This window comes from Parasteatoda tepidariorum, chromosome 3, assembly GCF_982258835.1.
Source record: "Parasteatoda tepidariorum strain Cologne lab strain chromosome 3, Ptep-v5.0, whole genome shotgun sequence".
Classification (NCBI taxonomy): Eukaryota; Metazoa; Arthropoda; class Arachnida; order Araneae; family Theridiidae; genus Parasteatoda; species Parasteatoda tepidariorum.
The window spans coordinates 76,356,531-76,482,780 of record NC_141757.1 but is presented as its reverse complement, the minus strand read 5'-3'; the positions used below and the strand labels follow the sequence as shown (position 1 = coordinate 76,482,780).

Sequence of the window (126,250 nt, the reverse complement as noted above, 5' to 3'; positions counted from 1 at the left end):
TATGCCAGGTAAATATAAGGGACTCCAATCTGCAATAAAAGAACATATTTTTTCTGCCTATTTTATACCATGCACAAATCATTCATTAAATTTAATTGGAAAGGCTGCTGCCGAAAGTTGGAAGCATGGAAAATTGCATTGCTTTTTTCAATATCGTGCAGGAATTGTACGTATTTTTTTCAAGTTCTACACATAGGGGGAATGCATTCCAAAAATTTTGTAAGGGCAAACACTTGAGTATTAAACCTATTTGTGACACCAGGTGGTCTGCTCGTTCCAATATTGTGAAATCCTTAAATGAAAATTATGAAGAAATTAAACATTGTTTAAGTCATTTTTCCTCAAACAAAGATGAAAAACCATTAACAAGATTCGAAGCTGCCGATTTACATGAAAAACTTGATACATTTGAGTATGTACTGTTACTTTCTATATGGGAAAAGATTTTAGAGAGAATAGATGCTTCAAACAAGACTCTTCAACAAAAAGACGAATCCTTAAATGGGTCATTCTCACTAAAAAGGTATAAATAGACTAAAAATTTTTTTTTAAATTAAAGTAATTAAAAAGGTGATAAAAATTACATAAATGCCTTTATTTAATTTTGTTATATGTCCTTATAATAATGGTCAAGTTTTCTATTTTATTTTTTACAACATTTAGAATATTTTAAATTCTGCCTTGTCCACGGAGGAGACATTTTATGTTATAAAATATAAAATGTCAATGAAGACTAATTCATTAATTATTGGGTACAACTGATATGAGTTTAACATTAATAAGTAAATAATAAAATATTTCATTATTAGAGATAGAGCTACTTCCGATTAATCATGCTGCTATGAAAGGAAACATCCATTTTTGACCTAGGTGTACAATTTTTTAAGTAACTCTTACTGAATATTAATAAATTAAAATGTAAAGACTATTGAAATAAAAATTCAGACTCCACGTGAAAGTTGAGTGTTGAGGGTACTCTTTTATGAACATTTTATGCAAGTTAAACATACTGTCATCCAAATAAAGTTTTTGTTCTTTCTCTTTTCTTCTTGTTATTGTTTCTTTTTTCCCTGGGCACAAACGGCTTGCTCTATCAATTTCTAGAAATTTAAATACATTTAATCACGATTTTTCTGTTAAATTTTTTTCTGATACAGATTTTGAAGTTTCTTGCTCTTTTTTTTTTTTTTTTTTACTTTCTTCAAACAATATAGGTTTTTCTTTTAATTTCTGTCTAGCTTGTCTCATACTAAGTTTTTTCTGTTCCCTTCTCTTTTGCATTTGAACATTTGATTGCTTTCTTTTCTTACATTTTGGTTTTGCCATTTTTTTCCAAAAATTTGAAGAAAAAAAAAATGTTAAGCATCACAGAAATAATTTAGAAAAATTGCCAATATTTACTTCTCCTATAAGAAAAAGCTAAACTTAATTGATTTTCTTTAAAAATACAAACAAATTAACACATTTGTTCCATTTTAAAAAATATCAATTAAAAAAAAGTTTTTTAATTGTTAAAATTGTATTATGGTTATCTAACACATTGTCTCTTCCATTGACTGTTTCTTCTCCTCCGTGGACTTGTTATGTCCACGGAGGAGACGAAAACTAGTTCTTGAATTTTTCTGATTTTTAATTTTGAAGTTACGAAAATGGAGCAGTTCTATTTATTAAATATACTATTTTTGCAATCTAAAATTCATGTATCAAGAATAAGATAATTTTCTCTTACCTTCTTTATGATGTCCACGGAGTATACGGTGAGAACTTTGCCAAACTACAGCTGAACACAACAATCCAAAACTGACACCAAAGAGAACGAAAACAACTGATAGTTAACATTAGAAAATGGAATGGTTACCCCTCCCAGCAGCTGTCTTATAGGGATTTCGCATATGCTGCCCTTTATTGCATATTTACCGAACTATATTAATTGTTCATGGAGGGTGATTTCATTTTTGATGGACAAAGTTTACTAGTCATTTATGTTACAAAAATAAATATATATATAAAAAAAAAATATTAAATAAAAAGTTACTATAAACATTTAACTAGGTAAAACTACAAAAATCATTAAAATAACATTTAAATTGTTTAACAGCCATTAAAAATTATTTTGTGTCACAGACGAAGGGACGTCCACGCAGGGAATTTTGAAGTTATGTTTATTAAAAAATAAGAATGAAATATTAAATACATTTAGCAGAAATGCATATGATTTGTAAGTTAGAACTTCACGAAAAATGATGAGGAAAAATATTAAGAAATCTGCTGTATTTCCTAATATTTATTACTCAGGGACTTAAAAAATCACCTTTTTGTGAGAATGACCTAAATACAGTAGTTTTAATACATGATTCATTGATAGATTTCATACAAACTGTTAGAGATTATTTTGACAATTTAGAAAAAGAAGCAAAAAAAGTTAAAGATATTGCAAATACTAATGATAAAAAACGGCAGAAAATACGATTTCATGATGAAATTCCAGAACATGAAATATGATTCAGTGGCAAAGAACATTTTAAAGTTAATATTTTTCTGTTCTATGCTATTCTTTAATTAGCAACATTAAAAAAAGATCTGAGGGATATAGAACTATTAACAATAAATTCAAAACAATTTTTCATGATAGTGATGTTTGTGACTCTTCAATAGAGGAATTAAAATTTTATGAACAAGATTTAAACCTAGCAAAACTGGAAAATGAAGTACAGTACAGAACCCGTTATCCGGAAATCAGAAAACCGGAACGAAATTCGTAAATTTTCCCGCCATTTTTTAAAAAAAAAAATTTTTTTTTCCTCATAAGATTTTAGGATTTTTCTTTCTTTTTGGAAAGATGTTTACCTCACTATCATTTTGGAAATAATCATTAGTGTATTACTTCGTTTTTTCTTCTTTTTAAGATTATTTCCAAATATTATTTTTTTTAGTTGGGTTTAACAATAAAAAAACGGCTTTTTGTAGTGATTCAGAAAACCGGAAAAATCAGATATCCGGAATAGCGATGGTCCCGATCGTTTCGGATAATCGGTTCCCTACTGTATTACAATTTAAGACTTTTATAAGTAAATAAAATATTATTTCGCCTGTATCCATGTGGTCATTTATTCAGGAAAATAATATTATAGCAACATTCCCTAATTTAAACATAATTCTGAGAATTTATTTAACCCTTCCAATAAGCAATGCAAGCGATGAAAGATCAATCTCAGTAATGGTCAGAATAAAAAAATTCTAAGATCCACATTAGGCCAACGAAAATTAAATAGTTTATCATTACTTTATATAAAAAAAGAGTTATTAAATAACTGTATTAATTATGACAAACTAATTGACGAGTTTGCAGAATTAAAAGTGAGACAAAAGGCAATACAACTAATCAATCTAGATATATTTGTTTAAGTATTATTGTTTGTTTTAATAAATTATGTTTATGCTTGTTTGTTTCAATAAATCATGTTTATTAAATTTTTGTACATGTATATTATTTTTACCCTTGTTTTTCTTGGAACCCGATAATTAAATAGAACTACACACTATATGCTTTAAAGCCAAACTACCAAACGCAAAGTATGCGTCATGACTGAAAAATAGGCCCGAAACTATAATGTTGCCTAGGGCCCGCTTTAGCCTTAGTCCGCCACTGCATAAGTGTCTGATAATTAAAAAAGCAATTATAGACTTTACTTGCAAAGAAGTCATATTTATTGGCAAATCCAAATTGGGTAATCGATAAAATCCACATTTTTCTGTCAATTTTACATTTTATTTTAATTTTCGTAAATACGTATGTCGTACGTACGTATCGTCATACGTAATCGTAATATGTATGTATTTCGTAGATACGTATTTCGTAAATACAAAATAAATACATATACGAAAATGGTTTGCGCATGATATCATTTGTTTAGCATCAAATCATGCAATGAATTTAAATTGTTATAATTTAGATAATTTTAAGCCGTGAGAAACAAAAGTTTTCATAACACTTCTATTTATTAAAAAAATAAATAAATGTGATAAAATTTAAATATTTTCCTACTAAAAAATTTGTTACAACCTGGGCCCAGTAAAGAGAAGACGAGGCATGGGGCAGAATACAATCTAATTATTTATTTCATTAACTAAGACTTTTGACTAGAATTAAAAACATTGACTTTTATGAAAAAAAAATGCTGAATAGGACACAATCACAAGGAGTTGGTAAAAAAAGGTCAGAGACTCCTCGTTAAATTTTTTTTTAAAAAGATAAATACTTACGCTTCAGCTTATTCCCATAAAATAAATAAAGATAAAAACTTTATGGATTGTAAACTTACAACTTTATTTTCAATAGCAAGAGACAAATCAAGGAAATATTTAAACATACAATTGAAACTGAATTTAGTTTCAGCACAATGATCAATTGCACTTGAAAATAACTACATTGTACAGTTATAAGATAAAATGAAACATCTTGTAAGTTAGAAAGAATAAATTAATGAATATATTTTTATGTAAACTAGAGACAAATGTAGAAATGCATGTTTATAATCGCCCTAATACATGAAGAAAATGTAATAGTCTAGATTATCAGAAACACATAGAGTGGAATGAATTTACATAGTGAGTAAACAAAAATTTAAGAGTACTTTTTACCGATTTGAATTACATACATGAAAAAAAAAGAAAACAATGAAAGAAATAGATAACTAGAAGGCACATTGACAACGTAAAAAATTATCATGGCAATATAAGGCTAAAAGTCGAAATTTGACACTGAGAAATTGAGATTCTTTAAAATGGTAAGGTAATAACTAATATATAATATACACTCAAACATTTTTGAAATATTTTAAAATCTTTAAGTACTTTTGGTGAAGTTATAGTTTGATATACTTAGTATCATGAAGAGAATTACATATCTTTTAAATTATCAACTGAATTATACATCTCCTCTCTAAATTTTTGATCAGACCAAATCCTTTAATTTTTGAACTGGTCGGTTGCCTTAATTTTTAAAAAAAAAATTGAATTAAAAATATTTTGAGACTTCTGTTCAAAAAGAAATTATAGAATTTCTATACAAGAAACTGCTAATAGTGTTGTTGCAATTAATTGGTAGATTCCAGTGATGTAGCTAGACTTTCAGAGAGCGTAAAGAAAGATGAATAAAGAGACATTGCTTTGCATTTGAAGAATCTAGCACTTTTAGTTGTTATGTACAATTTAAAATGATGTACTTAAACAAGTTTTAATCCAAAATTATACTAATGTTTTACACATCATCCTACATCTTAAAATAAAGAAAAAAAGCACAACATTAAACTAATCAAAAGTTGTATAATTTTCATGGTTTTAAGAATGTAAAAAAATAAGCGTATTTCATTTAATGTCACACTACAGCAGCACAATGGGCTGTTCACGATGGTCTGGGAAACATCCCTGAGGATGATCCAAAGACATTCCAATTCAATTTTATCTTCAGCAGAGGGAATGGCTTTCCAGCTTTGACTACAAAATGAAATTAAGCGTTTAATTAAAAAGAAGATTCAGGACTGGCATAACTATCATTTAAATGAAAAAAAAATCCATATCTTATCAGTATCTTAATATTTTCTATCTTCAGTATCTTATTATTTTTAATAAAAAGGACTAAATTACATGTTTTAAGATGCTTCTTTCCTCATGATTGAACTTGACTGCTGAGAGGTGTGGACGGAAGGAAGAAATGTTTAATATAATAATCTTCCTTAAATTATCACAAATATACTAAAGATTGCAATTTTATTTACTTTATTCAACAATATTCTTTAATATATAAATTATTAGATTATCGACCAATCAGATTGGGAATTATAAATGGAATTTTTTTTAATTTTTTTTTAATGCGGGTGTTTTTTTTCACATTAAAAAAAATTGTGCAACAAGAAATTTTTAAAAAACTGATTTGATAATATTCTTTTGAACATTTTTGCATTTTACAAAACTCATTAATTTTTTGCATACTTATTGTTTAAGGTTTTTTCCGTGTGGCCTATAATGGTTTACAAGGTAAAATAAAAAAGAAAACAATTTTAAAAATAGTTATTTTAGAGACTGTAATTGCCAATCTAAAACTAATAATTGAAGACTCTCGTTGCATAAAATTTTTTTTTTATAAAATTTTATGTTTTGAAAGTTTCTCAATAAAATTGCTCTGGGAAAAGTAAAGTTATGAGTGCAAATTATAATTCTTTAAGAAAATAAAAAAGGGTGAAAAGGAATATATGCAGATGCAATATTAAATGTCTTTCATATTAAATGAGAAAAATTATAGGGCTGAAGAAAATGTAAGTATTTTTAGAATAAAAAATAAGTAGGGCAAGTTCATAACTCAATTAAGTTTCATAAATTTTTAAAGGATATATTATTTTTATTTTCAAATTTTGCTTCTCAAACAATCTACCAATTTCAGCGCACATGATTTTAAGTTTAACTTTGAAATTTTAAATATTCCTTAAAAATTTCAAATGGTTGCTAATAAAAATCTTTTTAAAATAAATTCCTAGAAAAAAAATAATTTTAACGACTGGCTCAGCATTTTATAGTAAAATATTTTCAATTTACTAGTTTATGAATTAAAAATGCAAATCAAATGTTACTTCAAACACCTTAAAACGTTTGAAATAAATCCAAATAATAAAATATATTTCTAATTAAAGGAATGAAGTAATAAACCTTCAAACTTACACAATCTATTAATATATATATATATATATATATATATATATATATATATATATATATATATATATATCTACTCTATTAGTTACAAAATAACAAATTCCAACAAATTATTAAAAAAAAAAATTATAATATATTGCAGAAAATACTGAGCAGTGTATGCCACTGACGGTTTAATTATTGTGCAATACTGAACATTAGAACTTGATCTGAGCCATGCAAATTTGTAACCAGGGGAAAAGAGGTTGAAGTTGATTATCAACCCCCTGAGCTTAAGTTTGAGCTTTTTCAAAACTTAATCTGACTGCATTGCAAAAAAAAAAAACACATTTTTTTTGTTGATATTTATTAAGAAAGTAGTGGATAGAAAAGTCTGCACTATTTTGTCCCAGAACTAGTGTTTGATTTAATTGGAGGAAAGGTATTAACATATCTAAAGGCAGCAAAAAACACAGCACAAACATAAAGAGTATTGCTTCTGTAGTCAGCTTTATAATTTTGTTATTTTCTTACAATATAACTTTTTGTTATTTATCCAATCTAATTATCAGGATCAGGATCGCAATTAAAATAGTCAGAAAATAATACCCACATCAATTTTCCAAATTTTTATAACACCAATTATAGCCCTATCCCACAAACATACTTAAATTTACTAATTGGTGATAGCTCAACTTTATACTGCCAGCATAGCATTTTTGTTAAATTTGCTAAACACGTAAAGTGGCAGAAGCAGTATTAAATTTGATTGTTCTTAATGTTTCAAATAACTCCATGTAGAAAGTACCAAACAAGTTAAAGAAAATTGCAGCTCTAATACTTTGCATAATTATGCAAACACATATAATATTAGTTAAATCAGCATGATTTGGGTTTTTTATGTCACAAAATTTAAAGAAAAATTCAAAATTATTATCATGTTTTTTTAGGCAAATATGGAGTTTATGAAAGAAAATACAAAATTCTAACACAGACATGTCACTATTGAATAGATTATTTGACTTAAAAAACAACCTATTATCTTCTATAAGCTTTGTTTTTCAAACATTTTTATTTACCTTTGAAATTATATTTAGTGGTCACATACTTTTTTTTTTCTTTTCGGCTTTAATTTCATAAAAACAGAAGGGTCAATATAAGATATTGAATCACTTCTATAAAGATAAAAAACAAAACTGAACTGTTTCAATCAGTGTTACAAAGCTTCATTTGCTCTATTTGTTAATAACATTTATGCTATCAATGATTAATATAATTTGTATATTAAATAAAATTCTTTTAAATTTAATAGGCTTATATTTTTGGATAAACAATCAAAATTAGTAAAATGCCCATAAGAAAATGTAGTTCAGAGCTTTGGAGATATACTTTTCTTCTTTCAAACATTTTCATATTTCAGTGATTATTTATTCAAAGGCACTTAATCCTCTAGCATGATACCATTATACTTTATTCCAGTTCAAAAACATAATTTAGACAGTTACAAAGCTCCGTGGAGACAATTAATATATACTTTGAGTTTGGTTTGAACTTTTGGAATGAGAAACTAGTGAAATATTATTTTTAATAGTAAAAATTTCAAGTCTTTCAACTGCAGTATCTTTTAATTAAACTTAACAGGGCTAATTTTTCAGGACATACATAATGCGTGTAGAATTAAAGTACAGTTGCTCAAGGCTCAAAAAATAGAGATAAGTGTATAAACAAACTAGTTTTACAACTTTCAACACTATTTGTGTCAGAATTTAATATTTCCTTTCATAAATGAAGTGAATAGAGGAGAGGGATGAATGGTATTAATTATTTTTAAATATAAATTTTTCACTATATAAATTTTAGAGAGCTCTTTTAAAAACTAATAAAAAGAAAAATATCACAAAAAAAAATTTTTTTTCCAAAAAAAATTCTATAAGTAAAAATTTTACTATTTTAATAATTTCAAATGTTTAATTTAGCTTTAAGAATAATTTTAAAACAAAGATAAAAAGTTCCCAAGACTCAGTATAAGTTGGCAAAGTGACAACAAAAATATGGCATGTTTATTTTATAAAAATAATAAAAAAGTAATAAAAATAATTAATGCCTAAATTATAGTTTGACTATAAATGCCAAAAATAGTTTCCTAATTTGTAAATTAGAAGGAACACTTAAACGTTTCAATATATATATATATATATATATATATATAAAAGAAAAAAAAAGACATCAATCCAATGAAAACTAATATAACGATGGTTTAAACATATAAAGTATATAACTTTCAAAATCAGAAACATATAACAATTGCAATCAAAAAATGACAAACTGAAATATAAATTGATCCTAAAAACACTCACCCTCATTGAGCACAAAAACAATTCATATAATAACTATATAATGATTATGCATAATAAAATCAACAGTATCAAAGGACCAGAATAGTACAATTGGATCACAGAACTTTGCACCTGTTATTGAACAAAAACATAACAAAGACTTTTTCTAAGAAATAATAATAAAAAAAATTTGTGACATAAATGTTCAATGGGTAAAAAATTCAGACAAAATGGCACATTATATACATACATATATAAAATCATCCCATGCTTAATATGAAAAACTTGTTAAAGTAAACTATGGTTCAAAAAAAATTTTTTTTCTTCAGAAATGCTAACTTTTTACACAATAAATGTTAATAATTTACTGTTTAGTAATTTTCAAGAGTAATTTTGATAAAACTTTCCATTTTACTTTGTAATTGCAAAACATATTTGTTAAAAAAATACAAGTGTTTAATTAGATTTTTGTGATGCTTAAAATGAAAAGATTCACAAAACAGAAAAAATTTAAATAATAAATTTTTTCCACAACTTTTAACAAATTCTGATTGCTCTCACTCCTTTCCTGTGCATTTAAATTAAAACAATAAAAATCCTGCTTTTAAAATTTATATTTTTTCTCCAGAATTTTACATTTGAACGGTATCCTGACAAATGCATTTGTGTATGTTCATAAAAAATATTTGAATCATCTATATTAATAGAATATGTGATACTAATGCTTAATAAATGTTTCTTTCAACCAATAATGTGCATTACAATAATTAGGTGTATTGCGACAGTTATTTTATACAATATTGCAACCATACCAAAATTTATGATGTATAAAATGAAAACAAGATTTAAAAAATTCTTATAAGTTTAGCAATGCTTTAGAAAAGTATTCTTTATAAGCAATTCACTTGTATTCTTTTAAAATAGTAATTTTCAGATCTTGTGGTGAAAAATGTTTAACTATTGAACATGTGGGGGAAAAAAATACTGAAACAGCCAGTTAGGTAAGATAAATTTCTTACAGTAAAATATTTATGTTTTATTCCAGCCTAAATGCATTTTTTTAAAATGAATATTTAATCTTGCTGACTATCCAATTATTTTTCTAAAGTTGAATTGTCATGAGGCTTTTGTTTAACTCTATTAAAACAGATCGAAAATGCGCTGATTTTCAACTACATGTACAGTAGTTTTACCTTCTAAATGAATAATTGCAATGGGATGTTAATAAAGACAATATTTTGTAATAATTTATATTTTTTTTGAAACATGCTATTTATCAAACAGTAACTAAGAAAATAAATGAAGTATATTTATTAGAAAAGTCAAGATTATTAGTATAGTATTAGTCATGCAAAAAAAAAGTTATCAAGTATTATCAATAAGCTTAGTACTTAATAATCACATTAATTAAAAAGTGAAAAGTAAAAAATAATTTAAAAAAAACTTAGCAACAAATTTAGCTTTATATTCATTGTATAAAACTTAGCTTTATTATGAATGTAAAGCTTTTAGATAATTTAGAAGATTTAGTTAAAAACCCTAAAAATGTCATCTTTTACTCTGTTTTGAGTATGGTTCGGTGGCTTTTTAACATAAAATTAGTTTTCTGTGCATGTTTTTCAATTTTGAACTAATGCTTGACAGGTAAAATATGAAACAACTTAGCCCAAGATGATACATAGTTAAAGAATTAATGCAAAATTAATAAAAAAATAATAATTTACAAAGTTTATTAAAATTTTAAAAAATTAAAACATGCAAAGAAAGTAATTCAGTAAAACCCTACTTATGCAAATGCAATGACTAAAAATCTGACCATTCAATAAGTTTAAAAATAAAAGAATCCTTTATTGAGATCTAAAATTCTAAATGTCATACTGATATTTCATAGCTAACATCAGGATCACTTTTCCTTGTTTTGTAATCAGGTACAACATTTGCATTAGGAGCAACAACTTTATAACTAGGAGATAAGTTCTGAGTTAATCTGGAATGTTGACTAACATGAAATCGAGGATGCTGTAAATCACAATCACTTAAGTCCATAGTCTCAGACATTTCCATTGCTTTAACAAAAGATAACGGTCTGTTGCCTGGAGTGCGTGCAAACTCTCCAGAAACACTGCTCTGGCATGAATGATTTGAAGAAGATTGTTGACAATCTACGCAGTTATTTACATACAGTTGCTGGGGCGTATGAGCAATTAACAATTGATGACCATCATAATGTTCTTTGTTAGGACTATTATGAAAACTACTGCAACCTTTCGGAAATGCTTCCAGAACTGAAACATCAGTACACTGCCCTCCAATCATCGTTCTGTTAGCAATTTCTTGCAATTTATCCACTGTCTGGTTTCCTAGACAGCAAGTGTCAGATGCCAGCATCTTCCCACTGCTTGCAGATTCAGGAGACGTAAAAGAAATACCCTCCGGCTTAGAAAACATATCTTTCCGTTTATTGTACACATTAGAATAATAATTGGAGTTAGGTGCACAGGCATCAGCTGAAGTAGCGCCATAATCATACTTCATAAAGGAAGGGTTTTGACTTTGAGAACAATACAGGGTTGGATTTGAAGATTGTCCGGAGGTACAAGCACTCATTCTGGAAACATCCTTTGTAAACGGAGGACTATGAATTGATTGAGCGACTACATAATGAGGAGAAGGTGCATGAAGCCTATTGTGGGGAGGAAGGGATCTTCTTGAGCAGTCAAACCTAATTGGCACAGGCGGTGTTAATGCTCTAGAGCTTCTATTTTTTGAATGAGATTCTGGCCTAGTATAAAGTGATTCACTAAGGCTTAAATGTAAACTCTCACGATTTAAATATGAAGGTGGAGAGCTTTCACAGTCAGTTGAAAGTGTTTGATTCGGTATCATGAAGTCATTTTTGTCAGAATAGGTAAAATGCACGGATGATGCCTGAAATGAATTTTTCAAATAAGAAAAAGTATGAAATCAATTTTTTAAGAATACAAGATTTTTAACACAGATGAATCATTCTAAACTGATTGATAAACTTCCATATTAAGTACTTTTAGTGCTCATATTAGTCATTTTAAGTAAATAGCAAATAAAATTATGGTCTAAAAAATTAAATAAGTAATGAGCTTTCATGTCAAATACTTTTATAACAAATCCATATATTTCAGTATGATTAAAACAATGCGTTATTTTTAGTTGATCTCTGGTCTTAATCCACTAAATAAATTTAAGTCACCTCAGGTGGGAAAGATGTCAAGGTTATTAGTGACTCATGTTAAATGCTTTAATAAAACAAAATAGATAATAGAGGGACTTTCAAACCAGACAAAAGAAGAAAAAAAGAAAAGAGACAAAAAAGTTGAAGATTAAATTCTCATATTAAACACTTAATATAATAAAACACTAAGTTTTCAGTAAAAGGCAAATTTTTTTTAAACTAACTAAAAACAAAAATAAAAACTTTGTCGAGTCAGGCGCCAAGCTTTTATATTATTTACACTTTTTCATAAATTCAAAACGAAATTTTATTGTCATGACTAAAAAATGGAATTAGTGGATAGAGCATAGTGTATTTGAATTGATCTCATTGGGTAATTAATGAAATAATGCTTCTATATATTAAGCTACATTGCTAGAAACATATTCAGGTTATGATAAATTGTTAAAAGTTAATTTTATATGTTCATAACATAGCACATAGTACCTGCTTTGTTCAGAGAATTGAATTTATTACTTGAATTTTTTTTTTTTTTTGCTAGATAATCAATGATAGAACACTAATAAATTTTGAAATACATTATTTAAAAGCTATTCACATAACCACATAATACAGGGTTAATTCTAGACCATAAAAAAGGCAGGAAGCTAAAAACTGAAAAGGGCATAATATCTCCTAAAAAAGGGTCTTGTATTTTACTAACATTTTTGCTTAGCTTTCATGAAAACCAAAACGTATTAAGTTCGTAATTTCACAAATAAAAAAATATTATTTCAAAGAAAAATAGTTTAACATAACAATTCCTCAGTTAAATTTAAACATTTTATAAATTAGTTTTAAAATTAGTGCAGTTCTTGCATTGTGAAAAAGTTGCATGTTGCACTAATAATGTATTAAAAATATCAGGATTTCCAAAATGATAAGTAACTGTAATAATTGTCAAAAAAGTGATCAGAAATTGATTTGGATTTATGATGCAATCATCTTAAATCAAATGCATAAAAAGTAAAATCGAAGAAAGTAAGATAGGAAATTAGCTAGCCACAATATCATAATGAATACGTCAGAATCTAAAAATCCTAGAAGAAGTAGTTGAAAAATGACAGGGATTTACGATAGAGTTGTTGAGCATGCCAAAAAGTTACTCATTCAATTTGAAATATATACTTATCATAGTCATAATGTCTTCATATAATGAGCATGAAGATAAGAAAAAACAAGTAGAAAAAAAGGATTACAAAAATATGCATATTTGTGATGAATTGTGTTAATCCAAATTCAAAATTTGAAATGTTGTAATAACATATTTAAAACATCAGCATTTGAAAAACCACATAGAAAGGGCTGCAAAAGTAATAAAAAATAGTTCGCAAATTACGACACAATCATGTGAAAAAGGCAGAAAAAATGATAAATAACTGCCAAAACAACTATTATTTAAGGAAGTGAAATTAGAATGGAATTGCAAAAATTAAATGCACGAAAAAGTGATACATAAATACTGAATGCTGTAATAACATAATTAAAATATCTTAATTAGAAAAACCATGTGAAATGGGTAAAAACAATGATAAATAACTTCCAGCAAAAATACCAACAAACAATGTGAGATTACAATAGAATTGCCATGAATTGAATTTACAAAAAAAATAATAATTTTTGCATGTTGTAATAATGTACTTAACATAGATCAGAATTTGAAAAACCGTAGGGAATTTGGCTGGAAAATAAAATAAATACCTACTAAAAAATTATTGGAAAAATCACATGGATTTACAAAAAATCAATGCAAATAGACCATTTTGTTTTCTTTTTAAACATATTGGGAAATGCAATCAGGTTCACATTTTAAGTTAGTTCATTCTTTTATTTAATCAATAAAAAATAACATAACAAAGAAAATATTTTTGTACAAATTAACTAGGAAATGTAGTTGCAATTAATAAAAACATAATATTTTGCAATATTTGTGCAAAAAGAGTGAAATTATTTTTTTTTTGAAGAATAAAAATTAAAAGAATCAGAATAAGAAATTTAGAAAAATGAATGTCACATTTCAAATAATTAAAAAAAAAATGTCTTTTAAAGCAATATACTGTCAATATCACAAAAGCAAATACCTTCAGAGAGTTAGAACTCTGACTTTCATGAAAAGTTTGTTCTTTCAGACTTCTTGAAGAGTAACGATTACTTAAAGAATAAAAAGTGCCATCAGATTTAAACCTGGAATGAAAGCAGTTGAGTGAGTACATTGCCTTATTAAATTAAAAAGACACATTACCTCTGCATAGTTTTTTGAAGCTAAAACAGATAATTTTATTTACTAGAAAAACTAAAACAAAGAGACAACTTTTAATATTGGTGAAAATAAATATTAATAGATTAGAATATAAAAAAATAATGCATTTCATGATTAAAAACCAGTACAAGAACTTTATAAGTGATTGATTTTAAACAAATATGACAATACCCAGTAACAGAATTGTCAACTTAAAAAAAAACAAAAAAAAAAAAAAAAAAAAAAAAAAAACAAGACGAGTAAGTGGATTTTTGTGAAGTCACTGCATGTTCTCCTACGAACCGCATAATTAAACCTTATGGTTAATACTAGCATTAGCTTGACCAACACCCGCAAGCATTACTTTCCTTGTTACTAACTTTATATTATTTGGTATTGATCCCATCAAAAGAATAAAAAATTAAGAAGGAAGCTATTTTAGTACAAATTAAGATATTACTCTTATAAGAGAAATCATCCGTTTTAACACACTTTGTTAAAAACAGACTTAATGCATTCTTTTTTACATTCATTAGAAATTTCAATTATATATATTTAAAAAGAATTAACAATCAACATACTCGAATTATAAAATCACTTAACTGGAAGAATGAGTTTTAGGGCTGTATGCAAAGTGTGCCTGGGTCCTCCAATGCATTTAGTGATATAGAAAAAAGTCTGAGAAAATATTTTATGAGGCTGAGGTTCAGAGATTCGGCACAAAAACCTGAAACTCAGGCCTAAAGGCTGAAATTTGGCAAGTTTGCAGTAATTAACATCATTTGTATAATTACCTAAAATATATATATAATAAATGATGCTAAGCTAATTGCTGGAAGCTCTGATGCATCATTTAAAATATACAAACAACAAAATGTCAATGAAAATGTTTGTGAAGAGTAGAAAAATAAAAAAAACTTTTTATAATATTTAAAAATTTAAAAAAAAATAAATAAATAGAAGGCAGGTATATAAACTTCATTTCAATATTTTAGATTTTTAAACCTTTTATTCCTAGATTTGATGACAGATTAATTTGTTGTCCGAACTAGATGTTACTTTACATGCTTTTCATTTACTATTTATGCAAAAACAGATAGTTCTTAATTTTCCTGTTTATGAGTTTCTGCACAAACAATAAAATTTAAAAAAAATTATATTAAAAAAATGTGCAATGTGATAATTATGGTTTAGTTTTTAATTTCTATATATTTAGTCAACTGTTAATGGAAAAGTATATACAGAAAACATACCTAAGAACTTAATGTATTATTAGACAATTTATCACCAAGAAATTATTGATCATGTTACATCGAGTTTCGAAAAATTTGTGAAATTAATTTAAATTTCGAACATTTGTAATAAATGTAAGTTCAAAACTTTTCAATATTATTTTTCTTTTCAGTATCCTTTTTCTTTCTTCATATGTAAAAGCTCTTTTAATCAATTTATTTTATACCCTCGTTAAATAGCTGACCCAATTTTGAGTTTATGGCCCTAGCGTTGTAATTTTGAACCCTATCCAAAAGACAAAGGAGCTTTTGGATCATATGCCCAGAGGTATTGATTTGTCATGGGAACTTGGAGGACTTTGTGACACTAACAGATTTAACATGCACCAGTCAACATAGAAATTCTTCAGCCAGTTGGATTCTAACTCCCATTCTTCCAAAAAAGAGTCCAACGTCCTACCAACCAAGCTTTCCTGGCCCTGTTTTTTAATAATTGGCATAATTGATAACATGAGAAAACATAAGGTCATTTTTTAGAACACAATCAAGTTTCATACATATTAAGTAACCAAAAACACTTAGCACAGTAAAACATTTAAAAAATGATATAACGACAAGAGGATTAAAAATTTGTTAATATATCACACAGTATTTTTATTGCATACCTTGGAAGTGGACTATTACACAAAGTATATAGCATGTTTTTACAGCAGCCTCTTGAATACGGATTTTTATCCTTAGAAAATTTTCCAGTCACCTTAAATAAAAAACAAAAAAATTGCAATACAAAGAATTAAGTTTTTGATAAACATATAGACTGAATTAGTTAATCTAATAATCCAATATGATTTAACAAATGCAATTTTAATCACACTGCAGCAAATTTTTTTTTACAAGAAATAATTGCTTTTGCCTACTTATTGTCAGAATTAAGTTTAGTCATTTTTCAAGTTTGTTAAAGGATATTTTTTAGTTACAGTTTCCATTTTTTTCCCATTCCATAAACATATTTTATTTAGCTTTCTAAAAGCTATTAATAAAAACATTTACTTTTTAAGTGATTTACAAACTATAAAACAAATTCTTCTCACTTTTTAATATAAATTTGTTTAAATTTATCAAATATTTTAATCAAAATTAATATTAGTTACCTTTTTGTACACTGACAAAAAGCCGCATCAGCCAATAGTTTTAAAATTAAAGAAATTTTAAACTTATCAGAACTTGCAAAATTAAATTCACAAAATCATTAAAATACAAAAATTTGTTAATTTTCACAAGTCTTAATAAAATTCATAGAAACTAACAGAAAAAATACAGAGAATTGAAATATCTTTTAAACACTTGCCTGCTCATTTGTTGTCTTTCCTCTGATTATTAACATCAGATGATAGATTGTTAGGCCAAGGATGGGAATAAAGAGAATTATTATTAAAGCAATAATACCAAGGCTATTTAGTAAGTTAAGTAATTAGCAACTGAAGCTTCATATAAATATTTGCCTTATACATTGAATGTTTTCCAGGAGCCAGAGAAAGTGGAGCGTACTCTGAATCATTAATTTACCAACTCATAAAAAGTACAAAAAAAAAAAGTTTAATTGACTAAGTGTAAGAATTCTGTTTTGTTTTCCCTTTATATGTTAAAAAAAATAGATTTAATATAAAGGGAAATGCTTCAATATATATACTTTTATTTGTATTCGAAAATATTAATAAAAATGTGTTGATTATGTGTTTTGATGCAACCTTTTGATTAAAAAAAAATCAAGATGCATTGGAAAATTTAATCTTGGTTATTCAGATGGGTAGCAATAAAGGAAACGAAGGAAATAAAATAAAAATATGACCACCGAAGCTAACGTCTTCAGAGGGTACCTGCCCCGGTAGTCATAAAACAAAACCATTTCTATTGAGGGAGAAGCAAATGCCTAAATTAACTCACTCAGTATCCCAATGGTTTTGTATAGAAGTTCAGGAAAAATCATGAAATACAAATAACCAATTTAGAAAAGAAACTCAAACAAAATCATCAGAAAATAAAAACTCACTTAACCAGGTCAAAACAGCGATTTCCTTTATTGCTACTTTCATACTTTTTTTGAAATTTCTGCTGCTTTTTAACGAGTTTTTTTCAAAGAAGTTTTATCTATTTAGAATTTAAAATTTTTTTTGTTTTCCTTTAGTATTATTCAGATGGGATGGTCAAACTGAATTTTGTGTCAATAGTTCCGAAACTTTTAAAACTAATGAACAGAACATGAGTAAATTTTCTGACTTTGTGAAGTTTTTTTTAAAGGAATTATAATTACTTTTCCTGACAGAATCAAACATTGAAAATAAAATAGTGTCAAATAAAAATTATTGCACCATGTAAAACCTATTTACAGGATTGCACGAAATGTTGGAAACTGAGTACTGTAGTCAACTCTAAAGTTTAAGATTTTACTCCTACTGGCTCCTATTTATAGAAAACATCAAAAGAATAAATTATGTACTAAAGGATACGTCATCAAAGTTGTGAGCCTCTTAATATTATCAAGATGATCTTTCAAATAAAAAGAACAAAGGCATAGAATTGAGATCATATGAATGCTTAACCAGAAAAGGAACAAGAAGAAATAACGATAGTTACGTCGGCCAATGCAATTGTTAACCCAGGGGCAGTGATGATCAAATGTCTAAAATAAATAAATAATGTTTACATCATATAAAACCACTGTAAAAATAAAATTTTACGTAGGCTAAAGTAACATAAATACATATATATTTATATAATTAAGGTACCCATACACTGAAAAGTTCCATAAATCAACAACACCACTCAGCAGATATTGCTAGCCAAAATTTGTATGTTTTGTTTAAATTTTGAGTTTTAGTTTACAACAGTTAGTTTGGGTAAATGAGTGGTCTGCCATTAGGGAGTGGGGTTATCAAATGCAACAAATCAAGTTTTGTAATGTCATGGCTTTAAATTTGCATAGATTTTTTAAATCAGAAATAATCAAACTGTGCTGGCATCAACACCATGTAAATTATGTGAGAGTTTAAATAAAACTGTAACTCGCACTTCGGTGCTTACTGCTATCTAGCTAATTTTTGCTGCTGAAATCAGTTATGTTTCACCTATCATTATGCTTAGCTAGTGTGTTACCTCTTGATGTTCATTATGCACGGGGGTTTTTAACAATAAAGTATTGCTTAAATTATTGCAAGTGCCTGAAGCTTTAATTTAGGTGAAGTTAAGCTGGCCTAAAGCAAATAGAAACAGGTATACTCCTTAGTATAGTCAGTGCGTTCTTATTGTGATTTTATATTTTCAACTTTATAAGTAAAATGTGTAAACAAGTCACAACATTCGAAACATCTCCTTCAAAAACTATTAATAATTAGACAATATTAAGAAACATATCCAAATAAAAAAATCTGCTATAAAATAATTTGAAACTAAAGTATAAGTTAACTATAAACATTTATGGTAGCATTATGAAAAAACTGCTAGCTTTTAAAAGCATTGGATAATACAGTTGAATCTTATTAAAGCAAAGTTCAAAGATAGCAATATTTTCATGTTGTACGATAAGACAGCAAAAGGTATTTCTGATGACTTTCACTAAAGAGCAGTTATATCAAAGAATTTATATTATATCTGTAAAAAAAAAAAGAAAAGAAAATGTATAATTACAACACATGTCTTTTAGCATACAATATTACAACATTATTTAAAACTTGACAGTCATCCATTTGAGTATTTAAAATTGTTGATAATAAGAGCTTCCTGTAAAAAAAAAAAAAAAACTTTTTCTTTTTCTTCCAGCCCAGTACTAGTTAAAATATATTCTGTTTTCTTGCTACTCTCATCCATCTAAATAAAGCAAATCATTCTTAGCAGTTTTCATTCATCTTTTTTCTTTCTTGGCAGGCTTAAACTCATTGATTAGATAAACTGCTTCACTTTGTTTTCAATTCTTAAATACTGTCGTAAGAGAACAAGCAGGAATTCCATATTTTGATTCAATTATTGATTTTTATAAAATCTTATAGCGCATATCATACTACACCATTTGCTTAGTTTTTTCAAATAAAGAAATATTTCCCCTGCTCATTTTTATAACAAGAGCTCCAATACAACTAGAATCAACAACACGCTAGCAATCAAAGGAAGTGCTTATAAAAGAATGATAATCACAATACAAGGTGCGTAGCCAAAGTTTTCAACAAAAAATAAGAACCTTTTTAAGCACTCAAAAAATATTTTTAAGCACTACAGACATTAACAAAATGCAATATAATTTTCGAAGACTTTGCATGATCATGATAAAATAACCAGTTTCTGACAAAGAACTCTTATCTTGATTATATAAACCATTATAAAAAGATCAAGAGGTTTTTTGGTTCGATATCTAAAGGTGGAAAATGAAGCCTGAAATCGAGAATATCTTGCAAAATGCATAGTTGTATATGAGAGTACAAGAATCTCACCAAGCCCAGTTCAGTATATTCATATACGAACCCACAAGTATTTCATCAAAGATGTAAAATGACTGGAGCTTTCATGTGCTAAGGACCGATGGGACGCCGAAATAGATTGTGGTTTAACTTATTGTGAAAATGTTGAATAGAACAATGTGAAAAGCACGCTTTTGAATAATGCATGGCAAAAATCGACAAAGTAAAGAAAGAAAAATCTCATTTTCGAAAAGGGAAAATTAAGCACTTTTTAAAAACATCCATTATAAAAAAGCACCTTTAAGAGCTTTTAAAAAATAAAATCGAAAATAAGCACCTTTAAGCACTTTTTAAAAACACTATGCACTATGCAATAGAATTCCATCATCAGTTGTTTCACTGAGGAAACAACTGATATCACACTTTTTTCACTTTTCCCATGATAATCATCTAGATCAGCACCACTTACAACATTGTCAAAGGCCCATGTCTCTGCACTTGATGACATCACCAACTGTAAATTGAAATTAAATAACTGTGACCACTACCAACCTTTTCTAAAGACAAAGGTACTACCCTGATTTGTTTAGTTCAAGATAGGAAAAGTAACAAACTTGTTTCAAAATCGACAGTAAGAGGGACTTGATTTTATTAGCTGTAATGTCCATTTTAAAGAGGAGAAGCTTGTTTTTATATTTCAATTCAGGGTGTCCAGTGAGAAGACATATTCCAATTCGCTGTAAATCCAAGATTTTTCCGCTATCGTGCAGATGATATTTAATATAGAATTTTATTTAAAAAAAAATACTTTATCATTTAATATTTATAATCAATCAGAGTAAAATCAAAAATTATATTGGTGGACATATACAGTTATATAATAAAATAAATATTATGTGTTTGAAAATAAGACAGGTTTCAGTCTGGATCTTAAAAAGGGCATTATATCCCCCTAAAAAAAGAAAAAAGACATTTTATCTCCCTAAAATAGAACATTCACCACAAAAAGGAACATTGCACAAATATTTGCATTGCTTTTAAGAGACCTAAAATATACAAGTCTATATAGTTTTATCATAAAAAATCTTTTTTTTAAAGAATTAGTTTAATTTAAAAATAATTCAGCAGATATATTAGTGCATTCAATAAATCGGTTTCAAAATTAGCATAATTTTCGCATTTTGAAATTGATGCTTGTTGCAATAGAATATTTTTAAAAAAAACAGGATTTTAAAAACGATGCTAAAATGGCTGAAAAAGCAATAAATAACTGTAACAACTGCTGAAAAAATCATTGGCATTTGATGTGGATTTGAGATTGAATCCTTGCGAATCAAGCGTGAAGGTGATTCCAAAAATACAAAACTCACTAATTATATTATTGTATTAAAAATATTGGGATAGAAAAAAAATTGCACTGCAATAGCAGAAAAGAGAGACTAATGTCAGCTGAAAAAACAATCCTTAAATGACAAAAGATAAAATGCTGTGAACTGAGTTAGTCAAAAAGTGACTCCTCGAGTTAAAAAGGAAAGCTTATCATGATAACATAGTACAAAGAATATCAGACTTTTTGAAAAAACCATGTGAAAAGGGCTGAAAAATTATTAATAACAGTTGAAAAGCGTTGCATTCATCAAGATGAATTTATTATAAAATCTTTACAAATTAAACAAATGAAAAAGTGATAATTCAAATTCAAAATACTTATGCCGTAATGGTATTGTATTAAAAATATCTGAACTTTTTTTTTTAAAAAAAAGGTAAATAACTTGTGAAAGAACAATCATGAAATGACGTGAAATTACAATAGTTACAAATCGTTCCAAATCATAACCTGCCTAATAAATTCATCAAAAAGTGATAACTCAAATTCGAAATTTGTATCTCCTAATAACATAGTACTTAAACATCATAGAATTTTAAAAACTATGCAAAAAGAGTAAAGAAGACAAATAATTTGTGAAAATCTATGTTAAAACGATGGGAAATTACAATGGAAATGCTTGAAACAAATGACTCAAATTCCAAGTCTCAATATCAGTGTATAAAAATATCAGAATCTAAAAAAAAAAAAAAAAAAAAAAAAAGTGAAAGGGGCTGAAAAGTTATAATTTCCAAAAAGCTATCATCAAAATATGAGAAATTACGATAAAATTGTCACAAATTGAACGTTTTAAAAAAGTGATAGCTCAAATTTGAAATTCGCATACCCTTATAATGTATGATATCGTTTCATACATTATATGTGGGAAACTACTAGGGAAACGACAGAGAGAATATTACAAAATACTGCTGAAAATACAATCCGAAACTTCAATATCACTTGGAAGAAATATGGGAGAAAACTTGTCTGTGCCATTCTTAGTGAAGCGCTGCTCATGGATTGAAGTATTAATTGCTTGATGTGCGATTGTTTTAAACCTTTTCCCCGTTTTACTAAAAAATTTTAGAAATTCCTTGATATTTCCAAGAAATTTCCAGAATCAATAAATTCCCTGATAATTCTAGGATTTCCCTATTTTCCCTGTCACTGGACCACCTGCAATTAAACTTTAAAATAATTATTGTTTTTCAAAATATCTTAATGAGGCAATTTTTTTCCTCTTCCTCTTAAGCTAAAATTTGTAAGCCTTTTCATCTGTATAAGTTTTGAGTGAATTGAAAAAAAAAAATAAATAAATACTGCAAATTTCTTTTGAGATCAAAAAGCATAAAATTGATCCATTTTCTTAGCACTGAATAGTTACTTGAATGATGCAATTCTTATATTCTAAAGCTGGTATGCGGCATGAGCATTATTTGTACTAAAAATATAATGCCATTTTAGAATTTTTACTATAAGCATCTAACTTAATTGAAAAAAAGTAAGTAAAAAAGTTTAAAATTCTATCACTATAACGACAAGAACTAGATTATTTTTTAAACACTAATTTAGAACACATCTCATATAATGTTTGCACAAAATTTTATGTTTTTTTAGAAGGTCATATATAAGAAAAGTTATTCTATATAATCACCATTTATAAAATTTATCCTGCAAAAAAATTTTAAATAGATAATTGAATAAGTTAAGTAAACCTATCAACAAAGAAGATAAATTTTTCACAGTACAAATAGTTTTGACAAATAAAATATCTATCAAAAATGATCAAAATCTACTCTTGTAACAAAATTTAAAATTTCCTTATCATAGTTTTTAAAAGTATACAAATTTTTGATTAAGCTTTCATCACCACTATAGCTAATAATAATAATTTCAAAATCCCCCCCCCCCCCCCAGCAGGAACATGCTGTAAGTCATTTTAACAAGCTGCGGATTATTATTTTTATTAGTTCTAAGATGAAGGAAAAGTATATATATATATATATATACACACACATTATTGATAAGGCCAAGAGAGTTGAAACATTTTAGATAATGACCTGAATCAATTGATCAGTTCAGAAGTTCCCAATTTTTTTGGCTACGCAACACTAAATAATAAACCTTCTTTTGGCGGAACCCATACTTTATAAATAAAATTCTATTAAGATAGTTGAGGGCGTTATAACCTATAAAAGACTATTAAAATATTTAGAAGAGTGAAAATATTTCTTCATTTCATCGTTAACAATTTTAAATTAGGTTTTATTTCCAACAGTTAAATTTGCAGTCCTTGTGCTATATTCTTGTCTAGTCTAGTTTAAGTGTTTATACATAAGCTGAAAATGAATAAAATAAACCAAATTATGGTTTACTTCAAAATAAATGTAAAAGAACAGTTGTAAATGTTGAAAATGGTTATTTCAAAAATGGTTTCCGTCATAAAAGAATTTAGTTATTTTATTTTGATTTGAAAAGTGCAATCTGAAATACAAATGCAATATTTTATAAATGTTTATTTGTTCAATATATTATTAGAAACATATTTTCTGTTAAAAAATGCCATTTCCCGTTCATTGACATTTTACTTGAAATAATTTCATAAAGGAAACCTAAAGACTAAATTATAGATTGGATCTAATATAATCAAAGATGGAAAAAGTTACAATTAATTAGAGGTTATAAAAGTAGTATTCCTTGGTTATAAAAAGTACCAACCCCTTTCTCATCATTTGGGAAACGATGGATCAGTAATTATATATATTTCTGGCAAACAGAGCAATTTTTTTTATCTACTTGTCATTTTTATTACACGTAATCACAATAGTAAATGGTAAAGCCTAATCTTTTAAGTTTGTATGCAATGTCTGGTAGCTTAAAGATCACAGACAAGTTTTGAAAGATGTAAGTGCAGCAAAAAGTTTTGTTTCAGGCAAAATTTTGATGAACTTAGCGCAACAGATTTGGTAAGATTTCAATAAAATTGGAAACATACCAATATTAAACCACTTGACTTTGGATCAACAGGACAGATAAAAATCTAATGCTTATATAATTAAAAATATTAATAAACACTGATAAAATAATAAAATTACTACCTCTATGCAATTATCACAAACTCCACAATGGACACATCGAGGAGGACGGTAAAACTGGCATGTTACACACCATTTCAAACGCACTTTTATCCCATTAATTTCAATATCTTTGTAAGTAGGTGAAATACCATCACCCTTCAACTCATCTGGTTGAGCTATAAAATATTTTTTGGATATAATTTAAATTAACATAAAGTTTTATGGACATTTCAAGAGAAAAACAAAATTTGTATAAAAGAAAATATCTAAGAATTACCTTTTGGAATAATACCAGGATTCACAAAAGTGGCCAAAGCAAAATTTATAATCACAAAAAATGTAATTACTCCTTGGAATATAGGAATTCCGATAGAATACACTGACATTAAATATCGGCATCTAAAAAATTTAAAATAAAATCAGTCAAATGTTTTGATTAGCATTTATATAGTCAAGTCTCAATATTACAAATTTCAAGAACACAATTTTTTGATATCACACTAAGTCAAATACATTTTTCTGTGATCCTTAATTTAACAAAATATCTTAGGTCACCAAATTTTTTCCCTTACTTCTTTAAATCTACCTACAATGCCAATGGAGTGTGGCGAAAAAAATCATTGCCAAGACGACACAAAATAATGCAACCCTAAAACAGAACATCTTCACTACCACTATAAATATTAAATACCAATTCAGTAGTAAATAAGACATGTTATCTTGATTCATCAAAAAGTAGCTTTTGATGGAAGAAGGTTGACATCTTTGATAAATTCACTCCATATTAGTGTTTAATACTTAAAGTGATAGTTAAGCAGCAGGAGAAAAAAAAGTCACTATAAATTGAGAAAATTATTCACTGTACGAAAGAGCAAAACTAATTTTGCATATTACATAACTTATATTTTTATTTCTATAACTACTGGATTCAACAAGGAATGCAATGAATATTTGAACATTATTCGGCGTTTGGCTCTTTTGCCAAATATTCGCAAAGTATTATTTGGAAGATTATTTACCAGCAAAGTTTTTTGTGGGAAATTTTCATAGATTTAATAAAGAATAACCTAAAATCATATTTTTAGTATACATTAGAAAAAGTTTTTATGCATATTTGTTTAGTTTGAAACTTGTTAATTTATGTACTGAAAGACACTTGGAAAAGTGAAATTTGAAGAATTGAAACTAGATTACTTGATACAGAGACGTGAGTTTTGTAATGTTGATTTTTTTCCTCTCTTTTTTAATTATACAGGGGTGATTATGAGTCCAACTCAAAAATCCTGAAAAATACTTGATTAAAATCATTAATGTCTTTATAAATTTAAATCATTGATATTTTCACAACATGAAATTCTAAATAAATTATATGCAGCATAATTTAAATTAATAATTATGTTTAAGTTTACTTTTATCTCATCTCTAATCACATTCATTATCCTACCAGAAAAAAATATTTACAAATCAAAGAAATGCATGCCAAGTATAAATTTCAGTTCTAATGTTTCAAATAAAATATACAAGAATTTTCATACATAAGTGTGATTGATGATTACTTGAAACTTTTGCAGGTTGAATTTCCGAAAATTTCCGGATCGCGGTAAGTGAAAAATCCGGAAATCCAGATTTTTTCCGGAGCACAATCATCTCTGATTATATTCAGGAAAGTCAATTTTATCGTTTTTTCAACACTTTATGTTTTACAAATTAAGAACTTTTTTTTTGTTTCATTTTAGCTTATTATTTTTATCTTTCTATTTTGTGCTTGTTAAAAGCAAAGCATGTTAACAAAGCGTTTCTAATATACTTTATTCTCTTATTGTCGCATTATTCTTGTGCAGTATGACAGATAACTAGTAACATAGAAAACGGTGATTCTCAATGTTAGAATTATATTTCAGAACTAAGAAGAAAAAAAATTCAGTTTCTCTTTTGATTTTTTTTAGCTTTATATTTATCAGCAATTTTATTATAGCAGCATTTTCCCAAGAACGCTTCCATGGAACGTTATTCTTTAATGGTAATCTTTTTTTCAATTATAACTTTAGCGTTAAATTTTTCATATAAAAATGAAGATTTTAATTTTTATTTCTATCTAGCTTTTTTTTTCAAAAAATTTATTCTAATAGACATTTAAGGCAAGTAAGATGATTTCTATTAAACTTTAATCTTTAGTTTTTCTTGAAAATATGGTAATTGGAACAGCTTTAAAATTTTCTTTCAAAAATTAAGATCAATTTATTAATTTTTTCATTTTGCTTTTATATTTTTAAAGGCATTTTTATAATATTGTTGCATTTTTAAGAGCGTTTCTGATAGACATTATCTCTTCTGTTGTTTCATGGATAACATTTATGGAAAATATTATAGTTAGCATTAAAGTTTTGTTTACAGAATTACGACTTTTTTTCTATTTCTTTTTTTTTTCCAACTTTACTAAAGTGTTTTTTAATAGCTGCTACTGTTAATTTTTTTGATCTTAAATCTTTTTTGTTATCTTAATATCTTTATTATCTTAAACATTTATAGTAAAGTTTTTTTTCCTTTTACCCCATACCAATAATACAGCTAAGTTTTGATTATTTTTCAATAATGGCAAAACTTATTTCAACAAAAAATATTTATTAATGCTTTTTTTAAAAAAACAAAAAATGCTGCTATTCAGCCAAATCACTATTTGTTACATCCCTAAATTCAACATTGCTTATGTTTATAGAAACACACTCAAACCAATATTCTTCAAGAACCACAGATTGTATATACGTATATAATCACATATATAATGAAACATATATACATACAATAAAAAGAGAACTTATTCTTTCACATACATTACTAACATATCATTTTTAAGTTAAATTTTCATTTGTATGTAAGGATGAAATGAAAAGCAATGTTTAATCATTCTTTTTATCATCTTATAATGCTTATGGAAGAAAAATGCATATTTTTTATTCATTGATACTAAAAGTGTAAAAATATCTCATGATCATACTATATAATAGCTTAATCACTTTTAATTTAGGGTCTTAGTATTATATAAACCAAAAAAAAAGAAAAACTATTTTTTTTCACTTCGATATTTTAAGATATATATAACCCTATTATATATATTTATGTTTCCTTAATAAGAGAGTTGACATCTGTCTATAAGGCAATCCTTGTGCCCCCTGGAACTACATTAAAGAAAAGGGGAATTAACATTAATAAAAATTAACTACTTACGGAAAAGCAAAAAAGATTCCCGTTGCACAAAGCAAAAGAATCCAAGCAACAGAAGCAGGTAATATTCTTGTTATTGGGGTACACTTTCCCATCTTAATAGTTAAAAAAAATTTGCATCGTTCCCCAAGTTAGGAGAATTTAAGTAAGGTTCATTACTACTTGTATCCGAAATGTTATAAAATACAATATCAATTTAAAATACAAAGTATAAAGGACATGGTTGAGATTTTTAAAAAATCTTAGGTTAATTAAAATACGGAATGAGATATTTAAATTAATTCATGTATCGTAGTCTCACAAACAATCTCAACACAGATCTTAAATAATTTATGGAGTCAATCATAAAGTGCATAAATTAACTTAGTGTATTAGCAATTAAGGTTTCAAAATATTATCTATTCCTAAAATGTTTCGTCGTTAAAAGGTTTACACGTTTAAGAAAATCGAGACAGGCTCGACAACTTTTGACATTTTAAGCAAATCTTCATAACAACAATTAGATAGAAGAGTTAAAATCGCAGTGTACTTATAAAGATGTATATAATTATTTTTGAAAATTAGAAATTTATAAATATTTCATTTATATTATAAAAAAGTTATTTTATTATTTTAAGAGTATCTAAAAATTTGAATTGAATAGAAATTTATTTAATTATTTATTATAATATTTTAATTTTTTAGAAAATGGCAATAAAAGGCTAAATTAATTGTCGAACGCTTTGAGTTGAACGCGTTCACTGAATTTCGTTCTTAAATTGTCATCAAAGTATTGCATAAAATTCAACCGATTGTAATTTTGGAGTGTTGAGAACTACAACTGCCTATTATTTTGATTGCACAAAACAAGAGAATGATAGTTTTGTTTTGAATTGTTTGTGTTTGTTATTAAAAGTAATAAGTCTGAGGATACATAATTCATTTAATTGTAATTACTATTTTTCAATAAAGTGTAAAAATAACAAAGTCAGATGTTTTTAAATTGCATGTAGGCATGTGTTGAAGAAACGTGCTTTCTTTGCTAACATCTTACCTCCTAAGCTATCATATTTCCGTCGTGATTCTATTTATTACCTTTTAATTTTGTCATCCTAAATATTGTTGCTCAATTATTATTATTAAATTAATTTATTCTTATGTCCATTTTCCCTGAAAACACGAAACCTGTTGAATTAAGCTTTGACTGAAATAGTTGAGACATATTGCTTTGTTATTTAATTAACTCCCCAGTAGAGAACTGTGCTTTTTTTTTGTAAAACATTTTGGACTTGCATAACGAAAGAGTTTAAAGACATAACATATTTTGTTCAAAGGAGATCTTCCTGAGATTTGTCAATATTTTCTTTTAACTGTTGTTTCCTCACTGGTTGCAAAAAAATATTCTATTATAATGGCAGAATTTTAACTAGGGGAAGATTTCTGTGTCATGATTTGCTGCAGTCTTGAAAACTTCCAGGCAATGGTCTGTGAGAAAAAAAAGGAATCAGAAGGGGACTAACTTAAAGGGTATAACTTAGCCACCCTAGGTTAAAATCCATTTGGCGTCTTGGCAATTATAAATGATGTGACAGATAACAATACAAAAATACTCCCTTAATTAGCTAACGTGAAAATAAATAACTGAGAACTTAATTTTTCTTATAGATATTCACCTTTCGGTAGATCTTTGCACCAACAATAATTGCTAAGGTGCCATCTTTTTTTTTTATTTGAAATATTTTTAAAAAAATAATTTGTTGAGATTTGTCCACTAGTGGGTATAAGTTAAACTCTTCAAGTTGGTCATTTCTGTGATTTTTTTTAATTTTCTCATAAGCTACTGCCTGGTTGGTGCTAAAAATTAGTAATTTTTTTTTGTGAAGGTAGGGTTACGAAAATCAATCCTACTTTTGCATATACTGATATTGCAATGTTGTTTGTACAAAATAGTTAATTAACATTTTCTCAATGTTTCTTTTTTCCCTTGTATATGTTTGATATTCTTTAATCGCAGAAGTTTGCATTTTTAGATGGCACTTTTTACAGATTAAATGAATTAAACCTTTCATTCGATGGTCACCATTTTCAGTATTTATGATATTTTTTTGATGAAAAGTTGAAGCCATGCTAAAATGTTTAATCTTTGGATGCAATATCTTCTACTAAATAAGTATTTAAATGTTTTACAACAGCTTTTTATAAAAGTTTCATTAGCTTTCCTTGACTATTTTTCTAATCAACCTAAAGTATCCCCATTGGACAATTGAAAAAAACAATCTGTTTCGTAGGGATATATGCTGGAAGAAAAGAATTCAAAATGCAATTTTCCTTATATTAATTTTGTAATTGATTCTTAGTGGTGCATTACAAATAAATAAAATTTACTGTTTTATCAATATATAGATATATGTAAAAATATTGATATATATATCTATATGAGTTCTATATACTTGCAGCTTATGCGTAGTTAATAAAACTTATTAATTATTTTCGTTTTTCTCTTTGTTTTTATTGTGCTATGTTATAGTGATCGTATTTAAAGCAGCTTTAGCGCTTGATATTATCTACTATTACCTTACTTCCGTTTTCTTTTTGTTTCCGTTTTTAGTTCGGTTTTGTTTTTATTGTGCTATATATATATATTAATGCATGCCATATCTGAGAAATCAACATAAATTTGTCTGGAAGATTAAGCAGAACCTAATCAAAGACTAGAAATGTCAAATATTGAGTTAAACTTTGAATCTCATTGTTCTGTTTGGTTGCTAAATTAATTTTATATTTGTTTTTACCTAGATATTTTTTTAAAACTTTGTCTTCTTTTTCAGAAAAGGAATGGATTGTTCAGGGGAAACTTCTAAAACAAATGAAACTTCTATAAGAGAGATGGCTAACTCTATTGGAAAAAGTAATTTTTTTTTTTTTATGTAAAAGAAGTTGTTTTCAATGCTAGCAAGTGCTTAACCATGTACAGCTTTAACCATGGAAACTGTCCATAAAAGAAAGTAAAGCATTCCTGCATTCTAGAGGGCTCATGGAGGTTAAGGCTAGGCAATTTTATAATCAATGAAAGAATTTTGGTAACATGGTCAATCCTGTGTCAAAATTCCGGTGACATTATCACAGAACATTACAGAGTTCTCGCAAAAAAATATTTCCTTTGGGAAGTAAGAAAATTTTGGTTATCTATTCTGCCAAAATTTTCAAAAATTTTTTTTTTTTCTCCAGCAGAATTATATTCAAGAGATGCTTTTCTTACGCATCTGAGGGGAAAGAAATGCACACAATATTTCTAGTATCATTTGAGAATAACAAAAATTTCATAATGTCTGGCTTGAGCTAGAATTTCAAGTATATAAAATAAAAAAAGAATTGCAAAAATTTAAAAGATAGTTCACTGCAGAAATCCTGATTTTTCTCTCAATTTTTTTTTTTTAAAAAAAAAGAGCACTATATTTTCCATTTTGTTAAAATATGACTCTGAGTTGGGATTTGTTTCAAATTTGCATTTGTAGCAAAAAAATTAATCAGTATTTGTCCCCTTTTTTGTGACTGAAATAAAATCGATCCAATACTAAAATATTACGCAACTACAAATCAGGCTTTTGAGTCTTCATTTTATTGCACACAAATGACGTTTACTAATTTGTAAATATATGTAGTGTTTTGATAGTTTTTTTGCAAATTATTGCTAGAAAACAAAATTTTTTTTATTGCTCAAAGTTCAAATCACAGGTTCAAGAAATCACTCTGTGACACCCTCTGCTTGCGTCGATGTCATCGTTAATACGTGCAGTGTTATAGTTCTTTTGACAGTCTTTGCTACAAAAGTTTAAATATTTTTTTTTAAAACAAAAATCGTAAAGTTTCTTTATACAATTTTATTACTTGTGAAACTCAAATCACTTAATTTACTATTAACTTTTAATCTCACAATGTGAGTTACCCCTTTTTGAAGAGTTTGATTCATGTGAGTTTCTCACGATCTTTTTTACGGTAATTTCTTCTACAGATTTCTCGATTTTTTATTATTTTCTTAATGTAATGACGATTTAGAAAATAAAATAATTAGTGTGCTTTTTCCCCTACAAAATGCAAGAATATTGCCTATGATATTTCAGTAAAAATAATTTAGCATATTCAATTTAAAAAATTATAACGCTTTTATTTTATCCAAGTATGTTTTTTTTTTTTGGCAAACACAATGCTATTGTAACTTTAAATTAGTAACATAATATTATTAAAAGTGTCTTGTAGAAGTGTGTTATTTAAAGTGCAAATTATATATAATCCTTTGTATTAATATTTGTGCTATTATTATGTTTTCCATTTCTTTTTTCAATTAATCCAGTGTTATTCATTCATGCAATTTTATAAAGACTTTAAAGTTTTCGAAACGAAAACTTGCTAATCCTAACAACAACAACAATAAAAAATCCTTCTATTTAACTAATGTCTCTATTTTATACAAAATAATTGTCTGAAACAGTTTTTCATTGATGTCACCCTGTGCATTCTTACTGAACCTACTATAACCTAATTATAATTGCATCATACTCTTCTTTTATAAGTTTTTTGGTATATTTAAGTGTGAAAAATAAACCTTTTAATAAGTGTAATGACAGTTTTATAATTAGAATAATATCATCTTTTGCATTTAAATAAATTCATTTATAATATAAAAGCCTGGTAGCAGAACCCCTCTGGTGTGACTGCAGGCTTAGCAGATTATTTTTCATCCCAGATTTTTTTTTAATGATAAAAAACTTCTGAGAAATCAAGGAATTAAGATCAATAAAAAATAAACGAATTTTCTATCCTCTTTTGATTAAAATAAGAAATAATTTCCTTCATTTTAAATCTGATACCAAAAATAAACGTTCTCAATTCCGTTCCACAGACATTTGTATTTTTTTTTCTACATTTATATTAAATAAGGTCAAAGTGAAATGTTTTATTCTGTAACCTTTAAATCTATAACTACCAACTAAAAAATAACCAATTTCTGCTCTTGTAACATTAAATCTTACATTGTTCTGGTTATTGTTTTCTTTGTCTGCAAAATATCTAAAATTGTATGGTAATGAATTTCATTTGAAATTTTTTTAAATAGTCATGAACCAAAAGCACCATTAAATACTTTTCTAATAATTCTTCCCTTTTAAATTAAAAGGTATTTTTAAACGTTGTCATTTCCTTATTGCGTTATTATGTACAGCCATACCTTATTTTCTTGGGCAAAATTAAAGTAATATTGTATAAAATTAAAAAATTTTTTTAGACAGTATGAAGTTTTTGTATGATTTCTTAAATATCTAATAGTTGTACATTTTGCTACATGTATGGTAAATTATAAGCTTTATTTTAACAATACTGATATCTATGTGCCTGCATTTGGTTTTGCGCTTATGAAGACAGTGTTGCATATTGACTCTGTAAAATCTGCTGCTGTATCCTAAAGTATGAAGAATCATTTATAGTTAGGTGAATATTTTTTGAAGTCTAAGTTAAAATATATTTGATTCTGCTTTAAACTAAAAACAAAGTTGTCTTCTTTCAAAACCATTCTTATTGTTTAGCACTATGAGATTTTACAATCATAAGTCAATTTTTCAAATAGTCATTAATTTTAATTTAAAAAAACTTGCTAACATGTTTAAGAACAGTTCAGGGAATAGATTTAGATGATTACCTAGCGCTGTCGGAAATCAATTTGATCAATTATGTTCTTTAAAGTTAATTCAGTTTTGAAATTTTAACTATTTGTAATATTCTAAGAATTTTTTTTTTTCAGTTTTAATATTATTACGATAATGTATTGTTGTATAATGAGTTTTAGCATTTCATGTTTATGAGTTAGTAATATTTTTCAGAATTGTAATTTATAACACATGATTTTTTTAAGATTTCAGTGTATTTCTGAGCAAAATATTTAAAAACGTAGTTAGTATGCTTTGCTTTCCCCAGAACCACTAAAACTCTAAACAAACAAGCCCCCAAGGCAGTGTTTCCCAAAGTGTGGTACGCGTACCCCCAGGGGTACGGGAACAGTTTAGTGGGGGTATGTGTTCTCATGGGAATTATCTTACAACAAACTAAAATTACAAAAAAAATTATTTAAAATCACAGCTAGCCATGAAAATTTACTATGACATGTATTTCTATTGGCTATTTTTTGAAGAGTTAACAGTTAATAATTAGTGGTGTTAACAGCCAGTTGTGATTTTTATTTTTTGTGCATATTTTTAATAGTAAAAAATACATTCATTTTTTTATTAGTGGTACAACAGCGTTACGAAAAATTTGCAAAAGGGACACAAAAGTCATAAGTTTGGAAAACACTGCCGTAAGGGAATAGAAATACGAGTTTTTAAAGTAGTACTAAATGGTAAATGAGGAACTATTCGTGATATGCAAAAGTGATATAATGAAATTTAATAATTTTCTCTCTGGTCTTTTAATTTTCTTGACTAATTGTGTAATATTTTATCACTAGTTACATGACCCATTTTATTCTTTTTAAGGTTTACAAGATGGAAATCAGCCTAGTTGTAGCACCCAGTTAGAAAAAAATATTATAGAGCAAGTTTCTGGAACTTTTGCTGATGTTAGCATCTCAAATAATTCAAAGCCAGTATGTTTAATCGTTCTGGGAATGGCTGGATCTGGCAAAACAACTTTTGTCCAAAGAATAACATCCCATCTCCATGCTAAGCAAACTCCACCTTATGTCATCAACCTTGATCCTGCTTGTCACACTGTACCTTTTCCTGCAAACATAGATATTAGAGATACAGTTAAATATAAAGACATAATGAAACAATATTCACTTGGACCTAATGGTGGAATAATGACAGCATTGAATTTATTTTCTACTAGATTTGACCAAGTTATGAGCTTTATTGACAAAAATAGTTCAAAATGCAAATATGTCATATTTGACACGCCTGGTCAAATTGAAGTGTTTACTTGGTCGGCTTCAGGTATGATTATTACTGAAGCTGTATCATCTACTTACCCTACTGTTATTGTATATGTTATGGATATTGTAAGAAGTTCAAAGCCAGTAACTTTCATGTCAAATATGCTATATGCTTGTAGCATTTTGTATAAGACAAAACTTCCATTTGTGGTCGTACTAAACAAAACAGATGTTCTAGATTGTTCTTTTGCTATTGAGTGGATGCGAGATTTTGAAGCATTTCAAGAAGCTTTGGAAACTGATACTTCTTATGTTTCTAACCTGACTCATTCCATGAGCCTAGTCTTAGATGAATTTTATAGTGATCTTCGAGCTGTTGGCGTTTCGTCTCATTCTGGTTCTGGTGTTGATGATTTCTTTAAGAAAGTGGGTGAAGCAGCAAAGGAATATGAAACTGTGTATAAACCAGAATATGAAAAGATGTTGCAAAAGAGAAAAGAATCTGAAAAATCGAAACAGGATAAAGAAATTAAACGACTGAAGAAAGATTTAGGTAAATATATAGATGTGGGTTGGGTATTTATAAATGGTTATTTACCCCTTCCTTGGGTAGATACCCAAATTCAGGGTATTTATATTTTCTTGCTCTTTTTGAAGCATTTAAAATCAATTTGTCTTACTTAAAGTTCTGAGAACAACATAAATATCTTTAATTTTCAAAAATGAACTTTAAACTTAAGATATATCAGTTCCAGAAAAATATTACAATGCTACAAATACCTGAGGGAGAAGCTACATTGTGGCATTAAAAAAGTAATGTAAAAAGTTTGCATTGTATAAAATAAAGTAGGAATTTATATTAAAAATCAGTTGTTCAAAGTTGCTCATTTTTCAAAAGAAATAATTTTTCTGATGCAATGGGCTAAACTGGATTAAATAAAAGATATTCTAAATGAGCGCAAGAAATATTATTAATTGTAAAAATTAAAATTTGTTAAAACTAAGTTTTATACTGTTTTTTTTCCTTCCATTTATATTGAGTTAATAAGTCTAATATGAGTGATAAACTAAAACTACAAATTACATATCTAAATTTTTAAAAAAATTAATTCAAAAAACCATTTTGTTTAAACCGAATTTTTCTTTTTTTAAGAAAATGTAGTTAGTTTAAAATTCTTCGATATTTTGTTTTTCTGTATAGATTCTATTTTATCGAAAATAATAAAGTTAATTTTATTTTTAAAAATTACTCATAATTGTGACATTTCAAGCTTTCATTTTAGTCGAAAGAGATAATGAATTATTTAATTTTTATATTGAGTTTTTTTTCAAATGATGAGAGCTAAAAACTCTTCATCCTTAAAACACAAGACAATTCATACTCTAAAACAGTGTTTCTTATCCTCTTTGATATAATGGACCCCTTTTAAAAATTTTTAAGAAGTCACGGACCACCCCCCTGTGAAAAAAATAATTGCAAAAAACATCAGTTATTAGAAAACATTTAGTTATATTATTTTAATAGAATATAAAATTTTTAAAATTAAAATTTTTAATGTGAAGGTTGCTGCTGATTTTCCTTAATTAATAAATTGAATTGGGGGATGGTTTTCGACAAGCAACATGCATATCATGTTCAATATTCAATCGATTTCGATGTTATGTTTTTATTGTCACAAGTGTGGAAAATCCTGCTTCTCAAAGATGCACTGTAGCAAACGGAATTATAGCTGCCATAGCTCGCTTTGCAAGCAATGCAATGGGTAGGCATCCAAACATTTTAAAAATTAGGAGCAGTCAGTGGACCCCCAAAATATAACTCATGGACCCCTTAGGGGTTCATGAACCACAGGTTAAGAAACCCTGCTCTAAAATAAAGGTAGTTCGTTTAACTGAATTTAGATTTTAGTCTTATACTTTTAAAGTGTTATTTACTGTTTTTTATCCTATATAAAAAGCATTTAACTAAGTTATAGTATATTGATTATCAATATTGTTCTTACATTTCTAATATTGTTCTATGTTTTTAATTAAGTTAATAATATTACATTTTAATTAAATAATTCTTTAAGTTAAAATCTTGTTATTTGTGTTAAAAATGCATCTTGTGATTGGTAATATGAAACAGTTTTTAGAGATAAGTTTTGTCGATACAAAAATTAATTTAAGTATAAGAACAAGAAAAAACTATAGACATAAACCTTAACTGTTTATATATTAGTTTAATAAATAGCATTTTATTCATCTATTTCATTACAAAAACAAAAAGTTGAAGGAAAATAAACTTTATGCATGCTAATTATCAATTAAGAGTAAAAAATATATAATGCAAGTAAAGCTTATTTCAATAATTACATATTTGTTATTTGCAGGATTTTGTTATATACATTTTCACTTTATATGTCCTAATCAGGCTGAAGTTCGTGACTTTCAATTTAAAATTTTTTTTTCAATTGAGAACATTTGATATATATTTAATTAACAGAAATATATTTAATAAATATTTTTTTTCATTCCAGTAAAAAATATTAAAATTCTGATCAGGAAGAAAATGATAAAATTATATAAATCCTTGATATATGATAAAATATAAAAATCCTTGCTTAGAGTTGTTCTATTATTTATACATACAATTTTTAATTGAGAAAAAAAAGTAATTTTTTTCCCAGAGCATTTTTTCCTGTAAAAGAAAAAGCTTTTCGATCTCATTTAAACCGAGTATACCAAAATACTGAAACATTCAACCTATCATATATTTTATACCCCTTTGAAAACCATGCTAACATTCAGCGATATGCATTGATCATTATTATTCAAAAAGATATAATTAAATATGGATCAAATAATTAATTATGTTTTATTCGTATGCAGGAAGAGTTTCGTATGATAAATTTTTTAAAAATAAATTTGCATAAAATTTGAGTAAATTTTTGTATATCAAAAATATATTCCTACCAAAACTTTCTTTGTTTATATGTTGCTTTTAAAACCACAAATATTAGGAATTATGATTCGAAGTGTAAATTTAAAGAAGATTAAACCATAACCGCTCTCATATAAAAAAAATTAAAAAAAAAAAAAAACGATTTTAATAGTTTATATGTTTAGTTGAATAAATTTTTATTCATAATAATTGACAAATTAAGTATTAATAATGTAAGCAAAACTTGTCTAAAATATTTGGTACAAAGAAAAATATAATAATTGAATTTTCAATAAAATTGATAAACACAAAGGTGTTTTTGAATTTTGATACCTGGGTAATTACCTAGTGTATTTACCTCAAGCTCTAAAACCAAGTATTTTACATCCATAGGTAAAGGTTCTGAAGTGGAATTGAAAAAAGATGATGATGAAAGTAATCTGAAGAGTGTTCTTGATGATCCTATTTATGTCCAACAAGGTATGGAGGACGATGACACATCTGATGAGGACTGGACGACAGGGAAACTGACTTATGGAGATAATGATTAAGAAATAAAGTGAATTTTATAATTTGCCTTTTTTCATATATTTTGTACGAATTTCTTTTGCAAAAACATTTAAAAAGAAATTTTTTTTAATAGAAATCATATCTAATAGAAATGAATTTAATTAAATCTTAAAATGTTTTTTATCAGTATAAAATTTTGATATGTATTTTTTATGTTTAAAAAAAAGTGGAGTTATAAAAGTTAATGTAGGTAATGGTATCGAGTCTTATTTATTGGTGTTAACAAATCAGGGGTCTGTCTAGGTTTTTCTGAGAGGTACCTATTTTGCGAAAATGTAAACATAATTCGTGAAAAATTAAAAATTATATTAAAAAATCAACAGAAAAATATGGTAAATATATGGATTTATCGTTTCTTAAGGAATACAAAAATAAAATGCGTGAAGTATGAAATCGGCGAAAAGCGCACAGTATGCCTTCTGATATATCTTGGCCGCCTCTCCACAGCTCACACTCTCTCTCTCCGTCGGTTCGTGAGTAACTAGCTAGCAGTTAGGCATGTTCTTGCCGGTTACTCATTTGCAGCTTTTTCTATGTTGCTTGAATGTTACAATTGTTATATTTTATTTATGCTAAAATGTTAGTTAAATTTACCAAGTTTTTTCAGTGCTAATAAAGATAGTTGTTTATTTGAACTGGGAGTGTTTATGGAGTGACACGACATAAACCTGTAGTGCTTTTTCATGAACACTTTCACGTGGAGTCAGATTCTTCCCAGAGTTACCAAATATACCAACCGCCACAATCTCTAAATTCATAATGGGAAAAAAGTAATGGGTCGACGGGTTATAATATGAAACAGTCAACATTTTTCGGCGGTGTTATTCAGAAATATTTAAATTGCAATCTAAGAAGATTTAAAGGGTCCCACAGTGGACTGATCGTTAAGAATCGAATTCAAGAATCAGTGTGCGTCGGGACCTAAGGTGTGCGGTATTGGTCCTCGTTAAACTGTTCTACCGTAAAGTACTCGACTTCGCATGAAGGTCGTCGGGCTACCGAAGCGGGGGTGCCATCCCCTTTGCAGGGGATCAAAATTGTGATGGCATGTCTTCGGATCATCCTCAGGGATGTTTCCCAGACCGTCACCAATAGCCCATTGTGCTGCTCTAGGCCGACGTAAATGAATAACAATTAAAGGAAACGTAATATTTATTTAAATGGTGTTTTGTTTTTAATGCAGTAACTACTAAATAAACAATGCAAATTATTTTATTATTGTTGCAAGGAAATAATATGACTAATTCAAATTAAACAGCAAATTCTTCTGATGTATCATGCAATATCCAAATCTTACATCACCTATAAAAAACGTTAAAAAAATAATAATAGTATATGCACATATCAAAAATTATTTTCAATAAGATCTTGGTTTTTCTGACGGGCCTTTCTTTTCTGGTTAAGGTCTAACAGAAACGCTTTTTCGGGTAGCGAATTTCAAGATATTTAATCAGTGTGTTGCTGTCTGGGGGTTGATAAAATTCTGTCTTTTGCTTTCCCTCTGTGATCTTTATAAAGCTTTTAATTTATGTTTACTTAATATTTAAAAATAATACAGTCAAGAACATGCAGATCAACGTATAAGTAATTTGGTATGTATTGCGAAATTTATGACAGCATAGTTGTCTAGTGAAATGTCATAATAAAATGAGTGGTTAATTTACTATCCATTCAATAATATTTTTATGTGTATTTTATTTAATAACTTAAACTTTTTGTGTTTTTCCATAATTTTGAAATTTTACCACCAAAATATTAAATATATATTTTTTTATGTTAGATTCTTTTCAATAATAATTTATTTTGCGTGGTTTGCATAATTTAGGTAGTTCTGAAATTGTGGTTTAATGCAGTATTGCATTTAGATAAAACTTATCATGTTTTAAAAAAAAATTTTTTTTGAATAATCATTAAATCTATTCATTATGGTATTTAAGCATACCATAATATAAAAATATTTCATGTTTGATCCTATTTTAGGTGTAATTTAACATTTGAAATATTTATATTCTTTCACTTAGCTGAAGGCTGAGGTCCACGTATGTGTATCGAAAATTATTAGCCCCCTGGCAGTATAATTCAGATTTTATTTATGTTATGAATTATTCAGTAAAATATAAATTTGGAACTGAGAAATATTTTTGTCGCTGTATTTCTTCATACTTCAGTAGTAAAGAGGATAAAGTTTTATTAGGATAAGCAGGGGTCGCATTCCCCCTAAAATTCATAAAATTCCTAAAAGTATGTGCAAACCCTAAAATTCCTAAAAATCTGATAAAATTTTGTTGGTGTTCCTAAAAAATTAGAGTTATAGGCTAAATATAAATAAAAAAGCAATAATCTAAAATATAAGAATTTAACTACATTAATTAAAACTGTTTTAATTTTGCCACATGGGAATTCTGATCCTGAGAGAGGTTTTTCGATAAATAAAGCAATGCTTAATGTGAGTCACCATGAGAAAACTATTATGTCTCTTAGACTAATCAAAGATACCATTCGAAATTATGGAGGAGTGTTGAAGATCACCACAACACTATTGAGGGCAGTAAAAGAATCTCACAAATCATATCAAGATTATTTTAGAAAAATGATCATGATTAATTTGTTTTTCTCTAACTTCTAATGTAAATTGCTGATTTGAAATCTAATAATATCACACAATAGTTTTTCTTAATAAAGTAAGGTAATAATAAAGTTTCGATTAAGAAGGTAAAAATTAAATAAAAATCCAAGTTGGTGTTAATTTATTTTTTCTCTTGATTTATTCTCACTTTTGCCTGTTCCTGAATTATGCACTTAATTTCTGATAGGTAATATGTAAAATTGAAATTTCATTTTTACTCTTTAGAGATTTTATTCTTGACTTAATAAATTTCCGAGCTTTATTTTATGGCTTGCAATTATTTATGATATGTGTGGATGAATTGTAATAATCTTCTGTTATGTAATAAACTACCGTGTGATCTGTTTTTATCCTAGCAAAATCATATATTACCCCTAAAATTTACCTAAAAGTTTTTGAAAAAAGTTCCTAAAATTACCCTAAAATTTTAAAAAACTTTGCTGCTACCCCTGGATAAGACATTAGCAGTCATGCAAAACTTTCAATTATAAAGAGTGCTCCGAAATTCCCATGACGTTTGAATTTCGCGCCATTTGTGCAATGAAACATTTGCAAGATTATTAAAACTGAGCACTAAACGAAAGAACATCGAATTTTTATTGTTGATCATTATTAAGTCATTCACTAATCGCGTTATTTCCCCTTTTATTGATCAGAAAAAGCCCTACAAATCAAGAATAATTTAACCTTTTTTTATAGTCTTAAGTTTATGTTTTGGTAAAAGATATATGAAATTTTTCAAAATTCTTTGACGTATTTGGTGTAGAAAGTTTTATTTAACTAACAAAGACTTACTTGGTGTTTTTGTTGATGTTCCCTTTGCTAGTGTATCCTTTTCTTATGCCACCACTGGCGAAGTAATTTTCAAGTCTATATGACAAAATGAAACAATTGATATTGATTAATTTTGACAATATATTAAGATATTGTATAAGAGTTTAAAAGGAATTTTAACACGAAAGAGTTAATAATCATAGCAACATTTTCGGGAAAATGTGTTAACTGGACGCTTGAGACCAGAAGAAATTTACTACTTTTCTTCGAAGAACTCATGATTGGCAAATAAGTTCTTCGAAGAAAAGTTCTTTTCATACCTTTAAAATATTGTAAATACTAGAAATTTTAAATCTAGCTTAGTGCTTAATGAAAGTTAAAAGTTTTTTTCCTCCTTTAACACCGCAAATCTAAATTTTAACTCTTTGATGCAGAATATTTATTATACATATTTTCGTACTTTTTTCATTATTTTGTATAAATTATGGTCAAAATAAGTGAAAATATTATATTTAACATTTTAATAATTTATGCTTTTGAAATACAGGGTGAAACAATTGCTTTTTTCCCTACGTTATAGGTAAAAATTACCAAGCACGACTCACTTCCTAATAATTATTTTTCTAGTTTGCAGTTATTATGATCTAAGAAAAACAGTTATTGATTATTAAATTTTCTTTATTTTACAAGATCAATTATTAATAAATTTTTGAATATGATTTAAAAAGAAATTGAAACTACTTTTTTTTTGGACTTTTTATTTCAGTACAAATTTAATTATGATAATATGATTTTAAGCAACTATTAGACTGTTTTCTTATAATTATACACCTAAATATATTTTTTCTTGCAATTAGAGCTTTAGAATTATATATATATATATATATATATATATATATATATATATATATAGCCGCGTAACTACCACTACAATTATTAAATACCAATTCACTAGTATGTAAAACAGTTTAACACAATTCATCTTTTGAGCACCTTGTCATAGATGACGATTAGCGTCGCCGAAAGCTTACTCATTGGTGACCCGGATGTGATAAGATCTAGTCAACCTCTAACATAACGTCTGCTTCGAATTGGACACGCCATACATCAATGTGTGGTACTCATTGAACAATTGTAATAGCAACTGCAACCACACAAAAAAAGAATTGCAGCAACGAAACAATTAGCTTATGCCAGTCATCGAATTTATTTTAAAAAATTCAATCAGGGGAGTACTCAAGCGGCGTAACTACCTCTATATTTATTAAATACCTATTCTCTCGTAAAAGACATGCTAACTCGATTCAATCTTGGGGGAAGATGAAGATTGACATTCTCGATATCTACTTTTACCTCCCACACACATCATATCAATAAATATATAATTAGGGGGACCGGGAAGTAATGTCGTTTCGGTGCATTTGATATTTGTTATCAAGATTTTATTTTTAATCAATAATGTATTCACCCTCGTTAGCAACAACCTTTCAATGCAGGATCGAAAAAATAAATTGGTTTTTAAGACTAGCGAATATTTTATCTGCCGAAACGACTTTACTTTCCAGTCCCCCTAATATATTAGGGACACCGGTATTCCATCTCATCAGAGGGTTAAAGAAGTTTCTTTCGAAGACTAGGATTTGTAGTGAATCTAATAAAGTATGTATGTATACGATAGACTTGGGTAATAAAAGGGTGTATACATAATGAAGAAAAATGTAATTTATTAATTACTCTTGATCAATCTGTTTTCTCCGTTTCTCGTGAGCCAAACCCACGTGAGGTGTTGCTCGCGCAAATAACACAGGAAGTAAGGTTGGATCTTGTATTCTTGGCTTATCTGGTGAAGGAATCGGAACGCTGTAATAAAATAACCGGATCAATAATTTCTTTAAAGTAAATTGCTCTTTAAAATATTTCAACTTGCATACATTTGCAATATAGACTATAATGTATGATCTTCGTAACCTTTTAAGTCATCATTCGAATTTCAAAACTATAGAAACTTCTATCAATTGATAGATCTGCCTGTTCCAAAAAACTTTTTACGTGTTATTATGAATAATTTTAATGTTCTTTTCTTGGTATGGGTCGTAAATATAGTCAAAACTAAATTATGCCAATGTGCATAGATGCATTGGCACTTAAGTACAAAAATTGATAACCACTTTGAAATTTAATCGCTCGTGAACTTGATTCGTAACTCACGGTTATGATCAATAGGTAACATGTTAAAAGTAAATTTGTGATGTCTGTTTTTGAATCTACTTTATTTCTACAGTAGATTTAAAAACTGATTAAGGATTTTAAACTACTTGATCACCTAACTTTATTTCCGATTGATTCGATATATATTCCTTTCTTTCCCTAATTTTAAAACCCCGGTAAATTTCTCTGTGTAGGAGGATCACAATAATTTATTATTATTAAAAAAAAAAAAAATTCAGTAGAGAAAAAAGTTTTTTCCCTCATTATTTCTATGCATAATAGTATATTTTTAATATATTTAAAAAAAATTATATTTTAATAAAGTCCATTATTTTCCCCTCCAAAATATAGTTTGAATACAAGTTAAAATTGAAGCAATTTTATTTCCTTTTTCTAAGGGGAAAAAAAAAAAGAACAGGGATCCGATTTTTGTCCGGCATTAGAATAATAATAATAAAAAATTACGTTTAATAAAAAATTACGTTTAATAAAAAATTTATAATAAAATAATAATAAAAAATTGCGTTAAAATAAAAAAATTACGTTTCAAAAGTGTGAGATTATACATACTGATCAATATCAATAGGTGGCAACCTGAAAGAGAGGACATCAAACTCATAAATTTATAAACTAAAAAAGTCAAACCATATATGTTTTTTTAAAAATAGTTTTACAACTCATGCTATGTTTGGTACAACAAATCTCTTTTTTCACGTCACTTGGTTTACTAACAAACAAAATATACCGCAAAAAAATGATGTGTCCCATTTTGTTTCGAAAAACATTTTAAAACGAAATAAATTTATAAACTAGAAAATGTGTTACGCCATACCATAAGAGATCACAGCCAGAAACTACACTAAAACATCTGAAAATCCATAAAAAATTCATTATTGATTAAAATTAACGAATCTGTAATCAAAATAAAATTTTTACTTGAACAAAATTTCTTGGGATGTTTTCCTATCATTTAGTTATTAACATCGATTCTAACTTTACACTTTAAACCAATAATTGTTAGATTATTTGAACAAATCAAGTATTAATTTATTTAAATGTTTGTTATATCAATCCGTAAATAATTTCTACGCTTACACTACGAAATCGGATCATTTTATTTTTTCAAACTTAATTGTTCTGATTATAATTAACACTAATTGAATACTAGTTCTTCGTGTAAGGTTAAAAAGAAAATTTGCAAAAACTCAATGATACGGTATAATATTAACACAAAGCAATTAAGTACAAAATAAACAACGACCTTAGCAACTTTGACTTACATTTATTTACAACTTCGGTAATTTTTGACTATCAGGAGTTGACCTCGAACAATAGAAATATCCCAAATGGTACTGAATATAACTAATTTTCGTATAATAAATCATACTTTGTGCTTAATCTTTTAACATAACTGGGAGAGCAACAAGTTATAATAATTAAAGTATTGTTTTAGGCTTAATTAATTGGGTTGATCTTTCAGTTTTGTGTATGATATTATAAAGTTGATCGATACCAATTTATTGATTATTTACGTTATCTAATCATGAAGAGCGGTTATTCAGCTTGTTATTAACAAATTTTTTTAAAATACCAGTACAAAAGAACATATGTCATCAAAATGACTTAGCATTGCATTAATTGCTACTGCCTTTAATTACAGTTATGTGATGTTAATGAAAGATCATACTTCAGAGAATCGTCGTCTCGCACTGCGTCCTCGTTCGTCATTGTATTAAACTGGCGACGATTAGCTGCTGGAACAACAGTAGTCCTGAAGAAAAAACACAAAAGTTTATTAAATATAAAAAAAAAAGCTCCCGTATCTTATCCCCTTCAGTAAAACTAGCTCTTTTTTGCGTTAAATTTGGAGAAAAACCCTAAAAAATTTTCTCACGGTTCACCCGAAGCCGAAGGAATTTCAAGACATGATCCTCTTCCCAATGAGGAAATTTGTTTCGTCAGTACAGTGGTCAGTGCAAGCCGTTATGTTTATAATCCTATAAAAAGAAGGCAACAAGCCAAATGCAGATTCCAATGATAAGAAATGGTGATAATTAAGAATAATTAATCAGAAAGAACATAAAAAATCTCGAAATATATGTTTATAAAAAATATGTGTTTACAAATGTGTGCTGAGAAAGATAAAAACCAGCTTGACAAACTTATTCGCATGCTTTTTCGCTTTTTTTAAAAAAAACTTTTTATGTTTTAGACACTTTTTATCTTTAAGTTTACCCATTTATCTTTTTAGACACAGCAAAAATACAGATATACTTCTAACTATGGAAATTTTAAACTTTGATGTTTCAATCAAATATATTCCATAATTAGTTTTGCAAAGTTGAATATTTAAATTTTTTTTTTCTCGACTCATGCCTTGTAGCAAACGATAAAAAAATGATTTTCTATTATTGATCCACTTCGGCTTTAACATTTTTCAGAGCTAAGAATTGCTTCATTTTTATTATTTTTCAATGGATGACAATAAGTATTATGAATAATTAGTGTAAGAGAGAATCTTCAGTTCTCAAGCTACTAAAAATAGGCTTTTAATCTAATTGGAAAACATTTAAAAAGTAAATTGTATGTGAAGCAGAATAAATGTAACTAGTAAATATGGATTTATATTATTACACTATTATTTAATGAAAAGTTATAATCGAATATTAAACAGGGTTCGTGATTTTTTTTGATTTTTTTTAAAAAAATCGGATTATTTTGATTTAAATCGTATTTTTTTGATTTAAATCAGATTTTTTTGATTTTTATTTAAATACACTATAAGAGCTTTAATTTATGATCAAAAAAACTTTATAAATGTTTAATCAAAATTAAATTAATATTAAAACTATATTATAACAATATTTTGAAGCTCTAACTTACTAAAATAATTTTTCATTATAATGCATAGCGACCATTTTGATACAAAGGCATGATTGAAATTAAAAGACAAGATAAAATAGATAATTTAAAGAATACTACTTTAACTAATAACACAAAGTTTCAATTAGCACAGCATAATTTTAATTTAAAATTGTGATCTCTTTTTTTTCTCATGATTTCTAAAATGGCAAAATAAATGCAACAGATTGTGTTTATAAATGTTGTTATTCATCAAAAAATAAATATTCAATCTATATATTTTTATGTTAAAATATTCATTTTTAATCCTTTATCAAAATACATAAGTTAAGCTAAAAAACATTTTTAAAAAAATCTATGTACTCATTGGAATTTTTTTTCACAAAAGAAAATCTGATAATTTCAAAGATACCGTAAACATATTATGAGAAGAAAAATAAAAACCAGTTAATAACCCTACTGCTTCAAATAGACTTTGATAGGGAAGAATGACACTATATCAGGAAAAAAATATCTGAACTCAGCTTTTTTTTCTTTCTATTTTTGGCATATTAAGGTAATTTCTTTTTAATATAACCTCAAGCTTTAGAGATATAGAAATTTCCATCAATAAACTATAATGTAGATTTGAATTTCATGCTTTTTTAATCAAAAGGTAGAATTTTAATTAACATTTGCTTTTTGAAAAAAAAGCATGTTTATTTACTTTCTACAGCTATGCAAATCTATATTAAGACAGCATTAAATATTTACTTTAATCTGTACTTTCAATGTTAAGAATCAAAAGATTTTTAAACATGTAATTTTAAATGTGTTTAACACACTCCAAGAAAGAAAGTAATTTCGTTAACTAAAATTAATTAATGCAGCAATTTATTTAAAATAAATTTTAAAACTAAGAAAAGAAAATATTAAAAGTATCAATAATTTAAAGCACTGTTTTTTAACTTTTAAAATCAACATAATATATATATAAAAATCAGTTGATTTAAATCAATGATTTTTTTAAAAAAATCATTTGATTTTAATCATGATTTAAATCGTGATTTAAATCAAGCTGATTTAAATCAACGAACCCTGATATTAAACAAAGTTAAATTATATTAAACATTATACAGTTTTAAATTAAAAAAACCTCACCAATTTACTGATAAATAACACCATTTATCAAAGGTATTAGATGATTATGTAAACGGGCTGTCGTAGCATTGGTAATGCTCGAAGATTTGCTTTGTCGCGAGTATATATAAATTGTTGAAAAAAATCTTTAAGACATTGTTATTTTCCCCACAACTTTTATTCTTCCAATTAATAAAATTTTTAAGAAACATTATGTTAAATTAGTAAAAAAGAATTAGTGGAATTTAAGCATTTTAGAATTAATATAATTCTTCATAAGTTAACATGAAAAAAGAAAAATCAATTTTCTGTTTTCAATATTTAACTATATCCTCCTCCTGTTGCAGAAGTTTAATTGATTAAACTTAAAAGAATGAGTTACCATAATGGATGAATGATATGTAAATAAATTATTAAAAAAAACATACCGTCCTGCTAAATTTGCACCTCTCTTGCAAGAAAAGCATCTGAAACAGAAAAATAATTCAAACAAATAATTCGATACGTCATTGATAACTCAATGTTTTGGATGATAACAGGAATGACTATTCTATTTCCTATTTCTCAGTTTTTTCCACTTGTAGTCCAAGAGTTCGATTGAAGGGATTTTCATTCGGCTACTATCCAAATTGGCTTCCACACTAACATTTTCCCACAACAATCAGTAAGTTCTCCTAATACTAATTCTGACATTCTAAACAGAAATTCATTTTCTCAGCAAATCTTCATTGCCACTTTGTCCAAGTTTTTATTACTTTATCACCAACATTGAACAATAAATTTTCATAAAATTTGTTGTTAATATTGTTTTGTCGCTTTCTAATTTTGAACCAAACCCATAAGACATGAGAACTCCTCGAGACTGGGAAAAATTTGTACTTAATGGACAACATTTTGAGTAAAGCTAGCTAACATTTACGTTGTGTAGAGAGGAAAAACTCTGGAAACCTGCATTGGATTAGATTTCTCTTGCCCCGATGGCAAGGGAATTTTAACCTAGGATTTATCAACCAATGTGGAAATTTTTGTCAGCACTGTACAGTACTGACAAAAATTCCACGTGGTCTGTGCGAGTCGGGAGCTGTGTAGAATTTTTTAGTCATTGTTAGGATTTGAACATGGGTCGCCTCTTTGGGTGGTGAGGGCTCTATCCCTTGAGCCACCCCAGCTAACTTTAAACTATTTTTTTGCATATTTTTTCCATTCATATCGGATTGGAGGTTACATGTACTCTGTAGTCCTGTAATTTTGAGCGCAACCCATACTTTAACGCAACCGCATGCTTTAAGACAATGTCCCCTGTTAAAACAACGAAAGATTTCCAATATCAAGGGCCCATGCATTCGTTGGCTCTTTGGTGAGGCAGGATCAGTATACAAATTTTCCAGCCATTGCTGAGATTTTTGAACGTGGGTCTCTTCATAAGGAGATGAGCGTTCTATATCCTCTGAGCTATTTCGGCTCACTGCTCGACGTTATTTCAAAATGGTGATCTAGCAAATAAATTTTTTTATTGTGTTTTCAAGATCATGAAGGCGATTGCATAATGATAAAAATAACACAACAATTACATTAACAAAATACGAGTAGAAAGCTGGATTTTTTCATAGAGGGCAAGGTTTCGACAAATGTGTTAATTGGTTTTGCTATATTTCTCCTTAGCTTTTTAAGATGTTTGCTGAAATTGAATTATTAATGTTTTGAATTCTGCATTCCAAAATTTACAGAAAGAGTTTTGCACGATATGAATTTTTTTTTTTTTTTTTTTTTTTTTTTTTTGCATTTTCATTTAACAACAGTTCGAAGCATAATTAAACAAAGTTGAAGATAGTTACTTAAGAACACCAGGAGCATCGGGCAACAGGTGTGCAAGAGCGATTTCTTTAATCCTCTCTTGCTCATAGAGGATGGCTTTTATTCTATTACGGATCGGCTCAGTAGCAGTGATAAAGTCCTCTGTATACATTTTAAGAGAGAGCTCATGGCGAACTTTTTTGAAACTGGTGTCCATCTCTTCTTCCTACGGACGCAACGACATAACATTGTAATAGCAAAATAATTAGATATATTTTTTTGCTATAATATTTAAACGCACGTTTACTGCTCCTACTTAATGTGTTGTCTGCTTTAATGCTATTAGCTTTTTAGCCCTTTTTATTAGTAAGCAGGCAATCATTGCTATTTCCTAGCGTGCAGGCGAAACGTGTGAGAACAAAATGATATGCCAAAAACAAGAGTATATGTAAAGACTAAACCGGAAATTTATATTACGTCAAAAACAGGTAGCCTAAAATACTATATTACGTTAAAAACAGGTAGCAGAGGTACCTGTTATAAAAATACTTACATTTACTTTCACTACAATTGTTAAATGTTTTAGATCGTCCTTGACTTCTCTAATAGCAGCAACAAATTCGTTCCGATCCAACTTGTTCGACACCATTTCAATATCTGCTTTCTAAAATTCGATTACATTGAAGTTACAAATATTGTCATGTAAAAGAGAAATTTAACATTTACTGAAACTGTAAAAAAATACGTCAGCTTAAGGAAATAGCTTAAATTTTAAGAATAAAAATAAAATAAAAATGTAAAATGCTGAATGAATATTTGATTGATATATAGTTCACACGTATGGATGAAAGATTAGGTTAAATCCTGGAGTTCGCTCAATAGAGTCCATACGCTAGACGTATGTTCTTTATAAAACTGTTTTCCTTTATTCAGGGTGTAAAAGATGTTAGGGAACGAAATATCTCGAGAATCGCACATCGGATCAAAAATCTGAAAATGTTCATGTAAAATATTTTCAATGATAATAAACTCGACCCACAACCTTACCCCTTGTAGTACGGGGGGTGGTCAACTTCAAATTTAAATCGGAACATTTATTTTTCATTGCAGTTTTGTATTTTCCAGAAACGTGTCCTATTTTACATATGGATTGTTACATTTCGGTTCATAAGTGAAGCTGTAGATATCTTAAGAAATATAGACATCAGATAAAAAAAAAAAAACTTCTGTTATATATTGATGTAAGATGAAGATACACGACTCTTTACTGATTAGTATAAAATTTTTTTGTACACGACATTTTAATTTGAATTTGGTTAATGTTATCATTTTCTTATATTTGTTTATAATAAAATATACAAATTAATTCAATGCAGCAGTTACATATTTAAGGGAGAGTTAGAATACAATTTAAGAAACTGAAAATGGCACAACAACTTACGGGGAGAAATGTTATCGTACGCTTCTAAGGAGATTATCCTAACTGTCTATGCGTATTTGAACTGATACTTTTGTTCAACTAAATTATCTTAATTTTACGTTTTCTGATAAAATTGTTTAAAATTGCATTCGAATAGGCCTAGAAATAGCTGTTGCAAGGAAATTGGCCCCAAATTAATGAATTTTTCTGCAAGCTAGTCCCCATACCAATGAACTACGGTAAAACAGTAAAGTATGAGCAGTTTTCGACAATAATTATTAGAAAAGATAATGAATTTAAGATAATTTGAATGAATAAAAGCAATGATTCAGATGTACACGATTAGTCTGGACATGATAATGAAGTAAAGGTAGTTGCGTACAAAGACATTTCAGGGCCATGCCTACGATGCATTTCTCAATCCTAATGATAAGCCTTAACTTTCTAAGTTTCTAACAACTGCTACGAATCACCCGATATATGACAATTAATACATTCATAAAAGAAATCGATTTTTGAATCTACCTCAATAGTATTTTACGCTCTTAATTCTAAGTGCTCGATCCCATATCATTGGCATTTTACAACTTATTCTTTGAATCGAAATCACTTACCGACTCCAGTAGCTCAGACAATTTTGCTTTATCTACTTTTGTTAATTCCAATCTGACAATTGCGTCTTTTAAATCCTGTAATAAACGTTATCATATCACTTTTCAACTCATGAAAATAATAATGTTTAATTTTTTATATGACGTTGGATAACTAACTTACTACTATGATCTTAAACTTGGTTCTTGCTTCTTTTTCGAACTGTTCGGTTGACGATTTTAAATCACTCTGTTTCTCCGTCAAAATATCAATTTGTTCTTCCAAACGAGCAAAACTATCATTAATCTAATTTATACAGATGAGAGCATTTAAAATACAAATATGATAAGTGAAAGCACTTATAAATAAATATGAAAGATAGCTCAGAAATATAGCTGAGCAATAAATAAATATTCACTTTGATTCATTAATATCACTAAACTGTTTAGTAAAATTATGCACAATTTAGCTAGTGGCATTAATATTATTCATCCAAATGAATACCAACTTACCAAACTTTATTTTTTTAATTTATGTAAAAAATTAAACAAAAATCTAAAAAAAAAAATATTTATTAAAAAATACGACATTAATTTAATTGTCTTATTTTCATGAATAACTTTCCAACTGTGCTAAAAATAACACAACCGAATATAAAGTTAAATAATATTATGGAAGAAAAAAAAAGATGGGATTGAGTTTAATGGCAAGCACATCAGCAATACAAGATCAAGTACGTAGCCCCGTTTCTTAGAGCTCTATCTTTTCACAATCATAGTAAGAAAACTATGTAATTGCGACCCGTTAGAGACGATGTGGACAGCTACTGATCTGGTAGCCCTCTTTTTAATTTTCCATACCATAAAATACGAGAGAACTTTCAGCTATGACAAGTGATCCTTCTTAACATTCACCCTGCTGTGTATACACGATGGTTGTTTAGTTGACTGCCGGAATCGAACTCACGATCTTCAGATTTCTAGCTCTTTGATGTCGCAAATTGTTTTAAAAATTTGTGTCAATGATGAAATTTTTGTTAAAAAAAAAATAGACATCTTTCAACTCTTCTGCTATGAACAATAAAATACCGGGTGAGCAGCGTAATCACCACATTAAATATATATTGATAGAATCGTTGCCAAAAATGAAGTCAGAATTAAATACGTTGGGGGAATCGTAAATTAATGTTTCAGCGTGGGAAGAACAAAAATGTTTAAAAAAACTATAACGGATCACATATGAGGAGATTTTATATGCAAAATAATAAGCATGAAAACCCATTTGATTGTTAGAGGAAGTAGAGAGGTGTTTAAAAGCAGTTATAAGAATCATATTCAAGTTTTATCAGACTATCATATTGGTTTTAATTTTTTTAATCACAACTTGCTTAACAGTCTTTAGTCAGATTTCGATAAAATTTTTGATTTTTCCTACCTTAAATATTATGTTATTACCATTCATACATATCTAATTTAGACTTTATTTCGGACAAAGATTGTAAAAATATATTAAATTTACGACATTTTTGGACCATTTTCCACAAAAACTATTAATTACTTTTAAATTTACTAAGACTACTTGAAGTATTTTGTATTAGATTACACATTGTACTTATCATTATAAATTTAGTTTAAACTCATAATTTTTCCTTCGAATTGAACGAAGTAAAACAAACACATATCATTATTAAAGCATCATCATCATATCTGGCTAGACAGCCCAGGGTGGGCCAGTGCCTTCCTTTGAATTCGAATCCACTTCTCTCTACTTTTGACACTTGTTCGCCAGTTTTTCTCCTTTAGAGTAAGGAAATCAGTCTCAACTAAATCCAGCCATCTCAGCCTGGGTCTACCTCTTTTCCTGTTCGTTAGGGGTTTGTATAACAGGATTTTTTTTAAATTTGAGTCATCATTCCTTCTGAAAATGTGAGCTGCCCAGTTCATTCGATGTATTTTAATGAATTTCACAATATCTGGCTCTCTGTAGATTTTATACAGTTCAGTATTATATCGTCTTCTCCAGAAATTATTTATTTTTATCCCACCAAGGATGGCCCTCAAAACTTTTCTCTCAAAAATGGCAATTTTATTTTCACCAGCTTGAGTTAGGTTCCAGGTCTCAGAGCCATAGGTAAGTATTGGCCATTATTGAAGCAGTAATATTTAATTGATTTCAAACGTTGTTTGGAGTTAAAACTTGCTTTAAAATTGTTGCGAAGCAAAATTGAAAATTTGTCAACAGCAACATATAGGCGGATAAGCTTCTTAATAAGATCAACTTTTTTGTTTTTCATCCATTAGTGCAGCTGGTTCAAACATTTCTTAGTAGGAAATGATTTTTTTTTAACTTCACTTTGGAAAAATCTGTATAATATAGGACTTTAATCAAGATATTATTTTATACTATTGTCTTACCAAAAAAATCTTTCAAAATGTGCTTACATAAGCACACAACAAACAAAACGAAAAAAGGTGAAAGTAAATAATGAGTTATCTTACATCATCAGCATCAAGTAAATCAAGTTTCATCCCCATTATTTCAAGGGTACTTCTCACATCTGTAAAAGATTCATCGATAGACTTTAAAATTTCTTCGTCGATTCTTTTGATTAAATTGTTCAAACCTTCTTCTAAATCCGATTCCTGAAATCAAAATTCAAATAAAAGTTATTTCATGATCATTTAATATTTGCCCTACTTAATTACATATTATTCCAAAGTAAGTGAGTATGTTGCAAGCGGCATTCATTTCCAATAAGTTTTTATGGAACAATTTCGTTTATTTTAGAAAAAATAGGCTTTAACTTTTCGTTTTCAACCCCAAGAATATTTTTGAAAAATATTGTTAGTTAATTATGTTAAGTTATTTTGAAAAAACAAAAGCTTAAAAAAATCACCTTAAATTCAGCTTTTTTGTTGAAGAATATTATTTAAACTTTCATCATTACAGTTAATTTAATATTTTTTTTTGTAAATTATATTGACATTTGATTTTAAAATTTAGATGCCGAAGGGAATTTTACAATACTTTAAGGTGAAATGCTTTTAGATGTTGAGGAGTAGTTTCTTTTTACTTCAAATAATCATAAAATAATTAATTTAAATATATATAGTTTTTGAAATTTTTTTATAAAAAATAAATGAGTGATCTTTTAAAAAAAAACTTTGCGTATAAATTTGTTTCCGAACTTTATAACATTATAGTGGACTATATAAATAAGTAAAACTTATGACTACAAAACCGTAAGCTACAATGCGTAAAAAATTCAAGACCACTAATGGTTTTATTTTGGAAGAGGAAGCATACAAATTTAAATTTTATCTTTAAACACATTCCGTTAAAAATTAACTAAAATTTTATCAAAATTTCGAGGAAAATGTCGATCATAGTAAGTCATTGGGAATTTAACGAAACGCAAAAAAGTGTTTTCTCACAAAATAAAAATTTTGATAAATTTGCCAAATATAGAAAAAGTATGATAGCATAAAGAATAGTGCCAAAACATATTAAATACGTAAACCTTTCTTTTTTAAATCTTGGACAATATTTATAAATTATTTTATTATTTTAATTAAAAAAACACATATATAGCAGAAGTATTCCCTAGTATTTGTCTAAAAATAAAACAATTCAATAAACTTAAAAATTTAAAAAGGGAAATTTTTTCAAACATCACCCATGTTAACGTTATGAATAATGCTTTTACTTTCTCACTGTCGTCTTTAAACATACTCCTTGTATAATTGGATACTTACAACTCAAGAAGAGTTGAAATTATTATGCCTAACCATGTGATTTAAATCAGATTTAATTAAATATCTGTAAGTGACGTCACACGCGTTTGCCAAATCTGATTGGCTTCTGAATCGAAAAATACCACTTGTTACCTACGGTGACGTCATTTGCAGCTTTCTTATTTATATCAGTTGAGTTCATTGTCTCTTTCTGCTAAAAGAGTCGCATAATTAGGGAAATATTGCGTATTAGGCACCTTTCCTTTCTTAGTTTTTCTAAAAAAGTGATGTTTTTGTTTGTATTTTTGTTAAACCATATAACCAATTACTAAGGAGTCGGGATAGCCATTTTCGCAGGGCGCTAGCTGGACTCCTGTTTTTTAAGAACGGGAGTTCGAATCCAGTCAGCCGAAGACTCTCCGTGTAGTAAATGGTGACTTGTGCACATTAAACCTGTCGGATCCCAAAGTCCTCCATGTTCCCATAACAAATCAATTCCTCAAGGGGTACTGGATCGTTCTCTGGTTCAGGTCAAAATTACGATCTGTAGATTAATGAATGCATGTATGAAGATCCGCCCTATAAACGGGTGTGACGTATGGGTGTGGTAGAAGTCGAGTTCTTGGTCATAAATGGCACCACTGGAAACAAGAACCTCCTATGCCTTAATGGCCTACGACGTCAACAACCAATTACTAAAATTAGAGCAATGTTTTGTCACAAGTAGGTTGGGAACTTAAATAAAGAAAAAAACTGATTTAAATGCCTATTCAATTAATGACGCTCACCATAACAAATAAAAAATCAAAACAAAATTAAACGATATGGAAGGGATTTTATTAGAATGTAAGAACATAAAAGTGTCTTTCGATGAGCTAAAATTTCGAAACATTTCAGCAAAAGAAAAACAAAATGTTGCTACATCCGGAAGGTTATAAAATCAAAATTTAGAAAATGGCAAGAAACATTGGATTTATTGAAGAAGTACTTCAGAGAAGAAATGCTAAACTATGCTAGAATTGTTGGATCACGAACTGAAACGCTGGACGAGAGGACATTTCATTTTTCAATTAAAGAATGGATTCACACGATATGAATAACAATAGATCAAAATAAAATTAAATCTAGTTTTTTATTATGAACTAACACTAATTTTCACGTGAAAAGTCTTAAACGTTGTAAACAAATTTAAGTATGAACAATAGATGTTCACCCTTATAAAAATGTCTGGGCATGGTTATAGCCGTATTAATGAAAATGATGACTCAACAATACAGGTGGTCATGATGAAGTCACCATTTAGTGTAATGATTTCATTTAACAAAGTTGCATGAGTAAAAAAGAATTTAAAGGTTACGTAATTATTTTCCCTCACCGAAATTTTCAGTTCCTCTACATCTATCCGAAGATTCTTTTGTTCTGCAATAAGTTTTTCAATAAAGCCTGGCTCCACTGCAAAAATAAAAGTACAAATTATTTCATTATTTATAAACTCCGGGCTAATCAGCTGTCTTGTTATTTGTAGTAAAGCAAAAATTCTTTTCAAAGGATAATTATTAATTTTTTATAGCTTTTAAAACAGAAGCTTTAACTGTTACTTTATTTTTTAATTTTCAATTTTTTTTTCTTTTTTTGTAATTTAGCACTAAGTGTTTAAGTTAGTGCAATCAAAATTAATACATTAATGGAATCTCGAATTTGTATGGTTAGGTGAAAAAATATAATTTCTTAAAATTCCCAACCGAAGCAATATTTCCAATACAATATTATAACATTTTGTTAAAGTCATCAACTGTAATAAATTTATGGCTAAAATGAACTAGCAGTTATTTTTATTAGTCCCAAGAATAACTTTCTGTAGCAGTTAGCGAGTAGAAAAAAATTCGAAGGTGTAATTGACGCCTGCTCATAGACTATTATAGGAGAGCTTGTCTCCTCATGAGGTGTCCTAGATTAAAATTCCGGTAATGGTTGGTTCATTGATGTATTACTCCGAGCTTACCGCGATCACTGTGCTAATCTAAAAAATCCTTAGTGGTAGAAGGATAATGGGTTCGAGTCCTTTTCGTCAGGCTAACCACACAAGTTTTTGTTGTTTTCCTTTTCCATGTTACGGATATGCACTTACGCATTAACATTAAAGTAAAAACTTAGTGCACACATGTTGACACATGTTGTTATGTTCTTAGACATATGTTATTATGTTCAAAGTATTAAACTAAAACTTCTTGTGCATACTTTAAACAGAGTTGTTTTCAGCGTGCTTGAGTGTTTTATTTAAATCCGATCATAAGGTCAAAAGTTATTTAGGATATAATATTTCCTACTTTTGGCACAACGTCAAAAAAAACGAAACTCGTGAATAACTTTTGATAATATAGTTGGATTTTCACGAACTGAAATGCAACATTAATAATTCAAGGAGTAAGTCAAATATGCTAATTAACTAGGAACAGAAGGGTCTTTAGTTAAATAATTAGTACTTATTTTTAAAAAGGAAATCGGACGCGATGACCTATTTTCTCTGTTTAAACATTCGTTTTTTTTTTCGATGTTCGGTTATAAATTCGGTTTTTGCCCTCAAAATATTAGGGTGGCTGCAATCTGGAAAATAGGTCTTAAATGGCTTAATCACAAGAGTGATTGACATTTTAAGCTCTCAAATGTGAATTTTAATTTTTGCCTGTTTCGAAATGTATTTTAAAGTTTTGTACATAATTTTAAAAGTTAGTTTTTTTGAATTATGTGGATGAATTTTGATTTTTTATGAAGAATTTAATCTTTTCTGTTTTAGTTGTTTTTTCTTGCAGAAACATTTTAAGTATCGAAGAAAAAAATAGCACAAAGAGCATTATGAACATCACTTCGAAACTATAAGGAACTCTTTTGTTCAAAAAGACGCTTGTTTATGTGAATAATCAATTCGAAAGTTGAAACATATCGAAACATGATCCACCGGCTCAGTCTTACAAAAGTCATTCATTGTTAGTAATGATCATCCAAAACTTTTAGTTGACTCACTTAACTGTCCTAAATCTTCTCGATTCACTTTGATTTCCTATAAAAAAAAACATATTTTTTTATTATTAAATAATAATATTAATATGGTGACGAGGAAAAGGAAAACAATACTAACATTCAAATTATCTACTCGTGAAACTATTTCTGCAATATCTTCCTTGGGCGTGATTAGGTCTTCCACCTCTAGAATCTAAAAACACAAAAAGAGATGATGTACTATCTTAGAGATCAGCTGCTAAGTGATTAATGACAAAACTGTAATCCCTCTTCTATAAAAATTTTTTTTAACCCCCTGAAAGTTTGTAAGCAAATGAAGTATTAGATAACTCCGCAATCATTTCATATGTAGTTTTAGAAAATAATTATGTACTGTGCGCAAAATAAAAAACTGACCACCCTAAATAACTTTTGATCAAATGATCACATCCTCACGTTCTTGATGGAGCGAGAGATGGAGGGAGTGACCTTAAATATACTTAATCGAGCAGCGGTGGCTCAGGGGATAGAACATTCGCCTTCTAATGATGTGAGCAGAGTTCGAATCCCAACGATGGCAGGTTGATACGAATCCGCATCCGGCTTGCACCGAACACAGTGCTGACGTGAAATATCCTCAGTTTCGGATTATGGGTTAGAGTCCTTTTGCCGTCAGGCTAACAGTGGGAGGTTCTCGTGGTCTCCTTCATGTAACGCAAATGCGGGTTAGTTCCATCAAAAAGTCCTCCAAGCAAGGCAAATTTCTCCCAATGCTTGATCCAGAAGTTCCCTTGTCTTCTGGATTGGGTTCAAAATTACAAGGCTACGGAGTTAAACATTAATAGTCGTTAACCCGAAAATTGGGTCGATTGTTCAACGGTTATAAAAAAATATGCCGATTAATTAATGGAGATTCGGATTACGGAATCCGACACAAAAACGTACTTTCCCTGAATAAACATACCCTTTTTTTCAACGGATTCGGATTTCTGACCCACGAGATATCTTGCAATCTGGGAAATATGGTCACCATAATTTGGTTAGGAGAGCGATCCAAAGTTAGGACACCATGTTAATTTTACTTTTTGCGTACTTCGCCATACATCAATTTCTTTTTTTTTTTAAATGAATTGAAAAAAAATTCACTCACTTATGAAACTCGTTTGTTCAAATATAATAGCTTGCAAAAATAAGTTTTAGTTAATATTTATAATTTTTTATTATTTTATTTCAGAATAGTCAAGAAAGTTTGTATGCTAAAATAATAAATTTTTTGCATATTTTTAAAGTACGTAATTTTACATTGCAAATTACGAAATTTGAGAGAAGTTGGTTGGAATAGTTCTAGAAAAATATATTTTTAAAATAGTCTTATATTTAATATTCGATTTCTCAGGAGCTATTTAACCGATTTTGCTCAAATCTTATATTTTGCCATGTAAAATTACATACTTTAAAATGATATAAAAAATTGTATACCCCAATTCAAATTTTATTGGCTATTGTTAAATAAAATAATAAAAAATAATAAACATTTACTAAAATTAATTTTTATCAAGTAATTATCTTTCGACAAACAATTTTATATGTAAAAAGTGAAATTTACATTGAGGGTTTCAAGCTTTGGACCGTTCTCCAGACCAAACTATATAGACCATAGTTCCCAAATTGCGGCTACCCCCTATAATTAGGGGTTAAAAATCCGAATCCGTCAAAAAAAAAAAAAAAAAAAAAAAGGTATATTTATTTAGAAAAAGTACGCTTTTGTGGTTGATTTCGTAACTTTAAACATCGTTTGCTCTAGTTAATTAGCAAATTCGCTGTTATCCTTTCAAATCATCATGAATGAGTCCTAGAACGTGAAGATACGATCAATAGATCAAAAGTTATTTAGCGTGGTCCGTTAATTATTTTTCGCACTGAACACAATTGTTTCATAAGTTGTTTAAAAAAATCCTATGCATGAGTCATGAGTCATTTCATGTGTAATTTGAAAGATAATTAAACTGCTGTTTGTAGAAAATGCAACACCATGAAGGAATCATCAGAATCAAATGAAATTCGCAGCAAATGTCAATTATAGGATATTATGCAAATTAATAAAGTTTCAGAGCCATCGCGCGTGCGTGGCGCGCGCAGCGCCCTCTGAATTGATGCTGAAAGCGTATAAATAAAGTGCTGTAGCGGGACGTTGAAAATAGTCTATGATTATTTGTTAGTGGCAAACGTTTAGTGAGACCTGAGTATGCCTCCACGACGGAAGAATAAGAAATTCAAGCAACTTACGGAGTTTGAACGAGGGAGGATAATCGGCCTTCGGAAGGAGGATTTTCCTATCGCGCAATAGCAGCTCGTATGCAGCGGAACAGTTCCACAGTGATGCGAGTTTGGAAGCAGTGGACCGACGAGCACCGAACAACTCGAAAAACAGGCACTGGACGACAGAAGGTGACGTCAGAGCGCGATGATCGACACCTGCTCCGCATGGCGGTGAATGATCGCACAGCTTCCTCCAGGCAGCTGGCAGCACATTGGTCTACTGCTACAGGTGTACAATTGTCGGCTTCGTCAATTCGTCGTCGTCTGCTGCGCCGTGGATTGCGTGCAAGGGTGCCATTATACAGGATTCCCCTCACGGCGGATCATCGACGGCTGCGTCGGCAGTGGGCTCTTGAGCACAGAGACTGGCGAGCTGATTGGCACCAAGTTGTCTTTTCAGATGAATCACGCTTCAATTTGTGGACCCATGATGGCCGTGTTCGTGTTAGACGTTATGCCGGTCAACGCTGCCTTCCTGAGTGTATTATTGAACGACATAGTGGTCGAACACCCGGAGTTATGGTCTGGGGTGCGATTTCGTATCATGGACGATCCAATTTGATACGAATTGAGGGTAATCTCAATAGCAACAGATACGTCCGTGAAGTGCTACAGCCCGAAGTCGTTCCTTTCCTTCAAGGCATCCCTGGAGCTATCTTTCAGCAGGATAATGCACGCCCACATGTTGCGCGGACTGTTAGAGACTTCTGTTCAGCACAACGCATGCAACTTCTTCCTTGGCCTGCTTATTCGCCGGATATGTCGCCTATTGAGCACGTGTGGGATATGGTTGGTCGGCGTCTCACTCGTGATCCGCGTCCTGCAGTTTCCAAAGACGAACTTTGGTTGCGCATACAAGCGATATGGAATTCTCTTCCTCAAGCAGATATTCAACATCTGTTTGACTCCATGCCACGTCGTATAGCAGCACTTATTGCAGCGCGTGGTGGCTGCACCAAATACTGATTTCGGACGCTTAATTTGTTTCTTTTGTTTTGAAAATTTCATCATTTATTTGTATCAGTACAAGTCGTTTCTGCATTAAATTTCATTTGATTCTGATGATTCTTTCATGGTGTTGCATTTTCTACAAACAGCAGTTTACTTTCACAAGTCTGTTTTTCTAAAAAAATTAGAAATAAACTATTTCGTACAAAGTTTTGTAAAAATAATTAGTATTGTAATTTTTGTAGTTCGATTTTTAAAATATTTTTCTGATATTAACCACGTAGCTCATATAGATATAAATTGCATAATGTTATATTTTTTGTTTTATTGTTTATTTCCAGCAACAGTAAATAATAAAACTATAATTTACCAAAATAAATAAATAAAAGTTGAAGTGCTTATTGAGAAATTACAAAAATATCAGTTTCTGTATCTATTAATGATGCCCTTTCTCTCCCGATCAAACTCAGCCATCGAAGTGGTGGAAACGGAGAGGGGAAATTCTAAATACTAGGAGGCTCCGCCTCCTGCTCGCTAACGCTCGCCAACCCCCGAGAATTGCTACGCAATCCTATGTGGTTCACGCCGTGAACCATGGCTCGCTGCGCTCGCTCGCCAATGAACACAATGTTCTAGCACAAAGACATAATATATTATCATCAAAGACATAGTATTTTATGATCAAAGACGCAGTATTGTACTTATGTAGAAGAATTCTACCAATGTTCTTATTGGCTTTTAAAAAAGTATATTAGCTATTTAGATTGTACATGGTGAAAAAATCAAAACTTTAGCTAAATAAGAAACATATTAGCAAAATAAATTATCAAATATTGCTTCACTAATATTCTGCATTCTAAAGCGTGAAAATTCAATGCGTAAATAAACGCGAAATATAAAAAAAATTCAATGCATTCAATACAAACACTTAAACGTTTTTTAGACGTTTAGGTAGCTCCCAGTAGAAAAATATCAATTCAACAGCGACCTTTTAAAGCATTCTCACTTCAATTAATTAATTAATTCCTAATTGAGTTTAAATTAAATATTGTCATGTTTTTAGTGCATGAATCTGAATTGAACAACCTGATAATGCTGACTCTGGTTATTGTTATCTGGTTGCTCACTACGTGCTCTTGCGCGCCGAATCCAATCAATTAAAAATGAAAACTGTTGCCAGCGCGAGAAAAGAAATATCATCGGTTTTATTGATACATACATACATACGTACGTATTAGCGTTTTATATAATATAGATGCTTTAAATCATTTTTATTTAATTTTCACTAATAAAATGATGCCGGATATTCTCTGTATTTGGCACTATCATCCGATAGCCAGTCACTATTTGAGGTATAAAGGGTGCCGTTATTTAGATTCTTTTTTAAATTTTATGACAAAATTATGCCAATACGATTCTGTAATCAACAGTTTTTGATAGGTAGTTAAATAGAAAAAGTTTCCAGTTTTTAGAGTTTTTATAAGTATCTTGGTTTTGATGCAATTAACGCTAAAAAAAAATTTCAGAGTCATCCAAATCAATTTTCACCAGTTTAAACTATAATAAAACTAAATTTAAAAAAATGCAAAAATTGAGAAACGTGTAGTATTAAATTGTTTTCTGAAAACCACAGAAAGAATCCTTTTATAGCTTTAAAGGTTCGAGGAAAAATTCATAGAAGTTCTAAAAATTATCAAGCGCTGTTTCTTCTAATCTAATAAAGCAACCCTTTTCATTTTTTACCTTTTTTTGAAAGGTATTGTGCCGTCTAATAAAACAATATTCTCATAATAAGTTTGTGAAGTACAAAAAAAAAAATTGAAATCAAATATTTAACATATAATCCGTGATGGTGAGGTTGGAGACCCCAAAAGAGTGAAACTTACTCTTATTTTTAGTTCCTTCTCCTTTTCTGTGAGTCTATCCGACATTAGTTCATTTAGTTCTTCCAAGTCCTTTTGATATGCAATAATTTCCACCAGTTCCTCATGTTTCTTTGTTAAATCTTTTAACGCTGCAAAATATCGAAAGTATTATGAGCTATTTACTCCTAAATAAAGTATATTCTGTAATCATCAACCTTAACTTATATAGGTTAGGTTCAAAATACATGTAAAGGTAAAGTTGAATAAAACGTAAATTGAGAGATGCAAATAAATATTTGAGGTCGGAATAAAACAAAAACGCCACTATATCACGTTAAACACTAGCAAATCACTATTTCGGATGATGTGATTGAAAACATTGAAACTTGTTTGATTTCCGGTGGAAGCTGAGAGGAAAATATTGGTGATTATCAAAATTGCTTTTCAGTTTCATCTGACAATCAAAATAGTTTCGATTTATTTAATACCGTCTACCTCAACAGGTTTTAAGGTTTTTTTTTTCTTTTAAATTTTTTCTGCTAACCTTAGAATATATATTTTAAGCTTCATTTCTGACATAAACTTCAAAAATATATATAAACCCTCTGACGCAGAATTTAAAATAAACGCATTTTCATACTTTTTTTAGTTATTTTCCATTAATAAAGAGCAAAATAAGTGTTAAAATAATATTTTTCTCATTTTAATAATTTATGGTTATAAAATACAGCATAAAACACTGTTGTCTTTTTCTGCGTTTAAGGTAAAATCTTCCAAACACGCACTTAATTGCAGTTATTTAGATCTAAGAGAAACAGTTATTCCTCATTGAAATTTTTTTAATTTATAAAATTAGTTATGAATGAATTTTTGATTATGAGAGAAAAAACAATATTTCAAACTACTTTTTTCTTAAAATTTATATATTTTAGCATAAATATAATTCCGATAATTTAATAATTTTTTTAGAAAATATTAGACAGTTTCTTATATCTAAAAAACACCAAAATTTAGTTTGTAATTAGAGCATCATAAAAAATATATATTAGAAACACTGGTGTCCCATGTACGTCAAAAGATTACGTAGGCTAATCACCAAATATATCTTTTAAATATATATTACCAGTTGCAAAATCTGCTTATTGCACTTTTGGAGAAACAAAATATGATATACAATTTATGATAGTATTAAGTTTTTTAACAATTACAATTAGTATATGTACTTTGCTTTTTCTTTTAAATTTTTATAAGCTAATAATGCTTTAATTATTTTAATCACTAATTAAAACGCTTTGTAATACGGAATCATTTTACCCTTAAAACAATTGGCAGCAAGTTTTGCATCTAGACTTCTAGCTTATTGGCTTTCAAAAATATAAAGTAAAGAACTTATTGTGACAGATGGAACACTAGTTTTAGTGCGAAGATTTTCACTTTAAACATGGTCATGTTTGCGAGCCTGCAATTTCTGTAATTTCAAAATTATTTTCAGAAATATTTCAACAACTGCCGTAAAAGCATTTAAGCAGTTTATGGTTACATGCATTCAGCTTTAAGGCAGCCATATTAATAAGATTATGATAAGCTATAAATTGCAAATAAATGAGTAATGATCTATGTTTGATCCTTAATTTGATGCTTAAAAAAATAAATAAAGTTGTTATTTTTCTAAATAAATTTATTTATGAAATATTATGAAACTGAATGACCTTAAAATACATCGTCCCCATACACTCATTTAGAGAAGAAGGAAATTAAAAATTAGGATAAAATTCGAAGTATTACCTGAGTCGGTTTCCTCTTGTAGTCGATTTACATCTTCAAGAGAGTCCTGAAAAAGAATTATCTTATTATTTTGTTGATTTTTCGGAAAACTAATGTAATTCTAACGTTTGTTAATATGTTTTATGAGATAACACCACTGTTCGCAAGATGAATGTTACACAACATTAAATGTCCTAAATTCCTCGAAAAAAATTGTACTGAATATGGGATTAAATGACATGGTATAAAGGTAAGTAGAATATTCTGCAACATTTTTTTGAAAATCATTTTTAAGGAAAACGTAAGTAGTTATAAATAGCAAAATTTTTTAGACGTCCTTGAATGGAAGCGTTTTGTGGCAGTGTAGCTGAAATAAATAGCATATGACTTTATAATAGAAATAGCTTTTACTATCTTTTATTACCTATGAAATTTAATGTCTTCGCCACAACTGAAACATAGAGCTTGGGCTAGTGCCTCGTATTTTTCTTTTGATCTTTATAAGAGCAAATTTATCTACACTCCTCAAAAGTGAAATTGCAACACCAAGAAATAATGCACGTAGCGACGCTACGTGCATTATTTCTTGGAGTTGCAATTTCACTTTTGAGGAGTGTACATATATCTAATAAAATTCAGAGAGGAAAATAATCACAATTATTGCAACAGCTCTATCATGCTTGCTTTATTGATAAATTTTTGTAATTGTTGCTTAATTTTTTTCTTGGAAACTTTAACTTATAAAGATATGGTACCAAGTAACCACTCTTCATCATTCATTAAATAAACTATTTAATTAACTGTCTCCTCCTTCAAAACGTTCAGAGATCAAAATCTATTATATTTCTATTTCTATGCAGTCTGTTATTTCTATATCGTATTTCTATACCGTGTACAAAAGCATAAAACAGATATTTTTTTCATCATAGAATTTTTCTTGTCTTGAGTTTTTGAAGCATCTTTACCATTATTAACAATGTTTTTTACAGATCTAATGCGCAGATCTGTCAAAAAATTCATTATTCTTTCGTATCTCCTTTTATTTTTTAATTCAAAAAACTATTTCGCTAATAAAAGAATAGACATAAAGTATATTGTCCTTTATAATGAGTAATTGTTTCTAACCATAAGAAAATTAATTCCAGTCATTATCATCAACTGCCCGGTGTGGGCCTTGGCCTTTTCCAGAACATTTCCCTATGTAATTCTCCTGGAACTAGTAATTCTAAGATTACTTAAATTTTTTTAAAACTAAGTTATTGATTGTATTTCTTGTAGATATTTAAAAAATTGCAAGCTGATACTTTTCTTTTTTATAGATAATTCATTAAATGAAAAACCACAAACTAACTTTTTAAATAAGATGGAACTGACAATAAAAATTGGCGGCAATAACTAACTGAGGTAAGAAAATGGAGGAAATTATTTGAGAAGTCCTTTAAAACTGCGGAGGCGGATAGACTCATACGGGTTTTGAAAAAATTGCATAATTTACGAGAACAATAAATAAAAATCATTCTGCATCATTTTTTTATGATGTAACACATTAACGGATAGGAACTATAACATGAGATGCTCTATAACAGGGGTTTCCAACTGGCGGCCCGGGGGCCGCATCCGGACCGCGAAGCTTTTTTTTTTGTGGCCCGCGAACTAAAATATATTAGTAGTCATTTTTTTGAGGACAATTTTCGTAAAAAATCTAGATGGGTTTAAAATACTTTTCTCGTTAATAAAAATCTAATTTCTTCGTTTCTGTGAAATTTAACATACCAACTATGCAACGAAATTTATTTTTCAGGTTTTGCATCCAAAGAAATATTTATTCAAATACAAAAATAATCGTGTATGTTGCTCTTTTTTATTTCATTTTTTTTCTTGTATTTTGTGAATATAACTTAGCATGTGCGTATCAGAAATTTTCTCGAAGAAATTCTCCGATTTAACTTTTCATAACCACTCATTTTGGACGATAATATTTTCACACACGTTTGCAAATTTTAAATTTAAATTGCAAATATCTATTCTCTGGTGGTTGCAGCAGACAAACCTCAATTTTCTCATTGAATATTTTGTGTGCTACTATGTAAGTTTTAATACCTTAACAATTAGGTATCTGTTGCACATTAATTGTTTAATACATAGGTGCACATTAAGTTATTGTAGCCCGAATTTTTATTATTTGTTTAATATTTTTAAAAATGTTATTAATAACTATTAAATATTTTTAAAAATCTACTTCCTATTTTAATTTGTTATTCAATACTTTTATTTTGTACAACTTGGTAAAACTCTGACAGTAATATTTAATGTTCCTTCAAACATAAAAGAGTCCTACAAAACATTTTGATAAAGTTGCGGCCCGCCATTTGATTTGTGTTTCTAATTGTGGCCCCCGGTCTCATGCAAGTTGGAAACCCCTGCTCTATAAGATGCCTAGATATATGCATTGTATCTATGCTGTACGATGAACTTTTTCTAACATCTGAGAGTATTTTTAATAAAAATATATTGTATAGATAGTTAAAAAGAGATGGCGAAATATTTTCAATTACCTTTACGTTTTCGATTTTCTCATCTGTTTCTAACACCTACAAAAAAGAAAAAGAGAAAAAAAGGCATAAAAATCAAACATATTCCTAAGAATGAAAAGGTGAGAATGTCTCTTGAGAAACCTGTTTTTTATAAGCTTCGGAATTAAGAAGTTAATAAATTTAAAAATTCTCTTAATTTCATAATATTGTGGCAATGATCAGTATTTCAGCACTGTTTCAGGACCTTTGTAAAAGATATTGTACAAAGACTTGCATACTGCGGTTTTCAGATTAATATTTGAAAGTGAAAAACAAACGTGTAATTAAGCTATGCGTATAATTAAGTCCATCAATTTTGCCATCAATTTTGAGCCGAACATTAGAGATTAAAATTCCTCAAAAGCTAGTTAACACATCACCCTTAATTAAAAGATGCCCCACGAAAAACTGTTAACTTTCTAAAGAAAACTAATTAAAAGGTGGACGAAGAAAATTAAAGTTTCATTCAACAATCAAACTGGTTTCGCATTCTTCTATAAATACCCTTCCAGAGCCTTTTCCTCCCACAAAACTACCTGTTAATGCTAAGATTCTATTAAACCTTCTACAAACTTGCTCTAAGAAAGAATCCAATCAGATGCTTTTTCAGGTAAGCAGTTGACACAACCAGTTCACTTTCCTATCAAAGCAGAGTAATAATTTATATGCGTGTAACTTTTATGTAGTCAAAAAAGAAATGAAGGCAAAAGGTACTCGGAAAATTTTTAATTTGAGGAAAGTTTATATTTCAATTTAGCGTAAATGTAATAGACGAGACTGCTAACTACATTTGCTATATTTTTAACAGATAAAATAATCTTCAAAAATATAAAAGAGTTACGACGTTCATCGTTAGAATTCTAACGATGAACGTCGTAACTCTTTTGAAACGTATCTTTTTTTGAAACTTAAAGTTTCAAAAATTTGCTTTTTAAAATTTTTTATTACAATTAATGCGTTTATGATTTTAAGATGAGAATAAAACTACAAAAAAATGCTCTTTTAGAAAGAAAAAAAAAGAGTTTCTCTTGTAACAGTTTATTAAAAAATTTTCTGTTACAATAAAATGCATGTTTCATTTTTAAATAATTTTTTAAATGAATGATTGATTTACATAAGAGAAAATATCATTTTATCATGTAAAATTAATTATAAGTTATATTTTAACTTTTTCTCATAATGTGTTAAACATCACTAAAAAATGCCAAGGAATGCATTAACTATGCCGAAATATCAGTCAATAACGATACAAACTGCAACCCTGCAACTTCTGCCTCCAAGAAACGCGGCATACAAATTACAACAAAACGTTTCCTATGCATAGCTAGTTTTGGTAGTTATCTCCCACTGACTAAGTGGGGAAGAATTTCTGCAAAAATGCGCCGTAACCAGAGGAAAATTTTTTCACCTGACTGATTTCACGATTGCCGTATGTATAGGAAAAGTTTTAAGTCATCAATTGTCATCAGACGCATCTATACAAGTTCTATTGAAATTCTATTGATTGTGAACCATACATTTACTTTGGTCACGGTGTGGTCCTTCTTCAGGTGTTTCGAATAACTATTGTTAAGAATTTTAAAAATGACAGAAACCAAAATATATAATAAATAAGAGGACCACCGAAGACATATTCTGATCGATAACTGAACAAAAAGCAGGAAATGGCACTTTGCCTGCTGTGGAAGAGGCGGGAATATTTCAGCAGGAAATATTTCGTCGGAACTTGAAAGAAAAATTTGTCTCTGAGAACTTGAATCAACAGGCGGGAACGACACCTTTCTAAAATAGTTCAGTAATTTATCATGTTTGAAAAGTAGAAATTGTTTCATTGTGACTAAACTTCTTTGTGTGATTTCACTTTGAAGTGTGATTGTACTTTGTGTGATTTCACTGTGACTAAACAAGCATTCAAACCCTTCCAATAGATGCTCACTCCTCTTTCCACAAATATTTAAAAAAATGTTCAGCTTTCAACAGTATTTTTCTTCTTCTTTTTTTTTTGGAATAAATTAATGATATAAATGCTACTTTTTTCAAAGAAAAAAAAATTGTTTCACGGTTTCAAAAGTTCGGTTCAATATAATTACCAATGAAGAAATTTTCGTATGCTTCGATCTTTTTGTGCAAGTTAGATTTAGAGTTTGGAACATTTAATTAGATTTTCCCTTTAACACTATGAAACTGCATATTACTCATAGTAAATAAAAAAGAACAATATTCTCTTTTTATAATATAATTATAATTTTTTGCTTTTTTAATATTAACATAATTTAAAATCTTAGAAGACAACTATTGAAAGGAGCAACATAAATTATTTTAGACTTTAAAATTTTTAGAAGAATAAAGTTAAAATTGTGATATTTATAGGTTTTTAATTATGTTACTAAATTTTTAAAACAAACGTATAAAATATTAAAAATAGTTCGAAATATCAAACTATAGAATCTTTTAATACTATAAGGTAATTTTTAGCTCACAATACCAAATATTTTATCGATCAGATTCGTAATAATTAGCGATTTTACTTTAAATTATTTAGTTAAAATGTAATAATTTTATTTCTCGAGCAATGTCTTATCCGTTAGTATTCGGTATTCTCATTCGATTCGGTGATTTATTTATTTGTTTTACCAGACACAGAAGGGTAAATTATGCAATGTGAAATTTCCCCTAAAATAAATTTTAACTTTTTCCCTGATTTTTAAACGACTGTTACAAAATTAAAGAACTGAGTGCAAATATTTCCCAGAGGAGAGTAAATATTTATAGAACTTCTAGAAAATTCAGCTTATCTAAATATATAATTTGTACATCTTTTTTTTCTTCTTCTAATTAATGCGTAGAATTTTCAGGCTGGTTTCGATTGTATATGGTCATCTGAATTTGTAATATGAAAGCGGTACCTTTTTAATTAATAAACTTTAATTTTTTAAACTTTGAAGTCCTACATTTGAGATTACACATTTGAGTCCTACATTTGAGCAAACGATTACTTTTCTTCTTCCTCCTTACACTCAGATTCAGAATCCGCGTAGATTTCAACATTGAAATCATACATTGACTTATCGATTTCTTCTTGAGTGAGTGGTCTAACTCTACGTGGCATTTTGAAATGCGAAAAATTCTTTCAATGAAATAATTCAATACCAAACGGAAGCAACAAATTAAAAAATAAAAAGCATATAAAATTTTTTATCGAAAAAAATGAACTAGGATTCGTTAAATATCGCCGCTGAAAAGATCTCGAATGAAATGTAATTAGTACTACAAAGAAAAAGAAAGACATTCTCATTCTTTAAAACTCGCCAACTAATAATGAAAGAGAAAAATCTTTCAGCCAATTTGAATCGAAAGCGACCAGCGTTAAGTCTTTTTTTTAACAATGGGCCAAAATTACAGGGGGTTCTTGAAGTCAAACAGTCAAAAGGAAAAAAAAAATGAGAAATGAAAAGAAATGGCTTACAGTCTGATCAAGTCTGCTGTTCATTGCATTGCAATTCTCCTCGCATTTACCAATCCTATCAATAAGCTCTTGATTGTCTTCAGCCTGTAATTTTGTTACGGAGTCTTCCAGGATTGTCACTCTCAGTGATAAATCATCCAGCATATCGGCATACTGCAAACATTTTAAACTAAATGTCACGAAATACAGGATATGTTTTTGCATTTTATCATAATTATTTTTTCAATTTCAAAAAAAAAAGGGGGGGGGGCAAGAAAACTATAATTATATAGGATAATTACACAATTAACAATAAACAACCAAATCTTTAACAGTATTTTTTAACGATCCTCTTAATGCATATATTAAGAATCCTGAAGTGTTTTCAGTTTGGAATGAGGTCAAAAATGTATTCCTATTCTGGACTATAAATTAATAATTAAGAGAGGAAAAAACGCTAACTTAGTCTCATTAATCATTACTGAGGTAACCGGGACTGAAAACATCAAAACTTGTTTGATTGCCTGGAGAAACAGCGTTAGGTTTAAATGTAATTATTAGAAAGAACTTGCACTGATGTTTTATTTTATTTTATTTTATAACCATCGTTGAATAGCCGACCCAAATTTGAGTTTACGGCTACCAACGATCATCTCCGTAGCCTTGTAATTTTGAATCTAAGCTAAGAAGACAAGGGAACTCCTGGGTCAGTAGTCCCAGAGGAATTGATTTGTTATGGGAACTTGGAGGATTTTGAGATCCCGACAGATTTAACATGCACCAGTCACCATTTAATACATTGAGGTTTGATTGGAAGTTGATAGTGATTTGATGTTTTCAGTAAAGTCATCTTTAGGAGTGTTTTGTTAGAGTATGAGAGCGTTTTGATCACCCCCCCCCCGCTGAAATATCTATTTGCTTCTCTAATGTGGAATAGTTCATTTTATTAAAAGATTCTAATAATAAATATTAAGAGTGGTCATTTTAAATTTTATTGTATAACCGTCATTGAAAAGTCATTGGGTTTACGACTTCTGATGTTCAACTCCATAGACTTGCAGTTTTGAACCCAACGCAGAAGACAAAGGAACTCCTGGATCAAATATTGAGAGGAATTTGCCTTCGTGTAGGACTTTTTGATGGAACTAACCCGCATTTGCATTACATTAGGAGGAAAACCGTGGCAAACTCCCATGGTTAGCCTGACGACAAGGGGATCCTAACCCCTGATCCGTCTACCACCGAATATATTTTGCATTGCAATTTGTATGCAGAATTCGTATCGACCTGCCATCCCTAGGATTCGATCCCGGTTCACCTCATTGGAAGGCGAACGCTTTATCCCTTGAGCCATCACGGCTCATGGGTGGTTATTATGGAATACTCTACATGTATGGCCAGCAATCAACCGATTATCTGTAAAACAAGTTAGTGAAGCAACCATGTATAAACTAATTCAGGAGGTAAATTTGAGAAATGCTGAAAACATTACTTTCAATGGTATATGTATTTCATAGTGTTAAATTAATTCTTCATTTTCATGATTGATGTTTTAAAAAGTATTTTTTAATTGAAAAAAAAACCCCTATTATCTGTAAAAGTATAATTCAAAAGAAAGAAAACAGTGGGATACTAGGCCCAAGTTCAAGAAGAAGTCAAGAAGAAGAAGGAGAAGAAGACCACCGATATCCACACATGAGACCTATGATGTTAGTGCCAGCTGATCGCTTATAAGCAAAATGGCATGTTAAAATTGAGCCATGTATAACCTACATAAGTTAGGATGTTATTTAACTCAAAATTAATTAAATACAGCGCCGTATTGCACATCGAATTTGTTAAGAATATAATTCTTTATCCTCTACTTCTTTTAATTAACATAGATTTCTTATTTTTTTAATGTATTTTATTCACATGTATATTATGTATTTTATTATTATGCAAATCTTTTTCACGTTACTTGAAGGTGTACTTGCTAGTTTTGTTTTTCACATTTATCTACAAACTGGAGCTAAATGTTACAAGTCCTCCAGCGGTTTATCTCTGAGTTGAAGAAATTTGGCGGTAAAGTTTAAATACTAAAAATTACTTCACTCCCCCTCCCCCCCACGAATATCTATGGAAGAAGGACAATAATAAAAGAGAAAAAGTTTACTCGCCATTCCCTGAAGACGAGTGAATGTGATTTATTCTAGACGTATTGATGAATAGCAAAGTGGGAATATTTTATGCTGATAGATTCGTTTTATTTATTTAGTGCTATACATACAAGTTCAGATTTTTGTGCTAATGATCATTACAAAGTATGACCATACACATTCGTTTGTTATAAAAGAATAATGTGTAGAACATATATATCTTACACTGCTACCAAGGCCGGATTTACGTATAAGCTAAACAAGCTGTAGCCTGGGGCCCCGAGATGACAAGGGCCCCCAGATCCTACTTTCCCCCCTCTTTTTTTAAAGTTTTATTCGGAGCTGGGGCCCTCAGAAGAAAATGCATTTTTTTTTCTTTTTTACATTGTCGGACATAATAAATATAAATAAATGACTGAATAAAACAAAAAACTTCGTTGTCACTAGTAGGGTACATATCATCTTTCAAGCAATTTGAGTATTTATAAATTATTTATAAACTCAGTGGCACGACAGCCCAAGAGGGCCAAGGCCTACTGTGCCCATCTCAGTTTTCTTGACCTTGGATTCTGGGGTGCAGGAGCAGATGTTCCGGTCAGGTGGTCAACCGAAAGCGAAACCCCAGTGTTTAGTTCCCAAGCATGCTTGGTACTTATTTATCGACCCACTGAAGGGATGAAAGGCTGAGTCAACCTTGCCCGGCCCGAGGATTGAACCAGGGACCTGTGGCACGACAGCGCGAATAATATAATTATAAATAAACAATTATAAATAATTATATAATTATTTATAATAATTATATTATTATAAATAAACAATTTTTTAGTTTAAAAGGTAAAAAAGTTTTTTTTGCCCCATCATTCGATCATCAGACTACTTAATATCTGTTTCTAAGGATCAGAATTCCCTTTTATTTTACTTTAAAATTGTACAAATGATATATTTAATGCTTTCATGTGATATGCAGCAGTTTTAAACAGCACTTTAAAATATCTAAAAAAGGACAGAAATGATCAGTTAAAAAAAATTAACTAATACTTTTGAATAAGAATTTAAATAACTACACACGTTCGTTTTGCCATCTCATTCTATATAACGTTATTTAGAGTAGACAGTAGCGTGTGGGTGTGATGATGACGTAATAAAAGAAGCATACAAAAAAAGCAAATTTCATTTCAGTTAAAATCCACAATATTATGTTTTTAAACTCCTCGAAAATGTAGTAAAAATGGCATACAAATTAACTGTCGCAAACAAATTAATATGAAATAAAAACGAAACAAAAATGATATCGAAATATGCTGAATCACTAATGAGACCGGGATGAAAGACATCGAAACCCATTTGATTGAATAGTATAACTAGAAGGTGTTTCTAAAATTCTGAAATCTATCAAGGCTACGGAGTTGAATATTAGTAGTCGTGAACTCGAAATTGGGTCTGCTGTGCAATGACTGTTATAAGTTTATTCTTATCTCGCCCCGCCCTATTTTAGGGCATACGAGAGTTGATAAATACACAAATGATACCTTAAAAATACATAAATCTCTAAAAGTTACATCAACAGTGAATATAAAAATCTGAATATCTAAAATAATGTTCAGTACAATTCTATAAAACAAGTTAAAACCAAATAAAATAATAAAGTAGTAAAAAGGTTAAAAAAAAAAAAAAACACAAAATCACCCAAAAACCAAAAAATTTTAAAACTTTGCAGGAACATGCAAAACAGTGATAAAAATATAGAAGTTAAAATTCGATAAAGAGGTTAAAAGGCAGAACAAGATAAGAATCAAAACAATCAGTTAAAAGTTGATAAAAGCAATGCTTGATAAATTAAAAATTTATAAAAACAATACAAGTTAAAACGTGGAGAAGTTTAAAATGAAATTAGATTGATACACAAGACACCAGCAATAGTGTTCGCAGGCTCCGAGCATAGTTAAATGTGGTTCAGCGTGTCTTCCAATGTTACCTTTATAATTTGTTTAACTATGTTTCTACAGACCAACTTAGCAAAGCATTGGTGCAAATTTTGTCCTGCAAAATAGTTTCCACGGAGTGTCTGGAAGTGTGGGCAGTTCAAGATCAAGTGTTCGATTGTCTGATTGTCCCCACAGTAGGTACAATTTGGGTTTTTATTGAAAAGTCTATTTTGGTATTCTCCAAACACCCCGTGTCCAGTAAGTAATTGGTTTAGGTAAAAGTTGGCCTGTAGAATGACTGTTATAAAATAAACTAATAAATTTGGCCGGGATAGCCTGGTTGATAGGGCGTTGAACTCGTGTTCGTGAGAATGGGAGTTTGAATCCAGCCGGCAGAAGAATACCCATGTATAAAATGGTGACTGGTGCGTGTTAAATCTGTCGAGGTCACAAAGTCCTCCAAGTTCTCATAACAAATAAATACCTCTGGGTACTAATCTAGCTGTTCCCTTGTCTTTTGGATTGGATTCAAAATGACAAGGCTACGGAGTTGAATATTAGTAGTCGTAAACTCGAAATTGGGTCGGCTGTGCAATGACTGTCACATAAACTAATAAGTTTGGCCGGGATAGCCTGGTTGATAGGGCGTAAACTCAAAATTGAGTCGGCTGTTTAACGGCGGTTATGAAAAAAATAAAACTATTAATCAAATTGCATTTTCTTGTTTTCTTTTTAACTCTTTGCATATTTTCTACGCACATTCAAAATTTCATGTTTCTAAGTCATAGATTTTGTAACGTAAAAAAAATATAATTGAAAAACAAATTCGCGAAAAAAATCATTAAAAATTGCAAATAAAATATATTCAAAATGAATCTAAAAAAAAAAAAAACTCTGTTAAATATATAGTGGCCCAGCACGCCAAATTTTTACTCTGTGCTCAAAATACGTTTCTTTTGTAACTTTTTCCCCTCGTTCAAAAATTATGTGCAATAAAAGAAAGGTTCTACATAATAGTCTCATCACAATTAATATATTTAATAATAAAGTAATATTATCAAATTTTTTAATCATATAATGTTAATACTCAACAATAAAAAATAGTGGCAGTTTACTTTAGGTGCGTAGAAATGGAATTGAACTTATAAGGGCCCCATCATTTTCAGTAGCTTAGGGCCCCACCAAGCTAAAATCCGGCCCTGACTGCTACTGTTATAGCGTATGTCTCTTGACTTCGGTCAGGTGTCATAACTTGGCCACTGATTAAAAAAAAGTTTTTATTTTTTTCCTTAAACAAGGTTAAATTTCATGATGCTTACTTTAAATAGAAATAAAGTGTTAATATTTTATTGAAAAAATTATATATTTGATTATTTGGGATATATAATTTCTTTTTTAGTGTTTGAAAAGTTATAATAGTACTGGTCGTTAAGGTATGCTCATTGTATACGCAGACCGAAACTTCTGAATTTTGATTCGAAAAAGCTGACGGATAGACTTGACTTTGTTTGACAAATCAACCATCTATTTTCTGAGATAAAATTCGAATTTTCCCTTTTGGTCCTTTTAATTCTGAACTTGTAACTCAAGCAACATATTAAGGTTAAGGCAGGCTTAATAACAGAAAATTTGTGTTGGAAGAATTCTATATTTTTAAAGATCTTTCATACTAAGTAGTTCTTAGCAAAGCTACTTATTTTAACTTATGAAATTATAGTATAACAATTAACAAACTATAAAAAACGAAAAACCTGTCCGAGTATTCTCTCTGCTCCACCCATTCTCCTGTTGATGTCGGTCGCCCTCCACATTTCTTGAATCACCTTCGCCGGTTCGTCTTCGAAAAGCCTCTGCTCGGTCAATGTTGGAACTTCGGGATCTTTGGTCAACTCAAGAATTTCTTCTGCTACTTTTCGAGGATCCGCCTTTTCCACTTCAGCACTTTTACCAGATTCAGGAAGTGATTCCGATTCTTTTGTAATTTCCTCTGCTTCTTTTGGAGTATCCGCCTTTTCCACTTGAGCACTTTTACCAGATTCAGGAAGTGATTCCGATTCTTTTGTAATTTCCTCTGCTTCTTTTGGAGTATCCGCCTTTTCCACTTGAGCACTTTTACCAGATTCAGGAAGTGATTCCGATTCTTTTGTAATTTCCTCTGCTTCTTTTGGAGTATCCGCCTTTTCCACTTGAGCACTTTGACCAGATTCAGGAAGCAATTCCGATTCGGCTGTATCTTCCTCTGCTTCTTTTCGAGAATCCAACCTTTCCACTTCCGCACTTTTACCAGATTCAGGAAGTGATTCCGATTCTGTTGAACTATCCTCTTCTAGTTTTTGAGGTTCCGCCTTTTCCAGTTGAATACTTTCACTAAATTCAGGAAGCGGTTCCGGTTTTGGCGTAGGAGCCGATTCAGTTGCTTTTATTTCAATATCTTTCATAGATTCTTTCGTAATGACTGAAAATGAATGAAAAACTCTTAAATATGAAATAGGCAACTAACCAACTCTTCATTTGGTGTAGTAGCTAAGTTGAAATGTTAATCAAGCTTTGAAAACAAAACGTAAATATTTGCCTCATTTTTGCTCTGAATATAAACAAAAACTGGTATAGTCCGTCTATTAAGAGAATTCTCTTCGCCATTTATCTGAAGCACTGGCGGTTACTATGGTTATGAGATTTAATTATTTCAAGTAGCGGTGTTAGGTCATTATTTGAAAAAGAGAGAGAAAGGGAATCAGGGGGAGAGCATCTTCCCTCGTTGAAATGCGCTATTTCTTGTTTCTACAGTAATAGATGGTCTTAGATTTTCTGGCGAGGGTATTTCTTTCCATGGACAAACTATATGAAACACGTGAAGAAATTTCTCTTTTTCTCACACATACGCAAAGCATATTTCATGGCGTAATAGAACTGGATTTACCTCTTGACTGGCTTCAGAAACCACCTCAAGAGAAGGAAAATATTTACATTAAAAACGAAACAGATAAGAAGTTCCACCCCATCCCAACTGTGAATTGAAATGAAGTCTAAGCTAACATTTTCTAATTGCGTATACTTCTTCAGATATGAACTGTTTATGTAGATAGGTACTTTATTTACGTCACACTAGAGCAGCACAATGGGAAACATCGCTGAGGATGATCTGAAGGCATGCCATCGCAATTTTGATCTTCTGCAGAGGGGATGGCATCCCTGTTTTGGTAGCCCGATGACCTGCTCGCGAAGTCGAGCACTTTACGGTAGAACAGTTTAACTTGGACCGATACCGCACACCCTCGGTGTCCCTACTCAAGCTGATCAAAGTGGTCACCCACTCGCTTACTGACCTCAGCCAGTGATGCTTTGGTGTTCTACTCGGAATCTTGTATTAACGATCAGTCAACTGCGAGACTTGAACTGTTTATAATTTCAGTCGTGATTATGAAAATACCCGCTTGTATAATGTTGTACAAAAGCGATACGTAAACTCTAAGTTTTACGAAGAAATTCCATCATATCAAATCCAAAAGGGTGTATTTTGAAAGAAACATTCTTCTAAATATCAATGCGTATTATTTAAAAAAAAAAAAAAAAAGACAAATGGATACACGAATTGCCATTAATTGGAGTTAATGGCAATTCAATAACTATGCTTTTTGGGTAACTTAAACCAGTTTTGCTTGGGGAATTTCGGAGGCTGATTTCATCAAAACTGTTTTGCGTTTTTATTGCTAATTTTCTTACCATAATTTTTTTATTTTGGTTAAGTTTTTATAACAAACAATTTTTTGTTTGCGTTTGTTGAATTAAGTTTATAAATCTTTACTTAAATTTAAGACAATTTCTTCATAAATTTACATGCTTCAGATTTATGACTTCAATCACAACACATCGCACGCACAAAATCTTTATCAATACTTTTTTAACATAATTTAAATTAGTTCTTTCGTTTGAAATTAGTTTTCTTTATTTCTGTATTGATATAAATGTTTTAGAAAAATGAGTTGTACATCAGGAATCAATAGTCTATTGAAAAGAAAACTAGATTTACAGTTCAGAGAGTTATAGCATCGTATCTAATTCAGTTTCATAAATCTGGAAGAAAAATAATTCATTGGCTTACAATCTATTGCAAACTTTTTCATAAATGTGTAGGAACATATGCTTTACTCAACTTTGTCAATTAAATTTCACACTATATTGTATTAAAAATAAATACATTTGAAAAAATGATAAAACCTAATGTTAGAGACTTTTTGAACTTTTAAGAAAGATGTCACCTTTCTCTTCTTTCTGAAGTGGAATGAGTGACAAGGAATGTCTGAGGAGAGTGTCAGGATAATCCTTTCGACGTTTCATGATGGCTGATCGTGCAGCCACCTCATTTTCAATCTGGCATGGCAGTTTCACTGAATGCAAATTCAAACGGATAACGAGCTGAGTCAGAACTGTGTGCAAGATATTGAAGTTGGTGCCATCTTCAGGAATACCTAGAGCCAAATCAAGAAGCTCTAAAAATGTAAATTTATCACTCAACATTTTTTTTACCTCATACTTGTTTCAAATTAGCATATTTTGTTACGACAATAGATTTTTGTTGTTCTTAGTCTTTCGCATTTTTTGCTTATGTGCTCCATAAATTCAGAAAACAAAATAATTAAACATTCAGTATCACATATTATTTTGCAGACTGTTCTTTTTTCAACAGTGGTGCTTACACTGCACATGCTATTTTTCCAGCTGCTGAACTTCATCATTGAGTAATATCATCATAAATCAATCGATTGCAGTATTTTTGTAGTTGTGAATGGCAACTAGCTGTTTGCACTATTTCCATTGGACAGCACATCTAACTGATTGATCATTGATGGATTGTCAATGGACAGATAAGTGAAGATACGTCAGCTTAAACATTTGTGTTATTATGTCCCTATATCTCTTATTAAAAATGTTATACACGTCCGTTGCAAAGTACAAAAGAATTCGCGATAATATTTTAAATTTTATAAAAAAAAAATTTTATCTCTCGGCTTCGTTTTCAAAAAAAAAAAAAAAAAAAAAAAAAAAAATGGTTTTATCACAAAGTGTTTTATGATTACAGAAATTTCCGTTATCATCCCTTTTCACATATTTTTTAATCTTAAAGAATAGATTAAAATTTTTATACATTAGGGGTCACAAAGTAATAGGAGAAAAAACATAAACGAATTACACTGTGGAAGGCAGGACTGTAAGCATCGAAATATGTTTGATCACCGAAGAAAAATTGTGAAGTTGAGACACAATATTAGGAAAAACTCTAAATATCATCAAGCAATTAAACTGGTTTTGATGTTTTTCTCACGCCTTTTTTTTCACTGTAATTTAACAAGTTTTGAGAGGGTATTTTTTTTTCTCCTTCTTTAACCTTATTTTGCGTCCCATAATATGCATACTTTTTTTAACTTGGATTATAAAAATATTTATTACGAGCGATAATGACGGAGCAAGTACTTTTCATAAATTTTTTTCCGCTTTATGCCTCACATTCATTCTTACTTTGTCGAAGATGAAGTACAAAAATATGTACATTACGTGTCGGTGTGAATTAAATAATTTTGAAATAAAATGTGTTGAATCAAAATTGATAAAACGTGATTTAAAACAGGAAATGTATCTAAAGAATAATATGTATTTTTGCATACATTATTATTAATATATTATCAATCAGGATATTATTATTGACATGGATTCTAAATATATATATTAAGGGTGGTAATTTCGTAATACCGTACCTAATATTAAAAATAATGAAACCAATCGGAAAATAATTTAACATGTTTCGTCCATAAGCTTCTTCAATTGAAAAAGTCAAAAAATCTTGAGTTTTTGGAGCATTTCGCGAAATGTTTAAAAGAATCTATCAAAAATCAAAACTTTGTGAGTTTCTAAGTTAAAAAGTATTCTTGCGATTATGTTTAAAATCTTTGCTGATTTACATTTATTTCATAAATAAACAAATTATGTCGCATTTTCAAATTTTATTCCTGTTTGCCATGATTTTGGAATAAAAAAAAACAAGCAAATTTACGAAGTTCTTCAATTAGTGGTCAAGTGGCTGTTCATGGTAAAAAGAGATAATTAAATAAATAAATAGATAGATAGATAACAAAATAAAAAGCAGGAGATAGACAGAGAGACCTAGGTAACCGGAAAATCAAGCACTTAACGTGAAAAAAAAATATTGAAAAATGCAAGCCTTATTGATATTACATTTTAGTTACCTTTTAAATTAAATTTTATTGAATATGTAATTTATTTATATAATTAGAATTGCAATTAAAACTAAATAAGAATTCATGAATGAAATTTTTGCTATAGACCTAGGAAGAAAGAAAAAGGTAGCAATTTCTAACATCAACATTTATTCTTCATTTTGGAATTGCTTTTCATGTTCTTTTTATTTTGTGCTGAAATCATAAATATTTAATTCCAAATTTAACTAAAACGCAGTATGTTTAAAGTGTAAATAAATGCAAATAGTATTTATTAAAATGTTCATTCATTAAGCTATTCATTTCGTTTCAATCCAACGTTTCATTTTCGACTACGAGAAACAATCCAAGAGACGTTTTTTAAAAGTTGTCTCGTTGACGTCTACTAAGGTCCATAGAGTGTTTCAATCACATTTATGTCTATCATAGATATCAATAAGACTTCTGAATTTAGGCCATTGTCGATTATCCCTAAATAAGCTATAAGAAAATGTCTATTAGGCGTTGGTACTCGATCCATGACGTCTAGTGGATCATGTGATCGAACTCAGGAAGTCTACTGGATGAATTGTGCTGTATAGTTATAGTTTTGCTCTGAAAACACCTCGGATCATTATCAAAATCATCAATACAAAATTGTCTGCTTAGCAAACAATTTTGGAACTCTAATAAACTCGTAGGAACTCTAATAAAGAGCTTAGAGAGTTACAACTTTCATCGCTCTTTAGTAGAGTTTCTATATCGAGCAAAATAATATAGGAACAAAATAATATAGAATACATATAGGAACTCAACTCAAAACGAACAATATTTTTCTGCTTGCATATTTCTTTTTTTTCAAATATTTATTTTTAGGTTATGAATTTTCTATTCCTGACTAAACTTTCAGAATCATAATTCCAAGATTGTGGCCTCCCCTTTTATTTTGGGGGTCAGAAATCCGAATCCATCAAAAAAAAGAAAAAAGGTATGTTTATTCGGAGAAAGTACGTTTTTGTGCCTGATTTCGGAACTTAAAATATCCTACGTTCTAATTAATTCTATTGAGGTCCTCCCCAGATTGAGTTCTCGAACGTGAAGATTCGATCTTAAGATGAAAAGTTATTCATATGGTGGTTCGTTTATTTTGCTACGATATTTTTTAATTTTAAGAAAATAAAACATTATATTCAGACTTTTCATGACCTTACAATATGGTTAGAATACATTACAGAATCCGTCATGTCCCAGGAAACATTTTAATAAGTTTGCCAAACTCATCTACTGAATACAAAAAATTACTGTTAAATTTAAAAATAATAATTGCTACTTTTTGTGTACTTTGTAGCATAATGTGTTTTTTCAAAAGAAAAAAAAAGAGAAGTGCAAAAAAAACAAACAGTAGTTTGTAGAAATTCCGCAATTATTTTTAACAATTACTTCATAGAATAGAAACGTTTGTTCTAAAGTTAAAAGATCCCTGTGGCTGCAGCTGAGCATAAACAAGAGTTATGTATTTATACTAGTCATTATGAATAAGAGATATCAATTTGACCATATATTCATGCCCAGACAATGTTAGCAATCAATTTAAACATATATTCAAGTGTGAATGCTCACTTATGAAAAACATTGAAGTTATTTCAAAGGAAAGAAACATATTTCCGATGTATTTAATTTCTTAAGCACATAAAATTGCAAATATTAGATAACTTCCTCGCATTTTTCAAACTGAATATTTGTTGTCGAATAAAGCATAAAAAATTGTTGTTTTAGGATAATGTTTTAGAATAACAAACTGGTTCATGCAAACATGAATAAATAATTACTAATAATTTATGGTGTTTCAGCTCATATTTTATTAAAAATCATTTTAAACTTAAGTGTAAATTAAATTCTCCAGTTAAATTCATTTCATTTATTAATCTAAGATTTTATTTGTTTTACGATACTAGAAGTCGTTCTTTACATATTTACATCAATATACATCATTGCGATACATTGATTTATTTACATCTAGAAACTGTTAAAAGGTAGAATAGCTCTTTTTGAGGTAGCCAATCAACTATGAGTTAGAATCTTTTTGGGAAAGGCTAAACTAGATCTTAGCCTGAGGCGGGGTGTGATTTTCAGCGCCATCTAGTTTTCAAGTTTGAGGCTAGAATCCACTTTAGGACCGCCTTAATATATATATTCTGCTTTGCGCCATCTGTAGCGCATTTTGATTGCCAACTCCCGACCGCGAAGCTTGAAAAATTCGGAAAAGAAAACGGAACTAGATGCGGGCAGAAGAAAGAAGTTAAGAGCGTTTATTAAAAAACTGTTGTTGCTTTCTCGTTGATACAGCGTTGATCATGAACTATAAGATGGAAGATCTATTTTCTTGAGTGCTTGTGAATGTCACAAAAATTGACGAAATGGCAACTAATTAAAAGTTTATGGAAGAGATAATATTCTACTAGTTTGCTGGAAAATTTTCAAGATGTCGAACAGTATTGAAATTCCGCTTCGGGATACCGAAGAAGTATGTTTATTTTGTTAGAATGATAATTTATTGAGTTTTTTATAATTCTGTTTTTTGAACTTAGATTTATGTTCCTGGCTAATTATTGATTTGGGGATATTAAAAGTTACACAATTTTCTCCTTTAAAAATGATTTTGTCTTAGATTTTGTATTACCATTTCATACCAATTTTATTTCATTTACAAGTGTAGGTTTTTCGCCTTCTCATTGGTAACAATGAGTCACCTACTCATTGTTAGTTACACTAAGATAAACTATTCACTTTTTTCCGAGTTGTTATTTCGTTGCGAAATATTTTTAGGTCGAATGTGCACACGAGCGTAATTAAATTAATAACGAGATTTATAAATTCCACATTTTTGCTGACACTTTCGGCATACGTAAAAATATCGTGGGGAGACTTTCGTAACTTGATCTGTGACAGAATAAGCGCAAAGTCTCGATAACTTTCAGGCAGCGGTCTGCGAGAAACTAAAAAAAATCATCATAGAAAGGGACTAACTCGAAAGGTATAAGTCGTAACCACCCTCGGGCAAACATCTACATGTTTTTTTTAAAAAAAATTGCAAGTTTAAAATCTATTTGGCACCTTGGCGATTGTAGTTGGCGGAACAGGTCATGATACAGAAATATCCCCTATGTCGTGAATTGTGTTAGAAAAATGAACAAGTCTTGTCAAATTTTCTTTTAACCGCCTGTGAGAAATGTAGAAAAACATCATAGAAAAGAATCAACTTTTCAGATGTAGCTCATACCCACCCCATATACCAAACCTCTATCTTTTTTCTTTCTAAAAATTGCGAGTTTGAAATTCATTTGGCACTTTATCTATTGTAGTTGGCATTCTAGATGTGACATAAAAGTTCTTTAATAAAGAGATTCATATTGCAGAGAAAGATTTTAATTTTGTGGTCTATGCCGATATAATCACCAAGTCTTATCGACTTCTGGACAGTAATTCTTGAGAAACTAAAAAAAATAATGTAGATAGAAGGAGACCAACTTGGAGGATGAAAGTTTATAAGACATTTGGTCTCCTGGAAGTTGTAGTTGGCATGATAGATCACAATATAAAGTATCTTTCCGATCGATTTTGGAAACTACAGTTTTTTAAGATCCAAGACTTCTTAATTTTTGGTTTCATTTTTACTAGCTGTGGTTTTCTTTTTAAAATGTGAATTTTTTCTATTTTTATGTATCTCTTAATATGCGCATCTGTAATTTTTCGCTGGTGTGCAAAGAATTTAAAATCAAGAAAAGAGTTATTCAGTGAAACCTCTTGGGAGCAACTATTGTTTGTTGGACAGTAAAATGGTCATTAATGGAAGTTGATCATTCTTAAGGGTTACCTTAATGGACTTATAAGTGTTATTGAATATATATGATTTTTTTCAACCAATTTTAATTTTAGTCAGTGTTATTTTCTTGGTATGGAAATCATATGTGTTGGCAGGATCCATGAATAAAATTTCTCGCCAATAAAAATTATTTCTACTGATATAATCATGTGTAAAAACAAATTTACCACTTATGAATGATAGAATTATTTTAAATAAATAAACACTTATGTTTTTTCTTTGTTTGAGTTCAATTCAATATCTTGAAAATTAGTTAGCTTTAAAAAATGAGAAGAGATTTGTTTGCTTGAGATGCTTAATTTTTTCTAATTTAACTTTTGACTCAAATAAATCATTGATAGCATCACCTTTGGTTCACTTTGACTTTATCAAGAAATTGTAGATCAAAATCAGCTCTTTAAATAAAAACCTCTAACAAATATTTTTGTTTTGATATTTTTTTTTGTCTTTCTTTCTTTGACTATTTCCACATTTGATGCAAAGGTTTGCCAGGTCGCTGGGAAAGACAATGAGGGTTTCTCCTATAAGTTTTCTTCAACACAAAGTTTATGAAGAAAATTCAATACATAATATACATCCCAAAAGTGGTTGTAAATAGAGAAGGTAGCTGTTTAGAAGTTTTTCTTTCATGGAGGTTTCAGTGTATTTGAACAATTAAAACTTTTAGTTAGGACTGATTTAATAACTGCTCAAGTAAAGCGAGGATGTAATATGATCATCAAAATTATTCTAATTTTCTCCTTGAGTAATATAATTGGAAGAAAAATAATTATTTTTAATTATGTGTTTAAAATTTACCTTAATAATTTTGCAACATAAATTGTCTGGTGGGCTTTTTTTCTTTTAAATTATTTTTCTCAGAGTCACGTTATAACTTTTTTTCACGTCTAGTCTATGATTTTTGATATGTTGTTGCATATAAGCAGAATTAAAACCCCTAAATTCATAATTGAATTCCCTAGGTAGCTTGTATAATAGTGAATTTTTTATAGTAATGAGTGTACTAAAGCAAATATTTTCTTTTTTGTTTTTGAATATATGGTTTGATTAAGTATTTTAGCAAGTTAAACAGAAGGTTACATTTTCTAGGAATCAGGACATAATTTTCATATTTGTATTTTTTAAGTTTTGAAGGACTCAAGTCTAAATCTTGTAAGCCAACAAAGAAAAAAAAAAAACCTATCACCACTTACAATTTAAAAGTAATTATTAGCACCAATGGAATATAAAAAGTATCCGATAAGTGAGCTTGAATTGCAGAACAATCAGGAATTAAAGAGAATGCAATAAGCAGAGACATCTAGTATTACTTTAAAACATTATTTTAAAAAGAAAGGTTTAATAATACCTTTAGATTTCATTGACATGTTTTAGTTCAATAATTCTATTATATACAGTTTCATTATAAATATTGAAAAGTTATTGAATTGTGTGTTTTTCATTGAAATAATTTTAAAAAATATTTTACTAACGTTTTCTGAAAAAAAAAATTGAATTTTAGGTAATTGATCTGAAGTTAGATCAGCTTCCAGAAGGAGAGGAAGTATTGAGTATATTGCGACAAGAACAGGCTACTTTGAATCTATGGAATCAAATTGCAGTAAGTTTTAATTTTGAAATCAATCTTTTTTTATTTCATATTTTTCTGTATTAAAATTCTTTTAAGCAGCAAAACTACTAATATGTTTTAAAAATATTAAATGCACTTTTATGTAAATGACAGACTATGTTATGTGATATGTCTTTTATTTTTGAAATTAATATCATATTAATACTTTATCAAAATTTTGATACAGAATAATTTTAGTTGCAACTAAGATTCCATTGCTTAATGAGCTCATAATTTGTAAGAATAGGAAGCTAAATAGCATGTCTGTAACACATACTGTATTTAGAGGCATTTCCACTAAAATTTAGTTTATTTAGTTATTGTGATTATTGTGATTTATATTTTTTGTTCAAAACTTTTTAGCTTGAGTATTATCGACAAGGAAAAGTTCAAGATTTTGTGAAAATTCTTGATGTCTCTAGAACAGAAGCAAACATTGATTATCCTAATATGGAAAGAGATCAAATGGCTGCTTTGGATAAGTTAGCTGTTTATTATGCACAGCAAGGAAACAAAGAAAAAGATAGAGAGAAAAAGCGTGAGCTATTCACAAAAGCTACTCTTTTGTTCACTACTGCTGATAAAATCATCATGTATGATTTGGTAATAAAAATGTTTTTTTTTTTTATCTATACTGCTTTAAATTTTTTTAATGCCTAAATACAATTTTTTTTTTTTGGTAATTGAAAGAATTTATGGTAGAATTGTATGACAGTGTATATAAATTATTTTAGATTGCATTAAAAGATTTTGTTTTACTCATTCTTTATAATCTTCTTCTTATGTTATTATTTATGTCTCTTGCAGCCATTCTCTCTCATCAGAATTTTTTTTTTTTTTAGAAAATAATAAATTTTTCCTGTTATATACTCTTTTATAAACATAAATATATTGTAATTTTGAATTAATTGTAAATATATATGTGTATTAATTGTTAATAGTGTCATGTTAAATAAATATTTATCATAAAGAGTTGTATACAAGTATTTTAAAAGTTTTCTGTAATTTAGGAGAATAGTTACTTCATAATTAATGTTTTTTTTTTCTTTACCTTTGAAGATGTTTTTTCACAAAAATTATGATAAGCTTAAATTTTTCACAAAAATAAAATGTCTAAAATTTTTTTCTCAAAAATGGGTTTTAGGTTAAGAATTCTGTATTAGCCCTTGGGATAACCTCTTTTTTGTTAATCTCTTTTTTTGTGCATAAATAATTTTTCACATTTAGTTATTTTAAAATTCTACTCAAAGCATAGTGACTTGAAAACATATTATAATTTAAATTAACACAAATATTTTAAACTTGAAACTGATATGATGAATTCATGATTTGTATTGAAACCTCTGATATACAATTAAAAATCTTTTTTTTCTTTTCTAGATCTACATTTTTTTGTTCTTAAATTTTTTTTGAGGCAGTTAACAAGATTAAAATTACCTGTTTTTTAAAGTAAAATTCATATTGTCTTTTATTTCTATATTATATTTTAAATATTACTTTTATTGTACATTTAAAAAAAAAATATTTTTTGACTTTCTAGGAACATTTGTTGGGTAGAGCTTATCTTTGTTTGTTGGAAGGTGATAAAATGGACCAAGCTGATGCACAGTTTAATTTTGTTTTAAATCAAGTATACCTATTAAACATTCTTTATATTTTTATCTTGTGTGGTTGTAAATATCTTTTAATTGTTTTTACTATTTTTTTTTTTAGTCATTGAATAACATTCCATCTTTACTTGGAAAGGCATGTATTGCTTTCAACAAAAAAGATTATAGAGGTGCCTTGTCTCTTTACAAGAAGGCACTTAGGACCAAACCAAATTGCTTTGCAGGTGTACGGCTTGGAATGGGCCATTGTTTTTACAAAATGGGAAAACTAGACAAAGCAAGGTAAATATAAACTGTTTAAGCTTAATGAGAGTTGAAAAGTTAATTGAAAGACCATGCTAAGTGACATATTTTGTCAGCCATAAATATTTAACTATACTATATGGAACTGCAAATCTGGAATAACAAAAGCTAACTAATATTAAACAGAAAGGCTTTAAACAACTAAAATTGAGTGTTATGTTTCAAAAAAATTATATTTTTTATAGAAAAATAGTGATTTAATTTTAAATTTCATTATTCTAGCTTATTATGAAATTACTACTTTTTCATTAACCAAAACATTATTAACTAATTAAAAACTTCAGTCGCTTCAAAAATATGTGAATAGGAAATAACAGTTGATATGTTTCAAGTGCTCAAAAACACTCATTTTCAAGACTTGCCAGAGCTGAAGCGAAAGTGATTTCAAATAATAAACAAAAGATTGCTAATAAAAATGGAAAAATAGCAACAAAACTGAAGAAGCCACAGTAGTTGTGAGAGAAAAATGGTGAAAAACAGAACAAGAAAACCCACAGTGGCCGAGAGAGGCGAATCAGGGTAAAAGGCATTTCTATGTGTGATGGAGAGCTGGTAAAGAACTAATGTTGTTTACAGGGGATCAACATTCATATGAATAAAGTTATATTTCAAGGCACCAAAATAAGCTTGGGATTCCAGCAATGTGCAGCATTTGATGGTTTATTGTTTTCTTGATAATGAATAAGTTTTTAATCTGGTAATATCTTATTGCTTCAGTTTTTTGGGATTATTTATTTAAAAGCATATGTTATGTTGACAAATAAGTTTATCTCGATACATAAAGTCTGATAAATTCTGAAGTTCCAGGTAAGGACGATCCTAAATGTACCTTATAAAGAGCATTGTTATTTATTTTTGCAAGTCTTTAAAATTAGGACTTTAAATAAAAGATGTTTTGTAAATAGCTTTAGGATGTTTTTAAACTTTTCCCTTTTATTTTTCAAATTTACTGAAATTTTTCTCAAATACTAAGCGAGGGGTCTACAACCTTTTATGCAAGGATAAGTAACATTAATAATATCACAGTTTGTCAAAGTTCCTATATTTAGTTTTTATGTTTCCAGCTGTTGAATTTTCCACTGAGCACTATTGATTATTCAAATGTCTTATTTCTTCTTTTTATATATTTTTGCAGGCTTGGCTTTGAGCGAGCTCTTAGTTTAGATCCACAATGTGTTGGTGCCCTTACTGGACTGGCTGTTCTTGAACTGAATTTAAAAACTTCTGATGCTATACGGAATGGAATTCAGATGTTGTCTAAAGCATATACTATTGACCCCTCTAATCCAATGGTCTTAAATCATTTAGCAAATCATTTTTTCTTCAAAAAGGTTAGTTAATTTAATACATACTATTTCTTGTTTGAATGAATGGTGTTTCATTTGATTTTTTTAAAAATATTTTTATTCAGAGTTTCTCATTTTTAAAATGCTTATGAAATCTTCAAAATAGTACTGCTGTTAAAAAAATATACTGGAAATAATTTAATTATGTTTTATTAAAAATTTTTTGATTTTTTTTTATTAATCAATTTTGTTGGTAGGATAAGCCTATTATATGTATTTTTTATTTTTTTAGTTTGTTGTTTAAAATTATTATTATTTGCAAAAAAATGTGATTACGATAGATTATTTTATGTGCAAATAAGTAACATTCATGATAGTTTTTACTGATAACAATTAAAATATATTTTAAAAGTAAGAAGTACATTACATGGTAATTATAAAAAAATTTGTACTGCCCTTGTCTGCATAATTTATTTTTCTACTTGTCTACTTTTAATTCATAATTTTATTCATAATTCATCTAATAAAAAAATAAAATAGAACTAGACACTTTGCTTTAAATGTTGTGCGATTATTAATTTTCAATCATAAAAATTTCAAGATGTAGCACCCAATGTAGGTAAGTAGGTAAGTCAAAGAATTGATAAATATTGGTATTGTAACTAGAAACAAAAAACTGAATTTTTAATCAGTTCTTGTATTGCATTTGGTTCTTTAAAATTTTTCATATGGCCTCGCTAGTAAAGCTTCACTGAATCTAAATTATTAACCTACATTGCTTATTTGTATTTTTTAAAAAATTTTTGCCATTAAACTTAATAAACATGAATTTTTCCTGTGTCTTGCAGGTTGCATAGCGTTTTTAAAAGGCGCTTAAAGGTGCTTATTTTCAATTTTCGTTTTTAAAAGCCCTTAAAGGTGCTTTTTTTCATTCGGTGTTTTTAAAAAGTGCTTAATTTTTCCTTTTTCAAAATGAGATTTTACCTTTACTATGTTGATTTTCTCTTCAAATTATGCAAAAGGACGCAGTTCACATTTTTCTATTCAACATTTTCATAATTGATTCAACCCCAATCTATTTCAGCGCATAGTCAGTCCATAGCGTATGAAGACGCCATTTGTTTTATATGATTCAAAATTTCATGATTTTTGACAATTGTCAAAAACAATGCCAAAGTTTTTTTTTGGCATGACGGTTAAAACAAGATAAAACAGTCGATTGTCAAAAATTTTCCAACTCGAATTTTCCTAAATATTATATTTTTTTAAAGTGCTTAAAAATATTTTTTGAGTGCTTAAAAGGTGCTTATTTTTTATTGAATAATTTGGCTACGCACCCTGTCTTGGCATTGATGATAATATTTATTTAATCCTGAAAAAGCTGTCTGTGTATTTAACTTTATTTGCACTTTACCTGTTTTTTAACTTTTGCTTTTTTGTAAATTACGGCATACCTACTTTAAGATGGGTATTTGGTTCACCACATGCTTTATCCAAAGACAATGAAATAAAGAATGATCAGGTTAACATACTAACTGCTGGGAGTATGTATGTTTGCATTTCTGGAGGCCAGCTTAACTGTTCATTAACTGCACAATCCCATACGATGATGCAAATATTACTTTAAGGATAAGTACCTCACAGAGCAGAAGTAACATGACAAACATCAAAAGTCAACATAAAATAAGCATGATGGATGGAAGATAACAAAAATCAGCAGTTAGAAACAAACTTTTTGCAATAAACATTAGCTCTGAAATGCAAGTGACAGCTCTTTTTAAACTCTCACCTAATTTACATAATATTGATGCCAGCACACTCATTTTGATTAAACTAATCTATAATGATTAGGTCTAATTTAAACATATATGCAAATTCCAAACCATGACCTAAAAAGTTGTGATATGATGCTGCATTCAGTAACCCCGCTCTGTAATGACAGACCACACAGTCACCTGAATAGGTGTATACTAAACCCCCAGAATAAAGAAACAGGTGAATTTTGACGAATAATGTCCATTGATCAGCGCAATTGGAGTCATTGATCAAAAGAATGTTGCAGCATTTGTGTTGATATAGTTTTGATTAATTCTCATATGTTATTTTTAAAAATTCACAATCTTCTATCATTCATTAGAAATGTTTTTTAATTGCTTTTAACAGGATTACAATAAAGTACAACATTTAGCTCTTCATGCTTTCCATAATACTGAGAACGAAGCTATGAGGGCTGAAAGCTGCTATCAGCTAGCTAGAGCATTCCATATTCAAAATGATTTTGACCAAGCTTTTCAGTATTATTATCAGGCCACACAGTTTGCATCACCTGCCTTTGTGTTACCTCAATATGGATTGGGTCAAATGTATATTCATCGTGGAGACCCTGAAAATGTAAGTATGAATAATTTTTATAATGATGTAGAAAATTTATAAATTATAAAAATTTATTAAATATTAAAAGTTTTAATTATTCAGATTAGCCATTATTAATCATTTATTTTCTTAAAATTTTCATAAAAATAAATTATGGCATATATTTTTATAAAAATAAATTATGGCATTGATTTATTTTGAAAAAATCGTGTTTATTTCATTTTATATTACAATTGAGCATGCGAGAGCATAGGACTGTCTTTGTTGCAGCTATTTGTAATACCTTTGTAACAACTTATCTTTTTTTCATTGAAAAACACCATATATTTATTTTGATTCATAGTATAACTTTCTTATAAATTTAACTCCAATTTAGAATTTTATAATTTTTGTTTCTAAATGGGGACATCAGAGATATCTGAAAAGAATGATCATTACTGTAATGTTTATATTCAAATATTTTGTTTAAAGTTCTGTACTCTTTAGAAACATTTTGCACCTTGTTTTTGTCAGAAAGTTTGTAGTCCAATTTTGCAAGATATAACAGTTTACTATGAAGAAAAATATTGAGAATAATATTTATTTCAAACTGATACAATAGAAATCATTGTACAGTTCAAGTAAATAAACTAGAGGTAATCAACAATTGTGAAATTTAAAACGAAAAAAATTATCATATTAGCAATTGTAAATGTTTGAACCAAAGAATTCTGATTATTTTAAAAATATTAAATAAGAACACTTGAAATTTTTTCATTGTACAGTAGGGAACTGATTATCCGGAACGATCGGGACCATCGCTATTCCGGATAACTGATTTTTCCGGTTTTCTGAATCGCTACAAAAAGCCGTTTTTTTAAATTGTTAAACCCAACTAAAAAAAAATAATATTTGGAAATAATCTTAAAAAGAAGAAAAAACGAAGTAATACACTAATGATTATTTCCAAAATGATAGTAAGGTAAACATCTTTCCATAAAGAAAGAAAAATCCTAAGATCTTATGAGGAAAATTTTTTATTTTTAAAATGGCGGGAAAATTTATCGAATTTCGTTCCGGTTTTTTGGTTCCGGATAACGGGTTCTGTACTGTTCTATTAATAGTATTCTTAAAATTAGTTTTTATAACAGACATTTGAATTTTCCAATTCGGAGCTGCATCAAGTCTAGTTCTGAATTTATTTTTGGCTTTTGCATAAGTTGAAATTGAATAAAATAAGTTAAAGTGTTGTTTTCATTCAAAGAAAACAAAAAACAGAATTGTTATAAGCTTTAACGAAGGTTATAAGGGAAGCATATTTCTTTATTATTGAATTTATTACTTTTATGTTTTGTTACTATTGTTAAGAAATAATAATGTAATCTTTAATAAAAGCAAGCTTTTTGTAATTCATTCAGTACTTTGTTGTTACAGAAAATATACTTTTTAAAAATTTTATTAATTCTTTTTCTACAGACATTTTACGTAAATCATTTGATAAAAATAACCAATATGTTAAATAAATAATAGATTGTTGATTTGATATAAACAAAATTGCAGGTAATAAAAAATCATTACCAATTAAAAAAGATATATCGGAAATATTATGTGCCCTTAGTACATATTTTCAGTAAATTCGTTCATTAGTTCATTTTAAATCTTCATGTTATTTAATTTTTTGTTAACTATTATTGTATGAGTTTAATAATACTTTCTTATCAGGCTGCCCAATGTTTTGAAAAAGTTCTTAAAGCTCAGCCTGGAAATTATGAAACAATGAAAATTCTTGGTTCATTATATGCACATAGTCCTGATCAAGCAAAAAGAGACCAGGCTAAGGTAAATATTTTAATTAAAAAAATTGTTTGTCAATTTATATAGTTGATATTTTATTGAAACTATGAATTTTTTTATCAGAACACAATCTTATTCCCTCACTGCTTGAAATATTATGCTAACTAAGGCCTGCTAAAAATACCTGTTCATATTGTACACACAACCAGGTTATTTAAAAATACAGAATCCGGTTCTAAAATTAATTTTTTTAAATAATTTTTGCACTAATCAAGTATTTTTTTTAAATATTTAAATTTTGTGCTTTCTTTTTAAATGTGTTGTCATTTATTGCTTATTTTCAAAGATATCTCATTTGGTTTTCCCTGCCTTTTCAAAATTCTCCCCTAATAGTTTGTTTTTCAGTAGAAAGTGCCCTTTAAATTGTCTATTTTTCCTTATCCTCTTTTGAAAAATAAATTTCTCTATCAAAAATACCAACGTAAGATACATCAACCGTATGTTGCGCATCCTTTTAATATAGAAAAAAGTGTCTACTCTTTTATGCTACAACTTAATTAAATGTAAACAATTTTACTCTTTTTTTTGTTGCTGTGATTCATTTTGCAATTACTGTTTATTGATTAATTTAATATTAATAGTTTTCAAATTAAACTTATTTTTTAATTTGATTTCTTATAATTTTACAGAGGTTTAAGAAGTAATATAGTAATTCACTCATTAAGGTATAAATCCATAACACTCTTATTTTGCTTCTATTCTATTTTAATAAGTTTCAGCTTTGGAAGATTTTTATAAAGATTAAGAAAAGTAGTTTTTTTAAAATATCTATTATAAAGCAATTGCAAATGAAATGTTTTATTATAATAGTATCAGCCCATAATGAAGGTGTTCAAAAGGCTAAAATTTAAAATAACATATTTTTTTACAAAAAAAATGAAGAATCAAAATAACTTTTTATTAAATTTTGAAATTTGTAACTATAGCTAACAGACTTTATTTTTTGAAACAAATTTTAAATTTTTTAAAATTATGATTGCAAGAAATATTTTTTTAAATTCATTATTTATTTATTTTTTGTAAGGCTCTTTTAAAAAAAGTAACTGAACAGTTTGATGATGATGTAGAAGCCTGGATTGAATTAGCACAAATATTAGAACAATCAGATATTCAAGGAGCTCTTTCAGCTTATGGTACAGCTACTGTTATTCTCAAAGATCAAGTTGAAGCAGATGTCCCTCCTGAGATTTTAAATAATGTTGGAGCACTTCATTACAGGCTTGGAAATCTGCCTGAAGCTAAGGTCAGGATTTTCTTTTTTTGGATATTACATAGCAGATGAGGTGCTCTTTCTTAAAGGTTTTAATAGAATTTGTTTTGATATTAGAAGTTTTATGAAGCCTCTTTGGAGCGTTCCCGTAATGATGCCCAACACGATGAACACTACTACAGTTCCATCTCTGTTACTACTAGTTATAATCTTGCTCGACTTTACGAGTCTTTCAGCCAGTTTGATAAAGCTGAGCGATTGTACAAGAGCATTTTGAGAGAACATCCTAACTATGTCGATTGTGAGTATCTAATTTATTTAATTGTGATAGATACAGAAACAATGTATCTTTTATGTTCTTTTCATTCTAGTAAATGTTTTTAGTTTTTTTTTTTGTTAAATTATATTGCTTTATTTATAAAATATAGATAATCAATTTTATATTATTTCATTGATAAGGTGACTTTAAAACACCATAATTCTCTTAGAAGTTTCTTTCACAAGTTTAAAAATTTAAAAATACTATGTGACTAGAGAGACTGAAGTCTTTTTGTGCTTTTTATTAAACGAAAAGCATATTGCTCATTTTGTTTTTATAATTAATGTTAAGTCTATATTTTTTTGTCTTATATCTAAAAGTATCAGATCTATGTTGTTCGCAATTGTACCAATCTTTTGTAGAAACTTTTGAACCTTAAAACTTTGTTAGAAAAATTAATTGTTGTAGGATAGAATTAAAGAAATTAGATTTTTTTTTTTAAAAATCTCAAAAGCAGATTGCGATATACACTGTTGTATTGTATACACTATTATTGTACTGTTAAACACTTTTGCTAATTCTCATTATATAAAAAAACAAAAAAACAAATCATGTTCAGTCACAAATATATTAAAAAGTATTTGTCTTTTGTATTTGGTTGAAAGACGGGCCACACAACCAATGGACGTCATAACAAAAAAAAAAAAAAAAAAAAGATCCATTAGAAAAAACAGTCACAAACCCACTAATACACTACAAAAGTGATAATACAATCCTCCTTAAATATTAATAAACTTAACTATACATAATTCACCCCAAAAATCCCATTTTAAAAGGATAACTAAACATTTCTAAAAAATATCATTATTGTGTTTGAATTTAAACTTTATCATAGTGGTGCCTTCTGTTGATGAAATAAGCGAACTACTTCCGCTGAAAAAGTAACCCATCTAAAAGTATTGATAAAAAAAAACTACAATAAATTTTCTATTTATTACATATTGCAATTCATATAACTTTTCTTATAATAGGTTACTTGAGATTAGGTTGTATGGCACGTGATCGAGGTCAGATTTATGAAGCATCTGATTGGTTTAAAGAAGCTCTGCAAGTTAATCAGGTATCTTTTCTTTTTAGTTTACCTCTTTTAAAATATATTCAGCTTTAAAAATAGATGTAAAACTTTTCTTAAGGCTTTTTTACTAAAAACTTAAGAAATAGATTATAATTAATTTGTTATATATACTTAAGGAAGAAAAGAAACTAGCTTACTTTCTTTAAAAAAAATCATTAGGGCTAAATAAATCTTATAAAAGTTTAACTCCGTTTTTTATGTGTCAATAGTTGACTAATTGCACTGTGTCATTTTTTTTTCATAGAACCATCCTGATGCATGGTCCTTAATAGGAAATTTGCATATTGCAAAACAGGAATGGAATCCTGGTCAGAGAAAATTTGAGCGTATTTTGAACACTACTCCTCAAGACACTTATTCTTCGATAGCCATTGCAAATATATGGCTCCAAACATTGCATCAGCCAAGTAGGGACAAAGAAAAAGAAAAAAGACATCAAGATAGAGCACTAAATATGTATACAGGTGTTCTTAAAATTGATCCAAGAAATATTTGGGCTGCTAATGGCATTGGTAAGATAAATTTTTAATTGTCTTTTCAAGTTAAATAAAGATTTTTAATTAGAGGTGTTGTATCCTTTGTGCTCAACTCCCCCCCCCCTAATTTATATATGCTGTCTTTTACAAGAGTCACAATGCTAATAAGTTAAATGTTTTTAAGATACTATACTGTATATCCTTTAAAATAAGAAATCACTTACTTATTCTAAAAATGTGATGTGGCACCTCAAAAAAAAAAATAAAATAAAATAAATGGATAAAAAGAAGATAAAAATGAATAATAATACAATTAAAAACACACAGATTTTGTTGCATTTTTACATAAAAGTTAGATATTTTTCATATGTATAAGTAGGTGTACAGAACATCTTGTTCATTTCATTCATCAACGTTATTTTCCCTTACAATCAATATCTATTTGAAATCAATATTGCACAAAAGACAATTGTAAGTACAGTTTAATTTAATGATATTTGCACTATGATTAAAGTTCCACTGAAATTGAATTAAAAAATTATGGGGGAAAGAAAAAACATATAAAAATTAATATAATACAATTATTTTCCTTCAAAACATTGTTTTACTTGATATTATTATGCTTGGAATAGTTAGTTTGATTATTTATTAACATGAATTAGTACTTTCAAAATCTTGCCAAGTCAGTTTTCGCTCGGATGTCTTAGATTCAATCTCTTAATTGTTCCAAAAAGTTTTCTTGTCTACATGTTTTAGAATTGCTCACACACATTTTACCTACTCTCATCTTATTCAAATGAAAAAGTATATAAAATTCATGATAAGTAAATAAATTTTTTAATTAAATAAGTAAAAAACATGATAAGTAAATAAAATTTTTTAAGCTAAAAATCTTTGTTTTTATATGTCTTTTAATGTTTTATCCTGTTTTATTTAAATGGTTAAATACAGTTATAAACTTTACAAAGTATATAATTGTCTAAGACTGCATCAGTGATTCGAAAACTGTTTTTAACTTGCATTTAAAACAAATAATCTTTTAAAATTTATATAGTGGTTCAACTTTTGAGGATAGTAAAATTTGTTCCCAGTTTATTAATGCTTACGTTTCATATTGTAATTAAAATATCCATATTCCAACTCTACTACCTTCACAATGATGTGTATTTTATGCTAACTAGCTTTTGGGCTACAGAAGAAAACTTTTTAATCTACCTAATATTAGGTTCTAATTAAGGAGCCATAGAAAATTCTTCGTTTGGAATTGGGTCAAAACGAGATCTTAATAGAATAAATTAAAATTCGGCATTTGATTGCATTCATGGCTTGTAACTTCAGTTAAAAGCTAGAAATTGCTACTTACTTTTTGTTACTTTTTAAAAGGTGCTGTGCTTGCTCATAAAGGATACATTACTGAAGCAAGAGATTGTTTTGCTCAAGTAAGGGAAGCAACTGCAGATTTTTGTGATGTATGGTTGAATATCGCTCATATTTATGTTGAGCAACGTCAGTATGTTGCTGCCATTCAAATGGTAAAGTATTATTTTAAAACAAATTATTTATTTCTTCTTATTTTTGGGAATTATATGTAGTTCAGTAGTAAAAAATCTTCATTTAATGCGGTATTTTTTTATTACAGTATGAAAATTGTCTGAAAAAATTCTTCAAGCACTATAATGTTGAAATCCTTATGTATTTAGCGCGAGCTCATTATCGTTGTGGAAAGCTTGCTGAGTGCAAGCAAATACTTTTGAAGGTATTTTTTTAATACTATTTATATTTCAAATCATTAATTCAGTTAAATTTTGCCTTTTCTTCTTGCAATTAATTAAAGGCACTTTTTAAAAAAATAAATTTATAAATTTTAACTTTTATAAATTCATTTAAAAAAGTTTCAAATGCTTTAAAAAAAAGAAGCAAAAAACTTGTAACCTTATAAATAAGCTATATGTGGGATGTTCTTCATTCATTGTCTATAACATTCTTGCCCAAAATTAGTTCACAATAATGTAGTTAATAATAATAATAGTGTAGCCCAGTAATTTTTTAAAATATGAATAAGTAGTACAATAAGAATAAGAAGTGAGTAGTATGAATAAGTAGTGGATTATATCCAATTAATACTGGCTTTGAAATTTTAAGCCTATTGGCCCTATCTTTTGTAATCATTTTAATAAGTATTAATTTCTTTAAAAAAAAAACTTTTGATGATTTTAATGTATAGTTGAAATTAATAAAGATTTTTAAGATGTTGACAATGCTGTCTAACCCCATAATCTTTTTTATGTTTAGATCACAATGACCACTTTTTCAACAAGATTTTGAAAATCAATGTCTAGTTTATATAAAATGAAATAAAGTCCTTTTTGTTGAATTTAAAGTTTGATTTTTTATAGAATATTTACTGGCAATTACAAGTGTTTATTTCTGTTGTTAACATACTTGTGTAGGTGTTTTTATAAGCAGACCAAAATTAAACAGAATTACAATCAATTAATTTTGCCCTTAATAATTTGACTTCAAAGCATGGAGTTTTCTACTTTTTTATTTTCAACCACTTGAGACTTCTCTTAACTTCATCTATGCATCTCTCCATGTGCTCCAATTATCGGTATCTTTTTTTATATTATATAGTTTATTGTAATCATATTATCAATTTCTTTAAATATTTTGTTGGATTTCATGGTTGAATTGTTTCTGTCATCATCCTCTCTGATAATTTAAAATTTTTTTTCTCTAGATTTTCCTTTCATAAATAATCTTTTCGTGTTTTTGGGTTGAAGTCCACGTCTCTGACCCACTCACAGATCAGAAATTAGGAGACTTTAGTATCATTTCCCATGTTATATCTTATTAACTTCTGTAGTACAGAAGAACTCTGACTGAGTGTAGTAAGCCTTGACTTGATTTCTGGCATCATTTCAGTCAAAATTGAACCCAAGTACTAAAATTTTGCAATCGTATTATCTTTATTTCTTCATTTACCTTAATTTTAGTATGTGTATTAGTTTCTTTGCAATCTGTAATAACATTTTTATTCTTTCTTAAATTAATTTCCAAAAAAAAAAAGAGTTTGTAAAATTAACAACTAATTATCTATACAATTCTATTATTTAAAATGTTATTTTAATTTCCAGTCATTCAGATTTTAGATTAGATAATTTGATGTCAATTTCAACTAAGGCAATTGTTTTTTTTTATTTTTATTTTTACATTTTAAATGTGATTATCATTAATTTTTTTCCTTCATAATGTATAGGCTCGTCGTGTTGCACCTCATGATACTGTAATTTTATACAATATTGCTTTGGTATTGCAAAAGTTGGCTACGCAAACTCTCAAAGATGAAAAGAGCAATCTGAAAACTGTACTTTCTGCTGTGCATGAACTTGATTTAGCTCAGAGGTAAGCTAAATTGATAAATAAAAAAATTCTTAATTAAATTCATTTATTATATTATTATTATAAAATCTATTAAATGATCACCATTTTTTTCTTCTCTTAATTTTGTCAATACGAACCTGACTGATATTTAAAAATTTGCTGAAAAATGCAATAAATAGTTGTTAATATTGAAAATTTTTATTTTTATTAAACATTTTGCTTAAATGTTAAAATTAAATGATTAAAGTGCTGTTTACAACTGTAATATGATATTGAGTTAAATTTATTCTCAAAGATTTACTGTGCTTAAATATTCAACTAATCATAAACAAAATCTGAATATAATAGTTAAACAAAACGAAAGTAGGCTTATTGACAATTTTTAAATATGGTTAATAAGCCAAATGCATGATGATTAAAAATTTCTTCTCTAAATCTATGAGTTGAAAAACCATTAAAATAAACATGGCATAAATAAACTACCATTGAAAATGAATAATTTAAGGGGCATATGTTCATTAATGTAATCCCGTAATGAATTCCATATTAAGGCACATGAAAGCAAAAAAAAGGTGTGTTCTTGAATAAAATGGAATCCATGAAATAATTTTTAAATTATAAGTTGCTCTATGGTTATCTTCTTTTTTTGTATCAAATTGAATAAATTTATTTCTAACTTATCTTTGAATATAGTTTAACGTACACATATATATAAATCTTTTCTGTTAGGTTTTCGTGGCGAGTCTATCTTTTAGGACCGTAATATCGGAAATTAGCTTCTTTATAATTTTAATCCATCCAAATTTTATTTGCAGTTGATTTTATACTTTATTGATTTATCTTTATCTTGATTATATAATTATTGATTTATCTATAATTATTTATTAAGAAAGTAGACTAAAAATAACTATTTATGAACTATACATGGAGCAGAAGCACTTGCAGGCCAGTTCATCACTACATTTTCAAAAGACAAGTGTGTTCTTTTTTCACAAGCTGCATATAGTTATTATTTTCTTTCATGTTATGTGATCCATATTATCCAGACTTCTATGTTAACACCGCAGGAAGTAATCATAAGACCGGAAGTAAAATTTCAAAATATTTAATAAATTTAATAGGATTTTGGCTTCATAAAGACATTTTAGTGCAGCATGGATTTATTTTATAAATAAGGATTACATTTCAGACTAATTAACTATAATTTCTACGCAAACTGATTATACGACTGTGAAAGAGATTATTGAATGTTCTCATCTGTTAAAGAAGGACTAAACTAAAATTAAAATGTAATTCTTTTTAAGGTCTAGTATTCAGATCCATCAATTCTACTTAACTATTGTTTTAGATGTGACATATATATTATTTTTTAGTATTTTAATGACTGACTATTTTCTTTTTCTCTAAAAAAAAGTTTTGAACTACAAGTTTAATGTACATTTTTTTGTTATGAGTATTTACTATGAAATAATTTTGTTAATTAAGTAAAATCTTTAAATAAATTGCTTGGTATTTTTATTATTGCTGTGTAAGTGGGAATCTTCATTAAACAAGAACTAGTAGATCATATTATTTATGATTTTAATTACAGTTACAAGAATTTTTGGAATGTATTATGATTTATCATACTGATTGCTCATGTTCAATATAATTTGACCATAATTTGAGGATTTCAATATCTCTTTAAATAAATACAGTGGGTCATTTTGTGTTTGAATTTTGTACCCTCTTTTATTTGTTTTATTTTCTAGTGATTTGTTTCTAATCTATTAAAATTTATTTTAGATACTTCAGTTACCTCAGTATTAATGGTGATAGAATGAAATACGATTTAGCTCAAGCTTCAGCAGAGGCTAGGTAAAAAATGCACTTTAAAATATTTTTTTTTCAAATGTGTGAGAATGGAACATTATATAGGGTTTTGTGTAATCATTAGCAAATCATTATTACTATTTTGAGGAGGGAAATTTTTACCAATTTCTTTTTTCTTTTTTTTACTTTGCAACTAATCTGAGTTAAACAGAACCTTTTCATCTTTTTTACATTTTTTTGCAGCTGATTTGTTTGAATGCAAATTTTGCCTTTGTTTGATTGTGAATTTTGCCTAAAGAGTTTTCATTTGTTTAAAAGATAAATTAGTTTTTGATTTTTTTTTATCTAAGCAATTTTGATCAATTCATAGTGTTTTGCCTAATGTGATGATTGAAATATAAAATAAGATAGACAAATATTTATGTTTGCATTTTCTTATTCTCACATTTTCTGCAGTATGTCTAGTATACATTGCATTGTTAGGCTTGAATTTTCTTAAAATACGCCTTGAAAGTCAAGGTAAATTAGTTCCAGCTTTTTCCTGTAATTCTTCTGTAATAGTATTAATTATTCTGTCTTAAGCATCTGGTTACCATACATCTTGATTTGCCATACATTGTTTCTCATAGTATTCTAATGAATCCACAAATTTGAAGCATTAAACAGTGTTCACAAAAAAATTTATGTATCAAAGTCAACATTAAATTGTCACCAATAGCTCTATAAAAACTATTTTTATTTGTTGTGTATTGTTGTTATGTAAAGTCATGTATTCAAATATGTTTTTTGTGTTACAAAAAGTAGCCATGCTGTTTGTAGTTCTTTCAGCATCAAAAATGGTGCCCTGTTAGAAAACAAAGATTGAAAGCATTAAATAAAGAAAAATTAGATTTTGTCTTTTGCACAGAAATTTTTTTTCCACAACTATACAATGTTCATTTGTAATTTTACATACGCTATTGGCATTGTTTATTACTGTTGTGTGATAGTTAAATAATGTGGAAGGTTTGACAATTTTTAATTTATTATGAACTTTTGTCAGGCAATGTCAAGATCTGCTCAGTCAAGCTCAGTATCATGTAGCAAGAGCCAGACGACTTGATGCTGAAGATAGAGAGTTTAGACGAAAACAAGAAGAAGAACGTGAAGCTCTTAGACAGAAAACACTTGAACAGCAGGTTTGTGCGAGTCATTTTCAAAATAAAATAGATTATTATTATTTCGTCAAAGTCTTTTTTAATAAATTATTAACTAATTTGAAACTTTCTTTGCTTTATCTAAAGGATTATTTATGTTCAAAAGTTTAAGTGACTGTTTTTAAAATATCATGGGCAGCTGGTTGGTGGAATCCATTTTTCAATAACATGTAATTTATGGGTAATACTAACATTGAAGTAGCATAGTATATGGAATATATTAGAACCCTATTAACTGACATTTATGAAATTAGGGATATGTCGGAAAATCAATATGGTTGGTTAATCAAGCAACATTTTCAAGTGAATTTTTTAAGCATTTAAACATCAAACTAAAAGTAAAATTACTTAGAATAATTGTGACTATAATAAAATTTTAAAATTAAGCACCCGTGTTTCTTTTTATAAATAATGCAATATCATGATAAAAATGTATACATTTTCTTATATTTCTCATTTTTATCAGCCAGGTATCGCATTTTTTGTAATAACAGTAATTAGATTCTATTGTGTTTAATGGTACTAGGCCTGTAAAAGCAACAGCAATTGGGATACATCATCAGCTGTAATAATGATGAAATACGGTTTGGGGCACTTCTGTTAATAATACTACTCATTTGTAATTATATTTTTTAATTTTATGCTTTATAATAACTTTCTTTTTTTAAGAAATTATAATATTTAATTATAAAATTTATTAAGATATTCTGCATATGAGTAAGATTTTTTGCCTATAAGATAATTGATTTTTTTTCAGATGAAAGAGCAAGAAGAACGTTTAAAACAGGAGCAAGAACTTATAATGAAACGACAAGAATTTAAAGAAAAAAGTAAAGGCAAGCTTCTGTTCGATATGGTTGAAGAAAAATCTCGTAAAAAGGTTAATAATTCTCGCAATATTAGTTTTTTTCATGAATTAAATGTTTAAAGCTATTGCTCTGAAGCAAAACTTCTTTAAGCGCATGCACATTAGGCACAAATGCCATTAAAAAGGTGAATAATTTTTTTATATTCCTCAAATATTTTTATGTTATCAAACTATTAAGTTTATGTGTTTTCTTTTTGTCAGGAAAGAAAATATAAAGTTTGAAAATTATTCTTTAGTTTTCCGTTATTTTTTTTATATATTTTAATTTAAATTTTTATTTTATTGTATTTCGAATTTTTTTTAAATTTTGGACTATAGTTAGTATTATATTTGATCTTACTTAATTGTTGTATAAAATTGAAATGCAATGTATTTGTGCTGAATTAAAACTTTTGCATTCATATATCATTATAAAAGAATTTTCTGCAATGCACATAAATTGTGAAATAAGTTTGGTCACCTGTAATAATACTTCGCAAATTTTATTTTAAACTTTTATTTCAGGCTTTTTTTATTAAAAAAAAAATGTTTAGTGAAATTTATATTACAATGTATCTCCTATTTATTTAAGCAGTTTTTTTTTATATACATAAATTCTAACTTATTTTTTGTTTATTCTTAAAGATAATTATAAAAATCTGAATGTATTATTTTGCCCAAAAATTGTGTTTTAAAATTTATTTGTTTCAAAATTATTTTTATATTGTGTTTAATATATATTTTTGTTTATTTTGAATTTGGAAAATGAATATGTGTGAATCTGAAAACACTTTTCTAATACAAAATTGTTCAACCAAATGCTATGAAATTGTTTCATACTTTGTCTTCTGCACATTTGTCATAAAACTTTTGCTGGATTATTTTAAATGTTGAGAAAAAAAAGAATGTATAAAAAAATTGAAGTATATTTTTAAACTTTTTATTTATTTAGTTTGAAATTGATAAAGAGGTACTAAAAATGCATTTTTTTTTACATTTAAGTCCATTTTAACTCACTTGAATAATCACAATTATATATTTTTCAGGGCCGAAAGGCTGATGACTATGTTAGTGACAGCAGTGCTTCTGGAGAAGGTGGAGAAGATAAACCTAAGAAAAAGAAAAGGAGAGAAGATAGGGATAAGAAAGAAAAGAAGAAGAAAAAGAAGTTAGTTTATTTTATTGTTAGTTGAAGCATGTTCTGAAATTATAAAAAAATGTTTTGCACTTATTGCATGCCTATGAATACATAGTTATTTAAAAATATTATGTCTGGAAAAAAAATCATAAAAAAAATGTGGGTTATATAACGATTTTAACATGCTTTTTTTTACAGTATTTCAGACAGTTAATATTTTTTGTATACCAGTAACTTTTATATATCAGTAACTTTTGTTTATCAGTAACTTTTTTATATCAGTAACTTCTAGATATAGGAGATTACATCATATTTAGTTGTAATATTCAAATTAAAATATAGTTTTTTATTAAATAAAAAAAAAATTCATAATTCTATTTTTGCTAATATTTTAAAGCAAATATTGTGTTTATTGAATTTAATTGACTAATATTTTCACATTATAAATGTGTTGATTGTATTGTATTTGTAAGCGATCTATTTACATTTTAGTATATTAACACAATAGTGTGTATTGTAAAGAAATTGTTTCTGGTTTTTCAATTTTAATCTTATTCATACAAATTCTATCATTACTCCATGGCTGTAATGTGGTTGTCACTAGATTGCACTAAATAGTCCAGGGAAGACACTAGGCTTTCAAAATCCCGGGTCCCTGGGACCCATGACTTTTAAAAAACTGGGTCCTTTTGAAAAAAAATGGGTCCTTTACATAAATTTTTAAACAAATACAGTAGAGAACCATTTATCCGGTATCCAGATAACCAGAAAACCGGGAAAAATTTTGCTCGATTTTCCCACCATTTTAAACTAGAACGAAAAAAGCGGAAATTGGACTCATCCTTGAAGTTGAGTAGAGGAAAATGTAAGGAAGGGGAAAATTTTTTTCCCCGTTTACCCAGAGAAACGTCATTTCCTCTGTGACCTTGAAGGCAGGGAAGGGAGGAATGTTTTATTTTTTCCTTTAGGCCGTCAATCAAACTCAAGGGTGTGGCATGCTGATTTCGTTTTCTGCTTGATTTACGAGGGGGGTGGGGAAAATGCATTGCATGCATATCAGTGAACAGAAAAAGAAAAATATATTTATTTGACATCAACTAATAAAAATAAAATCTTTTTCTTTTGAATAAATTCTCATTCTTTGGAAGTGCGGTATCAATTGGTTGCGGTTTTTCTTGGTGTGGAATCACATCTGCAGTAATTAAAAATGTTGTTTTTATCAACAAAAAAAAAAAATAAAATAAAAGGAGAATTGTTTATTAATTTAAACATAGGATTATTTTATGAAGCAGATTACAGTTTTGTTTTTCTGATTCCACTATGTTTGATTTTTTTTCTTTTCGCGATAAATTTCGCACTCAATAAATTAATTCTTTCTATTCATAAATTTTATCATTAGGTTTTTTTCTTTCTTCTTTTTTTTGAATTCCGTTGATTTTGCCTTGTTCCGGGTTTTAATATTTATGCTAGTGCCTTTTTTAACTATCGTTTAAATCATTATTTTTATTTCATTGTCTGGCAAAGTCATACTTAAATAATATGTTATTAGCTTTTTAAGATTAAGAAATTAAAAGTAAATAACTAAATGTAGCACACATCCTATAATGTATTTTTATTTGAAAGCTTATCTTTTACAATCACGAATAAAATTGGGAAAGCATTCAAAATAAAATAAAAGAGAGAAAAAATCTTTAGTACTCTTGAAAATATTCCTGTACGATGCGACCGCCAGCTATGAATTTTTCGCCAAAATGGAAACCCCCATCTTGGAACAAGTTTTCAGAGCCCAAACAATAGACTAGCTCTCTCTACCCTAATATCTCCTCTAAGTGCTATAATGGTCAACATTTTGAGTCATAGAACTGGTTTCCCACCTGTGTGTCTAACATGTGTTGGTCTAACTCTGGAGACAGGTTTTTTTTTTTTTTTATACCGAGGATGCATACAGATTTATTTTTTGCGTCCCAATTTTTCGATTTTATTAAAATGTTTCGATATCAAAGATTAAAAAGTCGGGAAATTTATAAACTTTCTTCAAAAATTTACGCGTCCCGCGGGACGCGTAGCGATTATTTTTTTGCGTCCGATTTCAATTTTTTGCGTATTTTACGCAAAAAATTGCGCTATAGCGCGTAAATGTCTTCCCTGATAGTCAGGTATACTTTTGTGAATAAATTGTTCATTATAAAAAGATATTTTTCTCGTGCATGAGTGTGATAAATTGATGGTTAAAAAAAGTATTTTAATAATAACTATTTACCAAAACTGCAGATGATGAGTAATAATTTATCTTCCTTCAAATTTTAGTAGTTAATGGCATTATTTAAATTCTTGAAATTAAATTTAAAAATTGTATTTTGCTTGTATTTTTATTTATTTTAAATTATAAACTTTGTCCTACCTATTTCATCATCTAAAATTTAAACTATTATTTTGATTATGTGATTCACAAAATTTATTTAAATTTTATTGCAATTGGTTTATCTTTTATGTTTAAAAAAGAATAATATCCACTGGTATTGTTGCAGGCGTGTGCCCCGAGATGACCGTGAAACTGATGATGAAGGAGGAGAAGAAGGTGGTAGAAGACGAAAACGTAGGAAAGATAGAGAATCCAAGCAAAAGAAACAGAAAGAAGATGGACTTACTGCCAAGCAAAGGAGCAGAATCGTTTCTAAAGCAACTATTTCATCAAGTGAGGAGTCTGACAGTGGAAAAGAGAAGTCTAAAAGAAAAAAGAAAGCAAGGTATATAAAATTATCACAAAACTGTTTACAAATCATGTCCTTTGGAGTTATTAATTATTTGAGTTAATATGTAACTATTTCCGAATGATATTAGTAATTGTTTATTTATTATTGGAATTATTCTTCAATTATTTCTAATGATATCATTATTTATTCCTTTAAATATTTTAACAATATTGCTTTTAGAAATTAAGAAAAACTTTTTTAAAATTGATGCTAAAGATTTCTTCGGTTTTGTTAACCAATGGGAAAAATTTTTTAATAGAAAAAAGTTAACTTATGAATTATATCTGAAATGGACTATATAACATGATTTTATGTTAAAATATTCATTAAATGTGGTTTTGTTTTTCATAAATCTTAAGTTATCTATCTTTGAACTTTGTGTGAAATTTTTTAATTAAAAATAGTTTTATTGTGGAAGGACTTTTTTTTACTGTAGCCTCAGATTTACAGGATTAGCAAATGCTGCACAAAAAAGCTTCACTAAGCTCATTAATTGTGTTTTATTGTTTCTCATTTCCTAACCTAACCAAAATTAATTAATTTTTTTTGAAGCTTAAATTGTATATTATTTAATTCAGGACATACAATTTGTATATGTTTGGCATATACTAGCTACTTAGAATAGTATGGTTTTTAAATCAACTCATAGTAAGTTATGTTTTTTAAAAAAAATCATTTATTAGGTTTGAGACCCATGTGTTTGCAAATTTGTCTTAATTACTACTAGTGGATTTTATGGCATAGTGAAAAACATCAAGCAAGCAATATTGAAGATTCATTTTTGTTGCAATGAAAACTTTATTAAGCAAGAAAAGAAAATATTAAGGGAACACATAACATCTGAAAATTCTGTTCAACGAGTATACGCTGATTATCTAACATAAAGCTGCTCAATCTCTTATAAACTTATATCTTGCTCTGTTTTATTTATGTTACTTATATTGAATAACCAATCAAACGACATGCATAAAAAGGAAAACAAATACTATTGAAATAACCCTTGTAATTTATATTTAATTTATTTTTTAATGTCTGAAGTAAACTTAAAAAAAAAGAAATAATTAAAATTTAAAGGAAAAAAAAAACACATGTTTTATTTTTCTTCAAAACATTAAAAATTTATACAATCTTTTCTGACTCACTTTCATATTCCTTCTTGTTACCATAGTTTTTTGACGGACTCTTCTTCCTTGAATTTCGGCCTTCTGAACTTGTTGTCTAGCAGAGGATTTTTGTGCTCGTTATTCCTGTCATATAAGTCATATAATATTTTTTTTACATTATTTTTTCTTGGTTGCAGTGCTAGTGATATGAGTCAAAGTGATGAAGACAGTGGACCTAGAAAGAGGAAAATTGCTTCTGATAGTGGAAGTGAAGATTCTGACAGTGGTAACGCAAAATCTAAAAGAAGAAAGGGAACAAGGTATATTGAATTGTTTTATAGTTATTTCAAAATTATACTCTTAATTTGGCATTTAAATATTTATTCAAATGAATCATTGCTTTTTAGAATTATGTAAGACATTGTAAATATTATTTAATATTTTTTTCTCTGTTAGATAATTTTAATACAGTACAGAACCCGTTATCCGGAAATCAGAAAACCGGAAAACCAAATAATCGGAACGAATTTTCCCGCCATTTTTGAAAAAACAAATGTTTTTCTCCTCATAAGATTTCAAGATTTTTCTTTCTTTTTTGAAAGATGTTAACCTTACCATCATTTTGGAAACAATCATTAGTGTATTACTTCATCGTTTTTTTCTTCTTTTCAAGATTATTTCCAAATATATTTTTTTAGTTGAATTTGACATTAAAAAAAACGGCTTTTTGTAGCGATTCAGAAAACCGGAAAAATCAGTTATCCGGAATACCGATGGTCCCGATCGTTCCGGATAATCGGTTCCCTACTGTATAAAAAGATTATTTTTTTTACCTGAAAGGAAAAGCATGTCAAATAATATTTATCCTAAAAATGACTGTAATTAATTCTACGTCTAAGGCTTGGTTAAGTAAGATTTTACTTTTCAGAAGTCTAGTGTCATTTTTCTTACCTTACAAAAGTGTTCCTCTAGTCTCATTTAACTTTATCTTATAAAAAATTTGTTCAACCTACCAAAAATAGCCTTAATTTACCAGTGCTAAACCAGTAAATGGAACAAAGATTTTCTCTAGTTTTATAGTGATTCTCATCGTGTTATAATAGCCAATTTGCGGTAAGCTAATGTTTTTCCTCTAGCAAAAAAAAAAAAAAAAAAAGGTGAATTCTTTTAAAAGAAAGCATTTTCAATAGAGGCTAAGATCAATGTTATCAATTGTATTTGAAGATGCACCAATCAGTTGGCACTGTGAAAGAAACTTTCTTTGTCAAAATTTGCTTTTACAAACTTTTGGAAAAAATGCTGCGCAACTTTTGTTGCAAAAAGTTGCTTCTTCCTTTATACCTAGGACCTGTACCAAGCTTTTGGAGCCAGTTTACATTATGTCTATTGAAGCTAGCCTTCCTTCCCTGTGCATATTCTTTGCTGAATTCTGCTTAAAATCAATAATTTTCCTCTTTAATAAAAGCTTTTGGAGTTGAGTAAAAGTTTTTATTTAATAATGTTTTTAGTTTCACATTTCTCGACTCAAGTTTATGAAAGTTCAAATTTTATGTTTTCCATGATTCCTTCATTTAAAATTTATATGATTTGCTTATACTACTGGTTATTTAGACAGAATTTAAAAGTTTTATCGACTCTAAAGGATTATTCTAGTTCATATAGATATCATTCATAGATATGTTCATAGATATGTTCATTTATTCATACATATATCATTATAGATATCATTCATTCAGTTCATAGATATTACTAATCCGTTTCTAATTATGAATATTGTGTTAATTATCTTTGTCATTAATTATTTTATTATTATCTTGTTATTATTTTAATGATTATTATTTCTATTTGTTTGAAGTGCAAGTGATGGTAGTCAGAGTGATGAAGACAGACCAGCCAAGAACAGGAAAATTGTTTCAGATAGTGATGAAGATAGTGAACCTAAAAAGAGGAGAATTGCATCTGACAATAGTCAAAGTGAAGAAGAAAATGCACCGAAAAAGAGAAGGATTGCTTTGGACAGTGGGAGTGAATCTGATAAAAGTATACAAAAAATCCTTTCATTAAAATCATGAATTTAAAAAAAAAAAAAAAAAATCAGGTGCTTTATATTACGATTTATATCCAGCTGATTTAAATTAATGTAAGATATAAACTATTGCTATTCCCAACTGAATATACCGAGTTCTCTGAAACATTGCAAACTTATACAAAATGAAATAGGTGTTAGTGAAGAATGTATTTTGTGCTATGCGTTGTGTAAGAAACAAAAGCTAAAGTTCAATTCCCTCATCTTCTAAAAAAAAAAAAAAAAAAAATCAAATGTTATTTAAATTAATGAAAATAAAAATAAAACATAAAATAAGCAGTTTTTAAACATTTTCGAGGTTTATTTTGTGTTTTTTATTTTTGAAAATTTTTGACGACTGAGGGTTAAGACGCATTCTGATTTAACCAACAAATTGTCATAATCCCCATGTCCTAGTTATAAACAAGTTTGACTGGAATTGTAATCTGAAAATATCATTTAAGTGTCATTAAACTGTGCAACGCTTCAAATGTGCTTTAAATAGTTTTGACATATTGCAAGTTTCAGTTATCTTGTTAGTGTAAATAATAGTCAGTTTTTTAATATATTATTCATCATATTTTGTTTTAGATGATGAATCTAATAAAGCGTCTGATTCTGGAAAGGAAGCCCAATCTGGTAAGACTTGAAAACATAGTTTTATTTTTATAAATTGTTTCTTGACATTTGAGTTACAATATTTAGCATATTATTTTCTTTCTCATAATGGATTTTATTTTATGCACACAAAAGAGTCTAAATTAGTAGTTAGCAACATGCTAATCAGAGATTATGTATAAATTTCATCTAGCAGATGCCCTGATCTTTTTATAATTCCTGATTGTTTCTAAAGCTATTTAACTTTATGATGCGTTTTGCGAATAATTCAGCTATCCATCACCTTTAAATTAAACTTATAATTCATTTAAATTAATAATAATTCGTCTTTTAACAATCATTTCCACCTTAAGTAAATTATATTAAATTGAGTAAAAAGTCATTGTGTTATTTTTTTTTTTTTTTTTGAGAGAGAGAGGGCAATAGTGCAGTTTCTGAAATACTTAAAGTATTTGCTTTAGTAGTTGTTATGTCATTGATAACTGACAGTTTAAGCTTTATGGTAAAAAGTAAAGCGAAAAACACTCATCAAGCTTGTGAAAAATTGTATGAAATCTACAGTGATGATGCTGTACAAGAATGCCAGTGCCAAATCTGGTTCATAAAATTCCATACTGGTAATTTTGATTTGAAGGATGCACCTCGATCAGGAAGGCTTACCCAGATTGGTAAGGACAAAATAAAGACATTGATTGAGTCATACATTCAGTCAGATACATTGAAGATCAGTCGAAATTTTTTTTCGTATCGAGCTAAAGAAATCAGTCTAAAGATCAACTTAAAAAGCAAACCTTCATTAAAGCTTTTGCTCTCAATATAGGGGGATTAGAAGGGTGTGGTGCTCTTTTGAGCTCCAACGAAGGATCAATACTATCAAGTCAGATATGTATTCTTGGCAATTGAGCAATTTGAATGACGCTTTCATCTAGAAACATTCTCAACTTGTCAATCGTAAAAGAGTACTGTTTCTTCACAACAACGTGAGACCACACACATCTTTGGTGGCCTGTCAAAAGTTATAGGAGCTTCAGTGTGATGTTGTGCTCCAGCCAGCATAATCACCTGACATTGCTCTGTCAGACTCCCACTTGTTTTCATCTCTTCAAAACTCCTTCGTGAAATAACGTTGAAATCAGATGAGACTGAAAAGTCAGCACTTTGATCAGTTTTTCGCACATAAAGACATGTCTTTCTATGAACCATGAATTATGAAGCTCACCAAAAGATAACAAAAGGTCATTAAACGAAAGGGAACATATATCTTTTATTGACCGTCATTTAATATATGGATTTGAAAATAATGGGAAAAAACGAGACCTTTTACTCCACCCAATATATTTTCTAAATTTATTACTGAATCACTGCATATAATCCGGCCATGAAATAATAGAATTTAGTAGTCATTAAACGATATGAAACACTTTGCCAAGAATAAATTAATAATTTATCCTTTTAGCGATATTATATTAGCTATTAATTACTGCTAAGGTTTTCCTTAGCTTAAGAATATGAAAAGTGTTTGGTAAAAATGAATCGCAACTATTTTATGAAGTCAAAACACTGTAGCAATCATTGTAGTTCTTGAACGTCAAGACTCTAGGTTTTGAAGAAAGAGTATCTATTTATTCAAATGCCATAATTACCAAAAAAAAAAGATATCGTTAATCATATTTATTGTAAAGAGGATTCAATAAAATCTTTTCATTTTTAAATTGTTGGAAATTCCATTTTTGCATGACAAACTGATTTAAAATTAAAAAAATATAGTGGTGCTCTATTTGTTTTCTATTTCCCTTTTGTTTATTATTGCTTTTGTTGTCCTTCTAGACAATGAAGGCGGTTCCAATAAAGCACAATCAGGTAATAATATTTATTTCAATTATTCATCCTTATTAGTCAGCTAAATGCTTTAAAAATATAATTTATTACTATATATTATTTTTTTTTCAAAGATTTTCTTGTTATTGATAGCCTAAAATATCTTCAAAATTTATTTTTAAAAGATTTTTTTTCGGAGTCAAATGGTAGTTTTTAAAACATTTATTTTTTATATCTATTTTATTATTGTATTTGAATTGTTTCTACTTTTTCCACTTAAAAATCGTCAAACCATTCTTATATAGTCGGTACCTTCTCAGGCCTTTATTTTCTGAAATAATTTTAACCATATTTAATAAAATGAGGACATATAAATGCTGTATCAAACATTATAATAAATATAATAAGAGTGTAGCTTAACATAGTAGTAAACGGCTTCATTATAAATATCGAGTTTAAGTGACTTTTCTAAAATTGTATTTAAAACATTTTAAAGTTTTTGGTTAAAAAAATGGTCTAGATTTTTTTAAATATAAATTTCAGCCATTTGTTTCAAACTTTTTAAAGTTAATGTTGTTACGCCAAATAGTTAATAATAATTTTTTTTCAATTATTTTTCAGATAATAAAGGATCAAGCAGAGAGCACTCTTAATGTTATTTTATAAATTTAACTCTGTTTCGTTGAAATAAGAGGATTTTATCCAAATTTTTAAAATATAATGTATTATTTTTTCTGCGCAGCAATTTTTTACACAATAAGCTATTGTAAATTTAAAATAAATTAAAAAATTCATACATAAAAGTTCTCAGTGAATCAGTCATCATACAAAAAATCTTAGTGAAATATTAGTAGTTTTTTAAGATCACTCCTACTTGTTTTTTCTTCCATGTATTCCAAGCCTTATTTAAACTGCTATTTTGTTATTATGTTGTTTTTAATTTATTTCTTTTTTCATTCTACAACCATTATAATATCATATAGAACTCACCAGTTATCTATTTTTCAAAAATTAAGCCTCAATCACATTTAACGGAGCATTGTCAAAACCCGTTTTATAAATATATTTAATATAACTGTTTAAATATATATTTATACTAATTTAATAAATATATTGCGAGTATATAACATAAACAAATGTCGAGTATATCACTTAAATATAATATTGCATAATTTAGAAGTATGAAAACTGATTATATTATAAACATAGAGAGTTAGAGTGGCATTTCTGATATTATTTTCAACCATTTTAATAATTCTGACGAAAAAAAATGCTCTGATTTTTTTTTATAAATTTTCTTACAACTTCGAACAATTTGTTTCAAATTATTCATTTGAATAAATAATTTTAAATTATGTCTATTGTTATGCCCCCTTGCTTATAATATATTTTCTCTATTTTCTTTTAGATGATGAACGTTCGAATAAAGAGCAATCAGGTAGCATATATTGTTTATCTAATATATTTCCTATTTATTTAAGGCACATTATTAAAACATGTTTTATTATTTTTAGTTGCAATATATCAGTTTTTAACAATCAAAAATATATTAAAAAAATAATTTGTAAAAGTTTTTCAGAATCTCAATCAAATCCCGGTAGTTGTTTAGTCTAAATATCTTTATTGACTATATATCCATGTAAACTTATTTTATTATTTGTTAATATCATTATATTGAATTTAAATAGGTTTTTCTAGTTACATTGTGAGATTTTAAAAACTTTTCCTAATAGTTTGTTCATTAACTGTGTTTTGATTCAGTAAAGATTTTTTCTGCATTCAGTTGTAATCTAGAGGGGGTATAACGCCTAACACAAATTACATTATACTCATTCAAAATATGTTAAATCAGTAATTTAAACACCTATATAAAAATTTATGGGTTAACCCCTACTCCCAAATAAACTATATCTAGTATTAGTAAATTACCTGTAATACAATGTAGCTCTTAAAGTATTACTGTAACATAAATTTATTTTTTTATTTAATAATAATTATGCTGAATCATTCTGAAAACAACTTCTTAAAGTTTTTGTGAAAAATTCATTTAATGATAAAAAGAAATAATAAAAATTAGCAAGATATAAGAATTTTAATTTCAATCAATTGAATAAAAGTCCAATTAAGTCAAAATTAGGAAAAAAATATTGATATTAGTGGTAAAATTGTAAACAAATTATAGAAAAAAAAATGACCATAAGATTTTTTTAAAATGTTAACTTCGTTCTCTAAAGTATAGACTCTGTTTCAACTAGTCTGCAAATGATTCTGAGAAGAAAAAAAAACTTATTCTCAGCTACTCCACAACAAAAGTGCTGCTGTTTAATTTAATCCTTTTAACATTTCTTAAGCTAGTTCTATTGAAGTTTTTTTAATTTTAATATACTTCATATGTTTTTTCTTCATTTGCAAATACCAGAATGTTTTTAGTCCTAAATGAAAAATTTAATACCAAATAAATGTTTAAGCTATCACTATTACATCAATATATACTTGATCTTTATAAGAAACTAAAAGTCTTTGTTAAAATATAGGCTAACACTTTTTATTAAAAGAAAATGTTTACTTTTAAATTTTTTTTGCATGTTTCAATTGCAGACATTTTTTTTATGACTTACTAAAAGTCTCAGTGTTATTTGATCCAGTTGTTTAGTGGTAATATAGCTACTAACTTGTGAATACTTCGTAACGAACCTGATAACTAAAATTTCGCTTATCATTTTGATCGAAATTTTCAAATACTGAACTGAAATTTTTTTACTAAAGGTATTGTATTTTTCAGATGGAGAAGCAAAGGCTTCAGACTCTGATAGAGAAGGCAGTGTTGCATCTGGTATGCTCTTTTACTTGTTATAAAAATCACAACAAATTAATATTTTTAAAATTTGTGTTAGATTACCATTTTTCATGTGTGTTATGCTTTTGTATACAATTATTTCATTTTATATACAGCTAGTAACTTGGAAATCCCTGAAAGCTGGGAAACGTCGAGTAATTTTCTGTTTCTGGGAAAGTCAGGAAATTTGTTCACTGTTCTTGGGAAAATTCCCCTTCCCACAGATTGTGTGCCTGCGATTTATTCTATTTTTCTAACTTTGGTGGGAGAACCGAGCATTTCTTTTTGTCGATCATCTACTGTTTTATAAATGTATTTAATATAACTGTTAGACATATACTTATACTAATTTAATTAATGTATTGCGATTGTATAACCTAAATAAATATCGAGTATATGACATGAAATTAATATTGCATGAATTAGAAATATGGTAACAGACACTATTAGGAACATGGAAGTTAAAGTGGCATTTCTGACATTATTTTCAAACATTTTAATAAGTCTGAAAAAGTTTTTTTTTTTTTTAGAATATACTTACAACTTTGAGTAATTAGTTTCAAACACCTCAATTGACTAAATCATCTAGAGTTATATATATTGTTAGGTCATCATGCTGATAATATTTTTTTTTCTATTTTCTTTTAGACAATGAAGGTTCAACTAAACAACAATCAGGTAATTTTTTTTAATCTAATTTATTTTCTATTTATTTCAGGTGAATTTTTGAAACATGTTTTATTATTTTTTAGCTGAAAGATTTTTAAATCAGTGAGTTTTTAACAGTCTAAAATATATTTAAAAAAAAATCATTTGTAAAGGTTTCTTAGAATATCAATAAAATACCGGTAGTAGTTTTCTTAATTTTTTGACTATGGATTCATGAAAACTTATTTTAACCATATTGTGATTTAATGAAGATTTTTTACTGCATTTATTCTAGCTGAGTCACAGTTCTTTATTAGGTTGCTGGTTTATTATTAGGTCTTCTATTAGATGACACTAATCCAGATTGCTGGTTTAGTGTCACATGAGTGAAACTTGTTTAATGGTAGAACAGGTATTAGTCGCAGAGTAGAATATTCAGAATACCTGGTGACTCTTTTCTATAGTGCATTGTGATGAGCAAAAGATCCAAAACGAATGCTTAGTGTTTCCCTTAATTTTTGGCGATTATATTACAAGAAAAAAAATAGTCCAATTTTATTTCTTACATTTATTAAAATTGAACCATATTTTCATATAGTAGCATAACAAAGCTTGATAACTCGTTTTACTGGATTATTTGTTAAAAATAATTTTTTAAGATCACTGCATATCTTTGTTGACTTTAACAATAAAAACTATTACAGTTAAGCCTAATCAAGCGGGTGATATAACATCTTACACAAATTCCATTTTACCCATTTCCAATGCTTTAAATCAGTAATCTAGAAACCTGATAAAAATATGTGAGTTAACCCTTACTTTCAAACAATTATATCTGGTATTAGTAAGTAATTTGTTAAAGGATATAGCTATTAAAGTATTACTATCTTGTAAAATGTTGGTTTATTGTAATGATAATTATGTTGAATCATTCTCAAAACAGCTTCTTAAAATTTTTGAGAAAAACTCATTTAACTATCAAAAGAAATAATAAAAATTAATTAGATGTAGGAATTTTAATTTTAATCAATTGAATGAAAATCCAATTAAATCTATACTAAAAAGAAATATTGAAATTAAAGGTAAAACTGCGGACAAGGAATAAAAAAAAAAGAAAAAAAGAAAGTAAGGCTTAATATAAATCGATAGATTTTTTAAAGAGCCAATAGTTTTTTTTATATGGTGTTTTGATGGAAATTTTCAAAGCCTAAACTGAATTTTTTTTTTACTGAAGTTATTGTATTTTTCAGATGAAGCAAAGGCTTCAGACTCTGACAGAGAAGGTAGTGTTGCATCTGGTATGTTTTTTTATTTTTATTTCTAATAAATATGAAAGCAGATCAATATTTCTCAATTTGTGTTAGATTACCTTTTTTTTGTGCTTTCTGTTTTCCTATACATGACCCCGAAAATCCCTGAAAAACTAGGTACAATCTACAAATTTTCTGTTTCTGGGAAAGTTAGAAAATTAGTTCACTGTTCTGGAGAAATTTCCCCTCCTGTAGGTTAGGCACCTGCTAACTTTGCTTGTTCTACTTTGCTAACCTTGGTATGGGAACAGAGAATATTTTTTTGTTGATCCTTTTTTGTTTAATAAATATATTTAATATAATTGTCTAGATACATATTTAGGCCAATTAAATTAAAATTCTGCGAGTATATAACATAAACAAATGTAGAGTATATGACATGAATTTAATATTGCCTGAGTTATAAGTATGGTAACAGATTATACTATAAACATTTTAGGTTTAAGTAGCATTCGTAACATTATTTCCAAACATTTTAATAAATCTGAAAAAGTTTTGATTTTTTTTCCAGAATTTATTTACAACTTTGAACAATTTGTTTCTAACTCTTCAATTGGCTGAATTAATATTATTATGCCATCATGCTTATGATATTTTTTGTCTATTTTCTTTTAGATAACGAAGGTTCAACTAAACAACAATCAGGTAACCTTTTTTTATCTAATTTAATTTTTATTCTTCAGGTAAATTTTTTAAACATTTTATTATGTTTTAGTCGAAAGATTTTTAAATCAGTGAGTTTTAAGAAATTAATTGTAAAGGTTTCTTACAATCTCAATAAAATACTAGCAGTAGCTTTCTTAATTTTTTGGTCTGTATATCTTTATTGACTATGTATGCATGTTAGCTTATTTAATTATATGTACATTACACTGTATTGAATATAAATGTTTTTTTTTTTAAGTTGAATTGGTTTTATAAAATCATGAATGTACAATTGTATTATGTTAGGCAATTGACTAAGCCTCCATTTTCTAAGGTTAATCTTCAATCATTTGTAACAAAACTTTTTCAGAAACTACAGATTGTCAGTTCAGCCACCAGTTTTAGTTTCATATCTGCATTTTGAGACTTTTAAAACTATCAAGCATATTCTGATTCAAGAAAGAGTTTCACGGTTCCCAGCAGATCACCGAAGTCAAGCATCACTGGCTGCGGTCAGTGTGCGGGTGGGTGACCACTTGGATCAGTCTGCGTAGGGACCGAGGGTGTGCGGTATTGGTCCTCGCTAAACTGTGCTACCATAAAGTGCTTGACTTCGCGCGCAGGTCGTCGGGCTACCGAAGCGGGGGTGACATCCCCTCCGCAGAGGATCAAAATTGTGATGGCATGTCTTCGGATCATCCTCCGGGATGTTTCCCAGACCGTCGCCAATAGCCCATTGTGCAGCTCTAGTGCGACGTAAATTAACAGCAACAATCAAGAAAGAGTTTCGTTTGCATTCACTTTGGCGAAACCGCAGCTGTCTATTAAGCATCCAGATTTTCGTTTAGTGCCACTAGAGTAAAACATGTTTAGCGGGAGTACACTAGTTGAAGAGTAGGGTATACAGAATGCCTGATAACCTTTTTTTTAATTTCGTATTGTCACGAGAAGATGCTGTAAAATTAACACTCAGAGTTTCCTTTAGTTTTTGGTGATTATGTAACAAAAAAAGAATCAATTTTTATTTTATATATTTATTAAAAGGGAATCCTAATGAAATAGGGTTTCTAATGAATTATTTTACAAGTAGAATGCAATGGATAGTTAAAAAAATTTTTTTATGGTCACTGCATATCTTTGCTGATTTGAAAATGAAAACTATTACTGCTAAGCATAATCAATGGGTGGGATTAACATCTTTTATATATATATATACAGTAGAGAACCATTTATCCGGTATCCAGATAACCGGGAAACCAGAAAACCGGGAAAAATTTTGCTCGAATTTCCCGCCATTTTAAACTAGAACGATTTTAAACTAAAACGAAAAAAGCGGAAATTGGACTCATCCTTGAAGTTGAGTAGAGGAAAATGTAAGGAAGGGGAAGATTTTTTTCCCCGTTTACCCAGAGAAACGTCATTTCCTCCGTGACCTTGAAGGCAGGGAAGGGAGGAATGTTTTATTTTTTCCTTTAGGCCGTCAATCAAACTCAAGGGTGTGGCATGCTGATTTCGTTTTCTGCTTGATTTACGAGGGGGGTGGGGAAAATGCATTGCATGCATATCAGTGAACAGAAAAAGAAAAGAGAAAAATATATTTATTTGACATCGACTAATAAAAATAAAATCTTTTTCTTTTAAATAAATTCTTATTCTTTGGAAGTGCGGTATCAATTACAAGTTTTTCTTGGTGTGGAATCACATCTGCTGTAATTAAAAATCTTGTTTTTATCAACAAAAAAATAAAATAAAAGGAGAATTGTTTATTATTTCAAACATAGGATTATTTTATGAAGCAGATTGCAGTTTTGTTTTTCTGATTCCACTACGTTTGATTTTTTTTCTTTTCGCGATAAATTTCGCACTCAATAAATTAATTTTTTTTATTCATAAATTTTATCATTAGGTTTTTTTTGTTTTGTTTCGGGTTTTAATATTTATGCTAGTGCCTTTTTTAACTATCATTTCGGTTCGATAATTTTCAAGTGTTTTTATTTAGATTAATAAGTTTTCCTTTTATTTTATCGTTTCCCCCGTATAATTAGGTATGAAATATATTGCATTATTTAATCATTGGTTTTGTTTATATTATTTAATTTAGGAATTGTAATTATTTTTAAAAAATAAATATGAGAATTTTGTATTTTTTAAACTTGATTTTCTTGTCTAAACTAGCAAATTTTTTTGTTCTTTTAAATGTTATATTTCTACCATTTTTTTTCTTTTTAAAATTAGGAGTACCTTTCTTTTTTCTCTTACTTTATGCATTACACTTTTTCCTTGTACTTCGGGTTCGATAAAACATCGATTAACGACACTTTTTGGTCGATTCAGAAAACCGGGAAATTCAGATATCCGGGATAGCGATGGTCCCGAGCATCCCGGATAATTGGTTCTCTACTGTATATATATATATATATAACCTTTGTTTAATTTCTAAATTTCCTTTTCAAAATGAGTTTGCCTATTTTAATTGCAGACAACATGATCAATAAAAACCCTGTGATTTTTCATATTTGATCCAGTTGTCTAGTAATAATAAAGCTATAAACTTGTGAACATTTAATTACAAATTTGATGACTGCAAATCTGTTTATTGTTTTGATAAAGACTTTCAACTAGTAAATTGAAATTTTTTTACTTAAGGTATTGTATTTTTCAGATGAAGAAGCAAAAGCTTCAGACTCTGACAGAGAAGGCAGTGTTGCATCTGGTATGTTTTTTATTTGCATTAAATATGAAAGCAAATTAATATATTTTTATTTGTCTTTGATTACCTTTCTCAATTTGTGTTATATTCCCTTACATGCTCTTTGGTGAGCAACCGTGAAATCTGAGAAAACCAGGAAAAATCAGAGAATCACAGATTGTACACTTGCTGTTTGTCCTTGGTGGGGGAATGATAATCATCAACTTGCAGTATTTTTTTCATTTTCAAAACAGAAAATCCGGGAATTTCTTCACTAATGAAGTTTTTCATTTTTGTGAAAAATTAAAAATGTCTTTTTTTTGTTGAAAGTTTCGCTTTTCTTATCTATGGCAAAGCAATTTTTAACGAAAAACAAGGTCTGCGAAGAAGTGAGGTTTGTGCAATACGGTCTTGTCAGGAAAGATTTTTGTTCATTGCTCTAACAGGGGTCAAAGTCATCCCATATATTCCATATTTCCTTTATACTTTTCAAAATCTTACAAAACATCCTAGATTGTCCTCAAACCAAAATCGTTCTATAAATCCTATGTTTTCCTACACAGCAATGCCATTGCACAAATAGCTGATTTATAACACTAAGTAGCTATACAAGCACCAAAAACATCTTACAAACTTCCTTAACTGCTGTATACTTCCACTTTATGATCAGCATTAAATATATTTTGATCAAACATTAAAATTACTGCAAGAAAAATTGACACTTAATCATATTTTGTATGACTAGTTATCTAAACTCTTAAAAAAGCCAAAGAGATGATTTATTAATAAAAGTTCTCCGGAAAAATATAGTTGGTCAGCAATCATAGATTTAAGGATTCAAAAAAAGATGTCACTGCTGAAAATATTGATATTGTAAATAGTAGCAGTTCTTGAGAACTCTGAAAAAGCAGGTTGCCCTTAACACATTTGAAAGTAGATTTTTTAGTTGACACCAAACAGTCTTATATTGTAAATAATAATTTTATTTTAAAGAAATAGCCTTTAAAGAACAAACAATGACCTTTTAAGAACAAAATATTGCATAATTTGCAAATTTTACATCCCATATTGCATTAAGAATCTGTAAAATCTACCCTGTTATAAAACTGCTTGCAAATATGTTGCTTCAAGTAATAATTGAGATTTTGTTGATAAAGATGATTGATAAATAAAGTCACAGATAACTCGAATCACTAAAAAAGGAACAATGGTATACTCTCTGATTATTTTTCCAGCTAACTTTTCAAATAATAATAATAAAAAATAAAAAATCGGTATCTTCCTTAATAAAGTCATCTATCTGTTTTTTCAAGGCTTATTTTTCTGTACCTGTTCTTTCTTTTTTAAATATGACTCTTAAAATCTTGTTTCTGTCGTCTAATATTGTCTAACATTTTTATTCTTTTTGAATAATTATTTTATTTTCTTGATTGTTTGCAGGTAAAAATAATGCTGGAAGTGAATCTGATTAGGATTTTAACCTTATTTAAGTAAGAGTATGTTAAAAATTATCTATAAGTGAAATGTTTTATCTTTTTCACATTAACAAAGGGTTCTTAGATGACCTTATAATATTTCCTCTATTTTTAAGTTTTTTTTGTCAGACTTAGTTTGTAACACCATTCAGTTTTTATTTTTATTTTTAGTACTGATTGTCATTTAGGTTAGATACAGTAAAGCTGATTAATACAACAGCTAATTAAATTTTAATTCAATTTAGTATAGTAGCATTTGTAGATAACAAATATAACCAGGCTAGAGCTTCATAAGGTTAATTACATGATGTGATTAAGTTATTTAAAATAAAACTAAAAATAAGTTTAAAAAAATTATTTTCCATCTCTCAAATCTGCTTGCTAGCATTTTTATCTTTAAACAGTGAAATGATATTGCATTTAAAACAGTTGTTTTTTCCTCGCACTATAAAGGATGTTTACTTTTGACAATGACTTTTGTAAAAAGTCATTAAAAATGTTGATTATTAACTTATGGATGTGACATAGTTTTTACATCCTAAATATTTTATTCTTCCTGTTAGTTCAATTTTTTTTTTATTTTACAAATATTTTATCATCTTTTCACACATTAGTTTATTGTAAGGAAAGTTAGGTTAGATGCTATTGAGTTATCTATAGATTAAAATAAGACTAAGTGTAAAAATAGTTAATAAATAAACTTGCTACATTTAATTCTTTAAATACATAAATAAGGACTTCTGTGATTCCATTTTATGAAGAAATAGGGCACTCTATTTCAGTTCTACTGTGTAGGAAGTGTTGAATACTGAATTAAATTATTGAAATTATTTTATTTAAAATTGATTGTAATTTTGAATAAAAGTAGTATCTGACTTTACCTTTTGCATTTTGTTTCTGTATTTTCTTCTATACATTGTTTAAACACTGCTTTATCTGTAAAAGTAAATTATTATTTTAAAGTGTTAAAATTAGATATTGTCATATTTTAAGTATGATTTTATGAAAGTGGCATTGCTGTAAAATATTATTTTTTTAATATTATTTTTTTTTAATATCATTTTTTGGTGTATTATTTTTTAGTGTTTAAAAAAGATTGCCATCATGAAATACTGTAGAACCCCGGAAATCTGATCTCCAGTAATATGAATTTCATGATAATCCAGACTAATATTACTTCTCAAAGATTATAAATGAAGAGATTTTTCGAAATAAAAAATTCAAATGTAAAAACAACTGTTCAGAGAATAATGCAGTATGAAGATAAAATATGGTTTTCAATTTATGTAAGAACCAAGCTAAATGTTAAATAGAATTCACTTTATCTCTTTGAGTACTAGATTTGTTCAAATGTATAATTTAAAGTCAAGCAAATTTACACTGTGATGTAATCTTGAAAATGTTATCACTCAAATGTGGGATTCAAAATTTACGTCAATCTGAACTTTGAAAAAGTATTTTAAAAACTATTATTCAGGCCCCTGTTTGTAATTTGTTTATCTCTAGTGAATGAGTTGGGCAATACAATGTTGGTAAAAGAGCAGCCAATAACATAAGTGTTATTAATTGCAATTATTTAAAACTGTAAAGTATCGAAAATGAAAAGGTTAAATTACATTAATTTTACCACAGTAAAAAGAAATATTCCTAAAATTTGGATGTGTTGAGATCATGATTAAAGTCACAACATTGCTTTGCATAAAATTGCATTAATTGGGTAAACAATCTATGTTATATCTCACTTTCCTAAGGCGTTATTCCCATTCAAAACCTTTTTTTGTTGGAGGTAACCTGTTTTTCTGAATAATATCTGTTTTTTTTAATTGAAAATAGTTGAAGTCTTGCTTTTTTTCCATCTTATACGCCTAATTTCAAATTACATGACTATTTCATCAAGAAATATTATTTTTTCAAAGTAGGAAAAAATACATAATAAATTATAATAATATATAAATCATAAATTATTTAATAATTTATTGTTCAATTCTCTTTACAGGTCAAGAATATCATCAATGAAAATATATGGTTGAACTTCATGCCATGTTTTATTCACTTGTTTTACTGATGTCATTTGTAAATAAAATTTAAATTCATACTTCTGTCGTCTTTTTGTTTTATTCACTGTTTTCTTAGTTTTAATAATATAATTTTCAGGTATTACTTTATACTGTTTTAGTTGTTAATGCTTTTATTTTTTCATTTTGTACTATCAGACTGTAAATATAAAAATTTTTTTAAATGAAAAACTAAAAAAAGCATTAATATGTTTTAAATTATAAATTATATTTAAAATAAACTACACTATAATAAAATTGTACTTTAAATAAACTGTACTAAAGTAAAGGTATGCTTGAAATAAAAATAAAACAATGAG

General features: G+C 28.3%; 4 protein-coding genes across 15 annotated transcripts; 2 read left to right on the top strand and 2 right to left on the bottom strand.

Annotated features, from left to right (window-relative positions):
* Window positions 1-9,678: 9,678 nt before the first annotated feature.
* LOC107456637 (uncharacterized) lies at window positions 9,679-28,367 on the bottom strand. Of its 2 annotated transcripts, XM_016074544.4 has the most exons (8): window positions 27,858-28,367; window positions 24,910-25,031; window positions 24,654-24,808; window positions 18,249-18,421; window positions 17,090-17,192; window positions 16,407-16,498; window positions 14,352-14,454; window positions 9,679-11,951 (listed from the first exon to the last, which is right to left on the bottom strand). In XM_016074544.4, exons 1-8 carry the CDS (start codon window positions 27,947-27,949, stop codon window positions 10,896-10,898), a joined length of 1,896 nt encoding a protein of 631 aa, XP_015930030.1. In that variant the 5' UTR covers window positions 27,950-28,367; the 3' UTR covers window positions 9,679-10,895. The 2 variants fall into 2 exon arrangements, with proteins under 2 accessions (XP_015930030.1, XP_042900783.1); XM_043044849.3 differs by lacking the exons at window positions 17,090-17,192; window positions 18,249-18,421 and having other exon boundaries at window positions 27,858-28,359.
* A 199-nt stretch (window positions 28,368-28,566) lies between these two features.
* LOC107456638 (GPN-loop GTPase 1) lies at window positions 28,567-38,250 on the top strand. Of its 7 annotated transcripts, none has more exons than XM_016074546.4 (4): window positions 28,567-28,748; window positions 30,662-30,741; window positions 34,358-35,308; window positions 38,072-38,250. In XM_016074546.4, the coding sequence occupies exons 2-4, from the start codon at window positions 30,669-30,671 to the stop codon at window positions 38,227-38,229; spliced, it is 1,182 nt and encodes a 393-aa protein (XP_015930032.3). In that variant the 5' UTR covers window positions 28,567-28,748; window positions 30,662-30,668; the 3' UTR covers window positions 38,230-38,250. The 7 variants fall into 7 exon arrangements, with proteins under 7 accessions (XP_015930032.3, XP_015930031.3, XP_071037741.2 ...); XM_016074545.5 differs by having other exon boundaries at window positions 28,605-28,782; XM_071181640.2 differs by having other exon boundaries at window positions 28,679-28,842.
* Window positions 38,251-39,444: 1,194 nt separating this feature from the next.
* LOC107456630 (uncharacterized) lies at window positions 39,445-79,885 on the bottom strand. The gene is made up of 20 exons (XM_043044853.3): window positions 79,610-79,885; window positions 77,102-77,805; window positions 71,309-71,461; window positions 67,825-67,860; window positions 65,291-65,336; window positions 63,527-63,654; window positions 58,513-58,587; window positions 58,398-58,434; window positions 56,752-56,828; window positions 54,141-54,284; window positions 51,826-51,948; window positions 51,666-51,740; window positions 50,185-50,295; window positions 49,673-49,857; window positions 48,266-48,304; window positions 45,544-45,627; window positions 44,427-44,450; window positions 43,383-43,508; window positions 41,670-41,744; window positions 39,445-39,550 (listed from the first exon to the last, which is right to left on the bottom strand). Exons 1-20 carry the CDS (start codon window positions 79,866-79,868, stop codon window positions 39,547-39,549), a joined length of 2,505 nt encoding a protein of 834 aa, XP_042900787.3. The 5' UTR covers window positions 79,869-79,885; the 3' UTR covers window positions 39,445-39,546.
* Window positions 79,886-83,693: 3,808 nt separating this feature from the next.
* Window positions 83,694-125,975, top strand: Ctr9 (RNA polymerase-associated protein Ctr9). 5 transcript variants are annotated; one of them, XM_087159616.1, is made up of 32 exons: window positions 83,694-84,086; window positions 86,947-87,045; window positions 87,418-87,657; window positions 88,595-88,684; window positions 88,768-88,946; window positions 90,103-90,298; window positions 92,417-92,644; window positions 94,328-94,444; window positions 95,484-95,702; window positions 95,787-95,970; window positions 96,960-97,048; window positions 97,308-97,575; window positions 98,923-99,071; window positions 99,179-99,295; window positions 100,799-100,944; window positions 102,709-102,780; window positions 103,778-103,913; window positions 104,689-104,811; window positions 105,825-105,946; window positions 108,445-108,663; window positions 109,970-110,092; window positions 111,628-111,812; window positions 112,429-112,476; window positions 114,283-114,315; window positions 115,682-115,711; window positions 117,056-117,106; window positions 117,758-117,787; window positions 119,008-119,055; window positions 119,683-119,712; window positions 122,375-122,425; window positions 123,842-123,891; window positions 125,873-125,975. In XM_087159616.1, exons 1-31 carry the CDS (start codon window positions 84,045-84,047, stop codon window positions 123,871-123,873), a joined length of 3,696 nt encoding a protein of 1,231 aa, XP_087015742.1. In that variant the 5' UTR covers window positions 83,694-84,044; the 3' UTR covers window positions 123,874-123,891; window positions 125,873-125,975. The 5 variants fall into 5 exon arrangements, with proteins under 5 accessions (XP_087015742.1, XP_087015743.1, XP_087015744.1 ...); XM_087159617.1 differs by having other exon boundaries at window positions 123,842-123,897; XM_087159618.1 differs by lacking the exon at window positions 114,283-114,315.
* Window positions 125,976-126,250: the final 275 nt, after the last annotated feature.

Bases quoted from the DNA above. Each gene is read 5' to 3' on its own strand.
- LOC107456637 (XM_016074544.4), bottom strand. From the start codon at position 27,949: ATGGGAAAGTGTACCCCAATAACAAGAATATTACCTGCTTCTGTTGCT. The intron at 25,032-27,857 runs GTAAGTAGTTAA...TAAATTTTTTAG, and splicing joins GGAATCTTTTTTGCTTTTCC to ATGCCGATATTTAATGTCAG. The intron at 18,422-24,653 runs GTAGTAATTTTA...TATTTATTTTAG, and splicing joins TTTGTGATAATTGCATAGAG to ACATTTGATCATCACTGCCC.
- Ctr9 (XM_087159616.1), top strand. From the start codon at position 84,045: ATGTCGAACAGTATTGAAATTCCGCTTCGGGATACCGAAGAA. The intron at 108,664-109,969 runs GTATATAAAATT...TCTTGGTTGCAG, and splicing joins AAAAGAAAAAAGAAAGCAAG to TGCTAGTGATATGAGTCAAA. The intron at 119,713-122,374 runs GTAACCTTTTTT...TGTATTTTTCAG, and splicing joins TTCAACTAAACAACAATCAG to ATGAAGAAGCAAAAGCTTCA.
- LOC107456630 (XM_043044853.3), bottom strand. From the start codon at position 79,868: ATGTTGAGTGATAAATTTACATTTTTAGAGCTTCTTGATTTGGCTCTA. The intron at 58,435-58,512 runs GTTAGTATTGTT...TTTTTTTTATAG, and splicing joins CACGAGTAGATAATTTGAAT to GAAATCAAAGTGAATCGAGA. The intron at 45,628-48,265 runs GTATGTTTTTTT...TTTTTTCTTCAG, and splicing joins GGTGCAAATTTAGCAGGACG to GACTACTGTTGTTCCAGCAG.
- LOC107456638 (XM_071181640.2), top strand. The intron at 30,742-34,357 runs GTAATTTTTTTT...ATTCTTTTTAAG, and splicing joins GGCTAACTCTATTGGAAAAA to GTTTACAAGATGGAAATCAG. The intron at 35,309-38,071 runs GTAAATATATAG...TTACATCCATAG, and splicing joins ACGACTGAAGAAAGATTTAG to GTAAAGGTTCTGAAGTGGAA.